The sequence below is a fragment of the Garra rufa genome, chromosome 5 (assembly GCF_049309525.1).
Source record: "Garra rufa chromosome 5, GarRuf1.0, whole genome shotgun sequence".
Classification (NCBI taxonomy): domain Eukaryota; kingdom Metazoa; phylum Chordata; class Actinopteri; order Cypriniformes; family Cyprinidae; genus Garra; species Garra rufa.
Window position 1 is genome coordinate 22990119 of NC_133365.1, and position 124576 is coordinate 23114694.

At 39.8% G+C, this 124576-nt stretch overlaps 1 protein-coding gene and 1 pseudogene across 1 annotated transcript; one reads left to right on the top strand and one right to left on the bottom strand.

Annotated features, from left to right (window-relative positions):
• The first annotated feature begins 8219 nt into the window (after window positions 1-8219).
• drd2b (dopamine receptor D2b) lies at window positions 8220-101173 on the top strand. The gene is made up of 8 exons (XM_073839942.1): window positions 8220-8507; window positions 44088-44394; window positions 60640-60749; window positions 64964-65100; window positions 75930-76129; window positions 77067-77153; window positions 96020-96365; window positions 96465-101173. Exons 2-8 carry the CDS (start codon window positions 44116-44118, stop codon window positions 96659-96661), a joined length of 1356 nt encoding a protein of 451 aa, XP_073696043.1. The 5' UTR covers window positions 8220-8507; window positions 44088-44115; the 3' UTR covers window positions 96662-101173.
• Window positions 38513-41635, bottom strand: LOC141334792 (uncharacterized; annotated as a pseudogene).
• Window positions 101174-124576: the final 23403 nt, after the last annotated feature.

A 124576-nucleotide genomic window follows, 5' to 3' on the forward strand; every position in this document is an offset into this window, starting at 1 on the left:
AGGTTAATTTTGAAGCTATTTTTCTCCACACAAAATTACACTCTGGGAATTTCCGAGTGCTAGACAAAGAGGAAATGGTGAAAGGATGTCCACTCAAGCCAATATTGCAGCTGCGGCAAACTGTTACTATAGTAGAAGAAGTATGACCCTGAAGCCTGTGTTTTGTGACATGAATATCATGGGTGTCATGCTGTGAATCTTATTATTTGGTCTATTCTCAGCTAGCTTAATGAATAAATCAAAATTGTCTTTGTACTTTTTGGTAGATATGCCAGAGTCTCAGTATAATCTTCTTTAAATTGAAGTGGCCTGTTTAAAATGTAAGTAAGGATTAAAATGTTATCATTAATTCAGTTCGATCCAATATTTGCACAGTGGTTTTCAACATATATATTGTTCCAAAGCAGCTTTACAAAGAATAGTGCTTTCCAACTCCCCAGTCAGCAAGTAAAAAGCGATAACAGGAAAAAAAGTGATGAGCAACAAAAAAAGTGGAAGGATCCGAGACAAAATAATCAGCCTATTTACAGTAAAAAGATAATTGTAATTAAACACTTCCTCCTGACACTATTGCAGTGATACTAAATGGTATTTTTTCTTATAAAAGGTCATCAGACATGACAAGAACAAAGAACAACAATTTCAGTGATCCATATAGTGTTTCAGGGGAAGCTACATGGCTTGGATACACAATATGCGCATACTATGAATTTTGCATGATGGATGGGAACACTGCATGAGCCCTGATTACATTCCGGACATGCTGTGGATGAATACAATCAAAATGTATTCAGCAATCATCCTACACAATAACACATTCCATGAATGCAAAGTGTGCTCTCTAGATGTGATATAAAAACCAGTGTACTTTTGTCAAAGGAAACACAGGGCTGTGTTTATGGTGTTGTCTCCAACACTCCCCTCAAGGTACTGTACCTCCCCCTGTCCATTATAGCTAGATCACAACATGATGAATCACAGTTTTTTGTGTGTGTGCATGTTATGGAAGGTATTGACACATCACATGGGGGCGTACTGCTGAGAACTGATGCACGGTCCCTTAAGGCAAAGCAATTATGTGGGTCAAGGGGAGGAAATTGTTCTAAAGGTAGGCAGTTTTGCAAAAAGAGCGATGATGGCAATAAAGTGCAATAATATTTCAGTAATCTGCCAAGATAACAATACTGACGCTTCTCAACTTGAAAGTCACTGGAAAAGAGTTAGAGTCAGTCTGTCTTCATTTTATGAATAAAATTAAAAAATACAGAGACTGTATACTGTTGATTACAAATACTACCATGTGGTATGTTCTTTAATATTATATTCTGGTCATATTTTTTTCTAAGCACATTTTACCAATTCCAAACCACATCAGTCTTACTAACTACTATTAATTTTGTATTTAATCATTTATAAATTTATAAATAATTGTCCATGAAGACTGGAAGTGAAAAGCTTTATTAGGCACATTTTCTTTTACAGATAAAATGAACCAAAAAGTGTTTTAACTCAGACTGAAACATCAAAAAATATTAAATGCACATGAGAAGGATGCATTACTAATGCATTACTAGAATTTGCAAAGTTAAGGCACAACCATTGGACAGCAAAATGCTGACTGGGTCAGCATGGTCATAATAAAAAGAAAAGAAAAGAAAAGAATAAACAATATGTTAACTGCAAAAGAATTAATAATTAAGGTGAAGAATTACACTCTTAAAAATAAAGGTCCTTCAAAAGGTTCTTCACAGCAATGCCATAGAAGTACCATTTTTGGTTCCACAAAGAACCATTCAGTCAAAATGTTTTTTAAAGAACCATCTCTTTTCTACCTTTTTGTAATCTGAAGAACCTTCTTTCGCCGCAAATAACCTTTTGTGAAACAGAAAGGTTCTTCATATATTGAAGGTTCTTTATGGAACCGTTTAGACAAAAAAGGTTCTTCTATGGCATTGTGAAGCACCTTTATTTTTAAAAGTTTAGGTGTAAAACCATTAGGAACCAGTATCCAGTGCCACCATTTACCAGAACTGCAACCTACCTGGAGTCTTCAGAAGTGCAGTGTCAGGTTCCCTTCCAGGAACGTCGAGCTGCGTCGAAACGCTTTGGGAACGCCCCCAGCGTGACCACGCTCTGAATCACGTGTGTAATCCGTCCAATGGAATCGCATGACGTCACCGACCAGGAAGCTTAAAAGCACGTTCGGTGAGAACGGCGCTAGCTTTCTGCCATTCAGCAAGCGCTCTGTGTACTGTTACTCTCCGTTTTTTGTGCACAATTGCACAAGCTTTCATTTAGAGAGTGATAGTTTGTCTCTGTGTTAAAATGTCTGTCAAGGGTGAACGCTATAAGCAGCAACATCACAGGCCGTGTGTTTCTCCTTGCCCTCGTTTTATTACGGGTGAGGATACACACGGCTTGTGTGTTGTCTGTATTGGAGTGGAGCATGCAGCATCAGCCCTCGAGGGGGCTGGTTGCTTGCATTGTGAACGCATGCCAGTGCGTGTGCTCCGCTCCCGGAAGGGTCTCTTTGAGGTGGGAGCCTTCGCCAGCGTTCCTCATGGGTCTGGTCCCGCTTCCGCTTCCGCTTCCGCTGAGACAATTGGCAATTGGATCTGGTAGCGGGTATGGAGACGGGCGAGTCCCTATCTTCTGCCTCACCTGCCAGATCCACTGCCTGCTCGCTGGGGTTGGAAGCCCGCTCTGCGGTTTCTTCCCCCCGGGGAGAGGGCGCGGCGCTTCTCTTATCTTCCTCCGAGGAGGTTGATATAGAGGGCGTCGATGAGGATTCACCCCCTCATTTTCCCCAATATGAGGAGCTTTTAGAGGTGGTCACTCATGCCGTTGCCTCACTAAACCTTGAGTGGCCGGCCGAGAGACAGGCCGAACCGCAGAAAAGTAAACTGGATGAACGCTTTCTGCAGTTTCGGCCACCACCTCTGCGCCGAAGCCTTCCGATTTTCCCTGACCTCCACACCGAGGTGTCGAGGTCATGGGGAAAACCATACTCTTCGCGGCTCTACAGCCCCGCTGCTGTTCACTACGCTAATGTGGCGGGGCTGTCAGAGCATGCGCATAAGGCGATGCCCCGAGTGGAACAGACGCTTGCGAGCTATCTGTCCCCCGAGGCGGCGTCGTCTTTGAAGGTTCCGGCGCTGCCCTCCAGAGCTGTGAAGACAACTTCGGCTCTGGTGGGCAAAGGGTATGTGCCGGCAGGTCAGGCTGGTGCGTGTCTGCACACTATGGGGGTGTTACAGGCGTACCAAGCCGACCTGCTCAAAGAGTTGGACGAAGACAAGGGGGCTCGGCCTGAAGATATTGCCGAGCTCCGCAGAACTGCTGATTTGTCTCTCCGTGCCACCAAGGAGACCGCCCGTTCCATTGGCAGGTCCATGGCAGCTATGGTGGCTGCGGAGAGACATCTCTGGTTGACCCTGTCCAGTATTAAAGAGAAGGACAGGGTCTTCCTTATGGACGCCCCGCTTGTGCCTTCGGGTCTGTTCGCGTTCCAGCGGTTCTTGCCTCGCCGTGCTCCAGCTCAGGGGGCTGCTGGATCTCAGCAGCTCCAACCGCATACCAGCTCCTCATACAAGGAGTCTCAGAAACAGAGCGCCGCCTCTCGTGCTCCCCCTGCTGGTAGGGATCGCGGGTCTAGGCGGCGCTCTGGGCCGGGCTCTTCTAAGCCCAAGACTGACCTTAGGGTGGTCTTGCAGGCTAAGAATGGCTCGGCCAAAAGGCCCTGCCAATGAGGACAGTCCCCTCTGGGGAAGAGCGGTCAACACCTCATCATACGGTGCCCATCTCTCCTCAGTGTCCTCAGGGGATCGTCTTGCTAACCCTGCCACCCTTGGTGTTTCAGGGTGCAGCGATCCCCAGCGAGCATATTTCTCGTCTACCGATCGTCATCGTAGCGGTACCGGGAAGCTCGCGACCTCTACAGAGGTCCCCTCGACAGTTGGTTGGGTGCTTTCCTGCCAGGCGCTGAAACACTTTCTTCCGGACCTAAGAGACCGCCATGTGTTGGTGCACACCGTCAACACAGCGGTGGTCTCTTACATCAACCACCAACGTGGTCTGCGTTCGCGCCCCTTGTACAAGCTGGCGCACCAGATCCTTGTGTGGTCCCAGGGGAAACTCCTCTCACTGAGAGCAGTTCACATCCCTGGGCGTTACAATTTGAGAGCAGACATCCTGTTGAGGCAGGGGCCGAGGCCCGGGGAATGGATGCTTCACCCAAAGGTGGTGAAGCAGATCTGGAAAGTGTTTGGCCAGGCTCAGGTAGACCTCTTCACGACTCTGGAGAATGCGCAATGTCCCCTCTGGTACTCTCTGAGTCATCCAGCTCCCCTGGGGCCATGGTTCAGACGTGGCCGAGGCTATGTCTGTACGCTTTCCCCCCGATTGCTCTGGAGTTCTGTCGAGAGTGCGCCGGGACGGGGTTCGACTACTGCTAGTAGCCCCGTACTGGCCGGGCCGAGTATGGTTCTCGAACCTGATTTCCCTCCTAGACGGCTCTCCCTGGGAGATTCCGGTCAGGAGGGATCTCCTCTCACAGGCGGGGGGCGGTATTCTCCACCCCCGCCCGGAGATTTTGAAACTATGGGTGTGGCCCCTGAGGGGGCACAGTTCATAGCTTCTGGTCTCTCAACTGAGGTTGTTGAGACCATTCTCCAGTCCAGAGCTCCCTCCACGAGGAAACTGTACGCCTTGAAGTGGAGGCTCTTCACTTCTGGGTGCGGAGACCGCCAGTTTGACCCAGTTAACTGCCCAGTTGGTACAGTGCTGGAGTTCTTACAGGCCCGCCTCTCCACCGGGTTGAACCACTCCACCCTGAAGGTTTACGTGGCGGCCATAGCAGCTTACCACGCCCCTCTCGGTGGCTCCTCAGTGGGCAGACACCCCTTAGTTACACGTTTCCTCCACGGTGCACTGAGGTTGACGCCTCCAATACGCTCTCGCGTCCCTACGTGGGACCTGGCTGTGGTGATAGAGGCTCTGTGTAAGCCTCCCTTTGAACCCTTGGAAGGTCTTCTTACTATCAAGACTGCCTTTCTCTTGGCCATCACAACTCTTAAGAGGGTTGGGGACCTTCAGGCCCTCTCAGTGGCTCCTTCTTTTCTAGACTTTGCGCCTGGCATGGCCAAAGCGTTCTTATATCCCAAGATGGGATACCTTCCTAAGGTCCTCACCGTTGCACCACGCCCTGTCGTATTACAGGCTTTTCATCCTCCTCCCTTCGGGGAGCCCGGCCAGCAGAAGCTTAATTGTATGTGTCCAGTGCGAGCACTGGACGCATACGTCCACAGAACTGCACTGTGGAGGAAGGCTGACCAACTTCTGGTCTGTTATGGCCCTCCGAGGAGAGGCCGCCCTGCTACCAAGCGTTCTTTAAGCCGGTGGATTGTGGATACCATTGTTGTAGCTTATGAGGCCTCTGACCTTCCCTCACCTCTGGGAGTTAAGGCTCACTCTACTAGGAGTATGTCTGCCTTTAAAGCCTTTCTTTCGGGCTTATCTATTCAAGATGTCTGTAACGCTGCGGGGTGGTCCACGCCCTTGACCTTTACTAGGTTCTATGGCCTAGATCTTCGAGTCGCTCCCGGCTCTTTCGTTCTCTCGCCCTAACTCGGGCAGGGACGTTCCTCAGTATGGTGCATGGGCATCTCGTTCCCAAAGCGTTTTAATGCAGCTCGACGTTCCTGGAAGGGAACGCCTCTAGGTTACGTATGTAACCCTAGTTCCCTGAAGGGAACGAGATGCTGCGTCTCGAGGCCATACTTCCGGCATCCCTGCAGCGCTTGCTTCATTCGAAAGCTATTGCCGTTCTCACCGAACGTGCCTTTAAGCTTCCTGGTCGGTGACGTCATGACGCCGGTGACGTCACACGATTCCATTGGACGGATTACACACGTGATTCAGAGCGTGGTAACGCTGGGGGCGTTCCCAAAGCGTTTCGACGCAGCGTCTCGTTCCCTTCAGGGAACTAGGGTTACATACGTAACCTAGAGGCGTTCTCAGAGACTTTGCTTGGGTAAAAAAATGTCCAAAAATGACCTTCACTTAATAAGAATAACATGCTGAAGTGTTGTGAAATACATGAAGAAGTTTTTATAGGCTTTATAGACAGATAAGTTGAGAGTGACTTTTGAAGAACCAGCATCACATCCTCTTGTACCACTCTTTCAAGAATTTATCTTCAAGAATCTGACAGTAAGTTTTTGGAATTTTGGGAGATCTCCTATCCTGAAAAGTCTGTCTTGCAGAGATGGACTAAAAACGAACTCCCAAAACTTGCCAGCCAGATTCTGGAAGATAAATTATTGAGTGGTACAAGAGGATGTGATGCTGGTCCCTCAAGAGTCACTCTCTCTCTCAAAAAAAAAAAAGAAAAAGGAAAAAAAAAAATGCATTTCACAACACTTTAGCATGTTATTCTCATTAAGTGAGAGTCATTTTTTGCATTTTTTTTTTACCCAAACAAAATCTCTGAGAATCTGACACCTACTACTTGGAGACTCCAGGTAGGTTGCAGTTTTGGAAAATGGTGGCACTAGAGACTAAATGGTTCCTGGTGGTTTCACTCCTAATTCTTCACCTTAATTCTTAATTATTTTGCAGTTAACATGTGCCTTTTCTTCTTGCTTCTTTTTTTTCTGTCCGTGCTGACTGAGCATTATGCTGCCCGATGGTCATGCCCTAATTTTGAAATTTCTGTATTGCACTTTAAAAACCAGTTTTCAAAAGTTTGCATTTTCAGAATGTCATGTAGCCAAAATGAATGGCCAAAATGCATAAAAAACGTTTTCTTTGTCGTGTAAACGCCCCCTGAATTGACAAAATGATGGCATTAATAGGAAGACTAATTAAAAAGTTAATCAGCAACTCACCCACTCATATCACCACTTTGTCACTTCAAAATATAAGTTAAAAGATCCTGGAAACATTATATATATATATATATATATTTTTTTTTTTTAGTTCGTAATAACCTTGGTGAAATTAAAGTTAGCTAATATCTCTGTGTCTTTGATTAGTGTTTACCAGTGTTTTTAATGACTGATGATCCAAAAATAAGTTGGCTGACAATAATAACAGATTACCATCAGTTTATAAATAAAATAATATTTTAAATTGTTACTGCCTTGAGTTATAATTTTGCTTAAATGAGATTAAATTAATGAGATTTACTCAATTTTAATAAATAGAACATTAATTACATATATGTAAAAATATGTTAAGACTTGTATTTGGTTTTTATCTCTCTCTCTCTCTCTCTCTCTCTCTCTCTCTCTCTCTCTCTCTCTCTCTCTCTCTTTCTCTCTCTCCTTTTTGTTTTATGGTTACTCTATATTCTAAGGTGTACTTATACATTTAAGTACTGAATAATATTAATTAACTACATGTACTTACTATATGGTTAGGATTAGGGTTTGTCTTAAGGTTACTTGCATGTAATTATGCAAATTAATTGTTATTTTAATAGTAAGTACATTCAATGTGTAACAAGGACACATTAAAATAAAGTGCTACCTTTTGTTTGTTTTATTTTTATTTATTTATTTATTTATTTATTTTTTGATGGGGTGTGTGTGTCTCCAGTATTCCCTGTTATGAGGACCAAATATTCCCACATGTATAGTAATACCAGTAAATTTTGACCTTGTGGGGATTTTTTTGGTCCCCATGAGGAAATAAGCTCATAAATCATACAGAATTAAGGTTTTTTTTTAAGTCTAACATTGGCAGTAGTTTTGTGTGAAGGGTAGGTTTATGGGTAGTGTTAGGATAAGTGAAAGTACAGTTTGTACTGTACAAAAACCATTACGCATGGAATGCCCCCATAATGACAGAAATAGCTGTTTTTCAAAATTTGCATATTAGTACCTAAGAGAGCTTTTGTACCTTTCTTTCTAAGAGCATATAAAAGTGTGTTTATACAACTGCAATAGCTGATACTTGGTTTGATTTTACCTAATGACATTTATCCATTTTAGGTGTATTTTAGGTGTCCGAACAATTTTGAAGGGACACTGCAGATATGTAGTTATGTATTTTTCCAGAACTGGGTTTGTACTGTACTTTGTGTTCGTCTGTTACTGGATCCTCTGGGCATTTTAACACGCGCTCGTGTTGAGATCAGTCAACTCCGCCTCCTACCTGCCACGCGCTCACAGTTATTGCTGGATGTCAGAGCGGCGCTGCGCCCGGCATTCGCGCTCTTCTGCTGGCAGCACGCACTTAATGTAACTAATTAAAACTGGCTTTTAAAGTTAGATGCAAGACTAGAAATCTAATTCACGTTGGCTAGTATAAGAGAGACACTCACATCTGATTCAGTCAAGTGAAATTCTAGCATCGTGAATAGTTCGAGAACACACTGAACGCTCTGGCACAAACGAGTATGGACAGTTTCAGACTGTGCGGGGAAAAGATGATAAACATCGAGAAGTTGTGGATATAAAGCAACAGAAGAACAGAGCTCATTCATAATATCCTATGGCTTGAAGGTGAGGTGCACGTTTTAATCAAACTATTTATAATTAGGTTTACCACTTGAAAAACAAATACCACTTGATTGGAATAATCATTTTAATTACTTACCTTTTTTGGCAGGTGTTTGCCATCGCTTCTGTTTGTACAAAAATAAGTTAGCATAGCGTAACTTTTGATTGTAATATATAAAAATGAGTTTTCTGATTACTTAAGCAACTGTAGTAGTAGGCTAGACTGCGCAAATGCACTAATGTCAGATTTACGGAGGAAAAACAGCTGTGGTTGCCAGAAATTCACACATTATCGTTTGGCATTTGGTGCCTGTATATTTTAAAGTTCACAACCGTATATAACATATAATTCACATTCCAGCATGCTCGAACTAATAAAAATTGTTTGCATCTTAACATATGTTGCTAAATACAATAGTTTTATACCATAACAGCATTATAATAATGCAATAAAGACCATCTAAACCTCATAAAATGTAACTTAATCACCCTAATGTACAAGAAAACAACAATAAGCATAATATTAATATGTAATCAAATATAACCGGAATATAACCATTTTGCATTTCACTACAGATTATAAGAGTACTGTTATTTTTACTAAAATTGTAAAAATGCTTTAGAATAAAACCGCATTTTACCTTTTTGAAAGCATTTTCACTAAAATCAATTATATGATGTATACCTTATTGTATCTGACAGTAAAATTAAATTTATTGTCTTTGATTTAACAGTATTTTTGTATTTACTATGTATTTACATAGTATGACTGAAGTATTGAGTTAATGAATGTGTGAGTGGATCATAGATTATACATTGTTTAATAAACAGAGAGGTGAAGAGCATCTTATGTGAACCCAGGCATTATTCCAAGAGGTTTTCCAGAGGGAAAAAAACTCATTCTGAAGTCTGCTGTTTGTTGATTTATTCAGTTACATAATAACTGCTTAATTATCTCTGTAAATTAGCCACAAACACATTCTAGCACCATTTTAGCTTATGCTTTTTCACATTTTGGACCCTTTACTAGAGTACATGAAAAACTGATATCATTGATATCCTTATTTTACTAATCTACCAAGTCGTCTAATCTTAGACATTTGGCAAAGTGAGTCTATTGGGTGCCGAGAATAATCTGTGCTAAATCATTTATATCCAGTCAGTAGAAGAGATGGTGTTCATATGTTCATGGAGTGCTGATCTGTGTACAGATTGTAATGGTATTCTGTAGTACCTGCTGATTTTCTGTAATATTCATCTCTGCAAGAGTGGAATGTGTGAAGCAAACTCGGTTAGACATGAGGAAGAAAATGTGATGAATGGAATATTCTGTTCTGCTACAAAAATTGATCTCTCGGTTAGAACAGAAATGCATTGAAAAATTCAAAGAACACCAGTAAGCATTAAGGATATGAAACATACTTTTGTGTGGAAAAATGAAAGTAACTGAAAATGTCTTTGGGAGACTATCTTCCCCTGGGGCTTTTTGCGTGGAGAGGCGTGGCCCTGAGAGCATTTTCTTGACATTTCCACAGAGGAAGAGGCAGACACCACAGACTGCCCTTTTGTTATTTAACAGAGCCTGTTTTTAAGGGCTTGCAGAACAGGGGGCAGTGTTTCACAACAGCTTTAAACAAGATCATTTTAAACCTTTGAGAACAAGAACCACAGGTAATGAACCGTATTAATCTGACAATTAGTGATATTGATCAAAAATGTTCCTAGCATTGATGCAAGGTTCAGCTAGAATTAAAGACAGCAGAGGCTGTTGGCCATGTTGTGTATCTCCATGCCAGATGCTGGGCTCTGACAGCAACATTTAGTATTTGCTTTTAGTGCACAGACTGAAAATACTCCCATGGATATCTCAGATTTTACGAGAGGCGAGCAAATACAAGTCTTATTTTATGCTCTTTCTTTGGAAGTAGTGAACTCACAGAGCCTCTTGTAAAAAAAGCAGATTTTAATACAGCACATTATGGTCTAAATATATTTGGTAGCAGATGGTGGAATAGACATTAGTAATGCTGAACACAAGGCTTCTCAGAAAATTGGCGTCCTGGAAATGTCACCACTGTGATTTGGTTATAACTGTACAGTTCAGAAGACTGCAATTTAAGCACTAAAATTAAAGTGTAACAAGGGTCACAGTCTTATGTAAGACTATATACCTTTATACCTCTGAGTATAGGACATGACAACTAACTCATAGGAAGACCAATTTTAATAGTCATTTTTTTTAACTCAGACAAAATCTTTCATGACATTTCTAGATTTCTGTTTACCTTGCAGTCCACTACGTGATTTTGTTTAATTTAGAGGACAGGGCAGAGACATAAGGGGCTTTAGACCATGACTAATGTTATGGATCATAACCATGGGCAAACTTAAATAAATGCTGTCTCTAAAATGTGCATGCTTCAGCAAGTGCAGGCCCAGCTGTAGAGTCGTTCAGACATTTTACAACCATGTTAAACCCAAAACAAAGATGCACTTTTCTGGAAGAAAATATCTAGGACAAACAGTTCTCAAGTTGCATTGGAGGAAATTTTGAATATGAAATAAAGTATAATTAATGTTTGAATTAAAACTATAATTCGTAAAAGAAATAATAACAAATATATGTAATTTAAGTAGAAAGTGACAGTGATGAGCGCGCGCTGTGTTTTACCAAAGACTTTATATATAGGAAGACTGTGCACTTCTGTTATTTGTGAATGGGAGAAAGTGTAACACCCAATATGCCAAAAAATTCAATTGAAAAAAATTGCCTCAGGATAAAACACTTTGGTGGACACGCGGCCTAAGTAAAAATGGCAGTATTTTCTTAGAGATATGCTATTTAAACTAAGCTCAGTTAGCTATAGATTCTATGTATTCTATGTTAAAATAGCAGTATTTTCTGCTATTTGTCCTACTTATTGCAAATAGTGGCAATTATCTGCACCTTAGTATTGTAGTACATTATAAAATAGTATGTAGTAATAACATATTGAGTGTGAGTTATAATTTGAATAAAAATGTTTTAAATGGTTGCCACCTAATGGGACAATAAAGCCCTCCCTACACTTACCCTAACCCCAACCAATACTTTTTTTTTCTCCAACTTTTTAATTATTTTCTTCATTTTTATTGAAAATAAATGCCTTTCTGATGTGAGACTTTGAAAAAAGAAGTTTGGCAAAAGGTGGATTCGAACTTGGGTTGATCGCATCAAAAAGTCTATGATGTTCTTTATCATCTATGCCACCAGAGTTGTTTCTTTAACAATCGTCTTTTGTAGTGGAGTTAGTGGAAATAACCTCTGCCAACAAGGCGGACTATTTGTACTTAGTGTAAATAGACACGGTAACACGTTATAATAATGTTCAGTTGTAAGTCATTCATAAGTGGTTAGTTAATGATAAAATAATCATTTACAAAACATTCATAAACATGTAATAAGTGATGTGCTAACAATTTGTGTGTGTTTTGTTAATTAATTTACAAGTAATTTTCAAGTAGTTAGTTAATGATGAACTAATCATTAACAAAACATGACTATGCATTCATAAATGATTAAGTGATGTTAGTATTTTATCTGTTTTGTAGATTAAATTATAAATCATTTACAAGTGATTAAATAATGATGAACTAATAATTTACAAAACATGACTATACATTCACAAATGATTATTAAGTAATATGCTAACAATTTACAAATCTGTCATAACAGCAAATCATAAAATAATCAAACAGATCCTTAGTAAGTGGTTAATAAGTTGCTAGTTAATATATTATTGATCACTTATAAATAATTGAAATGACAACCACTCAAATATTTACCCTCCACTAAAGATCACATCACGAATAAATCATTTACAACACTTTCTGCATCCCCTAATCTAAAGTGTAAACTATTCATCAGTTGTAAATGTTTTATTCATCATCCGTTGATCTTTCCCCCCAGTGTGTATACCCACCTGAAACCCACACAACCTGTAACCGGCAGGTTTGTAAAACATTTACAAATAATGAATTGTTTACACTTTAGATTAGGGGATGGAGAAAGATTTGTAAATGATTTATTCATGCATTTATACAACAAGTTTTGAATACTTTGTAGTGTGTACTGCAATATAAGGGCTGACTGGTGAGGGTAAAGATGTCTTCTCTGACAAACATGAGCTGTGCCCCAAATGACACACTATACACTCTGTACTTATGCACTATGCACCATGTAGTGTATGGATTTTGTAAGGTTACTTTGTCATTCATAAACAGAGTTTAATAGGCCATCTCCCTTTGCTACATAATTAAAGCTGCAACAGTGCATGAAGTGTTATTTTAGTGCATCATTACTGTTTACACAAAAAACTGTTGTAGAATAGTGCATTAGTACGTGATTTGGGATGTACCTATGGAGTATTTTAGCGCTGTGAACCTGATGTGATCTTCAATGGAGGGTAAAACTGGTTTACAATATCACTAGATTCCTAGTGATATTTCACTTATTAATCATTTATAAACACATAGTCATGTTTTGTAAATGATTAGTTCATCATTAACTAATTACTTTTAAATGAACTTGTAACTGACTTTTCAAGTCAAGTCAAGTCACCTTTATTTATATAGCGCCTTTTACAATACAGATTGTGTCAAAGCAACTGCACAGTATTTAAACAGCACAATAGTGTGTAAGTAACGCATTATTGTAACAATCAATTTTCAGTTAAAGGCAGTTCATCAATGAATTCAGTGATATCATCGTCAGTTCAGTTCAAATAGTATATGATATCGCTGGAAATTGTCCCCAACTAAGCAAGCCAGAGGCGACAGCGGCAAGGAACCAAAACTCCACAGGTGACAGAGATGGAGAAAAAAACCTTGGGAGAAACCAGGCTCAGTCGGGGGACCAGTTCTCCTCTGGCCAGACCAAACAACAGTTTGTACCAATGTCTGATTGTAGAGAACTCATCAGGATCCTGTGGTGTAGCGCCGATGGCCGTCAAGGTTGGCGAGGTCTTTATTGATGATCCGCCTTGGAGCTCATCTGGTTGACATGCACGGCTATTGAAGTCATCTCCAGGTGGTGATCCATGATCTAAGCTGGGTACGGACTGGATCCGGGGGACTGGAGTGACCATCTGATCCGGATACAGGCTGGGTCTGGAGGCTACGGTGACCTCGGAATAAGAATGAAACAGACTAATATTAGCGTAGATGCCATTCTTTTTACGATGCAACGAGTGCATCAGGTGTTATGGGAGGTGTTTTCGGTTCCGGTTGACCTAATTAATGCAGCCTAACAATCCTTTAACGGATTTGAATTATAGAAATGTGTTAATGATTTTATGTGTAAACTAATTAACAAAACATACACAAATTGTTAGCGTATCACTTATTAAGCATTTGTGAATGTTTTGTAAATTATTATTTCATCATTAACTAATCACTTATGAATGACTTACAACTGAACGTTATTATAAAGTGTTACCGAAACTTTTTAGTGGTAGGTTAACATAGTACATTTTTAGAAAGGATCAAATAAAATAAAAAAATTGCAAATGTCTTGCAGTATTCCAAATGCATTTATGTACTGTGTTTTTCAATTTTCTGACATTGTACATTACAACTGCTATTGTAGTACATTATAAAACAGAATGCAGTAATAATGTATTGAGTGTGAATTATAATTTGAATACAAAATTATTAAATGGATGCCACCTAATGGGACAATAAAGCCCTCCCTTCACCTACTCTAACCCTAACCAATACTTTATTTTCAACTTTTTGATTATTTCCTTCATTATTGTTGAAAATAAATGCCTTTCTGATGTGATACTTTGAAAGATTTGAAAAGAATGAAAAAAAAGAAACTTTTTAGTGGTAGGTTAAAAAATTCGCAAATGTAAATAAAAAAATTGCAAATGTCTTGCAGTATTCAAAATGCATTTTGATATTAGATTTGAAAAGGGTGAAAAATAAGTTTGGCTGTGAATTCTGTGAATAGAGAAGAGTTTTACATAATGTAACTGCACTCAATGTTTGGCCAGATTTGACTTTGAACTAATTTCTTGAAGTGTGTAGAGAGATTTGACAAATATGGAAAAATAATTTTACATTTATTTTTATATATGATTTCTCATTCCTTATTGGGTTAGTTTACTCAAAAATGAAAATTCTATCATCATTTATTTACTCTCATGTCATTCCCAACCCACAAGATTTCATTCATCCTGCTAATACTAATTAAGATATTTTTCATATTGTCTGATCCCCTCTACTGTATGTAATCATCATTTTCAAACTTCTGAAAGTACACAAAGGCATCATAAAAGTAATCCATTGAGCAGTTTTATCTAATTGTACTGAAGAACCATGATCAGTTTATCTAATTTAAAAGATTTTGCATACATAGAGCACATCAAATATGATAAACAGAAGCACAAACATGGGTGAACTACGTTAGATAAATTCTTTTATCATAATCAATAACCCTGATGTTGAGTGGAAACTGCAGTTATGTATTTATTATGGATTTATCCATCAGGATATGGGTGCAAATAAAGTTGTTTGGTCTTCTAGTGAGTTGTTAGGGAAAGCCCTGATCAGATTTAAATATGACCTTTAACTAACAATCTTTACACACAGAAGAAAAATGCTTCATAAATACGTGTCCACTAAATACTTGATTAATGCGTCACATCTGTTACATGTTAATGGCATGTAGCTAATTACCTTAGGACGCATTCATCAACATGTCCTCATGCTTTTAATATGGATGAACTTTACACACTGCCTGCCCTGGATGAATAAACGCTGCCTGTGGCCTTGATAATTTACAATGCTTTACAAAAATTGTTTTCATAAATAGATCAAGTTCCGTTACTGTGAGAGGAAAAAAAAAAAAAAAAAAAAAAAAACATCCTACAACACTGGCCGAGAAGTCATCAGGGGTGTTCCAGCCTCAAATCATCGTTCGTTTCATGCTGTTTCCCATACTCCTGTAGCTGGAGAGGTCTTGCTTGACCCTTGAGGCTAAGACACCCTCCTATATGGGAAACAGGCAGAGGCTGCTCGAGACATGGTTGTTAGGATACAGCATGGGCCCACAGTCCTAATGAGCTCATCTGAGGCTTGTTATAGTGCTTCTTCGCTGCTGCTCTCCAAGAAGCAGACGTATCTACAGTTTCCCTAATGGTTGCTTCAGAGTGAGTGAGTGCTGGAACAGACAGAACTGGAACACTGGAATAATGTGGTTTTGACACACATCGATGTTATCTAACAAACACAGCGTTGCTCTGTGTTTATTTAATTCACTTTATGTGGAGAAGCGCCTTCTTTGTTCCATTAAACCTTTGATTTCCTGAGCAGACACTGTGGCCTTTGGAATAAATTGATTTTTTCATAATGAAATGCCAAAGTAGTAATTGTAGACCAAAGCATAAAAATTAAATCACAAAACCTTGAAAGTTAATTTTCATTTATGTTCAAAGATAATGACTTTTTTTGCATTTTATTGCTTTTTACAAGATCTCTGAATATTAATGGTTTTGTGTCACTATAAACTGTAGTCTGTTCTTTAAATATGATTCCTTAAAGATTTAAGTAATTAATTTATTATTATTATTATTATTATTATTAATCTTTCCACATTTGTCAAATCTTTTGACACACTCTATATAATCTGTTCGACATCAAATTGAGCCTAATTCAGTTAAGCAGTGCTGTCACGCCATAAACACTGAAAGGGGACAAAATCTGTGCTTTTAATTGATGCCCTACAAATGTACTTTTAAAAATGCATGATAATATTACTGCACAATGACCCTTATTATAATATCATGCTTCCAACAGCCTGTTCAGTGAAAAGCCATTTATTTTAACCTCCATGTCAAGGTTGCTCAATGAATCTGGCAAAACACTTAATTTTGGTATGAGTAACTTAATCCTGCTAGGACATACAAGGGAAATTGTGTGATCAGTGTTTTTTTTTTCTTTCCTCTACTGCTCATATAGTTTTTATATGGAAGCTTTTACACTCAGAGATTAGGAACATTGCTTATTGATTTTTAAATAGTACAGTAGTAGTATTGTGCATGTTTATCTTCCAAGCTTTTTTTTAAGATAAACTAACAACATAAAGTTTAGAAGGTCAGTTGTACTGTTACAGAAATATAGTTTGGTATGTGACTTAGCAGGGTTTTTAACAGAGAGATTAGTTAGAGATTGAATTATGTTTAATTGAAAAATTATAAAATGGTAACATCGAAACAGTGCTTAGGTAGATTACTTACAATTTGTAATCCGTTACTGATTCCAAATTACATGATGAAACTTGTAGTTAATAACGTAAACCATTACTTTACACATTTTAGGTAATGTCACAGGGAGGGTCAGAGACGTTCGGATCCATTTGCAGCATTTATTCAAACAAACAAACACAAAGGGTCAAGCAGAAATCGTGGTCAAAAACAGGCAGAAAGGTCGGGGCTGGCAGCGAGAATCAAAACACGGGGAGTAGTCCAGGAATCAAACACAGGGAAAACAAACACGGAAAGAAACGCTCGGAAATACAGACCATGCGGAACAATAAGACTTCGCAGAGTGGCTGTGTGTGTGAGAAGCTTAAATGCAGTCAGTGTGATGAGGTGCAGCTGTGAGCGGTAATCAGTAAAGTGAGAGCAGGTGAATGCAGTGATTAGTGCAGTGGCTTGTGGGGAATGAAGTCCATGAAGTGTGGTGCAAGAGTTCATGATGACAGGATAGACCAGATACGTGACAGAGCCCCTCCCCAAGGAGCGGCTTCCAGACGCTCTAACCACCTAATACAACCTGGAGGGTGGTGGAGTGGAGGCGGAACAGGGGGAGGGATGGAGGGCCAGGTCCATGTAGGGGTACTGGAACCACGAACTGAGGCGGAGCCGACGGAGGGAGAAGCCATGGTGGAGGAAGGGTTGGCTCCTGCCTGGGGCCGACCGACGGAGGTGGAGCGGGTGGAGCCCAAGGCGAAACTGGAGAGTCGATGGTCCTGGGCGACACAGAGGATCCGGAGGACCAAGGCGGAACCCAAGGCTCTGGCGACCCCGGCGGAGATGGAGGTCCGGGGGTACGCAGCGGAGCCGGAGTGACAGATGATCGAGGCTGTGCCCACGGGAGGGAGGAGGTCCACAGAGCCGGCAGGACGGAGTGACGAGGCGCAGCCAGAGGAGTAGAGTCCAGAGGCGAAGGTGGGGCGACGACTGACCGGGGCGGAGCCGGAGAGACGATGGAGCCCGGAGGAGCTGGTGGGCTGACGGCCGACAACGGAGACGAGGGAGCACAGAGCCGGGGTGGAGCCGCAGGGTCGGAGGGCCGAGGTGGAGTCCAGGACTCTGAGACTGGAGGTGATGGTGAGGGATCCTTCAGTCTGGACACCGATGGAGACTGGCAGTCCCATGGCAAGTCCTCTGCACCGAAGGTGGGATGTGGGTGAGCAGAGGGACTGTCAGGAGACAGAGGTGGCGGGACTGGAGCAGCAGGGAGGGTGGGTGGGAACAGTCCATGCATGAGCTCCGTGACCAGAACCGGGCAGACAGGAATCTCAGGACGACTGGATGGAACCAGCGGAGGCTCTGGAAGGCCGGGCGGAACCAGCGGAGACTCTGGAAGGCCGGGCGGAACCAGCGTAGGCTCTGGAAGGCCGGGTGGGACCAGCGGAGGCTCTGGAAGGCCGGGCGGAACCAGCGGAGGCTCTGGAAGGCCGGGCGGAACCAGCGGAGGCTCTGGAAGGCCGGGCGGAACCAGCGGAGGCTCTGGAAGGCCGGGCGGGACCAGCGGAGACTCTGGAAGGCCGGGCGGGACCAGCGGAGGCTCTGGAAGGCCGGGCGGGACCAGCGGAGGCTCTGGAAGGCCGGGCGGAACCAGCGGAGGCTCTGGAAGGCCGGGCTGAACCAGCGGAGGCTCTGGAAGGCTGGTTGGGAGACCAGCTGCTCAAGCCGACAGCAGCGGTGGGTCCTCCACGCTAGACATTAATCTTTGATAAGTCTTGGGTGCAAATTTGGGCGTGGCGGCAGCCACCTTGGGTGCAGATTCTGGCGTGGCAGCCATGTTGTGAACAGGCTCTGGAAGGGCAGACATCTTGTGCTGTGGCTCCTCTAAAACACCCACAGTTAACGATGAGCCACATAGCAACAGCGCATACTGCATACAGTCCTGTAGTGAGCAGTTAAATTCCCCTCCAGGCAGCATTGATTTGGCAGGTTCATTAAGTCCATAACGAAATAGGCCCCTAAGCCACGCTTCATCGTAAAATGGTAGTTCCTTGGACAACTCACAAAACTGGTGAACATATTCATCAATGGGTAGATCTCCCTGTCGCAGATTAAGTAGCTGGTTGACTGGGTCCATGTTTGCGCTGGTGGTGGGATAAGGCTGCTGGATCCTGGTGCGGCGAAGTCTTCTGTCACAGGGAGGGTCAGAGACGTTCGGATCCATTTGCAGCATTTATTCAAACAAACAAACACAAAGGGTCAAGCAGAAATCGTGGTCAAAAACAGGCAGAAAGGTCGGGGCTGGCAGCGAGAATCAAAACACGGGGAGTAGTCCAGGAATCAAACACAGGGAAAACAAACACAGAAAGAAACGCTCGGAAATACAGACCATACGGAACAATAAGACTTCGCAGAGTGGCTGTGTGTGTGAGAAGCTTAAATGCAGTCAGTGTGATGAGGTGCAGCTGTGAGCGGTAATCAGTAAAGTGAGAGCAGGTGAATGCAGTGATTAGTGCAGTGGCTTGTGGGGAATGAAGTCCATGAAGTGTGAAGTCCATGAAGTCATTTAACTACTTTTTGATTACTTTTAGATTACTTTTGATCTAACTTGTTGATTTAAATAAGATAATGTTGTACCATAAAAAAAAAAATATATATATATATTAGGGCCGGGACTTTAACGCGTTAATTTAGATTAATTAATTAGAAAAAAATAACGCGTTAATTTTTTTTAACGCATTTTAATCGCACTTAATTTTGCACCGCGGAACGTTTCTGACTGGATGAGTTTCGGCGGACCGATTATACTGGAGCACCAACTAGCACATAGAGCCTCAAGTATCACCTCAATGCTTTTACAGAAGGTCTACCTACCTATAGGGTACCAGAATTTCTGAAATGTAGGCTAGTATATTTCTAAATATCCCAGTGTTTCCCCTACCATTATCTTAGGGGGGCGCGTTTACAATGTCTCCTCCGTGAAAACACGGACTGGATCGCGGACTCCATTCATAAAAACCGAATTTACTATAGCGCGGAATGCCACGTAAATTCGTCGATTTTTGGATTGATTAATCAAAAGTTGGTCTGTCACTTAATTCAAATCGCGATATGGACTAGTATCTGTCAAAACTGAAATGCAAAAAGACCGTTTTAATATGAATCCTGCATGTTCCGTTTGTATCTGTATGTATGAATGGTGGAGACGTGTTTTTTTTTTTTACTACACGCATACTAACTAGCATCATATCATACTTTACACACAGAAACTTCACGGCAACCTGTCAAAATAAAAGTACGGTTTAACATGAAACAGAACAATATTCCTATTTAAATAATTGACAAAAAAACAATATATAAGATAAAAAAATAAATATAACAACAAGATTAACCACTTAATTGTAGAAAAAAATACTACAATTATTTTTTAAATGTTAAATTATTATTTATTGATTTTAACAGCAAACCTCTGTTTGTTTGCCAAAAATTAAAAAGGTTTATTTTTCATTTGATTAAAAATAAATAAATGTTTATGCTTTCATTTGATTATGAGAAAAATTAAAACACACAAGAATTTCTTTAAAAAAAATAGCAAAAGATTGTAAAGCCCTATTGTTCAAAATGTTAAAATAGAGAGTTTTGGACTTATTTTTTCACTGAAATAAATGTTTTCGTTATTACACAAAGTAGGGTAAAGTACCGAGAAAAAAAAGTATGGAAACCTAGGGGAAACACTGTATCCTATTGCTACACTTAATGGCAATATTGCACTGGTCTGTTGGACTTGGTTGAACAAAAATAAACAATATTTTGTTGCTTAAGCTTATGTATTCAGTCATTCTTCAATGGTATACTAAAAATCCATATGAAAAAACTTACTTCTCACTGTTCTCAGGTCAAATATTTATATGCGATTAAAATGCGATTAATTTCGATTAATTAATTACAAAGCCTTTAATTAATTAGATTAATTTTTTTAATCGAGTCCCGGCCCTAATATATATATATATATATATATATATATATATATATATATATATATATATATATATATATAGTTTTTAAAGTATTATCAAAACCCTTGTACAGGTGTACAGTATCTAACAACTGATTGTGCCTCACTTTTTTTTTTTTTTTTTTTTGAAAATCCATGTAAATATCATGGCACAACACTCATTATTATAATCTCACATTTCCAATAGCTTGTTAAATGAAAAAGCCATTTACATTAACCTTCTGTGTCGAGGTTGTTGGGGTGTATCTGGCAATTTCAGAAAACAATTCACCTCAAGATGCCATGAAAGCAGAGAACTGGAGAGTCATTATGTCTCAGTGTAACGTGCAGGGTCAGCAGAGGTGATGTCTCTTATATTGAATCAAACTGACTGGTTGTGGTTAAATGTTAAGAGATTTCCACCTCTTCACACAGGTCATTGTGCTTCATTGTAGATTCAGCTGGAGCTCCTTGTTCAACAGTAGCAGTGAAAGCTGAATTTCAGGATATGTCTGTAGGATGAATTTGATAATTTAGCCATCCAGTAGCATGAATGCAACCATACTTCTTGTACAGATGCCCATAGGTATGATTAGATGTCAGAGGTGCAGGTGGTTTTTAAAATTTAATTTCAATATCAATAGGTTGAAAGGAGCCATTTTCAATATCCATTTCTGTTGTAGTGTGTTTCATCATATATTGCTATATATTGCTACTGTATCTTTTTCTTAAATTGTAAGACCTCCCCCCACTTTTTCTCATTTTCTAGGTAAGGTATGTATGCTTTTTTTGGAGCTGTACCGCATCCATATGTATGTTTCTTTTTTGTACACAGAGTTTTGAAGCATTCATGCATTTCATGCATCTGTATACATGTGTGTTTGAGGTACAAAGTGAAAACCCATCACTCCCGATGCCTCATCAAGGTTTAGCACCTGCAGATTTATCCGTGTTTCTCGATACAGTGAATTTTGCAAAGCTTTGTCATTTCAAAGGGAAAAACTGTCAGTCAAGAGCCTTAAATATTGAATGGACTGGTAACTTAATCCACCTAGGACATACAGGGGAAAACGGTGCTGTCAGTTGTTTTTCAGAAACTCTTTGCTTACCATACAGAATGTATAAGGATGTTTTTATGCTCAAAGATTAAGAAAATTGCTTATTGATTTTGATTTTGCAGTACTGATAGCCCCCATTCATATCTAGCTTAAGGGTAAACTGAAATGTACTGCAGATTGAAGCAATTTTGTCAGGGGTTTGTCAATTTTTTTTTGTCAGGATTTTGTCAAATTGCGAGTTGGTTGAAGGGGGTGTTTGAACACCCTATAATTACAGGGAGAAAATTTTGTCATCATTTATCCACACTCTTGTCATTTTTTAAAAAATATATAGCTTTCTTTTATCCGTAGACCTACCTGAACTCATGGTGAAAATGTACCTTTGGGAACTTTCTCACAAGATGCAAAATACGCACCATAAGTACACATCACTGCTGTTTCCGAAAGAAATGAACAAATGGTAAAACAGAGAGCACTTGTAATTGTTTTTGCACACATTTATGATTACAGCTCCATATGTTTAGCTTTCCAGACATATCAAACTTACTCGGTAGCTCAAAGAGATTGGAAAATAATGAGAGATTGAAAAAACAGCTAAAATGGCATGCTTGTGATTGTGTTTTTACAATCAACTTACATTTTAAGTCAGAATTGTCCTTGAATTGACCAACATGTTCTCACTCCCAACTCGTCACATATTGACGCATCTTGCGAAAAAGTTCCCACAGGTATGTTTTCTCCTTGAGATCAGACAAAAATACACTGTATTTAAATGATGTTTTTTTAAATACTTTTCCTAACTAAAATTAGACTAATGCCTGGCTCACACTACAGGAGTTTTAGCCCGATTTTCCCTTTCCGAGAATCGGAGTAGAAATGTTGTCAAGTACCTTGATCAGTTCCGATGTTTGGGGCAGACTATTTGGTAATGTAAGGCGTTTCACGAGTTCGCCCTTACATCTAATCTGCTTGAGCGAGTAATAAGCATATTTTGGCGTGCTGTCCTAGGGAAGGGTTCCGGGCCCGGAATACAGGCCAGACCCAGAGAACTCCCCCTGCTAGTTTAGGATAGAAACAGATTAGAAGTGGGGAGTAGGGGTGGAGGAGGGATGCCAAGAAACTGTCGCTGGATGGAGGTAAGACGGCTGGCAATATATAGATGATGCGCTAATTCAATGACTGGTTAAACGAGTTGCACCTGTGCCGAATGGATTGATTATCTGATCGTGCTCCCCAGAACCTTGTTAATAAAACATCATTTAAAGATCGAATCTTGCACTTCCCAATCTGCTTGCACACAAATCAGGGGCGCCCTGATTGATATCAATCATATCCCGTGAGGCGATCCATCCGGCATGATAATCTTAATAATATCTTGTAGTGTGTGATGTGCCACGATATTCATATCTAGTGTGTGCATGTTTAAGATTTGATGGGAGATAAAAAACAGATTTCATAATCAGTTAGGATTTTAAAACTCCTGTAGTGTGAGCTTGGTTTAAGAGTTAGAGAACCTTTAAAGAACCACTCAAGGGCTTAACAGGTTCTTTAAATCGCTGTGGTGCTATATAGAACCTCAACCACCCCAAATAAATGCTGAAGAACTGCTGAAGAACCATACTGGGCTTAACAGGTTCTTTTTATGGTAGCCGTGCTATATAGCACCTCAGCCACCTCAAAGAACAAATGAAGAACCACATTGTTTTTGTTTGAGACTATAACATTGAATAGTGAATCTGGAGGTAGATATCAGTACTATAGAACCTGACAGTGTCAACTCTGATATAACTTAAGGCACTATGAAATGTCCAGAGTCAAGGTTAATCTGTTTGGTGACCTTCTATATGGGGATACCTTCTTGTTGAGATAAAAGGTTGTGTGTCAGACAAGGTGACACATTTCAGATTGCTTTTTACAATTATCGGGTAGATACATAGAATATATTGCTGCAGGTACAAATTTCAGCAGTTTCCATAAATGACCACTAGTGGTGCTAAAAACTGAATTATACACTGACTGAGATTATGAAGATTAGGGGAAGAGTTTTAGTTAATAAGAACTTTGTATAATAGAAAAAGATGGAGTAAAAACTCAACACAAAGCTATCATATGGATTTAGAAGACCTGGAAATAGCACGCAAGTCATGAAAAAGAGCAGCCTGAGGGTGAGCGGATGATAGTGTGAACTATCCCTGTATACATATGCTGTTGTGAACCTTTTTAAGGCCATTCTGTAGCTGTACTAATGGATCGTAGCACTACCAACAACAAGGCCATGACTTTGACTCCCAGATCACAGAAGGAACCTCAAATGCTCTGTAAGTGGCTTAAATGCATCAGAAAATGCTGTGCTCTCCTCTGAGGTTGAATTTTTGATATAAAATTAGATTTGAATCCAGGTAGGCATAGGTTTAGGGTAAGGGAGTCCAGACCGATAAAATGCATTTCTAGTGGTTGAGTTAAAAGTAGATAGAGACATTATTTGGAGACATGTAAAACTTTTTAACCTTATTAAAGCTTATCTGTATTGCAGAATATAAAACTGACCTGAAAACTGCAGCAATATTTCAGGATATACATATTTTCTCATGAGATTAGGTTGGGGAAAGTGCAGTAGTCTTAGTTTACTATACAGATACGTCTTTTGCTGACAGCTTCCCACCTTGTTCTGAGTAACAGTTCTCCTGGCTGTTAGAAAAAATAAATAAATATAGCCTGCGGTTGAATGGAGTTGTTATATTATTGGATGGTTATAATTTCCAGCCTGTCAATCTAAACTCAATTTACAATTGAAGATTAGTTGTTTACGCTTCCCTTGAGTATTTCTCATCTGGGTTTGAACATTTTAGTGCACCTCCTGTGAAACAGCCATTGTCAGTGAATTGGCTGCTGAATATATTTGTACTAAATTACCTGACTAGCTTTTAAAGGGAAAATTGCCTCTTGATTATACATATTAAGTGTGATGCTTGATGGTGCTTCATTACTTAGGTTGATGTAAAAGCAGCCTGCTCTGGCCTTTTGAATCCAGTCTTTATAAAAGTAATTAATCAGACCTCCTGAGGATGTATCTTGTAAATCATCCACCAGGAAGGGCAGCAAACTCTCATTGATACCACTTATGTTCAAAATGGCCTTAGTTGTGGTGAAAAAACACCTCAAAGGGGGAGTGTGGAGTTGTGGAGGCATAAGGCCTGGAAAACACTGGATATCAGTTCTTGAGTCTCTGAGGGTTATGAGGAAGTAGATTGAGAACTGAAGATAGCTATTACAAAGTAGTGGAAGATTGACAACTTTTAGAGAAAATTTGTATTGACGTATATTAGGAAGTTTTATTGATGAAGAACTGCTTGTTTTTGATGTACCCCATCTCTTCTTTCTTTTCCTATCCCCATTGCTACTCTCATTCTGTCCCGTCCTCCTCTTCCTCTTTTCCTTCCTTTCGTATGCACCCCAGCTAACTAATGAGATCAGACAGAGCAGGGGCATCAGTGGGGCAAAGCCAAAGCTCCAGTGGCCCGGGGCACTAGCATATTCCAACATACTGCTCAGAGAGACAGAGAATGACAGTGAGCGATTCCATGGCTAGACTCTCTGATGTGACCTCAGCCACAAAACACGCGCACAGAACTTAGAGGAGGTGCATTATCATGTTTGGATGCAGGATGCCTGCCATAAGGTCTCAGAGGGGTTGTTTTTGGAGCCAACACACAGCAAGACATGAGCACTCAAATATACTCTGTGCTGCTCAGTATTGTATATTTAGGTTTCTGTAAAACTTGTATTTTGAAATAATCAAGATTGTACAGCACATGTGTTTGATCATACACCACACTGTATTTAATCAAAGTATAAAGAATATGCAGAGGGATCATATATGACAAGAAAACTTTTTCTGTATAGTGATAATTGTTTTATTATAAAGTGCTGTCTTTTGTCATATGCTCTTAAGAGTCACATAATGTTTCCTTATTTTAAAAGTTGGAAGGATAGACACAATGAGACATAAACCATCATTAGTGTTTCTGTGGTGATTAAACAACTAAGCTGCATCCTGGCCATGTAAATGCTGAAATACACTACACAACTTTTTTCATTTGAACTGTTGGTATGTATCACACTTATATTGACTTTGTAAAGAGTACAGAGAAAAACTGGGCATCAAATGCTAAATGCAACAGTCATGTAGTGTATTTCAGCCTTAAGTTGCCAAGGGATATCTAAATAGGTTTATTTTAATGTGTTCTTGTTACCTGTTACATCTATTTACTACATAATAATTGTGTAATTACAAGCAACTAACACATGCCCAAACCCCAAAACTGAACTTAGTACTTAAATGTATAATTATACTGTAACAATGACACCTTAAAGGTCCCATATTGTACACATTTCTGGAGGTTTATTTTAGATGTTGATGTCCTTAAGAATATATATTTGCGGTATAAGTGCCAAAATCCATCTCAATATATTTTTACAGATCTTTTTTTAGGAGCTCTGTCAAAAACAGGTCAATTTTGGCCCATCTAATTAATATTCATGAGCCTCTCTTCTGATTGGCCTGTTGTTTTCTGAGTGACGCACAGCCAGGCCAACCACAGTTAACTACGGTCAAGTATGCTTTAGCCGAGCCCAGAGCCATACAGAGAGCCTAGCTTGCTGATACTCAACAGGATATTTCAGAATTATCATTAATGTTTTTTCTTTTTCAAACACCGAATGCAGTAAGCTACATAACTGTTGCTTTAGTAAAGCCCCTTTCACAATGCGCGCTGATTCTGGAAAATTACGGGAACGAGCACTGTGTGAACAAAAGCCAGAACCATAAAGGCAGTGTTGTAGTGATGATGCACGTTATCATGCGACTCTTCACGACAAAAACATACGTGCAAAGTGGAATGAAGCAGCGATCAGGGAGCTCCTCACTATCAGCGCTGAAGCACAGTTTGTTTCAGTTTAGTGAAACGTACGCGTCGCATTACATCTCACATCCAAACGTCACATGTCTTTATGGGTTGTGTGTAAAGCACGCACAGATTCCGGAAAACAACTGTGAATGAACCAAATCAAACAACTCCGGAACAAATCATGGGACACATTATCCGTGTATTTACCGGAATCGCTGTGTGAAAGAGACTGAAGTTGACGTGCCAGTGGTCTCTTATATTCACGTTGTTCTGAAGCCTGTGCAATGATGTAGTTTCGACATCTATCGACTGAACAGGGTTTTCTCGACTTGTTTTCATGTTGTTGTTGCTTAGTAATGTTATGGACACGATATTGTCTGGGTTTGACAAAAGGAGGGTGGGACGTGATTGGTGCTCGGGGTGGTGACTGAAGACGGTGACTGAGTAGATCGGACGTCATATCTTTGTGGAAGTCACAGTGGCTCGTGAAAATGAACAGCTACTTTAAGCAGGCTGTGTGCAGTTTACTGTGGACTGACTGTTTTGAAACTCATATGGTAGTTACATAGCCCCTAGACCTCAGTTATCATGAAAAAAGCCAGGAAATTTCGATTTTGACAAATAGGGGCCTTTAAAATAATGTGTAACCGAAAATACATTGTTAATGTTACTCGTTACTTATTTTTGTAATCACACTGTAACAAGGACTCATTAAAATAAAGTGTGAACCATATAGCTTTTTCATCTTTATCTATAGGTTTCTTTTGGTTTTTAATTGACTTTCTATGTAAACATGTGCTAGATGTTGTGCTGCATCTCCCTGCTTTTTATCATCTTGTGTATGAGCACCATGAGTTTAAAGGGATAGTTAACCCAAAAATGAAAATCACCCCATGATTTACTCACCCTCAAGCCATCCTAGGTGTATATGACTTTCTTCTTTTAGACAAATATAATCAGAGTTGTATTAAAAAATGTCCTGGCTTTTCTAGCTTTATAATGGCTGTTGAGATTTTGAAGTCCAATAATGTGCATCCATTCACCATAAAAAGTGCTACACGTACTCCAGTGGGTTAATTAAGGTGAATTCTGAATGCATTTGTGTAAGACAAAGATTGATATTTGAAACTTCATAAACTGTAATCTCTAGCTTCCGCTAACTGTTGTACGCAAGTTAATAAGAGAGAGGGCCTTCCAGCGGATGACTTGGAATGTAGGCGAGGCATAAGCTCCAATGAGAATATGATAGTCTCACAAGAACCAAGTCTTCTCTTGGCTTATAACAAAACCCTTTTCGTTACGTTTCATTTACATTTTTCTTTACAAATCCTCATTTTGTACTTTTAATTTGTGTTTTGTTTTGCTCTGTCCACTGTGCTTCTGCTTTCGTCACTGCCACTTTTTCATGAACACACGTATGACGGTTAGTGGAAGCTAGAGATTACAATTTTATTTCTACACAAACACATTAATTCACTTCAGAAGGCCTTTATTAACACCCTGTAGCTGTGTTGAGTGCTTTAGTAATTCCGACTGTAATCGTCTGAAAGTAAAAGAAAATAATTGAGTAATTTTAATTTTTGATTTAACTATTCCTTTTAAGAGGGCATGTCAAGAAGACCACATGTTTTGTGTGAACGGCCCCTAATCCTGCTACCTACAGGTTTGATACCTCAAATCACAAAACTTGAGAAGAGGTGTGTTTAGATTGGTGGTATGATTCTGTTATGGGCAAGAACTCACTGCGCATCCATACAGCCTAGCATGGATGAGAGCAGGGAGAGCAGCGATAGGGTAAACAGAACAGAACCAACATAAATGTATTGCAGAGATCATCAATGTTCAATAATTTAATGTACACATTTTAGAAAATTAGCCTGATTCAATAGAGAATCAAAAGACAGAATCCCGAATGGACGAATGGACGAGCTGGGGATGGAGTAGGGTAATTAGCTATTGAGCAATGCGAAAGCTGCTAATAATACTGAAGGACCTTATATATGATTGCTGAGATAGGCGTCATATTCCTATATGTAGATGTAGATCAGCTGAGAATTGGCTGATGCAAGCTTGACTAACGTAACCTGCAAGAACTAACGCTACACTTGCTTTTTTACTTTACCCAGATTTAACAAGCCTAGCAACCCGCAACCTCACACATCACCATGACCTAACAAACTGGCATGTTTACGTGATACACTGAGTGTCATTATTGCAAACAGACCCTGGGAAGCTGTCAGCTGTTTCCCTTAAGTATTAAGTGTGATTTCCCTCTCATAATATGGCAGATGAGATAAGATACAAATTCGGGACAATGTTCTCCAGGTCTAAGTGCCCTTTTGTGGTTATCTAAGATCAGCTTTTCTTCTCCTTGTTGACCTTAACAGTTCTGAGAGAAATATGAAAACTGCTCTCCACTGCAGATTGCACATCTTCATGTATTTCTGGCAAACTATAGGACTTAAGATAAGCAAAGGTCACTGCATCACTATACAGATATGCCCTTTAAACAGCAAGTACAGCACTTAACAAATTGTGCTGTGAGCTTGGTTTACCATTTAAAAGAAACTTGTAATAACATTTTTTTACTATTTAGACAGTGACTAATTTTCTTGAACATGTTTTTTAATGTGTTCAACTTCAAAGTACAACTGAGGTCTCTCTGTATATTCCCATGCGTGAACATAGCACAGAATAAATATGCTAGGATGTTTCATTATCTATATAAGCTGTAACAAGCCAAATTCCAATACTAATCTACATTAAGTAACATTTTAATTTATGTCTATATTGTAAAGTTATTATAATAATAAAAAAAAATATATATATATATACTGTATATATATTAGGGGTGGGCATAGATTAATTTTTTTAATCTAGATTAATCTAGATTAAATCTTGGAATTAATCTAGATTAATCTAGATTAAAATGGCTAATTTGAATTCTGCTGAAGGCATTCAGAATATGTGTGCTACCCAAATAATGACTAAAAGTAAGTCTTTGAGAATGGATCATAAAGCTCATAAAGCTGTTCTATGATAATTTGTTGATGAAAATAAATTATGTTCAATTAGATGTACTTGTGTTTACTAACTAACTAACAATGAAATTATTTTTTCTACCTATTAGATTGTGTTTTTTTTAACGTCAACACCTACCCAGCCCATTACATGTTACACCGTACTTTTATTTTGACAGGTTGCCGTTAAGTTTCTGTGTCATACAGTATGATATGATGCTAGTTTTCTCAAATGAAACGTTAAAAGTGACACTCGCAGCAGTTTTGGAGATTGAGTTTATCTGTTCATGTGAGATGAAAATGCCAAAAATTACCGGGAGCGTCACGTGTGTTTCAGTATGCGTGTAGTAAAAGCTCGTCTCCGCAATGCATACATACAGCTAGGCAAACGGAACATATCGGATTCATATTAAAACAGTCTTTTTGCATTTCAGGTTTCACATACACTAGTCCATATCGCGATTTGAATTAAGTGACTGACCAACATTTGATTTATGAATCCAAAAAACGACGAATTTACGTGGCATTTCGCTATAGTAGATTCGGTTTTTATGAATGGAGGACTACGCGACCCCGTCTGTGTTTTGGCGGAGGAGACGTAAACGCGCGACCATATTCTATAGTCTTTGGTATACATCCGCGTTAAACTATCAAGGTGAAAGTCATCATAGCTTGCGTAGTTTAGACCCAGCTCCCAACCCAAATTTGAGAATAGATTAACGGCGATATTTTTTTTTATCGCGCGATAAGAGTTTCACGTTAACGCAGCACGTTAACGCCGATAACGGCCCACCACTAATATATATATATATATATATAATGGTATTATATTAAGGTAATAATAATTCCATTTCGATTTTTCGATTTTTTCTCCGTTTTTGAATTGTTTTTGAGTTTTTGAAGCAATTGAATTTAGGCAGCTTGTGCTGTTTAGATGATTGCGTTCAATCCCATTTAAATTTACCCTAAATCCTTATGGTTCTCCTCTGAAACCACACTTAAGCAGCATAATTTATTGTGGAGTTCTGCATAGACTCTCAAATAGTAGTTGACTGTGGAGTCTGCATCTGTGCAGGTTTGGCAAATGATGTATCGAGAATGCCAGCAGTCGCAAAAGAGATTTTAAGCACCCTTCTGAAACCAGAAACCATGACAGTGGGACGCCCTGTGGTCTTGTGGTCTTCACAGACAATACCCATCACAAATCTGTACAGATCAAGTGCACCATTTGGGACAGTCAAGGGTTTTCAAACTGGGAGCTATAAGGAAGCATTAGGGTTGTGCACTGACAACAACAACAAAATTGTTATTTTTACTGTTTATTTCTGCTCTCTAAAGATTAAATCAAATTCAGTAACCACACACACACACACACACACACACGTACAAACAGACACACACAAGCAGTAGTTTGCCGGTTTGCTTCCTGTTGATTATTAAATAATGGAAAAAGACATTCTTAAGAGTAAATTTATATTCCAGATGGGACTTTTAAGAATAGTAATTTATTCACAGCCTTTGTACGGTGTAATTGAATTATAATAGAAGCTTGACAGGTAATATCATAAGTAAAATGCACATTTCCCTTGCCACTGTGTTTTCTGCTTAAAAGCTGCTTAGTAATGCTTATGTTGGTTTAAAAAGCCAGCTGACTGAATGCAAAAGGTAAATATCAGAAGCACAATGCCCTTTCAAACAGAGGGGGCTTTTGAATGCAGCTTTTAAAAGACAAATAACCCTAATTACCCTAATTATGATGAGGAAATGAATTAGTACAATGAAAGAATGAAAAATATATTTGAAAAATATATATCAAAAATATATGCAGGGCTCTGAAAATCAGTACATAATTTTAGTAAATATTAATTTTTAGCTTTATCTGAAAATTACTTTCGCTAATCGACCAAAATCAGTGTGTCTTTGTAGAGAATCTGTCTCAAGTGCAGCACATTTCTTTGAAGAGAAGGGAAGCTGAATCGCAAAATTCTTTGTGCTGTTTGTGTTTTAAATTTAAAAGCCTGAATCAATGCAGGACTTACAGGTTTATAAATGTGTTTATGCCTCGAATCATAATTCAAAAGTATATAGTTGGGGCTGAAGACATTGCAGTATTTATTTAAGTGAAAGCTTGTATACACTTAGATAAAGTTTTATTCTTAATAATACTATTATTATTTAGAGCAATCTTTATTGTAGAGGTACTGTAAATGCCATATACCAAAGCAAATTTCAATTTTAAGTATTAATTGGAATAAAAAGACATAGTTACAAGACTATTATTTAAGTTTTATGAGGGAAAGAACTACAGTCATATTAATTTATTGATTTAAAGATACTGGTAACAGTGTATTTTAAGTTTATTGCAAATTTTGGTATATATACAAATATTTTATATTATAAGAATTTTTATGGTGCAATAATGCAATAATGACTTTTGCATGGTGCAATTTGTCATGCGTGGTTCTCAGATTGGTAGAGATTTTTGTTTATTATTTTTTGAATAATGCAGTTTTAAAAGGAATTTAGCTGTTAAGCGTTTTACTAAAAAAAAAAGTTGAAATAATGTTTGCTGTTCGCTTTAACAAAAGCATGTACCATCATCTATTAACAGCCCTGTAGCTCACAGTTGGTCTGTCCTTAAAGATTTATAAGTTATCGTTAAAAAATCTATTCCCCTATGGAAAAACCTGACTGTTGCACTCTCTTGCATGAAATAGAGGGATCATCATATCTTGGGGCCCTTGCCATCAAACAGTTCTTGGCATCAAACATCAAAACCCCTGATCTAAGTAACATGTACTGTAGGAACAAATCCTTCAAACTTCTTTGTTGGCAGCTTATATGTCTGCTAATTATGATATATATTATATATTAGCACTGTTAAGTGGCTAAACTGTATCAAAAAGATCTTCACTCTGGGGCTTTGAAAAGAAACCTTCTTGATTAATTCCACAACCCAATATATCTCCATTCGCTACATCACTCCTGCAATACGATATCCTCCCTCCTCCCAATGCCATGGACTGCACATATTGGTTGCTGTGAGATAGAGTTGAATGATGCTTTGCCTGCAGAAATTGCAATACAATCTTTTCCCCCCATCATATGTTCAAGTGCGTATCACGAAAAGACCACTTTTACTGTGGGTGGGGGGTGGATATGAAGAAAATGACACTGAAATTGCTTTTTCTTTCTCTGTAGTTTCCACACTGTCCTATTGCTGGATCTAGTCCCACTGTGTTTTGTGATATCTTACCAGCCACTGGTTTGGCTGGGGGGTCAGTTCTCATTTATGCGATCACGATCATACAGTGTCAGAAACACGGCTCTCTGGCCATGAAAAACATGTCAAATACTGTATCCAACTAAACCGAGATGTATTGGACATCTAATCAGGGAGCAACAGAATATCAGAGATCCTCTGCTGTAGAAAACCAGCCTTCATTCAGTCAAATCAAAGTGTCACACGTTATTGATTGGTGAAAGATGTTCGAGGATAATTGTTACCTAGCAGAAGCAGAAATCACCTTGTTCCTTCCCAGCATTAATTTTAATTCAAAAGCTTAATCCATCTCTGCCCTTGCCTAGATTTCCCAAGAGGCAAAGTGCAGATCGGCAGCAGTCGGACCCTGATAACAGATGTACTGTAGGCCTGGAGCACTGAAATACATGGTCCTGTCAGTTATACTTTAGGTCAAAAACATGCATGGATTAGCATATATATATATATATATATATATATATATATATATATATATATATATATATATATATATATATATATATATATACTGGGGCGCTGTAAAGGGGGGTAAACGATGACGATTCTCGGGGCCCATGACTGAGAGGGGGCCAAGAGAAGCCCCCAATAAAATTGTGGTGCTAAAAAAAATATTTGATAGTAAAAATTATTAACTTTAAATTATTCTATTTGCGGTTTCCTGGTGTCAATTTTTTTTATTTGTTTAGGAAACATCCCCCCTCTTGATTATCATAAAATGGTTCAGTCCGCCCAAATTGTATCCAGTATATTGTATGTATACTTCACTTATAGCGCCGGCAGAATATCAACTTGACGGAAGAGGAAGTGAAAATGCCTCAAAAATCTGGAAGTCAAAAACGGAAAGAGAAAAAAATAAGAGAATTGACAGAGGCAAAGGGTCGACAGTATGTTACCCAATATTTCACAAGAAAGAGTGGGTTTGTAAGTAGGCCTAAATTGTTAGTGGACCGTCCGTGACAATGATCGTAGCCTACGGCACTTTTCTGTGCGTACAGTACGCACGCTTTGTACATGAGGCCCCAGGTCTCTACGGTAGCATTTTTCGACAAGTTAGCACGATAGAGCACGGCTTTGCCTCACATGCAGCCTGTGTCGGCATCTTTGTACGAGGCTCCGCCCACTTTCAGCACCCTGCTGCGGTCCACGCTGTTGCACCTGCCTTGCAAGCAGTCTAACTTCATGAACTCCGATAAAAATCCTCTGCCAGCTACTGTACAAACTTCTATCAGCTGTTTGTGAGGTTTCAGTGCATCTCTTGAAGATGGTGTGGAGTTGTATTACTACAAAGTCCCCTACATTGTCAAATGCAGCATGATTCATCTCTGCCAACCATCTTCACATAATTTTATATGGCCATTTTGTTTTATGGTGGTGTTTTCTTGCTGAGATTTTTTTTTCACCACAGATTGTAATTCCTGTTTTTTTAAATTGAAGAGTTTTATTTTAAAATTTCAGTATCAGTGTTGAAGCAAGTAAATATAAATACAATTCATTGTATTAAGAGTGCTCAGTGTTTCCGTTACATTTCAACTGTCATGTTAAAAATATTAGGTTTGATTAGATTAACTTTATTGTCATTGCCAGTGTACAGTACAAATATGTACAGTACAGTACATACATACAAATATAAATATATGTGAATACACTATATGACACATGTACAGCTATGCACAGTATATATATTATACAGTACTGAAGTAGTGCAGTATTACGGGTGTGGACATGGGATGGAGTTTAATTGTCTGATTGACTTAAATATATGAGAATGATAGTCAAAATACCATAAAAGCGCATGCTTTAATATAAATTAATATGAAAAAAGTCTGTGTTGGGGGCCCTGTCAAGATTATATATATATGTATTATTGATGTAAAAAGTTCTTACACCAATAATGTGTCCATTTTTAATTGTATATATTATATACTTGACAAAAAACTTAGCAAACCCAAACTTTTAAGCATTTTCCATATATTCCAAAATAATAACTCAGTAACAATTTAAGGCAGTAACAATTTAAACAATATCTTTTATTTGTGAACTTATGTTCATCTATTCTTTTTAATAGTTAACTTTTAACTGTTTTTTTTTTTTTTTTTTCATTTTTTAGATCATCAGTCATCAATCAAAGCTCGATAAATATTGTTCACAGACATGAAAATTTACTTTGAAAACAATATCCCGCTGCAACTTTACCTGTTGGTGTTGCTGTTGTAGAATGTGTATTTAGAAAAATTAGTGATTTATACACTTTTTGTTATATTTTGTAATATTTGCATTGTTAAATTGTTGTATTACTATTTTTTTTCGTAGGAAATTACCCAAATAAATAAATGAATTCATTATTAATGGAGTCCGCCTTTTGCCTTTATCATATCTCATATCACATCGGAAAGGCATTTATTTTCAATAAAAATTAAGGAAATAATTGAAATTTGACAGTAAAGTATCGGGTATAGTTAGGGTAGGCTTTATTGTCCAAATAAGGCAGCATCCATTTAATAAATTGAATTAAAATTATAATTTACACTCACAGTTATTGTTGCATACTGTTTTATAATGTATTACAATACTGAGATGCACAATTGCCACTATTTACAATGGCGGAAAATCCTGCTATTTTAACATAGTGTAAATATTTGCTATTTGCAAATAGCCGCTGCCAGTAAATAATAAAACAATAATTTACTCTGGGGAAGTATGCTATAAACTGCAACAACAAGAAAAAACTACTCTGTAAATGTCACTGACTGAATATGACTGAAGAACTTTATTTTCTTCTAATAAAAGACACATTATTAAAATTAAAACACCCCTATAAAAATAGACAAATTACATCCTAGTCATTTAGGATTTGAAAAAACGTGAGACAAGCACTTCAGATGAGCAATCCAGAGCAAAGGGAAGACGCTGAGTGGTTCAAAGTGATTCATTGATTCTTGTTGGGTCATAGCTGGATGGAGGATCCTCTCTGCTGTGTTTGACACAGACATCATTTTGTCAGGCAGTTTGCATCAATCAGCGGCCTTCACTTGCTCCATTGAGTCTGTGGCACCACCGTCACACATACATTCACAGAGGTGATGCTGGGTAAGGGTGGAAGGCAACGAATATAGATTGTTGCTATAAAAGGACCAGGGAGATTGTTTCTGTAAAAGGCCATTTGTTTTATGCTCTGTTCTCTGTTTGTAGTTTTGTCTTACTTTTTCTTTCTATGGGAATGAAAAAGATGAAGGGCTGTGTATTGATTTTTCCGTTTTTTCCTTGATGCTTGAACATTTGTGATTTTCCTGGTTCGTTAGACTTTCCTTTTATCATTTGTGAATGTCTCATAGTGCAACATATGGTTTATCTGTGCACTGACTTGTTGTCACAAGAAAGCGTCTCTTTAACAAGAGATAAAATTATGACTCTCTTGAGGATTCAGGGCTTTAGTTAGAAGCTGAATATTCTAAAGCTCAACAGCAATAGGCTTTAGACTTAAAGAGGGCAAATACTGGAAAACCTTTGTAACAGAGTGGATGAGTGCGAGGAGGCGGTGACATGCCGGATTAGATAAACTGTCATTCACAAGTGCAAAGCATTTGATTGAGGATGAACATAGATCAGACTGAATTTCCACACCAAAATGCATGTCTAATTCAGGAGATACAGGAGAGTGCTGTGTGTTGGTTTACATCATAACCAGCAGTAAAGTTTCACACTTTTACACTCCAGTGAATATTTCTCATCATGTGTCTATTTTTCAAGAAAGAAAAAAGTTCATTACATATTCATTGATTTGTTGTCATTTTTTTTTTTTTTTTAGCAAAATTTAGTCATAATATGTGTATGTGTATGTATATATATGTGTGTATGTGTGTGTGTGACCCTGGACCACAAAACCAGTCATAAGGTTAAATTTGACAAAACTGAGATTTATACATCATATGAAAGCTCAATAAATAAGCTTTCTATAATGTATGGTTTGTTAGGATAGGACAATATTTGACTGAGATACATCTATTTGAAATCAGAAATCTGAGGGTGCAAAAAAATCAAAAAGACTGAGAAAATCACATTTAAAGTTGTCCAAATTAGGTTCTTAACAATGCATATTACAAATCAAAAATTACATTTTGATATATTTACAGTATGAATTCTACAAAAAATCTTCATGGAACATGAACTTTACTTAATTTCTTGATTGATTTCTTGAATAATTTTTGGCATAAAAGAAAAATCGCCTCGGGTTTCGTATGAAACCCTAGTTCCTCGAGGGAACGAGACGCTGCGTCACCACGCTTTGGGAACGCCTCCAGCGTGACCACGCTCTGAAACACATGTCTAATCAGTCCAATAGGAAAACGCGCTGTGACGTCACGGACGGGGTGACGTCATGAACCAGGAAACTATAAAGCACATGCGGTGAATGCAGCCGGCAGCTTCTGCCACCAGGAACGCTGCAGGGATGCCGAAATTGTGGAAAGCGACGCAGCGTCTCGTTCCCTCGAGGAACTAGGGTTAAAGGGCCCTACTCGTGGTAGGGGCTTCAGAAAGTAAGGCCTGAGAGCCTGGGGTATGAGGGAGGTCTAACTCGTAGAACCTCACAAACGTGAGTGGCGTGGACCAGCCCGCAGCGTTACATATATCCTGCAGGGAGACACCTGACAGGAAAGCTTTGGTGGCCGCAATGGCTTCCAAAGGGGAGGGAAGGCCCAAGTACTTGTATGATAAGGAAATGGCATCCGGAATCCACCGACTTAGAGTTTGCTTAGAAGCTGGAAGACCCTTGTTATGAGGACCGAAACAAACAAACAATTGGTCCGTCTTCCTCCACAGGGCAGCTCTGTGGACGTATGTGTCCAGTGCTCGCACTGGACACACACAGTTAAGCTTCTGTTGTCCCGGTTCTTTAAAGGGAGGAGGACAGAAGGCCTGAAGCACTACAGGCCGCGGTACAGCAGAGGGCACCTTGGGCACGTAGCCCGTTCTGGGGTGCAGAAACGCTTTGACCATTCCAGGTGCAAAGTCTAGAAAAGAGGGGGCCACTGAAAGGGCCTGAAGATCACCCACTCTCTTGAGGGAAGAGATGGCCAACAGAAAGGCTGTTTTAAAGGACAACAATTTGTCCGAGATATCCTCAATAGGCTCGAAAGGGTGGTTAGAGAGAGCCTCAAGTACCACGGCCAAGTCCCACGTAGGGACGCGAGAGCGCATCGGGGGCCTCAGCGCACCGCGGAGGAAGCGTGACACCAGGGGAAGTCTCCCGAGAGAGGTAGCGCCGAAGGGAGCATGGAAGGCATCTATGGCCGCCACGTAGCCCCTCAACGTAGAGTGTGCATTACCGGCCGTGAGGCGGGCTTGCAAAAAGTCCAGCACTGAGCCTACTGGGCAGTGAACTGGGTCAATGTGGTGTTGCGTGCACCAAAGAACAAACATATTCCACTTCCTGGTGTATAGGTGTATAACTTCCTCGTCGAGGGAGCTCTGGATTGGAGTATGGTCCCAACAACCTCGGTTGAGAGACCTGAAGCTAAGAGATGTGCCCCCTCAGGGGCCACACCCACAGCTTCCACAACTCCGGGCGGGGGTGAAAGATTGTACCGCCCGCTTGTGAGAGAAGGTCCCTCCTGACGGGAATTTCCCACGGGGGGCCGTCTAGGAGGGAGACTATGTCCGAGAACCAAGCTCGACCTGGCCAGAGTGGGGCCACTAGTAGAAGGCGAATTCCATTCTGGCGTACTCTTTCCAGAACTCCCGGGAGCAGAGCGATCGGGGGAAAAACGTACAGGCGGAGCCTCGGCCACACCTGTACCATAGCATCCAGCCCCAGAGGAGCTGGATGAGTCAGAGAGAACCAAAGGGGACAATGTGTTGCCTCCTGGCTCGCAAACAGATCTACTTGGGCTTTGCCAAACTTGTTCCAAATGGCCTCCACCACCTCTGGGTGGAGTCTCCATCCCCCGGCCTCAGCCCCTGCCTCGACAGGACGTCTGCTCCCAAATTGAGATGTCCAGGAATGTACACTGCTCTTAACGAGAGGAGCTTTCCCTGGGACCACATGAGGATCTGGTGTGCCAGCTTGTTCAAGGGGCGCGACCGCAGACCTCCTTGGTGGTTGATGTAAGCGACCACCGATGTGTTGTCGGTGCGTACCAACACATGGTGATCTTTGATGTCTGGGAGGAAGTGTCTCAAGGCTAGAAACACTGCCTGCATCTCCAGGCGATTGATATGCCACAACAGTTGGCGTGCACTCCACAGACCTTGGGCTGAGCGGCCACTCATGACCGCTCCCCAGCCGGTGAGGGAGGCGTCTGTAGTTAGTGTCAGACGCTGACATGGAGCTCCCAACACCGGGCCCTGAGACAGGAACCAAGGTTTCTTCCATATGTCTAAGGCACGAAGGCAGTGCCGCGTGACTTTGATCATACGGAACGGGTTGCCCCTCGGGGAAAACCCTTTGGTCCTGAGCCACCATTGTAAGGGCCTCATGTACAGCAGGCCAAGAGGTATAACGTTGGACGCTGCTGCCATGAAACCTAGCAGAACTTGGAACTGCTTCACAGTGAGTGAGTGGCCTAGTCTGACTCTCGCGACTGCGTTGAGGACTGACTGTACCCGTGCGGGAGACATTTGTGCCCGCATCGTGGTCGAATCCCAAACTACTCCTAGATAGGTGGTTCTCTGTGATGGAGAAAGAACACTTTTCTTGGAGTTCAGTCTTAACCCTAGAACTTCCATGTGGGCGAGAATGACATCTCGAAGTCGAACCGCTATTTCTCTCGACTGTGCTAGGATGAGCCAGTCGTCTATATAATTCAATATGCGGATGCCCTGGAGTCGCAACGGAGCCAGTGCCGCATCTACACACTTGGTAAAAGTTCTGGGTGAGAGTGCTAGACCGAACGGAAGAACCCTGTACTGGTATGCTTTGCCCCCAAAAGCAAACCTGAGGAACTTCCTGTGCTGAGGAAGGATGGAGATATGGAAGTATGCGTCCTTGAGATCTATTGTGACAAACCAGTCCTCGGACCTGATTTGTGATACAACTTGCTTGACAGTAAGCATTCTGAACTTGAGCCTCAGTACTGCACGGTTGAGCAGCCTGAGGTCTAAAATCGGACGCAGACCTCCATCCTTCTTCGGAACAATGAAGTAGCGGCTGTAAAACCCGGACTCTCTGAGATCTGGAGGGACCACCTCGATGGCCCCTTTCTTTAGAAGAGTGTCTACTTCTTGTTCTAAAACCAGAGCCTGCTGTGGGGCCACCGTAGTGGCTAGAACCCCTTGAAAAGGTGGCGGGGAGCCGCCAAACTGAATTCTGTATCCTTTTTCTACTGTTCGCAGGACCCATTGAGACACATTTGGCAGAAGTTTCCACGCTGCTAAATGATTTACTAAGGGAATCAGCCTCTCGAGGCTGACCTCTGGTGGTCTTAGAGATGATGAGCCCCTCTGCACCGCGGTACAGACGGGTGGATGTAAGTCGAGGGGCTGCTGAGGGACCGCTGCGCCCTGAAGCACCTGAGGTGGCAGGGTTGGCAGACCGGCCTCTCGAGAGCACTGGGGGGAGGATATTCCCCCAGGGGGGCTTGCTCTCATCGGCCCTGGGCCATAGGCGTCAGGGCTTCTTCGAGGACTTCTTTGCCTGAAGGACGGCCCTCAGGTCGACCTTCGGCTTAGAAGCCCCCGACCTGGAGCGCCTGAGGGTCTCTCCCTGATCTCCTTGGGGAGGAGCACGCCTCGCGACGCTCCGCTTCTGTTGGTCGCGGTACGAGGAGCGGGTACTCGGATGGGGCTGCTCCCGTCCAGCAGCCCCAGAGCCTGAGCGGCGAGGAAGAAATCTCTGGAATGCCGCCGCTTGTTGCCGTGACTGTTGGAACCTGTCTACGACAGTCGCAACTGCATCGCCGAACAGGCCGGCAGGGACAAGCGGGGCGTCTAACAGATAAGCCCTATCACGGTCTCTCATATCGGATAGGGTTAGCCAGAGATGTCTCTCTGCGGCCACCATAGCTGCCATGGACCGCCCAATGGCACGGGCGGTTTCCTTGGTGGCACGCAGAGCGAGGTCAGCGGTGCGGCGGAGCTCACTCACGTCGACCGCTGCCCCGTCCTCGCCCTCATCAAGCTCTTGCAGCAGGTCGGCTTGATATGCTTGGAGCACGCCCATAGTGTGTAGACATGCTGCAGCCTGACCTGCTGCCGAGTACCCTTTCCCCAGCAAGGACGAGGTGGTTCTGAGTGCCTTACTGGGGAGTGCCGAGGCCTTCAGGGACGATGCCGTGCTAGGGGACAGATAACTGGAGAGCGTCTGCTCAACCTGCGGCATCGCCCCGTAACCGTGCTCACGTGCCCCCGCCTCATTAGAAAAGATGGCGGTGGTGGGGGAGTGAACGCGGGTGGAGAATGGTTTTGACCACGATCTCGACACCTCAGTGTGGAGATCGGGAAAGAATGGAAGGCCTAGGCGTGGAGGTGTGCTTTTAGATGATAGGAATCTTTCATCTAACTTAGATCTTGTATGTGCTTGAACTTTAGTCACAACGTCTGGCCATTCGATGTTAAGTTTGGCGACAGCACGTGTGATCACCTCCACTAACTCCTCGTGCTCGACAGGCTGGGAGGGCGTGGGACCAGCCTCCTCGACCATCTCCGCGTCCTCCTCCTCGGAAGAAGACAAACGGAGGGTCGAGTGCTCCTCCTGGAGGGAAGAGGCCGCAGAGCGGGCTTCCACACCAGAGAGGGGCAGCGATCTAGCAGAGGAGGATGGAGAAAGGGGTTCACCCGTCTCCAAACTCGATACTAGATCCAATTGCGAACCCCACGAATGCAGACGCCGCTCTGCCTCGGCAGCAGCGGGGCCTGATCCGCGGGGAACGCTAGCGAGGGCTGCTTCCTCGAAAATAGCCCTCCGGGAGCGAAGCGTGCGGAGAGGAAGCCGCAAACAATGCACACAGTCAGCCTCCTCAAAGGCTGACTGGGCATGCTTCGCCCCCAAGCAAGATACACAGAGCGTGTGTGTGTCCTCAGCCGTGATGTATCTGGGGCATGGAGGAACACAACGCCTAAAACTCTTGCTTTTATCGCCCATTTCTTTCTTTTTTTTTTTTGCTTTCCTATCTATCTCAGTACTCAAAATAAAGTAGAGCAAACTGGTTCTGAAAAACAGCACTGAGAGGACAAACACATTCAACACAGAGCGCGACTGAAAGACAGAAGCTGCCGGCTGCATTCACCGCATGTGCTTTATAGTTTCCTGGTTCATGACGTCACCCCGTCCGTGACGTTACAGCGCGTTTTCCTATTGGACTGATTAGACACGTGTTTCACAGCGTGGTCACGCTGGAGGCGTTCCCAAAGCGTGGTGACGCAGCTCGACGTTCCCGAAGGGGAACTAAAATTTTGACCCATGCAATGTATTTTTGGCTATTGCTACAAATATACCCCAGCGACTTAAGACTGGTTTTGTGGTCCAGGGTCACACACACACACACACACACACACATATATATATATATATATATATATATATATATATATATATATATATATATATATATATGTTTATATGATAATTGTCCCTAAGCTTCAGGTAGCTTGAATCCTCAGCCTCGCTGCTATTTCCTGTGGGTTTGAGATGTTGATTTTGAACTAGGAATAGATCTTGCTGTGTAAATTCCAAATCAATACAAGACAGCTATTATGCCACTATTCACACAGAAAAATCAATCATGTTTCAGCAGCTGTCCAATGTTATGGAGCTTAGAGGAGAAATTGGAGGGAGGATGGAATATATTCTGTAATGTGTCTGTCTCAAGTATTATACATAGGAAATGAAGAAGGGTGTGATCGTGTGAGTGTCAGGTGAATGCTGTGATTGTGCATTTACAATGCTCAGTGTCACCTACAGTGTGCAAGAGCGCTCATCATTCCCCGTTCTCATTAATTTTCTTTTCCTCAGCATCTCGCCGCTTTTGTAACTGTATCAAATTGAATCTGTCCTCATATAGTCACAAAACATTTTGTGTGAATATAAATGACCTCTGATTAAATGACTGTTTAATTCATTAAGTTTAGTTCTGTTCCCGTTCCACAGAGCTTCCAATGGGAAGGAAAAAACGTAGATGAGATCTCTTTAATATCTCAATTATTGCTCCTCGACAGCAGTGAGATTAAATGCAAATGTACTTTTGCAGCTCATTTTTCCCCCTGAAAAATTTCCAGAAATCTAATGCCTTTTTTTTTCTAATTTTGGACATCATTCACAACTTTAAATGGATGCTATTGAAAGTCTATGTAAACTCAAACCTTTCTCATTTAATTCTTCCAAGAGCAAATCTGGGCTATGAACATGGATGTTTGTTTCTGCCATGGGATAAAATAAATAATAAGAAAGGCAACTGCAATTTTTTTTTTAGAATTGTGACTTTAGAATTGTGAGACAGAAACTAAGAATTGTGAAAAAACTGTCTAAATTGTGAGATAAAAAGGTGCAATTTTCATATTTTTTCTGTATCAGATACCAAAAAAGCAGGATTCCAAGATGTAAACACTGAATTCAGAGATAAAAATTGAGAATTGTGAGATGTGGTTTTACTTGGTTAATAAATAATCAAACTCCGCATCCTCTTTTACATCATCACATAAACTTGGTCTAATTAGTTAGTGCTGAATTATCGCATCGTATCGTGATATGGGTGTGAATCGTATCGTATTGCATCCCAATATGTCACAAATCTATCGTTAATATATCGGATCGGATACTTTGTATCGAGATGCGTATCGGATCGGCATTATACCTGTACCTTAGATGCCCAACCCTAAAACTTAGAATTGCAATATGTTTTTTGTTTCATATCTCACGCTTATGACTTCAGGAGTGTTTGGGAAAGCTGACTAAAAGCAATCCTAATTTTTGTTCCATTTGGTGGTAAACATGGCCTATACATTACACATCTGTTACAAATGAAACACAACCGAAAACTGTAGTGAGATATGATAGAGCAACATCTGATCAATACCATTTTCCTTTGTGTTGGCGTTCTACTGCTTGGTTTCATTCCATGTTTGTGGCTTCTCTGACAGTGAATTATGTCTCTCAGTTTCAGGCTTCTTCCCTGGCCACAGCTCATGGATTTCCTCACGGAGTATCCCTACAATGACACTTATTATGACAACGGGACCGGGGCCCTCAACAGCACAAGCTGTGAGGCCAAGCATCAGTATAACTACTATGCCATGCTCCTGACTCTTCTCATCTTTGTCATTGTCTTCGGCAATGTGTTGGTGTGTATGGCAGTCTCCCGAGAGAAAGCGCTGCAGACCACCACTAATTACCTCATTGTAAGCCTGGCGGTGGCAGATCTTCTCGTGGCCACATTAGTTATGCCCTGGGTGGTGTACCTTGAGGTAAGAAACATTAATTGTGTCATATGGAGCCACATTTCTGGGTTGCTGAAAGTTGAAAATAACCTAAGATTGTATGTCAAAAAAATGAGCCTCAACCTTAACTTTTAAACACTTTAAGGAAACGAGGCATGATTCAAAGTGCCTCGCTATTGCTTAAATATGTGCTGTTGAATTCATTTAACTGGATAATCAGCTAACAACACCTTCGGGACATGTCCCTAGGGCCGCAGTAAGCTGGCGCCACAGCTTTCGGGTTTTTAATGCACGCGGCACCACACGGCTTTTTGTGCCGGCTGTGTGATTTCCAACTCCCAGATAGCCAATTGATCTGTCCTTTGTCCTTGAAACATATTGCACCTCAGACTATAATTTGTAGCCCCACAAAGGTTGCATAGGAACTAGAGGACTAATTGAGCTGCAGCAATGCATCAGTAGGGTAATTTCACTTTTTCTCCTAATGTCCTTAGGTATTAGTATATTACCACAAATAGAACCCTGCAAGTGCTATTGTGGAATTGTGATGCAGGATATTTTGACCTTTGACCCAAGCACCACACACACATACAATTATTCACTTTGGGAAAAAAAGGTGGTCACACTTTCATTTGGGGACCAATTCGCTCTATTAACTATGACCTTTGCCTCAGTAAACTCCTTATTTACTGCTTATTAATAGTTAGTTAGGTAGCTGTTAATTTTAGGTATCGGGTAGGACTAAGGGATCTAAAATATGGTCCAAATTAATCTAATTCTATAATTAAATTAGAAGTCATTCTTTAAAATCTACATTAAAGCCAGAATAAGACATTAATGTGCTTTATAAGTTCTAATACACAGCCAGAGCCGGATTAACGCAAAGGCAAACTAGGCACGTGCCTAGGGCCCGATTGGAGGGATGGGGCCCAGACAGAGGGCAAAAAAAAATAAAAATAAAAATAAATAAAATAAAATGTACAAATGTCCTATCTACAATTTATTTCAATATTTATTAATTAACTAAAAATAGTGACAATGTTTATCTTAACCATAGACTGTTACATTACGTCACATTAACGACAGCCCATGACTGTTTAATATATACAAAGTATAGTCTTTGATATATAGCAGTGACCCGCGGTTATGAATAAAAAAATAAATATTTTTAATGATATTCAGGTCGCGGACGGTCGGGTCGTTTGAAATGAAGATGGCAATTAAACCTTTGTAATTTATATAGTACTAGACACGATTTTCTATAAAATATATACTTATTGGCTGAATAATATTTACCTTTTGAATGTTAAGCGTTATTAACTGTAGAATAAATGCTGAGGCGGGACAAAATGCCTGATTTCCCAGGTTGAACTGAGCAATGTAATTGTACCATTTTTATAGGCTACTATTTATATAGAATTATTAGACACATTTCACTGTCTTTTCAAATGCCTAGGTCTGTTTAATTTCCTTAATTATAAAATTTCTAGCACTATTTTTAAACTTTTATTTTAGCAATAATATATAAATTACCTCATATATGCTTGTTTAAAACCAGGGATTAATAACGAAATCCATGTAAAAACGGTATGTTTTCTTTACATTTCCACAGAGCGAAACGAACGAAATTAAACATTACGTAATAAATTCAAAGCACTATAATTTCCTTATTCATTTGATAAAACTATATTATTTTATCATATTCGTGATTCCTGAATTTATATATGAAAACTTCGTTTTGAAGTGCATTTGTTATGTTTGTATAAGAAAATTCATTAACCAAGCCTATTAAGTTGATTTAAATATTCTTGATAATTTTTAGAAAAAAGGAATTAGCTTGTAGTCTATATATTTTAGGGCTATAGGCTAATATTTTTCTTAACTTTTATTACACTTTAGATCGAAATAAAATTATTCTTTATTTAACATTGCAGAATTACTGACATAATTTAGAGTATTTCGAAAACGAAACTAATCTGTATAATGGAAAGACAAAATAAATCACAAGAACAATCTGTATTTTTCTTTTAATCAAGAACATTTCTATTGACAAAATTACCTAACAAATGCCGAATGATGTTTGACAGTGAACGCATCTCCACCGCATAGCCGCATATAATCGCTGGCGTCAGTCGCAAATGTTAAACATGCGGGTCAGGAAGCGGGTAGAGTACAATTTACCTTTTTTTTTTTTTTTTTTTTTTGCGGTCCGAGTTGCGGGCGGGTTAGTTGAAAACGTCGGTCGGGTTCGGGTTGTATGTACATTGACCCACGCATCACTGATATACTGTATATACATATATAGAGGCGCCAGCTAAACCAGATAAAGTTATTTGCTCTGTTTACATAGTTTACTGACACCTTTTGGTTATTTACTGGTACTACTGCCTTAACAATGACACTCCCAATGGATAAGATGAGGATAATTTAATAGCATTTAATAGAGCCGTGTAATGACAATAATGAATATAAAAAAAATAGTCTGATAGACTGTTTAATATACAACACATGAATTATTTTGGCATACAAACAACCAATTTGTAACCAAAGACTAGGCTATGTAAAATGTGAATTAACTTTTATTAGTAACTTTGGTAAGTTTCAGATTTCAATTCATAAATAACATAGATGGAGGGGGGCCCAAAAAATGCAGCCTGCCTAGTGTAGTCCATTTATTTAATCCGGCTCTGTACACAGCCAATATGCATGCATGTTAATGCATGCTAATAAGCATCTAGTTAATAGTGAGAAATAGTCCCTAAACTAAACACAATCCTAAACTAAACTATCCACTTCCCATGAAGAAACAAAAATATGGGCTTCTTTTTAATAATAGACCCAAGGTTATATATGCATTCTTGTATACCACATTCTTTCAAGCAGATGTATTAATTTGTATAGAATAAATTGAATCATCCTTAAAGCTACTGAAATGAATTGTGAGTGATTTTGTCTTTTTCTTTTGTTGTTTAATTAACATGTAGGACACAGACAGTAGGTATATTAGGCTGCTGTCACTTTAAGACCCAATGCACATATTCTGTATATGAGCAATATTACACAAGTAGACGTGAGATATGGCTGTATATCGGTATGGCTGTGATTCGGCCGTATGTAATCACAGTGTGCTGATATACAGCCATATCTCACGTCTACAAGTGTAACATTGCATTTATGCAACAGTTCGACGGCACAAGTGTGTAAATACGAAAACCAAAAAACAACAGAGTGTTCACTCACAACTGCTAAAAAATTGTGTTTATTTAGACACAGAATGCTTTACGAGCATATTAAAGCTGCCGTGAAACTGTGCATGTAAGTATTTATTATTTATGACTCACATTTAAAGCAGTTTATAGATCTGTGTCAAGTTCAGCAGCGGCAGCTTTTAAAGTAACAGCAGCCAAAATAGCCTAATAACTAGCTGCTGTGATGTCTGTTAATCAAAGAACAAAATTAAAAAGAGGAAATTAATAACGTATGTAATTTTAAACTTTATCTTTATTTATTTAGAATTTAGTGTTTGATAAATTTATTCAATTAGGCTATATTTTCTTGTTGAAGGGTGCAGCTATATGACATTTACTATAATGAGTTTATGTGAAGATTGTTTTAAGTTCACTTAAATTAGAAGTTATTTTTAATACATTGTTTAATACATTGATAGCTCTCAATTATACTGTAATTTTGAATGGCTATAGTCAACAATTAAATATTAAGGGGGAAAAATCATTTGTTATCAGTGATACTTGCTTTCAGTCATAAAAAAGTTGACATTAAACAAATATAAAAAGTATACTTTATGTTGTTTCTACATTAATTTGAAGATTGAATGTGAAATTATTGCAATATAAAAATATAATTAAAAACTTTAATGTTAGGTGGGATTAATCGCAATTAATTTCAGAAAAAAATGTGTGATAAATTAGTTCATTTTTAATTGATTGACAGCACTATTATTTATATAAATATTATTTATTAAATAATAACAACAACAGCCATCATAAACCATGCTAGGCAATTCAGTCAAAAGTACAAAGGCAGCGCTTTGATATACAGCATTGAATTTACAAAAACGTGATGAGATTTTGCCAAAACTATTTGCTTTAGAACAAATATTAGAATAACAAGACCAAAGACTGCCTGTTAGATTTACCCAAAATGAATTTGTAGCAGATTTGGGCATTCGCCATGGCACTCACTGAGAGAAATACGGTCACTTCGGCAAGCAGAGTGATACACTTTCACTTAAGACATATCCAACTCTGTTTACATGAATACTCATCAAAACAAGCATATTGGCATGATTTTGTCTGTATTTGTCTATTTAAATTGCAATAATACACAAAAGAGACCTCAATTCAGTACATTTAGCTATTAATAAACCATGAACTATGACTTTTGCCTCAATAAACTCATAATTTGCAGCTTATTAATAGTTAGTAAAGTAGTTGTTAAGTTTTGGTATAGGGTTAAAGATGTAGAATATGACCATGCAGAATAAATGCTTTATATGTACTAAGAAAAGCCAGTCAAAAGTAAGTTAAACTAGTTAAAAGTAAGAATATAGTATAAAGTGAATATAAAGTGTTACCAAATATAAATTAAACATCTAATATTGCCTATATATATTTCCAGTATTAATAACTAATATGGTATTGTGTACCCCTATACCCAGCACCTAACAAATAAACAAATAAAAATGTAATTTATTCATGCCTCAGTGCATGCTGGGTACTTAACCATTAACAAATCAGCAGCATTGTTCAATATGAAAATTAGGCATTTTCGGCCAACATCAATTAATATAATATTGTTAGTCCACCATGCATTTGTATAAATGCAATATCATTCAGTTTTCCTCTGTGACACAAAATGACAGTCTCTGCCATGGTTTCAAGGATGAAGCTCACTGATGTGCAGGGTAATTGAATGCTCTTAATTGCTCCTGACATACAAAGGGTTGCCTTGTGGATATTGTAATGTCTGTAAGTCTAAATAGGCTAATCTTGCTGGCTAAACAGCAGCTGAAGTCCCTCCCTTCTCTGATGGATCGCTATTGCAGGTCATCTGATAATGATGTATTAGCCTTCATTGATGGATTCATTGATAGATTTCCAGTAAAATTGACTAATCTTTTGGAATTATGTTGTTGTGGTTTGAGCACCCCAGCTTATCATTTGCTTTAATCAGTTTGGCAGCAGTTATTAGTATCATAGAAATGCTATTATAGTTTTTATTGACAATTTGAAATAGTTTTTATTTGTATATTTTCTGTTTCCATTTTAATTTTAATTTTATTTTATATAACTATTTAATATGTCTGCGTAGCTGTTTAAAAATTTTATTTTAGTTTTACTACATCAGATTAAACTAAATGAAGAATAAAACGTTGCCATGGCAAATAGCTGACATTATTGTTATTATATAGTATATATTATACTTCTGTTTCACTTCAGTTATTTTTATTTCGACAAACACATTTTTTTTTTTTTTTTAGATTTAGTTAACTATAATAACTCTTGTTGGCAGAGACCTAGTGACTCTTGATGTATGTAGCTGAAGCCAACTCTTAAATTTATTCAGATCGAGTTTGTGCTCATGGCAAAATTATCTCAAAAGCCTACAATTCCACTGCTAAAGCGCAACAGACATTCTCTGTTGAATGCCTCTTGCTCTTCAGTTGCACCATTAACCAGAAATAATGATAATAGTTCTGAGAATGTAGGGAATGTGTGCTTTTTGTAGCACAAATGGAGAATTTTTATGTACGGTCTTTCAGCCCATTCAGTATCATTGAGATATCAATGAAACAAGCCTGTCAGGCATTCTGCTCTACAGAAAATAACATAAAAACAAAATGGAAATCGTCAAATACATAAAAAATAAAACTCCCACATTGAATAATGATAAGCCATGTGGCAACAAACTTCAAACCTTACAAACCCTCCACAGAAATGGGGCCTTGAAATATCATCCATATCAAGTTTCAGGCTAACCTCAGATGCAAAACCTCAGTGCAAAAAAATCATTGGTAGCGCAGCATTATTAAAGATACATGAGAAGCGTTATCATGGTCAAAATGAAAGCATGCTGACATTTTCATCCGATGCTAACTTTGAATTACTTTGGCACTGCACAATTGGCTTTTCATGTCTGGCAGGTCACGAGAAAACAAAAGAAAAAACTTGGCATCATTGCCATGCCACTTACCAATGTCCATCTCACTCCGCATCAGTCTGTAAAACTGGCCTTTGGCTGCACTTTGCAGGGTCAGCTCAGCTGCTCTTTCAACCTCCTTGAAAAAAATGTGACCACCGTATTGCTTACGGTGAATGATTAGATGTATTCTGGAGATATTACAATGTATTCCTAAAGTAGCTCACACCTCAGACCAGAAACATGAATGATATTATCCTCCAGTCTTGAACAGTGAAAGAAAGCTCTAATTACTTATATAAAAAGAGCTATTTATATTGAAATACACAAAGAGGACTAGAAAGGACTGTAACATTCACTATGTGTCAACATGTTCATTGTCTTCAGTTGCTTTAAGAGAGCCAATTTAATTATACAACCAGTTGAAATGCCCAGACTTTTGGCCCAACAGAAATTACTGAACTAGCAAAAACCTTTTGAATGGTAGCTGGGAATAGTGCCATTGTCTCTTGAAGAATGTTGATGATTTTGGCGGCTGTAAAAAGAGCATCTCTCGAAGGCAGAAAGAATTTTGCAATAATTAAACCAGACAGCAACTACACACTACCAAAAAGCACCATGATACTTTTTTAGAAAGTAAAACTTTAGCTTCTTAACTTTTAACTTTGGTTGAAGTTAACGTAATGTTATTTTTTTCTATTTCATATTTTCATTCTTTTAAATAATAGTTATATTAAAAAAATAATTGGCAGGCCCCCTGTAGCACCACCACGGACCCCCTGTCGAAGAGCCTGAATTAGGCCCAGTGTACAATGTATGTGGTTACTGCGCCAGCTACTTTAAGACTTAAAGGTAGACAGATCAGATAGATATCTTCAATCACTCTAGAGTTTCCTGACAGTGTTGCAGACACACTGTATTGAGCTGTCGCCTGAGATAGAGAGTCTGGCCATGTAAAAGAAGTGCCGCCTTGTCACCGTTTACCTGTAAATAATGAATGGCTTTATAAAGATGTGCTCAGGCAGACATGTTCTCACTGTGATTTCTGCATCTAATGATGGAGAGGACGGAGCAAGGGAAGGCTGATGAATTATGCCATCACTGATTTATAAAACTAAGTCACGTTAATAGGATCGGTGTTGAGAAGCACCGAAGATATAGTGACGAGCAAAAGAACATTGAGCGAATATATTCTGAGTTATGTTGACAGTTCCAGCTGACAGGACGTGATTTAGTTGGATTTGAAAATAGACTGATGATATTGCACAAAGTGTTCATTGTTGAAAGTGTGTTTTCATAGTAGGGATTTGTAAGTGGCTAGGCTGAAGCAGTGGGATAACACCAAATCAATGACTACTCCCAAGTGGAAACCTTCATCATTTCCTTCGTGCAGAAAGGGACATCCATTACAGATATTTCTCTAGAGAGTTTATGAAGGTCTTGAAGAATGAGTAAATATAGCGTTCATAATATAGGACAATATAAGAATATTCATTGCAATGTCAAAGAAAAAAGACCCATGTTTCCTGCAGCTACAGCTTTGGAAGACAATATTAGGACTAATTTACAACAACAGTTGTGTCACTATTTTATGTGCCTACAGCATCAAAAATAAATACATAAATCACTAACCACACACCACATCATGAGCTGTACTTGAGTTAAGGTAGTAACCAGGATGTTGAATTGAAATTGGAAGAAGCTCAAAACTCAGACTAGAAACATAAATTATATTGTCCTCCATTCTTGAACAGTGAAAGAATGCTCTATTTACTTATATAAAAAGATTAGGACTTATATGAAAGGACTAGAAAGGGCTGTAACATTCACTATGTGTTAACATATTCATTGTCTTCAGTTGCCTTGAGAGAGCCAATTTAATTATACAACCACTTAAAATGCCCAGACTTTTGGCCCAACAGAAATTATTGAACTAACAAACACCTTTTGAATGGTAGCTAGGAGTAGTGCCATTGTCTCTTGAAGTATCAGTTATCCACCCATCTATCCATCCATCCATCCATCAATGGCCAATAAACCTTGAAAATGTCAAGGCTTTTAAAACTTGTTTTCTCAAGACTTTAAAACAAAGCTGTCAAGTAAATATTTAAAGTTTCTATCCACTCACCTACTCACTCACTCACTCACTCACCCATCCATCCATCCATCCATCCATCAATATTTCTGTCTATCTTTAATCCATCCATCCATCCACTAATCCACCCATCCATCTTTTTTCTATCCATCCATCCATCTATCCATCCATCCACCCTTTCACCCACCCATCCATACTTCTATTCATCCATCCATCCACCTTTCTTTCTATCCATCATCCACTCACCATCCATCCATGCATCCATCCATCCATCCATTCACCCACTCACATACCCACCCATCCATCTATTTACCCACTCACCTACCCATCCATCCATCCATCCATCCATCCATCCATCTTTCTATCAATCATTGATCCATTTTTCTATCTATCCATCCATCCACTCACCCACTCACCTACCCATCCATCCATCCATCCATCTTTCTATCTATCCATTCATCCATTCACCCACTCCCCTACCCATCCATCCATCCATCAATTCACCCACTCACCTACACACCCATCCATCCATCCATCTTTCTATCAATCATCCATCCATCCATCCATCTTTCTATCTATCCATCCATCCAGTCACCCACTCACCTACCCATCCATCCATCCATCCATCCATCTTCCTATCTATTCATTAATTCATTCCCTCACCCACCCACCCATCCAACCATCCATCCATCTACTCACTCGCCCACCCACCCATACACTCACCCACTCAACCACCCACCCATCCATCTATCCATCCATCTTTCTATCAGTCATCCATCCATCCATCCATCCATCCATCTTTCTATCTATCCATCTGTCCACTCACCCACTCACCTACCCATCCATCCATCCATCCTTCCATCCATCCATTCATCCATCTACTCACCCACCCACCCATCCACTCACCCACTCAAACATCCATCCATCCATCCATCCATCCATCCATCCATCAATGGCCAATAAACCTTGAAAATTTCAAGGCTTTTAAAACAAAGCTGTCAAGTGAATATTTAAAGTTTGTCTTGTCATTAAATTTTAGTTTATTTTTCTTCCTTAAATTCCATTTCCAATTCAACATCCTGGTTACTACCTTATCTCTGTGACGGTGCAAACAGAGACGAGGAAGCAAATGCAGTGCAATGAACGTTTATTGAGACAAACAAAGAACAAACTGCAAAGTGGTGAGATCCCTCGGCTGGTGTGACACAGGGGCTTGATGGCTGCGGTGATGTGGCGTGATGATCCCGTGAAGGTGAGTAAATCCAGAACACTGACGAAATACACATCCAACGAGACGAAGACACGACCAACAATCCTGACACGAACCCAAATCCAGAATGAACTATCGACAGAGGAGATGAAAGCGAGGTGAGTATATATAGCCGGGGATGATGAGATGCACCTGTGGAGGACTGATTGGCAGCGTGCTGGGGAGCATGACGTCACACGCATACACACACATACCACATGATAACGAGACAGAGAAAAACACAACAGATGTATGTACCGTGACAGTACCCCCTCTCCTAAGAACGTCCCCTGACGTTCCCAGCCTCCTGCACCTGTTGATTAAATTCATCAATAAGAGAGTGATCCAGGATGTCTCTGGCAGGCACCCAACTTCTCTCCTCCGGACCGTAACCTTCCCAGTCCACCAAGTACTGGAATCCGCGCCCCCTCCGTCTCGAGTCCAGAATGCGATTAACCGAATAAGTGGGTTCCCCATCTACGAGTCGCGGCGGTGGAGGAACCGGGGCAGGCGGATTAATACGTGCAAAAAAAACCGGTTTAATTTTGGAGACATGAAACACGGGATGAATTCTCCTGTACACTGGAGGAAGTTTGAGGCGGACTGCCACCGGACTAATGATTTTGGTGACAGCAAACGGGCCAATAAATTTAGGAGCAAGTTTATTCGAAACGGAACGCAGAGGAATGTTCTTAGTAGAAAGCCACACTTTGGAACCGACGACGTATACGGGAGGCTTAGACCGGTGGCGATCGGCTTTAGCCTTGGTGCGCTCTCTCACTTGGAGCAGAGTCTCACGGGCTCTAGTCCAAGTGCGATGACACCTCTGGACAAAGGCGTGAGCAGAGGGGACCGCGACTTCGGATTCCAGACTGGAAAAAACTGGTGGCTGGTACCCTATACTACCTTCAAATGGGGATAGGCCCGTAGATGATACTGGTAACGAATTGTGGGCGTACTCCACCATCGAGAGTTGTTGGCTCCAGGAGGAAGGGTTTCTAGTGACCATACATCGCAACGTTCTCTCCAAATCTTGGTTGGCTCTCTCAGTTTGACCATTGCTTTGAGGATGGAACCCCGAAGAGAGACTAACAGTGGCCCCCAGTAATTTACAAAACTCTTTCCAAAATTTGGATACAAATTGGGGTCCCCTGTCAGAGACCACGTCCGTCGGGAGGCCATGTATCCGAAAGACGTGGTCAATGACAGCTACCGCTGTCTCCTTGGCTGAAGGTAATTTGGGCAAGGGGATAAAATGGGCCGCCTTCGAGAACCGGTCCACCACGGTCAAAACTACCGTGTTGCCCTGGGAGGGCGGGAGGGCGGTAACAAAATCTAGAGCGATGTGGGACCAGGGTCTCGAAGGGACCGGCAGCGGTTGAAGGAGCCCATCTGGAGGTCTGTTAGAAGTCTTACCAGTGGCACAAACTGAACAAGCCAAAACAAAACTGCGAACGTCACGAGCCATAAGAGGCCACCAAAACCGTTGCTTGACCAAACGTATGGTACGATTAACTCCTGGATGACACGCTACGTTAGAGCAATGACCCCATTGAATAACCTCAGACCGTAATTCCTCTGGCACAAATAAACGGTTCGGTGGGCAAGCGTCCGGAGGCGTTACCCCTTCTAAGGCTGTTTTAACCTTCGTTTCGACCTCCCAAATGAGAGTTGAAACGATAAGCGTCTCAGGAAAAATACTCTCGGGAGTAGACGGGCGATCGGCGTGGTCAAAAATGCGTGACAAAGAGTCGGGTTTGATATTTTTGGAACCCGGGCGGAACGAGAGAGTAAAGTCAAAACGTCCGAAAAAAAGTGCCCACCGAGCCTGCCTAGAGTTCAATCTTTTAGCAGTTTTGATATATTCGAGGTTCTTGTGATCGGTCCATACAATAAAGGGTACCCCCGACCCTTAAAAATTGGCAAACCCCAGAAACCTCTGTAGGGCCTTACGGGAATCTGGAGTTGGCCAATCCACCACAGCCTGAACCTTCGCTGGATCCACACGAACTCCCTCAGCCGACAAGATGTACCCTAGAAAAGGAACAGACTGTGCATGAAAGTCGCATTTCTCCGCCTTGACAAAAAGCCCATTCTCTAACAGCCTTTGGAGCACTCGTCTGACGTGCTGCACATGTTCCTGGAGAGAAGAGGAAAAAATCAATATGTCGTCCAGGTAGACATAAATGAATTGATCGACCATGTCTCGCAGCACATCATTGACGAGTGCCTGAAAGACCCCTGGGGAGTTGGACAAGCCGAAGGGCATGACCAAGTACTCAAAGTGCCCCCTGGGGGTATTAAAGGCGGTCTTCCACTCATCTCCCCTCCTGATGCGAACCAAATGATAAGCGTTTCTTAAGTCCAATTTAGTGAAGACTGACGCTCCCTGCAACCTCTCGAAGGCTGAAGATATCAACGGCAAAGGATAGGTATTCTTTACCGTGATATTATTCAACCCCCGGTAATCAATACAAGGTCGCAGAGATCCGTCTTTCTTCCCCACAAAAAAGAACCCCGCCCCCGCTGGAGAAGAGGAGGGTCGAATGAACCCGGCTGCTAGAGAATCAGAAATGTATTTCTCCATAGCCTCTCTTTCAGGAGTAGAAAGTGAATATAATTTGCCCTTAGGCGGAGACGTACCTGGCAGTAAATCTATAGCACAGTCATAGGGACGATGAGGAGGGAGAGAATCAGCCCTAGACTTACTGAACACTTCCTTCAGGTCGAGGTACTCCGCGGGCACGTTACACAGATCTGTCGTCTTTTCCTGCAACACAACACCAGAAACAGACGAACAAGCAGACACAAGACAGGACTCATGACACTTAATGCTCCACTCAGACACAGACTTAAGCTGCCAATCAATCCTGGGGTTGTGTTTGATGAGCCAAGGGTGACCTAAAACAACGGGTGCATGAGGGGAGTCCAGTATGTAAAAGGAAATACTCTCACGGTGATTGCCTGACACCGTGAGAGTAACAGGTTCGGATATGGTGGTGATGGTGGGAAGAGTCTGACCGTTGAGGGCGTGGACGGCGATGGTACTACTGAGGGGAAGAAGTGGAACATGGTGAAGAACAGCAAACGAAAAATCCATAAAATTACCTTCCGCCCCCGAATCCAGTAGTGCAGTGCAACGGATGTCGTGAAGATGCCATGCAAGCCTAACCGGAAGGAGGGTGGAGGAGGGTCTAGACGAGGGCTTGGTAGCGGAGATCCCACCCGACAGTAGCCTCACATTTACTGCCGGGCCTGCCCTTTTACCGGACAGCTGGCAGCAAAGTGCCCAGCTGCCCCACAGTACATACAGAATCCGCGGGATCTCCGCCTCTCCCTCTCCTCCCGAGTAAGCCGAGCCCGACCCACCTGCATAGGCTCGTGATCGTCGAAGGGACTGACCGCGTCACTGCCGCTGGCTCGAGGTGAGAGTCCCTCCCCAGGGGGGAACCGAGCGGGTAACCACCGCCGCTCGGCTCGGGAGAGTCGAGCGTCCACCCGCAGTGCCAGGTCGATGAGGGCGTTGAGGTCTGCGGGCAGATCCAGGGCGTAGATTTCCCGTTGGACGCGGTCAGCCAGCCCATGCAGGAACATGTCCCACTGCGCCTCCTCGTTCCATCGGCACTCTGCCGCCAGGGTGCGAAACTCGATGGAAAAATCAGAAACGGACCTCTCCCCCTGCTTGAGGTCCGTTAGTCTCCGCGCAGCCTCTCTTCCGGTGGCTGCGCGGTCAAACACCCTTTTCATCTCGGCGGCAAGTGCCGAGAACGAGGCACAACACGGATCCTGGTTCTCCCACACCGCCGTGCCCCAAAGGGCTGCCTTCCCCGTTAACAGGGTGAGCGCGAACGCCACCTTGCTCTCCTCACTAGGAAACGTGCGGGGCTGTAAAGAAAAATGCATCGTACATCTAGTGAGGAAAGCTCGGCAGAAGTTCGGCTCACCACTGTACAGCTCTGGTGGGGGAAGGCGGGGCTCCGGTAGATGGGCAGCCCCAGATGGTCCAGGAAGGGGAACCGGAGCGGCCGACATGGGCGGCGTGGGTGGCGCAGCGGGAAGTTGCATTTGTTGCATCCGCTGGGTCAGGTCGGACACCTGTGTCACAAGAGCTCGGACGGCCGTTCCCGTGTCCGTGGAGCTCTTCTCCTGGGCTTCCAGCCGAGAGATGCAAGACATCAAACATTCCTCCAGAGTGAGACGTGAAGATCCTGCTGCTTCCATTGATGGTCGATAGTTCTGTGACGGTGCAAACAGAGACGAGGAAGCAAATGCAGTGCAATGAACGTTTATTGAGACAAACAAAGAACAAACTGCAAAGTGGTGAGATCCCTCGGCTGGTGTGACACAGGGGCTTGATGGCTGCGGTGATGTGGCGTGATGATCCCGTGAAGGTGAGTAAATCCAGAACACTGACGAAATACACATCCAACGAGACGAAGACACGACCAACAATCCTGACACGAACCCAAATCCAGAATGAACTATCGACAGAGGAGATGAAAGCGAGGTGAGTATATATAGCCGGGGATGATGAGATGCACCTGTGGAGGACTGATTGGCAGCGTGCTGGGGAGCATGACGTCACACGCATACACACACATACCACATGATAACGAGACAGAGAAAAACACAACAGATGTATGTACCGTGACAATCTCATATTCAGTTCAGGAAATGCATTGGAATTAAAATTTCTGAATGGCGCACAACCCTGTAGTAAAGTATGCCGGATTAAGGTATTCTGAATTGAAACAAAGCATTAATAAAAGCAACATATGTATTGTGGGCAAAAATCCAGTATAGTCAGTGAATTGTGAAGTTAATTCACCCCAAACACATGATGTGTGATGATACTCTTTTGATGTATATGTGTGTCTCTAATAGTACAAAAGTTTGCAGACAAAGGGGACATGAGGACTAAAATTAAAGTCAACTTTTTAGACTGTCAGTTTCAAAGATTTCTGCAATCTGCTGGTGGTGGAAATGACAGGTAGATCAGATATGACAGTTTGCAGTGAAGAATTATTATTTATGTCTCCTGAGATAAAGAAGAAAGCACATTGACTTAAAGGACTCTCGTTGTTTCTCTATAGAGTTGTTTTGGAAAATCTTGCTCTTTCTATTAGCTCACTCAATCTTGTTCCCCTGGTACCAGCTACTGCTGCCTTAACGTGGTGTCACATGAGTACTGATAAGTTCTCAGTTGTAAAGGGCATGTAACTCTATTAAGAAAACACTTTCTGAGGAGTATCATTATTTAATATAGGAAAAAATACATTTTATGAATAACCTGCATAATTTCATTTGTATGGATTTTTGAATGAATACAAATGTTTTAGGTGACACAAGGGAGGCTAATGCTACTGTCATTTACAGCACTAGGTATGGAGGAATATAGAAAACATAGCATTAGTCTGCTGTAACACTTTAGAATAGGGAACACGTATTCAAAATTAATTCGTTTTCCTTAAATGAACTCCTAATTTGCTTTTTATTAATGGTAAAGTAGTTGTTAAGTTTAGGTATGAGCTAGGAATAAGAAATCTAATATTGTCATGCAGAATAAGGTATTAATATGTGCTTTATAGGTACAAGTAAACATCATTATGCTAGTAATATGCATGCTAATAAGCAACTAGTTAATAGTGAGAATTGGTCCTTTAAAATAAAGTGTTAAACTTCCGTGTTTTGCATTTGTATTGAATAACAATACATTCAGTAACTGATTACTCTGTAAGTCTTTGACTAAGGTCAAATAAAATTGAAAATTTGAAAATGGAAATGGTCACAAATAGTTAAAGAAATATATAATGCACACTGAACCAGAAAAAAATACACATACAGTAATTAGTCTATTATACTGTACTAATAATTCTAAGCATACATACTTAAAATACAGTTAAGTATCTCTTTACTTATTCATACTAAGAGCTTAAGAGGTCCACTAAAAGCTTGTTGAATGCACTTAAATCGAAAGGTGATGGACTTTAAAGCATATATTAAGAGATAAATTGTAAAACCAAAGCTAAGCGACCATATAATGTGTTTTTCTTTTTTAATTCAGATCACTGAGCGTATGATTGCGAAAATAGCCTTTCATACATTTAATAAGGCATGAATATATCTCCCACCTCTCAAGTGCTGTTAGCCCTGTTGCAGTTCTATGAGCTATCGTTTCGTCTTTTGCTTTGTAAAACTGCTAACTGGAATATTTCATAGAAATGCTGCTGTTTGTCGTCACACTGATTTGTGTGTATTAATGGCTTCTCAGCAGTATTGCCAAGGCTCTGTGGGGTGTTAAAAATCTCTCCATACAAAAGCGCATGCAGGTTCTAAATGAAAGGTTTTGTGGAAAACAACTGGATATTCCCTACATAATATAAAAAGTCAACAGTATTTTTCAATCATGAGTAATTTTATTTGAAAAGCTTTTTTTAGATAATGTTTTTTTATACGGTGTCATACAGAGAAAAGGTTCCGCAATATGCCCCACTATTAATCTAAAACAGCTAAATTTTGTCATAGGCAGTATAGATAGTTAAATAATGTTAACAAGTAAAGCCTTATTATAAAGTGTTACCGTTTTTATATAATACATTATTTTCAGTTACTACATTTGTATTCAGTTTTGAGTTTTTCCAATGCATTCTATATCCCTCATTATTAATTAATTTTTTTATCTGCCAGTATGGGCTTCTAGTTGTTTTCCACATTAAATAATTTAACTTGTCTTTTCAAGTCTGATCACGTGTATGTGCATGTGTTGCAGGTGGTGGGGGAGTGGCGTTTCAGTAAAATCCATTGTGACGTGTTTGTCACCCTGGACGTCATGATGTGCACGGCCAGCATTCTTAATCTGTGCGCCATTAGTATTGACAGGTAGGTTCTGCTATCAGTTTAGAAAAAGTGTAATGATTCTTCTAAATGGCAAGAATGCCTTAGATCAATCACATATCTTAGTGGGCAGTGGAATGGGGGGTTGTTGTATATACAGTATCGTGTATCTTGTATTTTGATGATTTATACAGTTGTGCTTGCCTCCAAATGTCATTTGAATCCAGCAGTTGAGTCAGTTTTAGAAATAGTGATGTTAAAATGAAAGACAGCAAAAGGGATAGTTAACCCAAAACTGTAGAATCTGCCTCATTTTGTTCCAAATCTCTTTGACTTAAATGATTAGTTGATATAATTTCCTGATAATTTACTTACCCTCATGTCATCCAAGTTGTTCATGTGTTTCTTTCTCCAGTTGAAAAGAAATTAAGGTTTTTCAGGGACAGCATTTCAGGATGTTTCTCCATATTGTGGACTTCAATGGTGGTCAATGGGTTGAAGGTCCAAACTGTATTTTTAGTGGCACTTCAAAAGGCTCTACAACAATATCTTATCTAGCGAAAACAATCATTTTCTTAAAAAAAAAAAAAAAATTATATTGTTTCTAACCACAAATGCTCATCTTGCACTAGCTCAAATTCATGCATTACAGTACATCATCACGTTGGAAAGGTCACGCGTGAAATGCCCTTTACAAAAAGGTATTTGGATGATTCTGAACATGGAGGAGAAAATTAGATGAGTTTTTCACCCTACCCTACCTTTTTGAACCGAAGTACAGACAAAGAACTAACCACACATTACTCTTAAATTTTTACTATCTTTTTACTAACTTGAAATTATCCCAAGAAAGCCATTCCATATTCCAAGTGCTTTGAAGGCATACTGTAGGGTTTGCAGAGAAACAAATAGAAAATGTAATCTATTATTAAGCAAAAATCCCCAGTCATTGCATTCGAACATTTAAACGAATGCATTTACAAGTGCGCAACAGATTGTGCTGGCGCGCCTAAAAAAAGCACACATTTTAAAACATCAAGACAAATAAAATTACGACTTAAAATGCAATCTTTTCTTTACTGAGGTGAATATCTCTGTTCTAAAACAGTCAGTAATGTACAGCCTAGAATGTGTGCAAAGAGCGCTCCGCAAACTGTGTTTTGAGCAATGAGTGGATTCTAATTTAAACACTTCTTGTCATTGTGTTCAAGAAATTAACAGATTTGTCTGTGATTGGCTGCATTGTTCAATGCTGCAAATATGTTTAGGCAATATCAGATGGGGCTCTCTGATTCTCAGGGCCCAGGTGGCCACCTACCTCGTCTATTGGTTAAGTCTGCCCCTGACTGTGTCATGTCATGGATGCGCACTGCGAAGCTAGTGCAAGACAAGCATTTGTGAAACATATAATGATATTCTAGAGAATTGTGTGCTTCTGAATTTATAGCAATAGTTTGGACAGGACCCTTTTCTATTGTAACATGATAATGTCTCTGTATAAATCAAGGTTCAAAAAGAAATGATTGATTCAGTCAATGTGAAAGAACTTGACTGTTCTGCATAAAGCCAAGTCCTAATCCCAGCTGAACACCTCTGGTGTGACTTTAAATGCAGACCTTGAGCCAAAAACTCATCACCAATCACCAATGACTTGTACATTCACTGTATGGACAAAAGAATGGGGCACCTCCTTCTTTAGAACAGAAAAGGGCACTTACAAAACTGTGGCAACAAAGATGGAACCATAATTCATGTATTTAAAAACTGTATTTCCAACTCTGTTGCAACAGTTTTGGAAGTGTTTTGGCTCAAGAGGTGTTTAGCTAGGATTAGCAGACTACAGTCGTGGCCAAAAGTTTTGAGAATTACATAAATATTGGAAATTGGAAAAGTTGCTGCTGAAGTTTTTATAATAGCAATTTGCATATACTCCAGAATGTTATGAAGACTGATCAGATGAATTACATAGTCCTTCTTTGCCATGAAAATTAACTTAATCTTGAAAAAAATCTTTCCACTGCATTGTTAAGAAGGCTTCAGGGCATCCAAGAAAGTCCAGCAAGCGCCAGGATCGTCTCCTAAAGAGGATTCAGCTGCGGGATCAGAGCGCCACCAGTGCAAAGCTTGCTTAGGAATAGCAGCAGGCAAGTGTGAGCGCATCTGCACGCACAGTGAAGCGAAGACTTTTGGAAGATGGCCTGGTGTTAAGAAGGGCAGCAAAGAAGCCACTTCTCTCCAAAAAAAAAAACATCAGGGACAGATTGATCTTCTGCAAAAAGTATGGCGAATGGACTGCTGAGGACTGGGGCAAAGTCATATTCTCTGATGAATCCTCTTTCCGATTGTTTGAGGCATCTGGAAAAAGGCTTGTCCAGAGAAGAAAAGGTGAGTGCTACCATCAGTCCTGTGTCATGCCAAAAGTAAAGCATCCTGAGACCATTCATGTGTGGGGTTGCTTCTCATCCAAGGGAGTGGGCTCACTCACAATTTTGCCCAAAAACACAGCCATGAATAAAGAATGGTACCAAAACACCCTCCAACAGCAACTTCTTCCAACAATCCAACAACAGTTTGGTGAAAAACAATGCATTTTCCAGCACGATGGAGCACCGTGCCATAAGGCAAAAGTGATAACTAAGTGGCTCGGAGACCAAAACGTTGAAATTTTGGGTCCATGGCCTGGAAACTCCCCAGATCTTAATCCCATTGAGAACTTGTGGTCAATCCTCAAGAGCCGGGTGGAAAAACAAAAACCCACTAATTCTGACAAACTCCAAGAAGTGATTATGAAAGAATGGGTTGCTATCAGTCAGGATTTGGCCCAGAAGTTGATTGAGAGCATGCCCAGTCGATTTGCAGAGGTCCTGAAAAAGAAGGGCCAACACTGCAAATACTGACTCTTTGCATAAATGTCATGTAATTGTCAATAAAAGCCTTTGAAATGTATGAAGTGCTTGTAATTATATTTCAGTACATCACAGAAACAACTGAAACAAAGATCTGAAAGCAGTTGAGCAGCAAACTTTGTGAAAACTAATATTTGTGTCATTCTCAAAACTTTTGGCCATGACTGTAGTCAAGTTCTTCCACACTGACCGAATCAGTCTTTTTTTTTTTTTTTTGAACTTTGCCTTATAGGCGTTGTCATGTTAGAAAAGAAAAGGGTCCTGTCCAAACTGTTGCTATAAAATTTAGGGGCACACAATTCCACAATTGAAGCTGCATTGAAACTGCAGTTTGGACCTTAAACCTGTTGGCCACCATAGATGTCCATGATATGGAGAAGAATCCTGGAATGTTTCCCTCAAAACCTTAATTTCTTTTCGACTGAAGATAGACATAAACATCTTGGATGACATGGTGGTAAGTAAATTAGCAGAAAAATTGTATTCTTATTCTGGACATGAACTAATCCTTTAATTCATGTTTCTGTGGAACAGAAAGAACGATATTTCATTCATATAATGAAAGTCAAAGGTCAGCAAAACTGCTTGGTTTCTGGCATTCTTCAAAATGTTGTCTTTTGTGTTCAGGTTTGGAATGACATGAGGGCGAATAAATGACAGAATTTTCACTTTTGAGTGAAGGTGTGATATACAGATGGATGAATTCACTAAACAGTTTTTTCAGGGCAAAAACCTGTATCTTATTCACTAACCACATGTACGGTAATTCAGTTTAATCAGGTGCTAAATTGCCTTCCCCAATTAAAATATGCTATTCCCATCCACAGAAACCAGGTGGTATACTCAATGATATAAGTAGTGTTTGTCTACATTTTTATTGATCATGGCAGCAGTAATTCATCAAATGATGACTATTTGATGAAGAAGAACATTACAGTATAAATGGGTACTTTCGGCTTTCTAAAGAGCCCCAGTAAAGTGTGCCAGATTACAGTAGTCCACTTCAAACAGATAATTTTACCATACAGATTCCATTCACTGCTAAATTCAGTGCTAAAACAACGCAGACAGACTTTCAGACAGTGTCATTCACGCTTAGTGAGCTCCCCCAGAATGTAAAAGCTTTTTGTTAGAGTAGGAAAACCCCTGAAAGCTTTTGAAATGATAGTGATCATCATGATGATGTTTAGGTTTATTACGGTTACAAAAGCAAGAGAGATGATGGCACAATAATGGCAGCTGCTATCAGAGGCAGCTGGTCAGGTGTGACCATCATTGTTTCCTTCACTGTTTGTCTGCCTGAATGCAAATCCACCCCCTCTTCATCTCCTTCCCTCTGGGCTTCTCGTGCAGGTACACGGCTGTTGCCATGCCGATGTTGTACAACACACGCTACAGCTCCAAGAGACGAGTCACGGTAATGATCTCGGTGGTTTGGGTGCTTTCGTTCGCTATTTCCTGCCCCCTGTTGTTTGGATTAAATAACACAGGTAAATGAATTTTTTTAATTCCTAATACTCATAAAGGAACAGTTCACACAAAAATTAACATTAGGTTATTTACACAGCATCATAGCAATCCAAATCAATATGCCGTTTTTTTTTTTTTTTTTTTTTTTTTTTTTTTTTTTCAAAAATAGTAAGCTGGGAATTCTTACTGAATAAACAAAAAGAGATAAAAACACCACAAGCACAATGACAAATATTTTATGGCATTCATCACTATGAACTTGTCACATGTATTCCACAAATAAATAACGACATAGAGATTTACTAAAAAAGGAGCTTTGCCATCACAGAAAAAAAAAGTATATTAAATGTAATACTTAAATGATTATTATAAAAATTCTATATACTATTTTATAAAAAAATATGATATAAATGAATATGATAAAATATGACATTAAAATATGACATTCAAATAGACAATGATGGGATGTTGTATTATTAGCATTAGTTTTATAATAATTCAATGGCCCAAAGTCGAATTATTATTGTTACAACATGTCTTAGTCTAACACAATGCAATACAGTCACAACAAGCAAATTATCCATCCATACCAGATGCTACATGGCCATGTGATGCAACATAATCAATAAAAAAATAACAGCCAATCAGAAGAAATTATGGGCAGGCTCTTTCTGCAAGTGCACTGCACTGGATGTGAATCTAATTTGTAAATATTTAACCATTTAAATATGATTAAAATACATACCAAGTGACTGATATAATCTTTGTCAGGAAATACACTTGTTGGTTGACTTTGAGTTCACAGTTGTAATGTCTATGTTTCTTTTATTTATTTTTCAAGATCTGAGGTAAATTATCCATTGTTGCTTTCAGTACTGCTATACATGTCAAGTTAAATGATATTCAGACACACATTATACATTTTCACATGAAATAAAACAGCACTTGAGTTTAACATTGTAATAATTTGTATACTGTTGTTTCATCTGTGAAACAGAAACCTTACCTAAACTAAAATCCGTTGTTACTAGTTGTGTATTACTGTTGTGGCTGGTTAGGACAAAAAACATGGAAAAGATACCTTTTATCATGTGTCACAGTGTCACATCTGGTTAGGACTGGTTAGTGTTATGCTGTGTTCACCCCATATCGTAATTATTGTAATTTCGAGATGACAACATGTGACCTTCTACTCGGAGTTGTTCTCGTCCACGGACTCAGAATTATGCTTTTCTATGGCAACACTATCAACGCCTAAACAGAGCCTACATTGGTCAGGTGGTACAGCGGTCATATGGTACAAGTTGTAGCTCTCAGAAGACTCCCAGTTCACAAGTTGTATTACAAGTTCTACGAGGACGTGAACGCTTTTTACAATTTGGAATTTCGTAATTACGGGAATTCTGATATGGCGTGAATACACCTTCATTCTATTATATACACTTGTTGGTTCATACTGAGTTCACAGCTGTAATGTTTTTTTTTTTAAGATCTGATTTAAATTATCAATTTTTGCTTTCAGTATGGCTATACATGTCAAGTTAAATACTCACATTATAACTTTTCAGCATTAAATAAGACACATAATTAACACTTGAGATTATTATTGTAATAATTTGTATACTGTGGTTGCAGCTATGACATCTTAGAAATAGAAACTGTATCAAAAAAACTGTTACTAGTTGTACATCAGCACTGCGGACTGCTAGGACAAAAACATAAAAAAAGATAACTTTTATCACTTCATGGTGTGGCATTTGGTTAGGACACAGTGTTAGACTGTTAGATACACTTGTTGGTTCACACTGAGTTCACAGTTGTAATGTTTGTTTCAGTTTTTTTCAATATCTGAGGTAAATTATCTGTTTATGCTTTCAGTATGGCTATACATGTCAAGCTAAATGATTAAACTCACATTTACCTTTTCAGCATTAAATAAAACACATAATCAACACTTGGGTTTATTATTGTAATAATTTGTATGCTGTTGTTCCAGCTATTACATCTGAGAAATAGAAACTGTATCTAAAATAAAATCTGTTATTAGTTGCGTATCAACGTTGCGGATTCGGTGTTGCAGTGTTGCAGTGTTATACTGTTATATACACTTGTTGGTTCAAACTGATTTCACAGATGTAATGCTGTTTTTTTTTTAGATCTGGAGTAAATTATCCATTGTTGCTTTTAGTATGGCTATACATGTCAAGATAAATTATATTCAAACTCACATTATACCTTTTCGACAATAAATAAACACATAATTAGCAGTTGAGATTATCGTTGTAATAATTTGCCTACTGTTGTTCCAGCTGTGAAATCTCAGAAATAGAAAGCGTATATATAAAAATCTATTGTTGTTAGTTTTGTATCACTGTTGCGGCCGGCTAGGACAAAAGCGTGGAAAAGATTCCTTTCATCACATGTCGCAGTGTCACATTTGGTTAGGACAAAGTGTTATACTGTTATATACACTTGTTGGTTCACACTAGTGTTGTCACGGTACCAAAATTTCAGTATTCGGTACCAATACCATTGAAAATGTAATGGGGCTGCTTGAAGTGAGGATTGAACCCGGGTCTCTGATGCCCTAGGAGTATAGATTAACTCACTGAGCTATCTTCACTACAGGTGAACCCAATAGCAGAAGAGGAAAAAGCCAAGGGACTTGATTCTTCAAAAAATCAAAGTATCTTTACTAGACAATCAAAGTACAAAATAAACATAGAAAACACAACAAATAAAGAAAGACACAAGGGTCCAAAATACGCAAAAACAATCAAAGCTTAACTTGAGAACTGGCAACTGGATACACAGGGAAAATAGGCTCAAGACTGAACACAATGGCAGGAAATGAACAAACTTATAAAGGGTCAAACACAGGTGTGAGAAATCAAAGCTGATTAGCAGGACACTGAACGTAGTATGGGGCAATAGCGCCAGCTAGAGGAGTGGAGAGGCTAAAGTTCATGATGCTAGAGCCATCTGCTGTTCTGGAGAGAGCATGACATAAAGGGCTCAAGGAGAGTGACCCCTGCTGGCCAGGATAAAGTCAGCAATGTAGAAATGAGTCCATTACAGGATCCCCTCCCCTAGGAACGGCTCCTGACGTTCCCCAGATGGTCTTCTCGAGCTTGGTGAAACTCTGAGATGAGAGCCTTGTCCAAGATATCCCGAGCTGGAACCCAGGTCCGCTCCTCTGGGCCATAACCCTCCCAATCTACGAGGTACTGAACACTTCTGCGTACCCGGCGGCAATCCAGCAATCTGCGGACTGTGTACACTGGCTGACCAGCGATCATGCGGGGAGCTGGGGCAGGCTTACTGGCTGGAGACAAAGTGGAACAAACAACTGGTTTTAATCGAGAAACATGGAAAGTTGGATGGATTTTCATAGACCTGGGCAGGAGCAGACGAAAGGAGACCGGGTTAATCCTTTTGAGGATCTTGAAGGGGCCTATGTATCTTGGAGCCAGTTTACGGGATTCCACCCGCAGGGGAAGATCTCGGGTAGAGAGCCACACTCTTTGTCCTGGGCGAAACGTAGGTCCTGCCCTCCTGCTTTGGTTAGCCTGCCTCTGTTGGAGTTGGGATGCTCTAACTAGGGCAGCACGGGCCTTCTTCCAGGAGAGTCGACAACGACGGACGAGCTGTGTGGCCACTGGAACGTCAACTTCTGGCTCCTGTCCAGGGAACAGAGGGGGGGGGAAGCCATAGAGACATTCAAAGGGGGACATGCCTAAAGAAGAATGGTACAGAGTGTTATGAGCAAATTCAGCCCAGATTAATCGAGAGCTCCAGGTGGATTGGTTATCAGCAACCAGGCACCTCAGTGTCTTCTCAATATCCTGATTTACCCTCTCAGTTTGGCCATTGGACTGGGGGTGAAAGCCAGAGGACATGCTGATGGAGGACCCAATGAGTCGACCAAACGCCTTCCAAAACCGAGATGAAAACTGTGGCCCCCGGTCAGAAACCATATCCTGTGGAAAGCCGTGGATTCTGAACACATGTTTCATCAGAAGTTCTGCAGTCTGGTTAGCTGTGGGAAGTTTTGGCAGAGGTAAGAGGTGACAAGTCTTAGAAAATCTATCCACCACCACCAGAATTACCGTGTTTCCCTGGGACTGTGGCAAGCCTGTGATGAAATCCAGAGAGATGTGAGACCAGGGACGTCTTGGGATAGGTAGTGGGTGCAGTAAGCCAAGAGGGTGGGTCCTTGGCTCCTTGTTCTGGGCGCACACTGAACAGGCAGAGACAAAGGCCCGAACGTCTCTCTGTAACTTGGGCCACCAGAATTTCCTCTGGATCAGCTTGCAGGTTCTAGTGGTTCCTGGGTGTCCGGAGGCAAGGGAAGCATGTGCCCACTGCAAGACTTCAGAGCGCATAGATTTAGGGACAAAGAGACGCCCTACAGGGCCATTACCTGGATCAGGCTGTTGTTGTTGGGCTCTCTTGATGGCTGTCTCAATACTCCAATGGATGGGGGCTATCACCCTGGATGTGGGAAGGATAGGTTCTGGGCAGGACTCTCTTTCAGGTAGTTCAAACTGCCTAGAGAGTGCATCTGGCTTGAGATTCTTGGAACCTGGGCGATAGGAGAGAATGAAATTAAACCGGTTAAAAAAGAGGGCCCAACGGGCTTGTCGTGAGTTTAACCTCTTGGCATCCCGAATGTAAATGAGATTTCGGTGGTCTGTCCAGATGATGAATGGGTGTTTGGCCCCCTCAAGCCAGTGCCTCCACTCCTCCAATGCCATCTTAATGGCCAACAGCTCCCGGTTTCCAATGTCATAATTTCTCTGTGTAGGGGTAAGACGACGAGAGAAAAAAGCACATGGGTGAAGCTTGTGATCAGTTGTACTCTTCTGTGACAAGACCGCTCCTACCCCCACATCAGAGGCATCCACCTCCAGCACGAAGGGCAACTCTGGGTCTGGAAGTGTTAGAATGGGGGCGGACGTGAAGCATTGTTTTAGTGTATTGAAGGCATGGTTAGCATCGCTGGTCCATCTGAATGGCCTGTTAGACTTCTTTGTCAGCGTGGAGAGAGGCTCTGCAACAGAACTAAAATTTCTTATGAACCTCCTATAGAAATTTGAGAACCCCAGAAAGCGCTGTACCTGCTTGATTGAAGTGGGTTGGGGCCAGTCCAAGACTGCTCGAATCTTGCCAGGGTCCATCTGAAGGCTGCCTTTGGACACATGGAAGCCAAGAAATGAGACAGCTGGGACATGGAACTCGCTCTTTTCCAGCTTGACAAAGAGCTTGTGCTTAAGCAGCTGGGCCAGGACCTGTCTGACATGCTGAATGTGATCTTGGAGGTTGCGAGAGAATATCAGAATATCATCCAAGTAAACAAACACAAATATATTAAGCATTTCTCGTAGAATATCATTAATGAAGGCCTGGAAGACCGCGGGAGCATTAACCAGGCCGAATGGCATTACCTGGTACTCGTAGTGGCCTGTCGGGGTGTTAAACGCCGTCTTCCATTCGTCCCCCTCCCGGATCCTGACCAGATGGTATGCATTCCGAAGGTCCAGTTTGGTAAAGATAGTGGCCCCCTGCAGGATCTCGAAAGCTGTAGTCATTAATGGGAGGGGGTAACGATTCTTGATAGTGATGTTATTTAAACCTCGATAGTCAATACAGGGTCTAAGACTACCGTCCTTCTTTTCAACAAAGAAGAAACCAGCACCTGCCGGTGATGTGGAAGGACGGATGAATCCACTATCCAAAGCTTCCTTCAGATACTTGTCCATAGCTAGTCTCTCAGGGCCAGAGAGGGAATAAAGCCTTCCGCGGGGTGGGCAAGTTCCTGGCACAAGTTCAATAGTGCAGTCATAAGATCTGTGGGGGGGCAGTGTGGCAGCTTGGACCTTACTGAAGACTTCAAAGAGGTCCATGTATTCTAGGGGAACTCGTGACGACTCGGGAGGGTGCAGTGGGGACTTGCTAGTAACTGGTTCCATCCTGGAAACAGCCATAATTTCCATAGATGGGGCTTTGAGTCTAAAGATAGAGTTGCTTTGGGAATTGTTTGACAATGATTCTTGGAAAGACTTCAGCCCGGGGGAACAGCAGAAAGCAGTGTTAGAGAGAAGGCAGTTGGTTCCCCACTCTCTGACAACTCCTCGGGACCAGTCAATATTCGGATTGTGAAGAGTCAACCATGGGAAGCCAAGGATTATAGGGAGTTTAGGAGTATGAATTAAAAAGAACTGTATCAATTCCTGGTGGTTCCCTACCTGAAGCTGAAGAGGTGGAGTGCACTGACTGACTTGACCTGATCCCAGAGGGCTGCCATCAACTGCAGTAATGTTAAGGGGTTCTTGGAGAGTCACAGGGTGGATGGCAAGACTTTGGGCCACCTTAAAATCCATGAAACTTCCAGCAGCCCCTGAATCAACAAAGACACATACTTGATGGTGTTGCTGGCCTTGGGTGATAGTGGCCTGGATCGTCAAGCCGGAGGTTGCCGAGCAGGGGATGGTTCCTATTCTCGCCCAGGCCCCCCTACTCCAGGACGAGACTTGGCTTTTCCCGAAAGCTCAGGACAGTTAATGCGAAAGTGGCCTGGCTTGCCACAGTAGAGGCAGCATCTCTCTCTCATCCTCCGATTGCGTTCAGCCTGGGATATCCGAGTTCCCCCCAGCTGCATGGGTTCCTCCATGTCAACAAGAGGAGGAGGTAATCTAACAGGACTGGTGGCTTCAAGTAAGCTCTTCTCCCGCTGCCGCTCTAGCTGGCGTTCTCTGAGGCGATGATCAACCCGGATAGCTACATCAATGAGGGACTCGAGATCAGGAGCAGGGTCTCGAAATGCTAACTCATCTTTGAGCTCTGAGGACAAAGCATGGTGGAAGGTTGCTCTTAGGGCTTTTTGATCCCACCCACTCTCAGTAGCAAGGGTACGAAACTCTATGGCAAACTCAGCTGCACTCCGAGTACCTTGAGAGAGATTTAGCAGGCGGTGATCTATGTCCCCATCCCTGGCTGGATGTTGGAACACTCTCTTCATCTCCATAATGAAGTGTTGACTGTTTGTGGTAAGTGGAGACTTCTGGTCCCATAGAGCTGAGGCCCAGTCAAGCGCCTTGCCAGTGAGGAGGGTAATAACGTAGGCAACCTTGCTGCTCTCAGTGGGAAAACTACTGGGTTGAAGTTGAAAGGCCAGAGTACACTGGGTAATAAAACCTCTGCATTTCTCAGGGCTTCCATCAAACCGCTCTGGGGCTGGTAATTTGGGCTCAGAAGGGAGTGTCACCAAAGATCTAGGTTGAGAATCAGGAGGCAGTTGGGGTTGTGGAGGTGAAGAGGCCTGGGATTGGAGGCTCAAAAGTTGGACAATCTGAGACAGAGCATCGTCATGTCGTTGAATGGTATTGGCTTGCTCAGTGAGTGCAGCTAGGATACGTTCCACATTGGAGGGTGGAGAAGGCTCTTCCGCTGGGTTCGCTTCCATGGTTCAGTCTTGCTGTAATGGGGCTGCTTGAAGTGAGGATTGAACCCGGGTCTCTGATGCCCTAGGAGTATAGATTAACTCACTGAGCTATCTTCACTACAGGTGAACCCAATAGCAGAAGAGGAAAAAGCCAAGGGACTTGATTCTTCAAAAAATCAAAGTATCTTTACTAGACAATCAAAGTACAAAATAAACATAGAAAACACAACAAATAAAGAAAGACACAAGGGTCCAAAATACGCAAAAACAATCAAAGCTTAACTTGAGAACTGGCAACTGGATACACAGGGAAAATAGGCTCAAGACTGAACACAATGGCAGGAAATGAACAAACTTATAAAGGGTCAAACACAGGTGTGAGAAATCAAAGCTGATTAGCAGGACACTGAACGTAGTATGGGGCAATAGCGCCAGCTAGAGGAGTGGAGAGGCTAAAGTTCATGATGCTAGAGCCATCTGCTGTTCTGGAGAGAGCATGACATAAAGGGCTCAAGGAGAGTGACCCCTGCTGGCCAGGATAAAGTCAGCAATGTAGAAATGAGTCCATTACAGAAAATCCACGGTTCTCGGTACCAATTTCGGTACCAATGCAAAACACAATAACATATTAATTGAGCAACACAATTTTTTATTAATAAAGTTGAACAAAAATAAAATGTACAAAAAAAAAAAAAAGTGCCATTCTTTATACTTACATAAAATTTTGTTAACATTTTTTCCACAGGTTAAAAAAGTATTTCAAGGATTGTAAACATTTTAGTAATTAAATAACATCTAAATAAATTACAGGAATAAAAAATGTAAACAAGTTTCACCCAAAAGTTTTTGTCATATTTCTGCTTCTGCTGAAAAACATCTGTACTGTTGTCTGTTTTGGAGTTCGCTGGGGTCTTTCATGATTTTCCTCAATCTGCAGCTGTAAAAAGAAAATATAATATACTTAAGTAAAGCAGTGGGCTAAGTCTGACCAGATGCGACATTAGATCATTGACACCAGCAAAAATATATGAATTTTCAGTAAATAACAAACCTCAGCTGTTATAATAAATTTAGATAAGATTACATATATTAAGACAAGTGTCTATCACAGATGAAAACTGCAGTATTAAAAACACTTTACAATTTTCATTTGTTAGACAACATCGCCTAACAATAAACAGTAGTTACATGGCAATTATTCTTCGTGAGGTTAGGCTAATTTCAACATTTACTAATGCATAAAATCATGTTAATCTGTTAAACATGAACAAACATGAATTAATGTTTATAAAAATATATTGTTCACTTACTCTAAGTTTATATTAGATGATGCATGAATTTGATCTTATTGTAAAGCATTACCAAACTAAACAGGGGATAAAACGTGTTTTATTTGATTGTACTTTTATTTAATCCAAACTGCATTCATATTTATTATTAAAAAGCTTTTTAAACCTGCTAGAGTTATCCAGCCAAGAATAAGTCTAGAACGTTTTCTGACAGACTCATATTAAGGACATAAACATTGTTAACGACACATTTGTTCTTTCTCTAACACATATATTTTGGATACACAAGTCATTTGTGTAAAAAATAGTAAATACATCATGTCCTTATTTTTTTACTCTAACAAATGTTATAGGAGCGTTGTTTCAAATTCATTAAGGCCAGCATATTAGCGTTAGCCGCGCTTATGCTAACGATTCACTACACAAACGGTGATGTTTATTTCAGTCTGACATTCAAATTAAAATATGCAGTAATGTTCGTGACAGAAGCTCTAAATATGAAATTAAAATGAAACTTACCTTGCTTGAACTCTTTCATTTGATCGCGGAGTCGGTCTTTGAGGTGTTTTGTCCTTTCGAGAGAGAACCTAGACGACATCTTTGCAAATAGTTTTTTGATGATCTATGATGTTCGCTTTGTTCAGCCGCAAATCCAAAATATTTGGAGTAAGTCTGGCTCTTGTTTGTCAACAAGTGGATTCAGAGCCGCGGCATCAGCAGCACCACAGGTGCTTTAATGAAGAGAGCGCAACTGCGCAGTGCGTGTGTGCGCACCTTTTGTATAGCGTATCAAGAACCGGGTTGACCGGATAGTCGGTACCACCGGTACTTAAGAAAACCAGGTACCGTAACGTTTAAATTTTTTTAGTACCGACTTGGTACCGAAGTACCGGGACTTTTGACAACACTAGTTCACACTGAGTTCACAGTTGTTATGTTTGTTTCTTTTTTCTTATTTTCAAGACCTGAGGTAAATTATCCATTGTTGCTTTCAGTACGGCAATATGTGTCAAGCTAAATGATATTCAAACTCACATTTTACCTTTTCAACATTAAATAAAACACATAATCAGCACTTGAGATTGTCGTTGTAATAATTTTTATATGGTTGTTCCAGCCTTGACATATCAGAATTAGAAACCATATCTAAAATAGAATCTGCTATTGCTAGTTGTGTTTCACCATTGTGGCTGGTTAGGACAAAAACATTGTAAAGATAGCTTTTAGCATGTGTCAAGGTGTCGCATCTGGTCAGGACACGATGTTTCACTGTTATACTATGCTTACCATACCTCAAGACAAGTTCAGATGTTTTATTTCAAGACATTTGTCAAGTTTTTGTCCTTAAAATACTCCTGTCTGTAGGACAAATATATAACAATCTCATCCCAAGTCTACTTTGATCATTTTAAATGGAAATGTAATGTGCTTTCCATAGATAATAAAATGTAATTTCATGGGGAAAACATGGAAATTATTAATCATTTTCATCCTGTTGTTTGTTATATTTAGTTGCTTGATCAATGTCTTTGCGGGTTTTGGTCCTTTTGCTGTTGTAGATTGAAAGGACCTTTGAATTAACCTAAATCATTTTGGCGAAGTGGAACTGTAATGCTGTCAAGACCTGCCTGAAACTACTTTAGCTTTGTGCCCACTGAAAAATAATTGCACATGTTAGAACATTCATCAGCCAGTCAGAATCAAGCATTGAAAAACCTGTACTATAAGCATAACTGCTTGTAATTAAGTAACTTAGCTCTAAACCTATAGTGAGTACATGTTTAGTTATTACCCAGTACTTTGTGTAATTACACTGTAACAAGAGCATCACCAAAAATAAAAATCTTACTAATCAACCTTTATAAATCGTATATTTGATTTATATGTACTTACATATATTATTTTTGCATTCATCTTTGATTTTACTCAACATTGTTGTCATACCATTGTAAATTTTCCAGTACGCTTCTAATTTAATTATAATCTAGAGCTAATTTGCAATTGTTAGGGGAAATTTGCCATACACGCATTTGTCAGTGCCTCAATGAACTAATTAGTTTTGCAACCATAATTAATTGTGTAACCATATTTTACTCTCTCTCTTTTTCTCTCTTAGCTACACGGGACGATAGCGTGTGTGAAATCGCCAACCCCGCTTTTGTTGTCTACTCCTCCATCATGTCATTCTACGTGCCCTTCATCATCACCCTTCTCGTGTACGTGCAGATCTATGTGGTTCTTCGCAAGCGTCGAAAACGGGTCAACACAAAACGGAGCTGCCAGAAGACAGACGCTGATGCTCAGCCCCCTCTCAAGGTGATATGCACCATGTGAGACAGCAGCCTCAGGGAAAATACCCAGCAGTCCCCACTGGACAAGACACTGGTGTCAGTGTTGTTTTACAAAAGGAGTTGCCCTCTTTCTAGAAAATACAGGAGGTAGCTGTCAGTGTTAATTATAGAACTCCTGAGGTAATGCCAGGACCTGCAGGACACCACCGGAGATACAGTGACCCCAAAATCTTTACTCGCCCCTGCAATCGGTATTGTGTTACAGTGTTCTGGTCAGTTATTAGATTAATTCAATGCTTGATTGTGGCTATTGGCAGATAGATCTTAATAGGGATACTGATGAAAATTAATGGTGGTTTTATCTTTAGACATTCTCATTTTAGCATCTCCACTGTGTATTTGGTATCTAGTTATGGGGACATTGCCTTAGCCTTTGTTGAATATGCATTACCCCCTGGACACTGTGAAAGTAAAGCCGTTAATGCAAAAGAAACCAATGCCATTTTTCCTGAGCTGTAAGGTTTTTAAACATAATTCCCTGTGCAATTTATGTGTCAGAGCAGATTGCGAATATGATATACCGGTTACCCTTTATTCATATTCTATTTTCATCGCAATACAGAAGAGCTACAAATTATTACTTTCTTCTGACCTTTGCGCTCTTTCATCATCGATTTCTTGCACCAGCTGTTTTTAATGGCCACTTTGGATCAATGGGTTCAGCCGTCTAGTTTTAAAGGGTTCCAAGGACTTTTTGTGGTACTTACAAATTACTGAAGCAATCTCTTTTTCAGTTGCCTTTTAGTGCTAGAAAAGCTCTTTTGTGGTTAGTGGATTTATTTGCATTCTGTGTCATCAAGAGGCACCAAATATACCTGTGAATGAATTTCAAGTTTCCATGCTGTCTTTGGAATTTAATGTCGACCACATGCTGAATCAAATTCTTATTACCTTTGCCACAGGAAAAGTGCACTCATCCTGAAGATGTGAAACTGTGCACAGTTATCATTAAGACCAACGGGGGTTTACCTGCCAAAAACAAGAAAGCAGTAAGTGTGCTTTACTTATAAAACAAGTCATAAAAATGATGTAAAATGGTATGTTATTCAGTAGATATATGTTTGCAGCTGTCTCTACATTTACACCATTACATCCAATATAGCTCAGTGCTATTTGCCTCATTATGGAGGAAGAAGTGCAGTTATAAAACAAAATTTGTACCGAAAAAAGGAAATGGCTGTTTGGAAGTCTAAGTACACACAACATAGCTGTTGTTTACGACTTCTTCGGTTTAAAAAAATAGTTTATGTGTAACACTCAAAATTGTATCCTAGCTTAAAATGCAAAGTAAACGAAATTAGCAACCCAGATTCATGAAAAGTATGTGCCTATGGTGAACTTTTTGCAAAACATATTTACTTATTTGCTTCTGAAGTGCTGCACAAGGTGGGCAACTGAGCAAGCTTACTATGTTGGAAAAGCCATACATATAGAGTTGTGCTATGGTAAAGCTGTTTTGAGGTGATAACATAGTATTGTGCAAGGAAAAGAGCAGAAGTGAGTCTTTATTAACTGATCGTCTGGCCTGTAATCATAATTTGCTTAAAAAGTAATAAAAGACTTTGGAGTTTTACTGCCTCTAGTGGTAAGGTGAAAAATGCAGGGAATTGTATGTACAGTTTAAGTCAAAAGTTTACATACACCTTCTGCAAAATGTTCATTATTTTACCAAAATTAGAGGGATCATACAAAATGCATGTTATTTTTTTAGGACTTACCTTAATAAGATATTTCACATAAAAGACGTTCACATATAGTCCACAAGAGAAAATAATAGTTGAATTTATAAAAATTGCCTAGTTCAAAAGTTTACATCCCCTTGATTCTTAATACTGTGTTGTTACCTGAATGATCCACAGCTGTTTTTTGTTGTTTGTTTGTTTGCTTGTTTGTTTGTTTGTTTGTTTGTTTGTTTCTGTTTAGTGATAGTTGTTTGAGAGTCCCTTGTTTGTCCTGAACAGTTAAACTGCCTGCTGTTCTTCAGAAAAATCCTTCAGGTTCCACATTTTTGTGAACTTGAACCCTTTTCAACAATGACTGTATGATTTTGAGATCCACCTTTTCACACTGAGGACAACTGAGGGACTGAATTGCAACTATTACAGAATGTTCAAACGCTCACTGATGCTCCAGAAGGAAACATGATGCATTAAGAACCAGGGGGTGAAAACATTTTGAATTTGAAGATTGTTAAATTTAACTTATTTTGTCTTCTGGGAAACACGTAAGTATCTTCTATAGCTTCTGTAGGTCAGTACTAGATGAAAAAATATATATAATATTAAGGCAAAATAATAAAAATGTATACATCTTCATTCTGTTCAAAAATTGACACCCTTGGCTCTTAATGCATCATGTTTCCTTCTGAAGCATCAGTGAGCATTTGAACCTTTTGTCCAACTATTACTTTTGTGGACTATATGTAAAGGTCTTTTATATGAAATATCTTATTTATACTATTTTTATACTAAATAAAAAATTATTTTAAATATTTTTAAATAAAAAAGCATTTTGTATGTTCCCTCTTATTTTGGTAAAATAATTAACATTTTGCAGATTCTGAAAGGGGTATGTAAATTTTTGATACGTAAATTACGTAACTAAATTTATATTTTAGATGCTGCTAATCTTGTATATCGAAAGCCCCTAAGGGGACATGGTGAGATGGAAGAAAAATTATATTTCAATACCTTTGCTTAGAAGTTTTATTCGAGTGAACGCAGTTTCTCGGGGGAATGTTAAACAAATTCAGAACAAATGCAAAAGCACAAATTTATTTTTTTTCTTCCAACCCTTAGTTTTTCCATCACCATGTCCCCTTAGGAACTAATGTACAACAATGCATGTGGACACTTTATGTTTGAATACCTATGAGTAGCCCTGGTTGTGCAAACTACACTATAGACATCTTTTCTCGTAAAAACGACATCTTTTCTCGTAATAACGACATCTTTTCTCGTTAAAACGACATCTTTTCTCGTAATAACGAGATCTTTTCTCGTAATAACGAGATCTTTTCTCGTAAAAACGACATCTATTCTCGTAAAAACTACATAATTATCTCGTTAAAACGACATCTTTTCTCGTAAAAACGACATCTATTCTCGTAAAAACGACATAATTATCTCGTTAAAACGACATCTTTTCTCGTAAAAACGAGATCTTTTCTCGTAATAACGACATCTTTTCTCGTAAAAACGACATCTTTTCTCGTTAAAACGACATCTTTTCTCGTAAAAACGAGATCTTTTCTCGTAAAAACTACATAATTATCTCGTTAAAATGACATAATTTTCTCGTTAAAACGACATCTTTTTCTCGTAATAACGACATATTATGTCATAAAAACGATCTGATGTTCCTGTTACAGATGATATGATTATATTATGTGAGCGAGCTGAGTGTTTGTCCGCGCTGCCTTCGCCACAGCCCTGACCTAAAGGAGGATGTACGCTGCCGAAGTTATATAGAAATACACTGTTTTAATCATTTTAATGTAATGGTTTCAATTGTAGCGTCATGTTTATTTGGATTAATCTCCAATCTGTCTACAATAACTGCCCTCAGACCCAGAGGATTTAAGATGATCATATCAAAACTGTTATTTCTGAATAATCGACTCGCTTGGAATATTATTTGGATGAATAAAGTTGGATTTTACAGAACAATTAAATACTAACAGAAATAATAAAAAAAGACACAGGGTTTGATCGTGTTATGATGATGATGATGATTTCGTTCTGTTTAAAAAATGAAAAATAAATAAAGCCAGATTTTTTTTATTTTTATTTTTTATTTTTGTTCATGAAAAGAGTGCTTATGCTTTAATATTTGTGTGTGAGCGGCCCTGAAAAGCCACTTTTCAACTCAACCTATCTGTCCCATCATGCAGAATACATGTTCCCCTTCAGTCGAATCACTTCGACGTTACATTGGGATCTTGCTTGAGAGACCAATCATCTCTGAGCCTTATTCAAAAGGCCAATGAAAATTGGCGAGTGGAACGTGCGTGACGGCCACGCCCTGTACATATGGGTATATAAGATGGCGGCGTGCACCACTCAGTCAGACTTTTGCTTCAGAGCCGATGCGTCGAGCCTCTAAAGAAGACAAAGAAAAAAAGAATAAAAGAGTTCCTGAGTTTATGCTCTCTCTCCCGCCGGTGTGCTGCCAAGAACCTAAGAGAGTGATTCTAAAAGAGCTTTTTTGGTGGCCGCCGGCGCGGTCCCTGCGGGCAGCTGTTTTCACGGCTTCAAAAGCCTATTGCTTTCCAGCGAGCAGCCCCGGCGAGTGCACACTGCCCCGCGGTTCCTCCCTGGGCAATCCGGGGGTCACAAAAGAGCAATTTCTCGCGGCCGATCAGACGTTCTTTTCAGAATGGCTCTTCGGTCGTGCGTTTCTGGATGTGGTAGTTTCCTCACTCCTGCGGACGGACATGAACGCTACCTCACGTGCCTGGGCTTCGAGCACACTCAGGCAGCGTTCACGGATGGATCATGCCCGCACTATGAGAGCATGTCCATGGCCACGCTGAAGTCCCGCCGCTCTTCCGCGAGCCAGCTCCCCCCGCCCCCCTCCCGCGGCCGGCTGTTAAACCGCCAATGTTTTTCGGCCACCGCGAGGAGGCCTGGGGGGGACATCCAAGTTGTAGTGGAGAACGTTCCGCCGGCCCAAAAAGCCCTGCGGTCGTCTCTATCTCAGCATGGCCCCGTCGAGCTTCCGCAGCAGTACGCTTCCCCGCCCGCCGGGCTGAGCGTCTCCTTCGAGGCTCCTGCGGAGGATGAGATGTTGATCACAGCATCGGAGGGAGAGTCAGATGGTGAGGCCTCCGCCCCTTTGGTGCAGAGCCCCCCCGCGGTCGCTGCCCCTTCGGAGGTGGACGCCGAACTATCGGCTATGCTCCTCCGGGCGGCCAGGGGGATAGGCTTGGAGGTTCCCAGTGAGCCTCCGGCCGATCCCTCTAGGCTGGATGACTGGTTCCTGGGGAGGGCACCGGCAGCACCGCCGCGCTCTCCCCCAGTTCCTTTCTTCCCGGAGGTGCATGAGGAGCTGACAAAATCGTGGCGCGCTCCGTATTCATTTAGAGCGCGCTCCAGCTCCTCTCCCCTCGCCGCTCTCGATGGCGGGGCAGCCAAGGGGTACGTGGCGATCCCCCAGGTTGAGCGCGCTGTGGCGGTGCACCTTTGCCCCCGCGGCGCTGCCACACCGTTTCCCTTCCCGAGCGTGTAAGCTCTCCTCCGGCCTTACGGAGCGGGTTTTCACGCCGCCGGGCACGCTGCCACCGCCCTGCATGCCATGGCGACACTTCAGGTGTACCAGGCGCAGGCTCTTAAACACCTGCACGAGAGTGGTCCTGATCAAGGGACATTTGAGGAAATCCGCGCCGCCACCGACTTCGCCCTCCGGGCCACGAAGGTCACGGCGCGTTCCCTTGGTCAGGTGATGTCCACCTGCGTGGTCCAGGAACGGCACCTATGGCTGACCCTGGCTCAGATGGCAGAAGCCGACAAAGCTCGCATTCTCGACTCTCCTGTCTCCCAGGGCGGCCTATTCGGCGACACCGTGGAGGATTTCGCCCAGCAGTTCTCCATGGTCCAGAAGCAGATGGAGGCCATAAAACACATCTTCCCCCGCCGCGAAGTAAGAACAACCCTTCCGCCGCCGGGGCCCCCGCCTCCGCCTGCTCGTCGCCGAGGGCGCCCCCCCACGGCTCCTCAACCAACTACAGCTCCGTCTCCTGCTGAGATCCACGAAGCAAGGCTCGCAGCCCGACGTCGAGCTTCCCGTGGGAGAGGGGCGCCGCCCGCTTCTCAGGGTCCTGCGAAGAACACCCGCAGGCGAACTACGAAGCGTCCCTGAGACGGGCACCCCGGAGGTGAAGGAATCTGCTCTTTTGGGGACGAGGACATCTGCGTCCCCACTCCCGGTGGAGGGCCGGGAGTTGCTGTGCACTCATATAACATCGCCGTCGGCCCACCATCCGGCGGTACCCACAAAATCACAAAAAGAGCTGAATTTCTCACCTCCGGGGCTCCGGCCCTGGGTTTCCTTCCTGAGCAGTGTTTCCACTCCTCGGAACCAGACTCGGAGCTGGATGTTGCCAGTGCAGGAACCAGGGAAGCAGGTAAGCGCTGCTCAATGCAGCCAGACTTTTCTCCAGGACGTTCATCCTTCTGGGATCAGTCCCCTTCCCCTTCCCCCCCTAGGCTGCCCCACCGTGGTCACGTCGGTCAACGTTCCCTTGATACCCCTGTCGACTCGGCTGAGAGCCTGGCTTCAGCTTCCCAGCCTCTCGCAGTGGTTGATACGAACGGTACGTCTCGGCTATGCGATTCAGTTCGCCAGGCGTCCCCCCAGGTACAGAGGCGTGCTTCTCACTACTGTTCAATCAGATAAACATGCCGCTGTCCTGCGTGCGGAGGTTGCAGTCCTACTGGCGAAGGATGCAATCGAGCCTGTCCCTCCAGCCGAGATGAAGTCAGGGTTCTACAGTCCCTACTTCATCGTGCTCAAAAAGAGCGGTGGATTAAGACCCATCCTGGATTTCAGAGCACTGAATCGGTCCCTTCTCAGGCTGCCGTTCAAGATGCTCACTACGAGGCTCATGCTCACATGCATCCGCCCCAGGATTGGTTTGCAGCCATCGACCTGAAGGACGCGTACTTTCATGTCTCGATTCTTCCTCGACACAGACCCCTTCTACGGTTTGCTTTCGAGGGTCGGGCATATCAGTACAAGGTTCTCCCGTTCGGCCTGTCCCTCTCTCCCCGCGTCTTCAGGAAGGTCCCGGAGGCAGCCCTGTCCCCTCTTTGGCAGGCAGGCTTTCGCATCCTCAACTATCTCGACGACTGGCTCCTCATAGCTCACTCGCGAGATCTGTTGTGCGAACAGAGGGACCTGGTGCTCCAGCATCTCAGCCGTCTGGGCCTTCAGGTCAACCGAGAGAAGAGCAAACTCTCCCCAGTGAAATGCAAAAATAAAATAAAAAATCAGCTAAGCTATTTGTTATATAATCAAACTTTTCAACAGCAATATTGGAGATGCTGTTAAGCGTCCCTCGTTAGGGAATCAGGTGTCCTCTACGCTTAATGCAGTCAGCATCTGAAGAGTGGTTTACTCCTCAGACCTTTTATACAACTTTTTGGGTAACTACCATTACACATCAATTAATCATCATATTAGTCATCAATTCCTCAATGTCCTGTATGTTCCAATCTTCCTGCTGTAGGCGTATCAGTCTCTGCAAGTCATTCTTAATGAGACGGTGGTCCTTCCTTTGTCTCTTACGTTGTCTGCGTCTAGCACTCATCCGTTTCCTCTTCAAGGTCTTCATCAGCTTCAGCTCTGCTTGGGGTTGCAACATGCTCTCTTCACCCTGTGTACCCTCTTGTTAACCTTTGTGGTTGATTACACAGTAATATCTCATAAGCTTGTCTTACACAATTGTTTCTTACTCATCCTTAACACAACAAATTTTGTAATTGCAAGCATCCTTATCTCTAAGCATATGGCATCAACTTAAAATAAGCAAATAACATAACTTTGAAACGGGTAAATAGCAATCTTATTATCCAAATCCAAAACACCCCCTTCTTGCTATTTCCTGATTCAATCCAACACATTACTCTCTCATTTGCATGTGCATATATCCTTCAAAAGTCTTGGTTCTTTTGTTGAACTTCATTAATTCAACATATATTTGACCTCTAATAGTTATTTTAATTTTGCAATCACATTCATGTACTCTTTAATCCAAAATTTACCCTTTTTTGGTTTCAACATATCTTCTCTGAGAATCATATCTCTCACAACATCAGGTTTAGGCCAAATTTTTATACTCTGCTTCACAATGGTAAGGTACTGGCCAAATCTCTACCGCAACAGCGGTATATTAGTAATTTCATGTTGGCATGCTCCAATGTACTCCCCTTTTGGATCCTCACAGATAAAGGTACGGCCTCTCCCGTCCCTCTCACACCTTTTACAGTGTCCCATGGCTGGGATTTGAGTCTCGATCAAGACCTTGGCCGCCACCTTTCTTCTAGGCTCCCGGGGCTTTTCTTCCACCATTTCCAGCAATGCCTCTGTCTATGAGATAAAACATCCCACTTTCTTTTAAATTTAAAAATTTTCTCATTGTACCATCAATGTAAAGCATGTACAAAAATATGGTCTATTACACATATATATGTATTCTTTTTCTTCTTTCTTTCAGTGTTCATCTTTCACCTCATCATATTGCATTCCAGTATTACATCAAACACTTTTAATCTTTTAATACTTTCTACTTCTACTTCTCCTTTCCTTCTCCTTTCTATTGCTTCATTATAATTGTATTATCATTGCTTAATAAAATCATTTTATTTATTTTCCTATTATTAAAATCACACTTCTTCCTTTTAACTCCTATATGTACATTTCTTAAGAACACTTCCTGCTCACTTTATCCTTCAGTATTCTTCTTGTACCAAACCCCAGACCCTCTCTTTCCAGGTGATTTTGGGGGTTCTAAAAACATCATATAAGTTACAACCAAAGGTGTCATCCCTTTTGTACCCATTATTGCATTTACACCTAATATAATTGCTCCAGCTATCCATTTAGTTAAAGTTCCAACTTTCCATTGTTTCCATTTACTACTGTTGCATTTTCTAGTTATCACAATTACTTCTAATATTATGTAAATCACTACTCCGGCCAAAACAACTTTCTCTGTAATAATTGCATATAACCACATTTCAGGCAAATAATACATAACTAGACATGATGCAAACTATTTCTCCAAACCATACAAGTTTTTCTAAATGACTAAACATTGTCAAAAGCTTTTTGCTGCGGTACATCAAAATTATCATAACATCACCCATAACTCTGTTGCTATAAACAATTTTTATCATGTGTAGCAACACTAGTCCTATTATCTTCATGTTATCCCAAATCATAATAAACATCCAAATAAATAAACTAGTCTCAATTACCAGTATATCCATCAGGTTATTAAGGTCAGAGCTGGTGATCTTGCTCGTAGTATCGTTTGTACTATTGCTTGCCATTATTTGTTCTTTAGTCTCACTCGTTGCTATAGTTCTCTTAATAGGTTAGTAGACACTTGGTCTGAAATTTCTTATTCTTGCTGTTGTTTTTATATTGACATCTTTTCCTGTCTTCTTGAAGTAACGCCTCTTTAGCTTCTTGTTCATCATCATTCAGGATGTTGCAGGCACAAGAACATATTAATCTCATCATGTGCCTCAGTATACCATTAAAACCTGTTAATTCTCCCATTATTAATAATCCTATTATTGCTCCTACTATTAGTAATACATACCAATTATCAGTTATCCAAGTAACCACTTTCATCAATGTATTCAATAACTCTTGTCCTACATCTATCATTGTAGTCACTGTTTTTTCTAATCCTTTTCCCACTAATATCCATCCTTGTGTGATTCTTTCACCTAAATCTTTCCAATCTTCTGTAGTCCACTGCCTATATCCTGCATTCGTTTCCGCATATTGTAATCTTGCTATACCATCCAATACCAAGGATAGGGTGGCATACACCTTCCTTGTTCCTGATTATTGAAATTCCACACATTTCCCATAAATATGGGTAAATTTGTTGTAATTCTTTTTGCTAACAACCTATTGATTCCCTAATTAAGATCATTTCTTCTTATATTATAGTCTATTTTAGTATCAATATTCGACCATCCAACATTCGTCACTAATCTAACTCGTGGATCTTTGTCTTCTTCAAAATGAAATACTCTCCATAAGCTTTTTGGTGCATACATAACTGTTTTATCATTTGAATCTCCACTAAGATTATATGATAGCCTGTATTCAGGTTTCCTTATATTTCTGCTGTTATGATATTCTGGTATTGCTCCAGGTATTATCCAAAACACTCTTCCAGTTATATTTGGATGTCTTGCTCTTACTATAGGCATTGGGTAATATTCATACAACCACCTATTTTCATATTGTATTCTCATTCCATAATGACTCTGCTTTTTTCCGCTTAACTTAAACATAGGTCCGTGTAACTGTTTTTCAGTAATCCCTTCATTAATATTGTCTCCTATATTTCCTATAATATCCCAAAGTCTAAATTGTAATACCATTTGGTATGTTTCAGTGCCATTCTCAGTTAATATCTCTTTCCATAATTCCTGATTTTTCTCCATTATTTATATTTATATTATCTTAGTCCTTGCCATGTAAATCCTCCAGCATTTCTCCAAAATGATAACCAGTGTTTACTCTCTTTCTCCTTTTCCCAGGTTAATCCTGCTCTAGCTCTATAATTTTCTCCGCAATTCCATTTTCGACTAGTTTCATTACATGGACAAGGGGTTGTTAAATATTCGCCTCTACCTTTGACAAATTTTCCTTCATATCTTGTTACAGTTTTACAGTCCGGATCTTTTATAATTTCAAAATAGCCATATAAGGCCTTTCTGCGCCACAGGGTATGCAACTGCCAATTATATTGCTCTCCATTACAGTTATCAATATTTTTTCCTGGGCATTCCTCCCAGTATTTTCTTGTGCTCACACTTATTTGGTACAAGGTCTTCTTTTGACCAGAATAGGTACCAGGTTTCAATATCACTTTTGCTGTCCTATTTGTTTTACTATGCCATTTTATCCATGGAAAAGGATCTTTTAATTCTATGGGGTTTCATACATTGTATATTTATTTTTTGTAAAATATTTGTGGCATTCTCCTTCAAATACTAACATAGGATTTTGAAGTGTCGTTTTGGGTTTACTTTTATCTTCAGTCTTTCTAGCAGTTATGCTAACTTTTGTTGGGTTAATTCTGTTTTCGCTATTATCTATTTTTACATGTTCTTGATGCGTTTGATAGCACCTATAACAAAGGAGGTCTGGAGACAGGCGTTCGGATCCAAATGCAGGCTTTATTAGAAGGCGTGGTAAACAGACAGGGTCAATCACCGGCAAACAACAATAACGAGGATAATCCAAAGAGTAGTCAAACACAGGCAGAAGGTTGGGGCTGGCAGCGAGAATAAAAACACGGGGAGGAGTCCAGGAATCAAACAAAAGGGAAAACAAACACGGAAAGAAACGTTCAAAATAAAGACCATACGGAACAATAAGACTTCGCCAAGAGCTGTGTGTGTGAGTGGCTTAAATGCATGAGAGTCAATGTGAAACAGATGTGTGCAGCAATCAGTGCAGTGGGAAACGAGGAGCAGGTGTGTGCAGTGATTGGTGCAGTGGCTTATGGGGATTGCAGTCCAGAATGTGTGTGCAAGAGTTCATGAAGACAGGATAGACCACATACGTGACAGCACCCATGTTTTTCTCCTGGACCTATATATTCTATTCCACTTCTCTTATGCCAAATCCATGTTTTCCTTATCTGTGTAATGTTAAATATTTCCCTTCTTACTCTGCATTTTACTATTGTATTAGGTCCTTTTTTGTATTTTTCAAGTATTTCTATGCATTTGCTACATTCTTCTAAAGTAGATTTTTTGCAGTTTAATACTTTTATCTCTATTATAGTACAATTTGCAACTTCTTGTACATAAATTTGGTCTACTACTATTAATTGTGTTGCAAAGTCAACTAAAGGCCATATCCCTACCAAGGATATGGTCCCTATTACTAAAGTTACCAGTAATACTGGTTTTGGAAGACATGGTTCTTTCCATTTCTTCATTGTTCTTGCCCAGTTTTTTCGCTTGTCTCCATCATCTAATTTCATAGTTTCTGAAAAATAAAAGAAAACAATTAATGGGAGTTTTCCGGGGGCCCCCTCTATCCCCTTTTACAATGGTCATGTCTGACTCAAGAATAACCCTGCAACGTTATTCCCGAGCCAGTTCCATTTCGACCGCACAGGCGAGTATCTCGGGTTCTGATGTTGTGGTCAAATTTATGATCACCTTAATCATCAGAGTTAGTCTGTGTGTCGGTAGATCTTCTGTTTCACCTTCCATAATAGATTTTTGGTGTGTTGGTTTTTCACCTCTCTTTTTCCTCTGACGGTTTTCCCCCTTCCAGAAGTCTATTGGCACACATGACACCTTTCCAACTTTTGCAATTATTCTGTTTGGCCAACGTTCTTCATCAATTTGTCCAAATTGGCATCTCATAAAACCATTTTCATCATCACATTCGCCTCGCCTTGGAAAATCTACTTTTGGTGACATGATTTGTTCTCCATCACCATTTTCCATTAACACTTTAGCAATGGTGACAATTGACCAGATAATCCCTTTTCCTTTTTCTGGTTTAATTGTACAACCATTTTTATCAAAGCAAGTCTTTAGGCTCTCTAGTTCACGTCCCAAACTTTTGGGATCAACTAGCAACCATTTGCTTTGCACATCTTCCATTCCTGGTCGACATCTCGACGTCCAGGAATAATCAATACTGCTGTTGCTTAGCTGTTTAGATAATTATCATTATCTAGGCACACCCTTGTTGCACTTCCTCTACTGCTCAACAAACCACGAGCTTTATGCCATGCCCAAATTCTATACCTCCCTTGTACCAGCAGTTCACCTTGTCTTATATCACTAATGCATTCTTCACATTTTATCCATTTCCAACCTGTCCATGTACACTCACAGGTATCGTTCTGATCACCTGTTTGCTGAGTCATTAGTTTCTCCACTTTGGGATACTTTATTCTGCAGTCTTCGCAGACAACACACAGAGCTCCTTTTATAGCTCCTGGATTCTCACTGTACTGATTACTCATAATCTTTGGTGATTCTAGAGGCTTTACTTTCAGATCTTTCTTGCACTTTGGTTTATCCTTAGCAGGACCATCCCTACTTGGTAACCATAAAAGTATCTGACCTGGCTCTGTTTCCTGGACTGAGGTTTCTGCCCTTAAGGCTTTTTTCTCCCAGGCTTTTACCCTGTGGTCCCCCCAGGTATATGCCTGTATTAAGGTACTGCTGGATTTTTTCTGGGCTTTCTTCCCTGTCATAGTAAAATTTCCTTCTACTGCAGGTTTATCAACTCTATAGCCCTTCTAGACCCCTCTAGGTCTCACGGGTAGCGATCCCGTTTCTTGGCCCTTCAGTCCTTTCTCTAGACTGGAATACACTAATACCCTCTGGATTAGTATAACCAAACCCTCACTGGATTGGTCACTTTTGGGGCTTACTGGCAGCTCTTCAATGTGGTATCTAGATTTTCAACTTATAACTCAAACCTCAAATAGCGTTGGGCGCCATGTTCAATATGGTGCGTTTATCACCTTTAACCCTATGATTATTCACAGTGTTGGGGACGTTACTTTGGAAATGTAATAGATTACAGATTACAAATTACCCTATTTAAAATGTAATAAGTAGTGTACCTTTTCAATTACTTTAGAAAAGTAAAGTAACTGATTACATCTGATTAATTTTTGATTACTTTTAAGTTTCTAATGGATTTTTCAACTAAATCATTTTCAAGCATTTATACCAAGCAGGTGTGACCTTACAGTAGTTTACTGTTAGAATTTCAAAATCTTTCATCACTTGAATTAAGATTATATTAATTTAATTTTAAAGTAAAGGCATCACAAAACCAGACCTTATAACAAAAAATTGTTTACTGTTGTTACAAAATCAAAATTTTCCATAGCTATGACAGGACACACTGGCATGTAACAATGCCTTGAAAAACTTAAATCTTAAAAAAGATTTCTTTAAATATCTGAATTATATATTTAAAATACTAGATTATTAATTTTTGTTATATTTAAGAGAAAACACAATTCTAGATTATAATAATGTAGTAAAAACACGTTTTTTTCTTATTACTGATATAATAAAAAAATAGTAAAAATCTGCATACTATTATTTTTTTTACCACTATGTGTGAAGGGAAATCATTATACCATACAGGGCTAATAATTATTTCTCACTAACAGAAGAAAGAATAGATTCTAGAATAGATACTGCCAAATCCAAACAGACTCCATCATTGTAGCTGTGTCATAAAATCCATGGTATTGTTTTGTTTTTGTTTTTTTTTTAATTGTTTTAAATAAAGTTACATTTCATCTAAAACACTGCTTAGATTCAGTGACCAACTGGGGTGCTACACTAGATGATAGCTCGATTTTGCAAGACAAAATGGGACAAACTAATTGAGAGATTTGTCCACTAGGTGGCACGTTAGGTCAACATCGATCATTATAGAGAAAAGTTTCAAGCCCTTGAGAAAAATAGATCTATATTATTCGAAAATAAACTAAACTGCAGCGGATTTTCATCCTTCAAATCAGTAGTCACGTTTCAGCTGAAAATCACGCAGTAGTGTAAACACTTATTTTGCAAATGACACTCAAAATTAAAATGGGTTAATGTGATAAAATCGCAAGTTAGATCTGACATTACCAACCTTATTCAAAAAAAAAAAGCGATATTTTTTTGTGAAAGGGTTCATAAATACAAGTGTGTCTGGTAAAGGCAGCTAGCAGGCTAGCTAATTTGTTATGAATGTTTTTAATATTGGTCTCGAATACACAAAGGGGACGATGAAAGCGCTGATAAAGAGGATTAACCTAATTGGTTGACGTGGTGCACCGCAAATTCAAACCAATCAAAAGCATCAGAATAACACTGCTTTAATAAATGGCCTTAGCAGAAGGCATCGTGCATATAAAAAACAGGCAAAGCAACAGATTAATATTATTCAACATATCCCAGATTTTTAAAGAAAATCTTTAGATGTAACCCATTAACATTTTCATAACTGTAATTTAATTACACATTTTTCTAAGTAACTGTAACAAATTACTGTTACATTTATTTTGTAATTAAATTACGTAACGCCGTTACATGTAACTAGTTACTCCCCAACACTGATTATTCAGGTAGGGTAAGGACAGTCAAATCTAGCCAAAACCAAAAGTTACTCACCTGCCCGCAGGTTGCAGTCCTTCAGGAATGACGTAGAAGACTCCCCTTGTGGTTGTTCGTGGTTAAGGTTTATTTAATAGTTATAAGTAAAATCTCACGAGAGGCACTAGTAACAATAAAATTATTATTTATTGGTTACAATACAAAGCAGTTAAATGCAAAAATAAAATAAAAAAAGGTTACGTTCCTACCCGCCTGCGGACACGTCCGCCTGTCTGCACGTGGCGTAGGGCGTAACGCGGCGTCAGGGCCGTGGCCTGTTCCATGGGTCTAAGTTCCCAATGTAAAGTCGAAGTGATTCGACTGAAGGGGAACGTCTAGGTTATGTAGGTAACCCTCGTTCCCTGAAGGAGGGAACGGAGACGTTACATTCCCCTGCCACGTCCTACGTCGCGCTGACGCCGGCTCGATACGGCTCTTCAGCAAAAACCTGACTGAGTGGTGCGCGCCGCCATCTTATATACCCGTATGTACGGGGCGTGGCCGGCATGCACGTTCCACTCGCCAATTTTCATTGGCCTTTTGAATAAGGCTCAGAGATGATTGGTCTCTCAAACAAGATCCCAATGTAACGTCTCCGTTCCCTCCTTCAGGGAACGAGGGTTACCTACGTAACCTAGACGTTCGTCTGATGTACCGCTCTGCGAATTAGTCACAATAACGTTTCTTTGCAAGTCTCATATAAGCGCAACACTGCATTAATTCAGTCAGCGGCGACAGCGTGATTACATACAGAGGAAAGAAATATAAATGTCTGCTTTATTTTATGTATTTCCACAATAACAACAAAACGTTACAAATTGCTTTTGTAAAAATACCGGGTGCGCTGTTGCACCTTATGTATAGGCAGTTTGAAAAATCTACTTCAAAAAACAAAAACAAAATTAAATTGTATTTATTCAATTCGTATAAATCCAACAAGATGTAACCTAGTGTACAGTCTTTCCCGTGTGAGTTCATTATCTGTAGCCTACCAATGTGCTTACACATAACCCAGAACAACCACCTGATGCGCGGCTTGATTCTGAAGATATAATTTCACATGTAGGCTATATATAAATATATAATATATATAAAATAATCGGCTTGGAATATTATTTGGATGACTTAAATTTAATTTAACAGCAAATCGAAATACGATCAGATGGAAATAAAAGAGAAATGACAAACGGTTTGATCGTGTAAATGATGATGATGATTTCGTTCTGTTTGAAAAATTGAAAAATTAACTAACCTATATAATTAATCGTTTTTCCGTTTCTCAAACAAAACGAAATAATAATAACAAGCTATTATTATAATGATTATTATTAGGCTATTAGGCCTATTATTAAATTGTTTTATTGTAAAAATCTATTTATTTATTTCTGCTCGTATTTCGATTTGCTGTTAAATCAGTCAAAAAGTCGATTTTTCAGAATTAATAGTTTTGATCATCTTAAATGAGATTTTATAATAAAAATATAATAATACGCCTAACAGTAATAATAAATAATAATAATAATAATAATAACAATTAGAGTAGTCTATTATTATTTTGCTTTGTTTAAGAAAAAGAAAAATGAAAATTATAGCTCAATTTTTCGTATTTTTGTTCGTGGGTAAAACAAATGAGCTTATTGCTTGAATATGTGTTTATGCCTGTGTGGCCTTGATACTTTGTCTGATTTATATATATATATATATATATATATATATATATATATATATATATATATAAATCAGACAAAGTATATATATTCTTTAATCTTATATCTTCAGAATCAAGCCGCGCATCGGGTGGTTGTTCTGGGTTATGTGTTGTAACGTTTTGTTGTTATTGTGGAAGTACATAAAATAAAGCAGACATTTATATTTCTTTCCTCTGTATGTAATCGCGCTGTCGCAGCTGACCGAATTAATGCAGTGTTGCGCTTATATGAGACTTGCAAAGAAACGTTATTGTGACTAATTTGCAGAGCGGTACATCAGACGAACATTTATTCTGCATGATGGGACAGACAGTAGGCTGAGTTGAAAAGTGGCTTTTCAGGGCCGCTCACACACAAATATGAAAGCATAAGCACTCTTTTCATGAACAAAAAAAAATATATATAAAAAATCTGGCTTTATTTATTTTTCATTTTTTAAACAGAATGAAATCATCATCATCATAACACGATCAAACCGTGTCATTTTTCTTTTATTTATTTCTGTTAGTATTTAAATGTTCTGTAAAATCCAACTTTATTCATCCAAATAATATTCCAAGCGAGTCGATTATTCAGAAATAACAGTTTTGATATAATCATCTTAAATCCTCTGGGTCTGAGGATTTGTAGACAGATTGGAGATTAAACCTAATAAACATGACGTTACAATTGAAACCATTACATTAAAATGATTAAAACAGTGTATTTCTATATAACTTCGGCAGCGTGCATCCTCCTTTAGGTCAGGGCTGTGGCGAAGGCAGCGCGGACAAACGCTTAGCTCGCTCACATAATATAATCATATCATCTGTAACAGGAACATCAGATCGTTTTTATGACATAATATGTCGTTATTATGAGAAAAAGATGTCGTTTTAACGAGAAAATTATGTTGTTTTAACGAGATAATTATGTCGTTTTTACGAGAAAAGATCTCGTTTTTACGAGAAAAGATGTCGTTTTAACGAGAAAAGATCTCGTTTTTACAAGGAAAGATCTCGTTATTACGAGAAAAGATGTCGTTTTTACGAGAAAAGATCTCGTTATTACGAGAAAAGATGTAATTTTAACGAGAAAAGATCTCGTTATTACGAGAAAAGATCTCGTTTTAACGACATAGCTGAGTGGGAAAAAAAATAAATGTGTGGCAGCAATGCGTCACCGTAATTATTAACCACTCTTAGTGTCAAAAAAAGCAGTTAAAAAGAACATTCCTCATTACATTATGAACATAATGCAGAATGTAAAAACAAAACAGTACAACCTTGGAAAAACAGTGTTCAGTGGAAGATAAGGGTTGAGTCAAGTATGCAATGTTAATTAAGTTAATGTGACATTGATGTTTTCTTTTCATTTATAGATTTTACTACATATTTTTTGCTTGTTCATTCCTCACTTAATTTTAATGGTTAAAAAGTGGAGAAAAAATAAGTTAGTAAATAAAAAGCAAAACTCTGTGGATTCTTCTCTTTCACAAACTGCATGTTTATTATAGTTGGATTACTGTGAGTCATACATCCATGCTGACAGCCTGCCTGTGTTAAACAAGCGTTGATTTAGCAACTGCTTTAAATGTGAATAGTTAATGAGAGGCCATAAGGTCACCAATTAGTGCTGTCAGGAATTGTCAGGTTAGTGCAAATAAGTTGAAGGTCCCTCAAGTGTCAGCAACAAAATTCTTAGGAGTTTTTGTTGAAGAGAGTTTAAGTTGGAGAGAACAAACGGATCGGGTTAGCAGTAGAATACATAAATCTACCTGTATAATAATATTAGGTTACTACAGATTGTCTTTTTACTTCAAAATCAAATTCATACATTCTGAAACTTCGCATTATCCTTCAAACATGTGTTTTCATTTATAAGATATATTCATTTTTCATTTTTACCTTCCTCAATTCAGTTTTGGAGGATTTAGGGGAATCTTGTTTCCTTCTTCCTTGTTGTTTATGTATTTCATGTATCTTATAGAGATTCTTTCTGGTTTATTCTTTGCTTTTTGATGCTTTTTACACTGATATACATTTAGATATATTTGTATGTTAATTTAGTTCTTTTTCTTAATTTTTTGACTATACTTGAGCATAAAAATACCATAAAATGTTTGCAGATATTTAGGGAACATGCTAAGTTCACATATTTGTTTCTCCGAAAAACAATCCTACATCCAGTTATTCTACTTTAAAATGTATGTTCTTGTCAGAATGTCTCTTTTTGTTTTGCCTGTATGATTCCACCCACTGCCAGTTAACCAAGTAGTATTTCGACACCCAGTGTTGCCAGTTGGCAGAAAACACAGTGTATATTGCAACAAAGAAAGCCAGCAAACAATCTGGGTCAGAGATCACAAATTCAACCCAACCTAAAAAGCCTTGGCATCCATCTTAAACAGTTTATCACCAGAGGAATGTTAAAACACCAGAGGAATATTGAAACAAAGTATCAGCTTTAAAATTCAAACAATACCTTTTTTGCGGCTCTTTCATGTTTCGTGACAGATCCTGATAGGCCTTTTTTACAGTCCGCGTGTCGTCACATCTGGCTCCGATTAGTAGTGTAAAGGAATTTCTGCCTGCATTATTGTCAATGGACGGACGCAAGTTTTGTGAAGAAATTGAAACTAATTTAGTTAGACTTAGCAATAAACATCAATATTTGAAACAGGTTATTTATACTGATGCCCTACCATGTATTTCATCCTTTATTTTAATGTGTAACATTGTTTGATTGACACGATTGTCAGCGCTGCCGCTGTTGCCCGTCATGAGATTAAATTATGAAAAGCAGCACGCTGCTCAAATTACTCCCGGAGGAATAATCAGACTGATTCAAATTTATTTTTAATGTTATTGATTTGTCTGATTTGTTTGTCAGACAAAATGGCGGATTCGGCGTTATGATTGGTCAGATTGTCTATCAATCAAGCTGTTTGCGAAGGGTCAGTTGCGCTTATTCTTCTTGCTTGCCTAAATCTGAGTGTTGTGTTTTAGAAGGAAGAGGCAAGAGAAACAATATTTTAAATGTGGACTGCAGTACCCATTTCCACTGCTAGCTGTCAATATTAAACATGGCCCTTTAAGTTTTCTGCTTCAGTCTGCATTGTACATGAATTGTATTTATTAGCTTTTCTATCATATATATTTTATATTGTGCAAATATAAACTAAAAAATACTTTAACTTAACTTAAATTAAAACTAAACTAGTAAATGACATTTAAAGTGTCATCATACAACTAATCACAAACATGTCTTCAACAGCAACTGATAAAAGAGGTCCTGCACCAGGGTGGTGACATGGGGGTGGACATCGTGGCAGACACCAGCCCTCCTGAGAAAACGAAACTAGCATCCACTTTGGTTGTCGACCTGCTGGCCAACCCAAGCCCTATCCATGCCTCTCCCTCCCACGGTGAATGTCAGTCAAATGGAGACGGGAAAAATGGGCATGCCAAGGAGGTCCAGACCCCTAAAGAAGCCAAACCTGTTGAAACTCAGGCACTGCCCAATGGCAAAACCCGAACTACAGTGACCAAAACCATGAGCAAGAGGAAGATGTCGCAGCATAAGGAAAAAAAGGCTACTCAGATGCTGGCTATAGTTCTAGGTGAGGTCACGATGCTGTCATTTTACACAAGAATTCCTCAACCGTCCCAGATTGAGGTCTTGTCCTCAGAATACCTCAGCTTTATTTTCTCTGTTGCAGGTGTTTTCATTATTTGCTGGCTGCCCTTTTTTATTACTCACATTTTGAAAACTCACTGCACGAGCTGCGTGGTGCCATTGGAAATGTACAATGCCTTCACTTGGCTGGGATATGTGAACAGCGCCGTCAACCCCATCATATATACCACTTTCAATGTGGAGTTCAGAAAGGCTTTCATAAAGATATTGCACTGCTGAGGACATTATTCACTGCACGCGTAGAGGAGGAGAGATGGAGATTTTCACAAGAGGTTAGTGCCATCTTTCACCGCCATGTGAAATGAGGGATTTACAAAGCCATGCTTTTAGGGCACAGCAGAAGAACTCATCCCAGAAAATGGAGGTTCAAATGAATGTAAAAGCAGAGTTTTATTTGTGTGTCTCCATTATTTCTGGCAGTGGAGTGCACGTGCAAACGTGTGTTTGTTCTCTTTGGAACTGGAGTGTGAATGTGATTCATTGTAGAACTGAAGCAATTTGAGATGATCGGTAACTGGATCTTGCCACAGAGACTTTATGCAAGCAGGGACGGGAATGTCATAATTACATCATTGTATCAATTTAGTGGCGAGCAACTGGTTATAAAATGCTTACAGCTCTGTTTATTCGAGTATTTATTTAATAACCAATCTATTTATTTGTTTGAGAACTTGTTAATAAAGAGAAAGAGATAGCTATTGTAAAGACAAATAAATAAAGTGAAAATGCCATTTACGGTTTTGGCTAAGCCAGAACACAAAGATAATAAAGGTGCACTCAGCAATGTTTTGTTTATGTTGCACTAGTTGTTTTAAACATATACGGACACCCCAGGGCCTGAAGTGCAGAATTATGCAATTTTAGGCAACCGTTCACCCAAATATGAACATTTGCTGAAAATGTACTCACCCTCAGGCCAAAATTTAGTATTTGAGTTTGTTTCTTCATCGGAACAGATTTAGAGAATTTTAGGAGCATTACTGTACATCACTTACTCATCAGTGGATCCTCTGCAGTGAATGGTGCTGTCAGAATGAGTATAAACAGCTAATAAGAACATCATGGTGTTACAAAACATGACTGTTGAGACTTCTGTTATCTGGCCAAAATACCATAATCCATAATAACACTTGATTCAGTTAAAAAGTTTATTTTGGACTGTTTTTGCATGATTCGTGCATATGTTTCTCCTGGGCTAGATGAAGCTACTTTTTCACTGAAGAAAGGGCTATTTATTATGGTTCGAGGACTTATATTTTTGTCGGAAGCAATGGTTTAAAGTTATTTGTTTCTAACACACAGCTTCTCGCCTCACAAGACATTGGATTACTTGTGGATTATTGTGATGTTTTTATCAGCAGTTTGGACTCTCATTCTGATGGCACCCATTTACTGCAGAGGATCTATTGATGAGGTAGTGATGTAACACAAATTTTCTCAATTTCTGATGAAGAAACAAACTTTAAAGCAAAAGGTTTCACTTAACAATACTCCTTGTAGAAATGTGCCATTTGCAGTCAATTGTGATTAAATAATTTCATGAGCTAATGATATGATGATGACAGCCAAAATAAAGTAGTATTTGTCTAGTCATGTGATCTCAACATATCTACCCCATTAAGTGACGCACTCTACTCCACAACTTTTATCAGAGCATACATTTTTTTGTCATTGTTTTTTAAGAAGTTAAAACATTTATTTATATATAAAAAAACTGAGCGCACCATTAAGTAAACAGAAATGAATGCCTTTGACTTACCGACTATGAAGGACAATGTAAATAGGAATTAAATAGTTTTATTGAAGCCCATGACAAAAATGATCATGCATGTTACATTGGTACTTCACATGACATTGCAGCCAATGTATGTCTATAGTATTTTTTGTGTACATCACTGGTACACAAACTTATCTGAGCTATATAAAGTTGTGTCTATGTTTTTCTGTCTAGTATGTTCACTGAAGTAGTTGTTTAATTTGACATGTGACAGTTCATTTTTGTGGTTGGAAAAAATAAATAAAGCACAATTCATTTGTGAGAAGAAAAAAAAATCTCCAATGATAAAATCTGTGTTCCATTTTAAACAGAAATCCATAGAAATCAACTGCTGGATTCCACACATGATTCACAAGTTTCAGTACAGAGTAGATGATTATGACCATTAGCTATGTTGCAGGTGAAGGTTATAATTGCACTATAATTGAGTTTCCTTTTCTCCTTCTGTTGAGAAAGATGTCATTACAAGTGTGATTTATAATATTTTATCCAGCTTAACCTCCGTGATCGTTTGAGAAGCAGTCAGCAGAATGAAAAGCATATGGCTCAAAAAATAGCCATGGATGTAAATAATTTTAATGCTGAAGTGTGTAATTTTTTTAGTGTCAGTATACTTCATCTTATCACAGCTTATGCAGACACAGCTTATGCAAACTATAAGTAAGCTATATGTACATAAATGCTGTGGTGCTATAAAAACACCAACCAGTCAGAAACAGCAACACTGGGTCAGCAATCAGCAAGAGTTTGCGACTTATAACTATATGTTTTTTGACTAATGGAAGACAAAGGTGGAAATCTGTTTGAAAACAATCATTATTCTGGCAGTTACATTCAGTGACACTAGAGGCACAAAGATTATACACTTCAGCTACTCCCTTACTTGTCTATTATTGCAATTTGATCATCGCTAAACATGCAGACCCTTTAGAAGACACTTTAATGAGAATAAAAGTGTGACTACAGTAAGGCGTTTAATGTAACTAATATCAGACTCTCAAGCTGGGGAGAGGTGCAATTTTGCACTATTTGTTCAAAGCGTATTCAACTATTTATTTATTTATTTCAGGGTTCAGCAACCTTTTTGTAATGAAGTGCTATTGTCATGAAATTAATCATTGTGTCACACATCCACAATGCATTTAAAGTTAATGTAACAGATTTCATAGTTAAAACGTGATGATCCATGTTACCCTAACATGATTAATGTTACATAAGATGATTAATCACAAATTCAAACTTATTTGATGAGAAAAGAATCTTGTACAGTTAAGGTCAAAAGTTTACATCTTTCAGAATCTGCAGAATGTTAAGATATTTCACATAAAAGACATTTACATATAGTCCACAAGAGATTCTTGAAGATCAGGACCAATTTGAATTATTTTGTCTTCTGGGAAACATATCTATGTTCTGTAGCATCTGAAGGGCAGTACTAAATGAAAAAAATATGATATTTAGGCAAAATAAAAATTAAAAATGTACTCTCCATTCTGTTCAAAAGTTTTCATATCCAGGCTCCTAATGCATAGTTTTTCCTTCTGGAGCATCGCTGAGAGTTTGAACGTTCTGTAATAGTTGCATATGAGTCCCTCAGTTGTCTTCGGTGTGAAAAGATGGATCTCAAAATCATACAGTCATTGTTGGAAAGGGTTAAAATACGCAAAATGCTGGAAAACCAAAGAATTTGTGGGATTTTTCTGAAGAACAGCGGGCAGTTTAACTGTTTAGGACAAATAAGAGACTCACGAACAACTATCACTAAACAAAAAAAAAAAACAGCTGTGGATCATTTAGGTAACAACACAGTATTAAGAATCAAGGGGATGTAAACTTTTGACCCAGGTCATTTTTATAAATTCAACTATTACTTTCTCTTGTGGACTATATGTAAACATCTTTTATGTGAAATGTCTTATTCAAGTCAGTACTCAATAAACAATAACATGCATTTTGTATGATCCCTCTTATTTTGGTAAAATAACTACCATTTTGCAGATTCTGAAAGGGGGGTGTAAACTTTTGACCTCAACTGTATATTTCTTAAGCGTTTTCTCTCCTTCTTCTTCATAAAATAGATTTTAGACTTGTAATTTGCATGTGGAATGGGAAGGATTCTACATACTGTGTGAAAATCTCCAAAAATGATGATAATGTATTTTTATTCTAAAGTTACTTCTCTGAAATTTCTTTATTCAGTTAACAATAGAAAATAAAAGCACTCTCAGCCTCCATGAAAGAAGGCTTTTAGGCCCTAAAACTAAATATCTGTGACATTTTATTTCACTATTGTAAATTGAATAAAGAACTTTAGAGATAAGTATATATACTTATCATGGGTTTTACACTAAAAAGCTGGGGGAGTATAGTGATTGTTTGGAGGAAAAAACCTACAACTTCTATGTGCGAAACAGTTGGTAAGTGGTTTGTCAAAGACGTATACTTCTTCAGACTAGCATGGGTGAGTTAAAATCTTTAATAGTACAGTATTTATAGCTCCATCTTGGTTGCTGACCCCTGATTTACTTGCTTAGTTTGCTTAGTGCTTCACTTGTGTTTATATTTCAGTCATTTGCTGTTGATCAACTAACTAACAATCCTTATTTCTTTCATGAAATGTGCATTTCCAACCCAAGAATCACAGTATGTTGTTTTACGGCTTTTTTTAAAGAATGACCCGTTTCCGAACAGGAGTTACTCAATATTTTTTATCAGTATGTGCTCATGCAAATATAACGAAATGTAAATGCTGTACAGTTTTTAATCACAATAACTACTGCTGTATGTGTTTTTCAACATGGTCCTGTCCTTGTACATCAAGTCCTAGCAACTTGTTTGCCTTTGAAAAAAGAAAACCATGCAATGGCCACCTTTTACATAGTAAGTAAATGTAAGTGTATGGTATGTCAGATATTTTGTAATAGCAATGTAAATATTGAATGAATAAAAATACATGTCAGGCATTGTGAACAGTGATGTTTTTGTATTAAAAAAGCCTGCTACACATCCACTACATTGATATTTAAGTCAAAGGAAATAAGTGTTATTTGTGGGAGTGGGTATTATTAATAGGCTTCTAATAATGTTTGAAGGGGCAATCTGTCGTACATTGATCATATGCTGGCTCTTAAATGGTGTGACATTACTTTAAAATAAAGCTAATGCAAGAAAAGGTCAATGTTTGACAGAGAGTGGGGATGAAAAGCAACTGGCATTCTGGGTAATCTGAAAACACAGTGGCAGAAAGCCTTTTATTAACCCAGCAAATTCAGGGCATCTTTAGAAAATGCACATTGGATCATGTAGGCTGCTTCAAGGTTGTTTTTTGGCAGTTTTGAATTTTTTAAATCCCTATAATTACAATCAGAACCTTATTGATTAAAAAAAAAGTTTTGAATAAAAGGGGTTATAATTATAAATGAACGTGCAATATAAATGTGAGTTTGGTCACAGAGTCTTATATGAGGGCAGGTGGGGGTTTTGGAAGCTCAGCTATGATTAGATTGTGAGATGCGGCAAGTCACAGAGACAGCTCATAATTACGGCCCACCATCTAAAAGTACACACTCGCGCCAGTGATGGATTGAAGCTAATTACAGTGGAGGCCTTGAAACTAAAATTGCTTTCAGTCACTGATTATTCTCACTGATTATTGACAACTATAGGACATTGGGATCAACAATGTGTATTTGCAAATCTTCGATAAATTTAATCATTGAATCAAAAAAGTCAAAGCTAAGACAGAAGAGTTTAATTAGCATATGAAGTGTCAATTTTCTAATCAAGTATTTATCAATGTTCATTTGAAGGAGGAGGAAGGCCACTGTTATTTGTTGCTTACAAGAAACAGAACCCCTTAACCCTAAAAAGTAAAGGAATAGTTTACTCACCCTCCTGCCATCCATTTTATTTCTTAGATTTTTTTTTTTTTTTTTTTAAATATGAATTTTAAAAAGTACAAAAATTTTACCTTTAGGGGTACAACAGCTTGCCACTAGCCAGGTTTACATCCAAAGTTGAGAATTTAACTTGTGTGCAAAATTGGAATATTGCATATGACATTTGCTAATAAGCACTATTTCTATCCAACAAATCAAAGATAATCTGGCACTAAATATCACTAAGAAAAGTAGGAGAAACACTGAATATAATAATGTTCATATATAAGACAATAATAACACAATAATTGCGGTCACTGCTTTTAGAGGTGGATGCCTGCTGTTTGGAAACGCAGGCGTGTAAGATAGTTCTGGGAGGCAATTATATAGAAATACTTTGACGACAGACTTTGCTCAGTCATTTCAGAATGACCATAACAACATTTTAGAAGCTTTGCAGTCTTTTGGTATTTTTTGGTGCATGTTGAAGAATTTATTTGCAAAATGCATTTCCATCTCCCATTATTCGCATTAACTCTTTTTCGCACAATTCAAAAACCACTCATGTGAGAGTAAAAACATTTTTTTGTCAAATTACTTTTTTACATAACAGAAAATCTGATTTTGATATTTTAATATGATGATATTTTTAGGGGGTCATATGATGCGGTTTCTTGTTTTCCTTTGGCTTTGGAGTGTTACAAGCTGTTTGTGCATAGATAAGATCTGTAAAGTTGCAAAGCTTAAAGTCTCAAACCCAAAGAGATATTTATTATTAAAGTTAAGACTCAGCCACGCCTTCCTAAAATGGCTTGTTCAAACAGGCCCTTACATGTCCACGTCATGACGTGTTTAGATTTGCATAACACCACCCATATGTATATGGAAAGAAAGAAGGTGTAAATTTTACCGGCTGTAGTATTGTTGCAGCCTCCATGTTGTGGAGACGCAGTGTGTTTCATTGAGAAAGCGAAAGTACTTTGTTTAGCCTTCCAAATGAGGACACAACTAGAAATCAGTGGTTAAGTTATATTTACAACACTGTTCCGGAACAGTACGATGCAAACATTCGAGTGGGTGCTGCACATTTCACGGAGAACTGTTTCCTGTACCTGGGAGAGCAGCTTATAATGCCAGCTGTATACAAGAGTTAAGGCTATAAAGTGGGGCTGATGGCCTGTAAGTTTGTTTTCATATTTAAAGAATTTGCTTCTGACTACACAAACGTGAGTTTTGAGCAGTGTAGAGTAGTGCTTGTTGTTTCTCGTTCTACGATCGAAAATGCAGACATGGTGTTATGTTTACTTGGCGTGATGCGATGCAACGCAGCATGTAAAAAGACTCTATGAGTCATTATAATCAGTAGTTATGTCCCAACTGGATGCAACAAATACTTTGTTTATAATGGGTTTTATTGTTTATACCTGCCAGCCAATCAGAATCCAGTATCCAGACATTCCATAAAATAATACTAATAGTGAAACTTTAAGTTCATTTTTTTTCAGGAACAGCGCCGTTGTTAACTCACTTGTGAGAAATGTCGTAGTATTTAAGTTGTTAATCGTCAGAGCAACGCTAACAACATTAGTGCATGTGTGCAAACTATGTGTGTGCATTTGTAAGGGAGAGAGATTGGCAGAAATAGAGTATGTGCTTGCCGTACATGATAAAATGTAATTTTGTAGTAAAAACATGTAAATATTCTGTTGTTTTTATCCTATTGTGTACTGTATGTATTTGTTTGGCCAGTGTCATTATGGGTTTTGGTTATTTTACTGTATTAAGGACATTTGATATCACTGAAATCATGTGGCGAAGTGATATAAACATGTGATGTGGTCAAGAGCTGCCTGGAACTACATTCGCTGAGCGTTTCCCTGAAAATAATGCACACCTTAGAACACTTGCCAGCCAATCAGATTCAAGCATTTAATGGCCCCGTAGTATAAACTTCCATATTATATATCATCTAGCTTTTGTTTATGGTGAGTATAATATATTTATTTATTATGGCCTTTCTAACAAATAATCTTTTTACTTTGTATGAATGTGTTTTGTCTTTAGGGGAAAAAATCTACATTTAAAGTTTGTACAAAACCATAAATATTCTTTAAGTCAAAACTAATATTTATTTATATAATAGCCAGACCCATAAGATTTACAAATGCGGCACCCGCTTTTACGAGAAACATAAGGTGGATAGTTTTGGAGATCAGAATATCATTCAAACTTCTTTTTTTATTTAGGCCAGAAACACTTTAACAACTGCATAGAAACATCCTGACAACCACCCATAATACCCTAGCACTATGGTGACAAATTTTGCAAGGAAAATCTAAGAAACTCTGAATATCACAATATTGAGTAGGTCCAATAATGTCAAAACTAGATTATCCACTTGCGCATCCCAACTGTAGTCTACCCTCACAGACCCAAGCTAAAAATACCACCAAAAATAAAAGTGATTATAGTGTGCAAGTCCACATATCAAGTTCACAGTCACTGCACAGAAGACAATTAAACTGCCCCACACGCATGTCTACGACCACCTTACACATGATGGTCTGGTGAAGGTCTGAGACGTGCTTCCTGCACTACCACACGGATTGCCATGCTGTCCATCCCTGAACTCATCATATCATCCAGATTAAAGCTCAGATGAATGACTCAGAGATAGACAGATGGAGAGGTGGAGAACTGAGGCTTGACTAGAAGATGGTACGCTTCTGCACCATTAAAACGAGATGTCAAGTTCAACTAATTTTCCCCAGCCAATATATCAGGGGGCTAACCCTCGGAGGCCACATGCTCTGATCTAATCCTTGAGTAATTCAGCCAAACCTTCTCAAACAGCCCACAAGTCAATAATACATTGCCCCCAGATAAGTGACGTGTCAACAGCAGACCGTAATCTTTATAAGCCTCATGGCAAAGAGAGACCTGAGACTCTCCAGCTCCAGGGAGAAAACTGTACAGAATAGTATATTTTTACACTTCTTCGTGAGATTAGTTCTGCTTTGCCACTCACAGTGACTTCTCTTAAGAAAGAAAAATCACAAATGCAATCTTATTAATATCTTTATTGTGTCAGACAGCGTTAAGATGGAGCACAATTGAAGACTTTTAATTAAGGGCAAATTACGTGGTGGCCATTTTTTGTCCTATCCATTTGTTTAAAAATTCCTTAATTTGCAATTTATACATAAAATGGCACCATTACACCTTCTATGAGCATGCTATCTGCATTAAAATTCTTTTTTAGAGGCTTAAGGTCAAAAATGTAGAGGTGGTACAACTACCTTAGTACAGAGAAGATTAAAAGCTCATTAAAGTAATACAATTATTAAGGGTGAAACCCTTTTTTTAGTAGTTTAGTTTAATTAAGGCATTTTATTAGTTTTATTACTGTTTTAGTTTACAAGAAAGAAAGACTCTGTCAAGGTCAGTAAGTCTCTTTAGGTATCAGACAAATTGGCTTTTCAATTTCAAATAACAGTTAATTTTGTTGGCAAAATATAAGGAGGTACAACCCAAAAACTTCATATTTATGAATTAGAAATACATTTTACACTGTAAACAATCCAACTTTCAGTTAAAGTTTCGTTTTAAAGGTTTATTTAAGTATCAATTGTAGAAAAGGTTGACATGAAGAATAAATAAAGTCCATTTTCTGACCATTTAGTAAGCAAGTTATATTTGGTGGTGAGGCTGCTGAGCTCAGTTGATGCTCAGCTTGATTTAAATAATGAATAATAAATAGTTTTACATGGGGATTTGTGATGACATACATATTTGTTATTCAGAATTAATAGATAATTTTTTATATAGTGTTTTCGATTATATTTTGTTGTCATATTTTTTCAAATCACTGCTAGAGTGATTAGTGTTCTCTTTTGTGAGTTGTATTGATAAACACAAGTAACTGATTACATGTAATCTGGATTACATAATGACATACCAAAAATTAAGTACTTGTAATAAAATTTTATTACATTTTAAAATACCCACAGTCAGACTACATTTACTTTTTATGAATTACATTACATGTTATTTACACAATAGCCATGCATTTTTTTTTTATAATTGATTGATTCTCCCTAATTCCACTTTTTCATCATTTAAATGTTCCTTTCTAAAAGAGCCTACTGCTTATATACATTCATAAAGTCTTCAAGTTTTGTGGACATTCACACAAAGATAAGTCATTTTTCAGGTGGCGACAAGGCATTTTACCACTGGATTTATAAAAATCATATCAGGTTTAAGAAGTGTTTCAACATTGCATCAACTGATGAACTGATGAACACATTGATTCCGATTTGAATGATCACTCTGTAGGTTATTTAACTATGTATTTCTATGCTTTTGAAATTTACAAACTTTTTTGTCATCTGATCCTCTTTTACCTAATATATTTATAAATATTTTAATAATTATATATCAAATTTGCATGTTCATTGGTCCTCTGACTTTGGTTATGGCAGGTAAACAAATAAACTATTTCATTTTTAGCAAGTTTTTATTTATTTTGATTGATTTTAAGATTATTTATTTTAATTTAACATTTTCCATTAAACTCATAATTCTCCTTTAGTTCCTTCACAAACCCCAGTTTGGGAAACCTCAACATAATATAATGTTTAATGCACTTCATGTTGTTAATAACAACAAATGGAATATATTTTCTTACTATTTGTATTTTTAAGTCAATGTGATACAAGATTATCCTATTTAAATCAATGTGATAAACAAGTTAGGTCAAAAGTAATCTAAAAGTAATCAAAAAGTAGTCTCATTATATTACCGAAAATGTGTAATATAATGGATAACGTTACAATTTTTCTTTGTAACTTTAATTCTCAGCTTAAAGGAGTAGTTCACTTTCAGAACAAAAATGTACAGATAATGTACTGACCCCTTGTCACCCAAGACATTCATGTCTTTCTTTCTTTAGTCGTAAAGAAATTATGTTTTTTGAGGAAAACATTTCAGGATTTCTCTCCATATAATGGACTTCTATGGTGCCCCCAAGTTTGAACTTTCAAAATACAGTTTAAATACAGCTTTAAGGGGCTCTAAATGATCCCAGACAAGGAAGAAGGGTCTTATCTAGCAAAACGATCAGTTATTTTCTAAAAACATTAACAAATTATATACTTTTTAATCTTTAAACAGAGTACACACAGAGCTAGACAAAACAAGCATTTGAGGTTAAAAAGTGTATAAATTGTAATTTTTAGAAAATAACTGGTCGTTTTGCTAGATAAGACTCTTCTTTCCTCGGCTGTGATCTTTTACTGTAGAGCCCTTTGAAGCTGCATTTTGGAAGTTCAAACTTGGGGGCACCATAGAAGTCCATTATATGGAGAGAATCCTAAAATGTTTTCCTCAAAAAACATAATTTCCTTACGACTGAAGAAAGAAAGACATGAACATCTTGGATGACAAGGGGGTGAGTACATTATCTGTAAATTTTTGTTCTGAAAGTGAACTACTCCTTTAAGCTGAGAATTAAAGTTACAAAGAAAAATTGTATTACAGTATTACAATCTATGCCAGAGATATTTATATTTTATATATTTTTATATTTATACTGAGATGCCAGATATCTCAGTATAAATATTTCTCATGAAATACTTTAGAGACCAAATGTGTACAGTGTAAAAAAAAAAAAAAAAAAAAAAAACATTCTCTCCTGTGTGCTTTGGAGGTTGCACACTAAACTAATTCAGTTGAACATCACAAATCTTATGATTTTGATCCTTGGGTAATCTGTCTTGTTGATTTAGTTTTTCTCAAAACAAAATGTGTCATTTTTTCATTGCTTTAAAAAAAGGACTATAAATTCAGCATTTAAAGAATGAAGGGAGACACAATTTTTATATCAATGTGTCCAACCAAAATGGGGGTCCATATATGTTATTCTGTTTAATATCCTGCCTGCTGCCAGGAGACAGAGAGAGAGCACAATTTATTAACCATTTAACTGAAACCTTTATTGTGGTGACCAATGGAACGTGACTGTGTTTGTGTCAGTATGCGTGACAGCAGAACAGAGAGATAAAAAGAAAAATATAGGAAGGTTGGTGAGACTTATTTTTCACTCTGAGGTGGAAATGGGACTTCCATACAAAAACATGCTAAATTACTGACAGCCCTAGTCTTTTTCCTGTTGTCTTCATGGGGCATGGCATTTTGTAAAAAGCGCTAGTACCCCTCTCAGCATGCATTCATACATCAGCAGGATCTCGTTTGTTCCCTACATGCTTCATTGTGGGGATGCCAAGACACTCAGTAAAACAAAGCATCCTTACAGCACTTTCTTCAGAAATAATTAAACACTGCTCTCCTGGCTAAAAATACCAGTGTACATTCTCCTGCTTGCCTCAGAAGCCATTCTTTCAGTCCTGTTATAATTATCAGCCTTCAAGTAATGTGGAGCATACTGTGCTTGTTACAGAGAGACTAGCAAGACATGGCATGCACTGTTTTATGAAGAACATTAATCATTTATTACTTGTGCTTAATTATTTACAGATCTCTGTAAACTATTACATGAATTTGTCTCTGTTTTCGGGCATTTATTATTAAGTATTCATTGCCAGTGACATAAAGGGGTTTCACTGTGGATATACTGTAATCCCACTGGAACATATTAACATCAACATCATGTTTAAAGGGCAATGTTACTTACTGAAACATATGTATACAATTTTTCTCGGTGTTAACTAGTTGCTTAGTATCATACATATTTGGTGTTTATTAGTACTTATTAGGCACATATTAATGTCTTATTCTGCATGACCATATTCTCGATCCAGTACCTATACTTATCAACTACCTTAAAGGAACGCTCCACTTTTTTTGGAAATAGGCTCATTCTCCATCTCCCCCAAGTTAATAAGTTGAGTTCTACCGTTTTGAAAATCCTTTCAGCCATTCTAATGTTCTGGCGATATCACTTTTAGCATAGCTTAACATAGATCATTGAATCCTATTAGACCAATAGCATCGCATTCAAAAATGACCAACGACTTTCCATATTTGTTGTATTTAAAACTTGACTCTTCTGTAGTTATATCGTGTACTAAGACCGGCGGAAAATGTTAAGCTGCGATTTTCTAGGCTGCTAAGATTAGGAACTACACTCCCATTCTGGCGTAATAGTCAAGAAAGTTTGCTGCCGTAACATGGCTGAAGCAGGTGCAGTAATATCATGCAGCACATGTGCAAATGCTAACCTAGCTGGGAACTAATTTCAGGCGCTGTGTGATATTACTCCACCTGCTGCGTCCATATTACGGCAGCAAACTTCCTTGACTTCCCGGAATGTGAGTGTATTTCCTAATCTTATTGGCCTAGAAAATCGCAGCTTTACATTTTCCGCCAGTATAAGTACACGATATAACTACAGAAGAGTCAAGTTTTAAATATGAAAAGTATCGAAACTCGTTGGTCATTTTTGAACACGATGCTATTGGTCTAACAGGATTCAATGATCTATGCTAAGCTATGCTAAAAGTGATATCGCCAGAACAGGAAAACGTCTGAATGGATTTTAAATCGGTAAAACTCAACTTATTAACTCGGGGGGAGTTGGAGAATGAGCCTATTTCCAAAAAAAGTGGACTGTTCCTTTAAGCAGCAAATTATGAGTTTATTGAGGGAAAACTAAAATATGCTTTAATGTAATCACCACTGAAATTTGTCATGTATTTAAAAATATTATAAGAACGCATTTGTAATGATGATGCTACAACTGAGTACATTTAAAATATATAAACTGTAATATCAAATAACACACTAGTTAAAATTATAATCAAGTACTTTCCATATGGTTTAACATGTAACCTTTACCAGTTATTTCAACATGAGCTATCCATTTAAAGCATATTAATGTCAAGTGATATCATGTAATAAGGGCAATGCTATTTTACGAAACCCATGTCGTCACTTCAGTTTCTATTACCATAATATCAGACGTTTGTTCAGATTAGGATGTTAATCATGTCATTTCTTCCTCTGTGCTCTCCAGTGGAGTGGCCCTCTACGAACAAAATAACAGTTAAATATCACGCATGCAGAAGTCTGATTGCTTTCCCCGCGTACATCCTGTTTAAAATGTCAGCCCCAGCTTTCACTAAACTCTAATCAAGGCTTTAGAGGAACACAAATGCAATAGCTACAGCATTTAGCTTCAATTAACATCCATGCTCTTTGAAAATGGCGATAGAAAATGGCATTTTAATTGGATAATGAATGATTAAAGCATCTCGCCATGCAAGTGGTTATTTGTATTGAGCGATATGCCAAAGTTTGTACCTTGGAGATATAAAAATTAGCTTTGTTTGAGAGCTAGTAATGCAACTGGGGGAAGCACAACACTCAGATTAAGAGAGTGATGACCTTTAAAACCCGCAATGCAATTTGCTCCATTTCTTTTTTTAACCAAAGGTTTTGGGAGGCAACCAAACTGGACATTAACATTTGGCAGCTGGACACAGGACAGATAACACAGTCTTGCTGTGCAATCATTCTGATATCTGTTTGTCCGTTTTTGGTTTGAGGGTCAGTTGTAGTCCATGAAGTCAAATGTCTGACTAATGTTTTTATGTATCTTTATGCATGAACACCAGGCTGTTTGCATAAATCATTTTTACTGTTCTGTTATGAAACCATAGATTGCACAGGTTGATGTCCTTAACTCAATCAGCTAGTAATCACATCGACATGGTGCAGCTGATTGCATAAACAGCCAATGAGCTTGGTGCTCAACATTCAAATACTTGACCAGTGCATGCTATAGTAGTTTGTAGTGAGCTTTCAGAAACCCTCCCCCTTCCCCAGCACCACCTGTATAGATCTGCTACATTTTATGTATGTTATGTGCGGGGTAAATTCTTGTACTGTATGTGCAGTAGCAGTATGTCTTACATACTTAAAGCAGCATGGCAGTAGCCAGTCTCGGTACTTCCAGCAAGACCAAACACATTAACATTGCCATGTATATTACTATGCTAATGTTCCAGAGAGTTACAAAACTTCAAATATAATTATACACAATTATAGTCATTTCCAGCATATCTCTTTCCAGAGGAGTTTCCTTCAATGAGGCAAGAGAGGCAGTGCCTCCTCAAAATATTGGATGAGAAAATAATAGTAGTACAAAAATAAAACAATGCAAATATTACCAAATATAACATTAAAAAGTGTATAAATCACTTGTTTTTCTAAAGTAAAACTTTCCAACAGAGACACCAGCAGGTAAAGTTACAGTAAGAGTCCGCATCTCTCTTGCCTCCCACTCCTATTGATTTTTAACAGACCCCCTGAAGCACACAGTAAGTTTGGTGGAGGTAATTGAGAATGAATGGGGGAAAGACACATGAGAGGAGGCAATGCCTTTATTGTGATATGATTGGATATGACTTGTTATGATCAGCCGTGATTGGTTAATGCGATAAATCCCGCCTTTTGTGTTTGTGCACTATCTGTGTTTACTAATCAGAGTGAACATTATAATAAAAAAGTAGGCAAACAACTCAAACACTTGGATATAACCACTATGTTACATCAAAATAAGACTTGAACTGGCCTAAGAACATGATATGTGTGAGTTTTCAGTGAGTAATCAGCTTGGCAAAATTTAAAGTAAATATTTGTGTCTGTAACCAATATTTACAGAGCTTTGATAACTAATGATCCAAACAAAATCAAAAATAGTTGCTGGACATAAGTTCACAAATAAAATATATTATTTAAATTGTTACTGTCTTGAGTTCTCACTTGAGAATAAATGTAAAATGTTTAAAAACACTAGCTTGATAGGATTCTTACTTGCCTTTAATAAATAGAATATTGATCACATTGTTAATTTTTTTCTGATATTGTAAATAATGTTTATTTAACCAAGAAAATGTGATTGGATCATGAATAAAAAAAAAAACGTTGAGGACTTTGCCTCCTCATTTCAGAACACCACTGCACACCATTGTCTTTATATTTTGGTTAATAAAGTGACACTTAATCTTATGACTTACAGTGGACACTGTGTTGCCTTAGTTACCTCTTCAACCTGCTTAACTGTAAGTATTGAATGCTCCAGTTAACTGTTTAAACTGTGCACTTTACCCATCTGAAACCCTACTAACATAAAATGTAACATAAAACGTATACTTCTATCTTCTAAATGATTATTTTGCCAAAACTTGAGCTAATACACGCTATAGTGTGTGGTTTTTGTATGAGAGCGGAAAGAAAGATAAATATTTCTGGAGGCATAGTACAGATATCCCCAAACATTCTCTGCGGGAGGTCACAGGAGGTCGTCCTTCAAATTCCAACATCTTCGGAATTCCAAATGCTGATACTCTGTGTCCTACATTTCCCCCCCGGCAGAAAGATACCTGTCACTTAAATACCATACTCAGGGTTAATCGTACCTCAAGGCCAACGGTCCTATTGATTTCACACCACTCGTCTTCAATAAATCCCCTCATGCTAAAACTCACTCAAAGCAGCTGAATAAAGATCTTGGCTGCTGTCCTGGAGAGAGGGAGCTGTGGACGGCTTGACTGAATTTTTTTTTTCCTCACCAGTCCGCTACACGGTTTGATTTATTACCCCTGGTCTCCCTTCCTCTTTATCACCCACCTCCCCCATGCAATCTTATCCCAGCGGCTTAACCGTATTTGTTTGGAGCCCATCTGTACAGCCGCTCGACGCACTCCCTTTGCCTCTTGTCCATATGAATCTAGCAAGCTGACAGCGCTCTTGCAGGCGAGGTATCAAGGACGCCATAATTAGGTACTCTCTATTGTTTTCCTCACCTGCTCTTAGCTGACAGAGCCCCGCAAAAGGGTGTTCCGGCTGTTCTGATTAAAAAAGGTTGAGAGGAAGGGACAAGAGAGGTACAGCAAAACGCACTTCAGAAAAGGGCACTCCTAAATATGAGAGGTTGAGAAGGTGGCATCACATGGAGATACTGAACCTTTTCATTATTCACTAGAACACAGCTTTCTCAATAATAATGCTATTTTCCTTATTATTGAGAAAGATGTGTTCTAGTAAAATACAAATACTCAGTAGCAAATTCCAGCCATTTGTACTGCATAAATGAACCAGATTCTGAAGAAAAGTGGTTGCTATGCGGTTGCTAAAGTGTTGTTCAATCATAATTCAATGGAATGTATCATATGTATCAGTATGCATCATAATACACATAAACAGTTACAAAATAAGTTTGAAACAGTTTTCACATTACTTCTAATTACTCCCATTATATGAGATCAGTAAAGGTAGATGTCTACACGTTGCTACAGATAGCTAGGTCTTACCATAAATGGCTGGTTCACACAAAAATGAAAACATTTACTCACTTTTATGGTGCTCCAAACCTAATTGACTTGCTTACCTAACCCTAACTCCTCTTTGTAAATAACAAAGACCTTCTTCAGAATATCTTATTCCTAACCTTATTATACTTATATTGTGTTTCTAACCCTATATGGGTAATTGCAAACCCTTAATAAAACTGAAGAATGCCAGAACCCAGCAAGTCATTTAGTTGTCCTTTGTTTGTTTGAAAACTTTGTCTAAACTTTGTCTTTGGAGATTGCCACTGTATTATCATATGCAGGATATAATTGGAGTGAAAAAAAAAGTTAATTTATGGAGTGGATAATGCAGAATAACAGAAATACACTCATAAAGCCCGGACGCTGTTTTGCTCAGTATGGAACATGCAAATGAGGTCAATGTATAAATAGTACTGGTATCCCTGCTGTCCCCTTTCCACATACTGTAATTATAGGGACAAATGCAAAGCTCATTTAGTGGCAACAGTCCTAATGAACCGCAAAGCTTCTTAAAAGGTTTAAGAGAAGTAAATTGCTGGAGAAGTTATCTTATTGGTCACCAGAAAGAAGCCATTTTCAACGGAAGATCCAGTTCCCCTTCGGGAACGTCGAGCTGCGTCAATACGCTTTGAGAACGCCTCCAGCGTGACCACGCTCTGAATCACGTGTGTAATCAGTCCAATAGAGAAGCGCGTGTGACGTCACGGACGGGGTGACGTCAGGAACCAGGAAGCTATAAAGCACATGCGGTGAATGCAGCCGGCAGCTTCTGTCTTTCAGTCGCACTCTGTGTGTATGTTTGTCCGTCAGCACTGCTTTTCAGGGCCAGTTTGCTCTACTTTTATTTGAGTGCTGACATAGATATAGAGAAAAAGAAAAAAAGGGTTATAGCAAGCATTTCAAACGTTGTGTTCCTCCATGCCAACGCTACATTACGGCAGAGGACACACACACTTTGTGTGTGGCTTTCTTGGGGGCGAGGCATGCCCAATCAGCTTTTGAGGAAGCTGATTGCGTGCATTGTTTGCGCTTGCCACTCCGCACGCTTTGCTCCCGGAGGGCTCTTTTTGAGGAAGGAACCCTCACCAGAGTGCCTCGCGGATCAGGTCCCGCTTCTGCTGAGGCAGAGCGGCGCCTGCATTTGCGGGGCTCGCAGATGGATCTGCTATCGAGTTTGGAGACGGGTGAGCCCCTTTCTCCATCCTCCTCTGGCAGATCCTTGCCCCTCTCTGGTGTGGAAGCCCGCACCGCGGCTTCTTCCCACCAGGAGGAGCACTCGCCCCTCCGTTTATCTTCCTCTGAGGAGGAGGATACGGAGATGGTCGAGGAGGCTGGTCCCGCACCCTCCCAGCCAGTTGAGTACGAGGATTTAGTGCCGTTAGTTAGTGCCGTTGCCAAACTCAACATCAGTTGCCCGGACGTGGTGACCGGTGAGCAAAAATTAAAAACTAAGCTCGATGAAAGGTTTTTGAGACCCCAAAGCCCAACCCACACCGAGGTGTCGAGATCGTGGGCTAAACCATTTTCGGCACGTGTTCACTCACCTTCTGCCTCCACCTACTGCAACGTGTTTGGGGCTCGTGAACACGGTTATGGGGCAATGCCGCAGGTAGAACAGACGCTTTCGAGCTATCTGTCCCCTAGTTCGGCATCGTCCCTAAAGGCCTCGGCACTCCCCAGCAAACCGCTCAGAACTACTTCTTCTTTGCTGGAGAAAGGGTACTCAGCAGCAGGTCAGGCCGCAGCCTGCCTTCACACCATGGCAGTGCTTCAAGCATATCAGGCCGACCTGCTGAAGGAGCTTGATGAGGGCGAGGACGGGGCGGCAGTCGACGTCAGCGAGCTGCGTCGTACTGCCGACCTCGCTCTGCGTGCCACCAAGGAGACCGCCCGTGCCATTGGGCGTTCTCCCCAAAGAGATCAGAGGGAACCCCGTAGGCGCTCCAAGTCGGGGGCTTCTAGGCCGAAGACCGACCTGAGGGTCCTTCTTCAGGCTAAGAAGTCCTCGACGAAGAAGTCCTCGATGAAGAAGCCCTGACGGTTGTGGCACAGGGCTTCTGAGGGCAGAACCCCCTGGGGAAACTTTTCCATCACCCCAGTGCCATCGAGAGACTGGTCTGCTAACCCTGCCACCCCCGGTGCTTCAGGGCGCAGCAGTCTCTCGCGAGTTTCCTTCTCTACATCCGCCCGTTCGCGTTGCGGTGCAGAGGGACTCGCCATCTCAAAATCCACCAGAGATCAGCCTCGAGAGGCTGATTCCCTTAGTAGATCATTTAGCAGCGTGGAAATGTCTGCCAAATGTATCTCAATGGGTCCTGCAAACTGTAGAAAGAGGTTACAAAATTCAGTTCGGCACTCATCCGCCGTGTTTTCGGGGAGTTACCACCACTATCGTGACCCCTCAGCAGGCTCTGATTATGGAACAAGAGGTAGAAACTCTTTTGAGGAAGGAGGCCATTGAGGTGGTCCCTCCTCATCTTATGGAGTGCGGGTTCTACAGCCGCTACTTCATAGTTCCAAAGAAGGATGGAGGCTTGCATCCTATTCTAGATCTCAGACTGCTCAATCATGCAGTGCTGAGACTCAAATTCAAAATGCTTACTGTCAAACAGGTTGTGTCCCAAATCAAGTCCGATAGATCTCAAGGACGCCTACTTTCATGTCTCCATCCTTCCACAACACAGGAAGTTCCTCAGGTTCGCTTTTGGGGGCAAAGCTTACAATACAGAGTCCTTCCTTTCGGTCTAGCACTCTCACCCCGAACTTTCACTAAGTGTGTGGATGCTGCGCTGGCTCCTCTGCGACTCCAGGGCATCCGCATACTAAACTACATAGACGACTGGCTTATACTAGCTCAGTCAAGAGAAGTGGCAGTTCGACATCGAGATGTCGTTCTCGCTCATATGAAAGCTCTGGGGTTAAGACTAAATTCCAAGAAAAGTGTTCTTTCTCCAGCTCAGAGAACCACTTATCTAGGGGTAGTTTGGGACTCAACCACGATGCGGGCACAAATGTCTCCCGCGCGGATAAAGTCGATCCTTTGTGCAGTCAAGAGAGTCAAAGAAGGCCGTTCACTCACTGTAAAGCAGTTTCAAGTTCTGCTAGGTCTCATGGCAGCGGCGTCCAACGTAATTCCTTTTGGCTTGCTGCACATGAGACCTTTACAGTGGTGGCTCAGAACCAAGGGGTTTTCCCCGAGGGGCAACCCATTCCGTTTGATCAGGGTCACGCGGCGCTGCCTTCGTGCCTTGGACATATGGAAGAAACCTTGGTTCCTATCGCAAGGTCAGGTGCTGGGAGCTCCATGTCGTCGTGTGACACTAACGACAGACGCTTCCCTCACCGGATGGGGAGCGGTCATGAGTGGCCGCTCAGCCCAGGGTCTGTGGAGTGGTCACCATCTCACATGGCATATCAATTGCCTGGAAATGCGGGCTGTGTTTCTAGCCTTAAAACACTTCCTCCCAGACCTGAGAGATCACCATGTGTTGGTCCGAACCGACAACACATCAGTGGTGGCCTACATCAATCACCAAGGAGGTCTGCGGTCGCGCTCCTTGAACAAGCTGGCACACCAGATCCTTGTGTGGTCCCAGGGAAAACTTCTCTCACTGAGAGCAGTTTATATTCCTGGACATCTCAATGTGGGAGCAGACGTCCTGTCGAGACAGGGGCTGAGGCCTGGGGAATGGAGACTCCATCCAGAGGTGGTGGAAGTCATCTGGAGCAAGTTTGGGAAAGCCCAAGTGGATCTTTTTGCGAGCCAGGAGACAACACAATGTCCCCTTTGGTTCTCTCTGAGCCATCCAGCTCCCCTGGGACTGGATGCTATGGTGCAGACATGGCCGAGGCTTCGTCAGTATGCTTTCCCCCTGACCGCTCTGCTCCCAGGAGTTCTGGAGAGAGTGCGCCAGGACGGAATTCGCCTCCTGCTAGTGGCTCCATTCTGGCCGGGTCGAGTATGGTTCTCAGACCTGATTTCACTTCTAGACGGCCCTCCGTGGGAGATTCCCATCAGGAGAGATCTCCTCTCTCAGGCAGGGGGTGCGATCCTGCACCCTTGCCCGGAGCTATGGAAGTTATGGGTGTAGCCCCTGAGGGGGCACAACCATCCTCCAATCCAGAGCTCCCTCCACGAGGAAAATGTACACCGGGAAGTGGAATATGTTTGTCCTTTGGTGCAATCAGCGCCAGATTGACCCAGTTCACTGCCCAGTAGGTTCAGTGCTGGACTTTTTGCAAGCCCGCCACACTCTATGCTGAAGGGCTACGTGGCGGCCATTGATGCTTTCCATGCTCCCTTCGGTGCTTCCTCCCTCGGGAGACTTCCCCTGGTGTCACGCTTCCTCCGCGGTGCACTGAGGCTGAGGCCCCCAGTGCGCTCACGCGTCCCTACGTGGGACCTGGCGGTGGTACTAGAGGCTCTTTGTAACCCTCCTTTTGAGCCCATTGAGGAAATCTCGGACAGGCTTCTGTCTTTTAACACTGCTTTTCTTCTGGCTATTTCCTCTCTAAAGAGAGTTGGTGACTTACAGGCCCTCTCAGTGGCCCCTTCATACTTAGACTTTGCCCCCGGGATGGTCAAAGCTTTCCTGCACCCTAGACCAGGTTACGTACCCAAGGTGCCCTCAGTAGTACCACGGCCTGTAGTGCTCCAGGCCTTCTGTCCTCCCCCCTTTTCAGAACCAGAACAACAGAAGATTAACTGTATGAGCACTGGACACATACGTCCACAGAGCTGCCCTGTGGAGGAAGACGAACCAGTTATTTGTGTGTTTCGGTCCTCGTAATAAAGGTCTTCCAGCTTCTAAGCTAACTCTAAGTCGGTGGATTTCGGATGCCATTTCTATCTCCTATAAGTCCTCTGGTCTTCCCTCTCCGTTGGAAACCAAGGCACATTCGACCTGCAAAGTTGCGGCGTCCAAGGCTTTCATGGCAGGGGTTTCCCTGCAGGATATTTGTAACGCTGCGGGATGGTCTACGCCGCTTACATTTGTCAGGTTTTATGAGTTAGATCTCCCCAATACTCCGGGCTCCTATGCTCTCCACTCGGATGCTCCTACCACTAGTAGGACTACTTAACTTTGGACTGTTGTCCTTTATAGAGTGGGCTGAGGCCGCTCTTTTTACTCAGGCTACTATCGCCTTTTCACAAGTCGACTGAGGTCGCTCCTTTTCTGCTTTAGCAGTTATTACTCAGACTACTATCATCCTCTCTATGACTGGGCTGAGGCTACTTTCGCGGCTGAGGCCGTTCTTTTCTGCATTGCTAGCAGCAATTATTCGGGGCTTCTTTCGCCCTTTCCACGAGTAGGCTGAGGCCGCTCATTTTACTCGGGCTACCTTCGCCCTTCTTATGAGATGGCTGAGGCCGCACTTTCCTGCTTTAACAGCAGCAATCACTCTGGGCTACTTTCGCCCTTCCACGAGTGGGCTGAGGCCGCTCATTTTACTCGGGCTACTTTCGCCCTTTCTACAGGTCGGCTGAGGCCGTTCCTTTCCTGCTTCATTAGTAGCAATTATTCTGGGCTACTTTCGCCCTTTCTACAAGTCGGCTGAGGCAGCAATTACTCTGGGCTACTTCCGCCCTTCCACGAGTGGGCTGAGGCCGCTTGTTTCACTCGGGCTACTTTCGCCCTTCTTATGAGACGGCTGAGGCCGCTCCTTTCCTGCTTCATTAGTAGCAATTATTCTGGGCTACTTTCGCCCTTTCTACAAGTCGGCTGAGGCAGCAATTACTCTGGGCTACTTTCGCCCTTCCATGAGTAGGCTGAGGCCGCTCGTTTCACTCGGGCTACTTTCGCCCTTCTTATGAAACGGCTGAGGCCGCGCTTTCCTGCTTTAACAGCAGCAATCACTCTGGGCTACTTTCGCCCTTCCACGAGTGGGCTGAGGCCGCTCGTTTCACTTGGGCTACTTTCGCCCCTTTTTCTCTCCACTTGCTCCACACAGAGCAGGGCTTTGGAATTCTGGTGGCGTGGGTATATTGTTCCCAAAGCGTATTGACGCAGCTCGACGTTCCCGAAGGGGAACGCCTCGGGTTTCGTATGAAACCCTAGTTCCTCTAGGGAACGAGAAGCTGCGTCGCCTACCACAATTCCGGCATCCCTGCAGTGCTCTTGGTGGTAGAAGCTGCATACGAAACCCGAGGCGTTATGACATTTTGATTTCATTTCATGTCAAAAAAAAAAAAAAAAGAAAAGAAAAGAAAAGGAAAAAGGTCCTGCATTGGGTTGTCCCCTTTCAAAGGGTGAACATTATTCAGCTCTGCTGATGAATGATAAATGTTTCAGGTCATGGAAAGTCCACTGACAAGAAATCATCTTGCAGGCTTTGGAGACTTACATGAGCGAGATAATTCAGCACTTCAGAAGAACCATTTGACCTCTGTAACCTTCAAGTGTGCACACTGATGTCAAATGTAAAGACCAAATGCTTAAATTTAATGGGGCACTGAAAAGGATCGATGACCTGTATGGTGCATGGTAACTGTGACATTTACTAAATGATGTTTCAATTATTTAAAAGAAAAAGAAAACATTTTATGACACCAAGGTGTGAGAAATTGTGATTTTTATATTAGAAAACAGCAGTAATGGAAAGGCGAACATGAATTCCATAAATGTACTGTAGGCAATGTGAATGTATTTACTTTCCTCAGGTGCATATAAAATTACGTCCAAAAGTGATGTCCTGAGAAGATACACAATATTTTCATTTAGTCACCCTATTTGATTAAACCACCAAAATATGAGTAAACTGTTATACTGGAAAGAAGAAAACACTAAACTTGGTAGGTTTTACATGTGTGTCATGCATAATTTCCTTGCCAAGCTTCATTAAATTTTTCCAAAGCTAATATTCATTCAAGTTTACAATTTTCCAGAGATTTTCAATTAAATTATGAAACACCTTTGTTGTATGCTTCGTGCTTTCAGGATGGTTATTGCATTAGAAATTACATGTTCAATATCCAAACAAGATCCTCCATACATTCCTTGCAGTGAGAGATGAAACTACGCATACTCATCGTAGAAACTAGACAAGACGAACATTTGAGGTCAAAAGTATATAAGTAATTGTCAATTTGTTTTGGAAATGACCGATCGTTTTGTTAGATAAGACCCTTCTTCCTCAGCTGGGATTGTTTAGAGCCATTTGAAGCTGCATTTAAACTGAATTTTGGAAGTTCAAACATCGGGGCACCATTGTCCAAGTCCACTATATGGAGATAATTCCTGAAATGTTTTCCTCAAGAAACATAATTTCTTTACGTCTGAAGAAAGAAAGACATGAACATCTTGGATGACAACGGGGTAAGTAAATTATCTGTAATTTTTTGTTCTGGAAGTGAAATGAGATGTGTAACTGTGAAAAACCTCCAGTTTAGTTTAATCCGGGTCGGAAGATTTTGAAGTTGGGTAGAAAATGAAATGGGAGTTTATCAACATACCTTAACTGTCTTGAACCAGACAAGTAAAAACTCTTGAGGTTAAAAAGTATATAAAATGTCAATTTGTTTAAAAAATGAAAGACAATTTTGGTAGATAAGACCTTTCTTCCTTGGCTGGGATCGTTTAGAGCCTTTTGAGGCTGCATTTAAACTGCATTTTGGAAGTTCAAACTATTGAAGTCCATTACATGGAGAGAAATCCTGAAATGTTTTCCTTAAGAAACATAATTTCTTATCGACTGAAGAAAGAAAGACATCAACATCTTGAATGATAAGAGGGTGAGTAAATTATCTGTAAATTTTTGCTTTGGAAGTGAACTACTCCTTTAAGACTTTTGAAGCGTTCACACATTGAGGTGATTTTCAGCCTCCTGGTCTTCTTTGACCAGTCTGGACATCACTTTTGGCCATTACTTGAAAATTTTGTCTTTGAACAGACATTTAAATGATCCTCACCTGTGATGGTGTATCATATGTTTGGTCTGTACGTATTAGTTTTTTTGTTGTTGTTGTTGTTGTTGTTGTTGTTGTTGTTGTTGTTGTTTTAAATCAAAAAGCATTATTAAAAGAAGCAGAAATGTGTCACATGTACATTTAAGATCTTTCAAGGTAAGTAGCCTGGTTCAAGCATAAATCATGCATGCAGCACTGCTTTGGTGTGGGGGTCTGCAATCTTCCACATATAGGTGAACTTGGAGCTGATTCAGGCAGAGAAAGCTCTAATTTACCATTAGCACATTGGAAGCTGAAATGCACCCTTTTTCACAACAGGAACTACCTGCAGTTATGCTATTTTTTGAGCATGTTTAAAATTGTGGTGGAATTTTAAAAGACTGCACTGTCACTATTAATGTCAGAACTGGGCTTGTAAAACATCTGAGATGAGATCCTCCCCCACTGAGGAAGAGACGTGTAAAAAAATATTTCACCTTGAGATTTTTTTATGTGCCTTGAATGCACTACTGCACTTTACAAGGATGGCTCACTTATAGTTATAATTCAATAAAGGCAGTGCTTAAAATTATTGAAGAAATAATTTGACCTAAAGTTCTGAAAAGTTCAAAGGTTTTTTGAAGTTTGTTATAAGTTTGGTAAGAAAAAAATAACAGGTAAAAACTCAGTAGCACAATTTAAAATTAAAAACTGTTTCGTATTTTATATACAAAAATAATATTTTATAAAAAAAAAACTGATACCCTGCTGATTTTGTACGTTTGCCCACTGACAAAGAAATGATCAGACTATAATTTTAATGGTAGGTTTATTTGATCAGTAAGAAACAGAATAACAACAAAAAAATCCTGAAAAACACATTTGAAAAAAGTTATAAATTAATTTGCATTTTAATGAGTAAAATAAGTATTTGACCCCTTAGCAAAACCCTTGTTGGCAATCACAGAGGTCTGACGTTTCTTGTAGTTGGCCACCAGATTTGCCATCGGTCATACCCATCTATGACCCATTTTCAATGCCCTGGCTGGCTTCGATGCCCTGGCCCTGACGGTGGCAGCATTCTTCCTTCTCCAAACACATCGAGTTGATACCAAAGAGCTCGTTTTTGGTCTCATCTGACCACAACACTTTCACCCAGCTCTCCTCTGAATCATTCAGATGTTCATTGGCAAACTTCAGAAGGGCCTGTACATGTGCTTTCTTGAGCAGGGGGACCTTGCGGGTGCTGCAGGATTTCAGTCCTTTACGGAGCAGTGTTTTACCAATTGTTTTCTTGGTGACTATGGTCCCAGCTGCCTTGAGATCATTAACAAGATCCTCCTGTGTATTTCTGGGCTGATTCCTCACCGTTCTAATGATCATTGAAACTCCACAAGGGGAGATCTTGCATGGAGCCCCAGACCGAGGGAAATTGACAGTTATTTTGTGATTCTTCCATTTGCAAATAATCGGACCAACTGTTGTCACCTTCTCACCAAGCTGCTTGGCGATGGTCTTGTAGCCCTTTCTAGCCTTTTCACACCAAAAGCCTCAGGCTTAGAGAAAAGTCAATCCATCTGTACAGTAGACCGCAAAAGAAAAAATGTCAACTCTTCAGCAATAAAAAAAAGGAAAACAAATGTAAGATTATCTTGAGTAATTTCTGCTTATTAGTATGGATGAATTGGATCATTGAAGGTCAGCAGCAAAGACATCGGTTAATAAAATGGGATTAAATGCATAAAGGATATTTTATTATTTAACATATTTAATTATTGCAGGTTTGCATTGAATTTCACTGTTTTTATTCATTTTGAGGAATACTGTATCTGTTTTTTTAGTGAGTGAGATGAATTAATGCATGTTCACATTTATTCTAGAACTAAAGTAACATCTTACTCACAATTTCTCTCAACATTAATCAATAAATGGTGGAAATACTGTAAGTAACTGGCGTTACTTATTTGAAAAAGTAAGATATTTTCTTGTCAATTAAAAAGTAATGTGTTACTTTACTAGTTACTTGGAAAAAGTAATATTATTACGTAACTTGCGTTATTTGTAATGCGTTACCCCCAACACTGATGACAACCACAGCCAGCAAAAATAAATAAATAAATAATCCAGCTAAAGATTGCTGCCTAAACTATTAAAAAAACAAAAAAAAAAAAACTTCTTGACAATTACTGATGCGGTGGAGACAAAATTGGCCAAAAATGGACCCTACCATCAGTTGACTCTAGAGCAATAACTTTAAAACACATCAAACATATTAACAACACACTATTTCTTTCAAGCTTAAGGTGTCACTAAATGGAATTGAAAATTAAAAAAAAAAAAAAATGATTGTCTACAAGTCTGCCTAAATGACATTGGTCAGCCAATGACCAATTAAAGATGACAAGTGTCATTGGTCAGCCACACTGCAAATTTACACATAGTTCACTGTTAGTATGTGAAGTTTGGATGGGATGCGCAAATCAAGGAGTCAAGGTTGCACTGATTATCAGGTCATGCACCAGCTGAGCAACTGCCATTGAGATGAATGGCAGAGTTGTCTCATATGTTTTAATAGCATAACAGTGTTTATACTTTACTGGAAACACAACCTACAAATGCTTCAGTCACTTAGATTTTTTTTAAATTTTTGTTAAAGAGCACGTAGGAAGCTGCACATCATCCAAAATAAGTCATATTTGACCTACATGCTCTCTCTCTCACACACACACACACACACACACACACACACACACACACACATTTGTCTAATATTAGCAAGATATCAGCATTATAATAGCACAAAGCAGGAAATTATTTACAATGCTGCTTCAGCTCATAAAACACATTCAAAGCGTCCCTGTGCTAATGAACAGCTGTGTGTGACTTGATCGTTGATAAAAAAGCCTTCGTAATATTCAAATGATGCCTTTGTATACAACAACAATGAGGACTGATTTATGATATTTACACACAATTTGATCTTGCTTTGTTTACAACCACACTCGCATCTTTCGAAAGATGACATTTCACTAATTAACTTCATAAAACAGGAAATGAGAAGTGGGAATCACAGAGGTTCTACTCTGAAGAGTAAATTGTCATCTCTTTTAGCAAGGTATTTAATATTTTACAATTATGATGAGCTAATCATAAGTCCATGTTTAAAACATCAATATCACTATATATATATATAGTGATATTGATGTTTTAAACATGAACTTATGATTAGCTCATCAT

Coding starts and splice junctions, on each gene's coding strand:
- drd2b (XM_073839942.1), top strand. CDS start 44,116: ATGGATTTCCTCACGGAGTATCCCTACAATGACACTTATTATGACAAC. Junction 60,750..64,963: donor TGCGCCATTAGTATTGACAG/GTAGGTTCTGCT, acceptor CTTCTCGTGCAG/GTACACGGCTGTTGCCATGC. Junction 77,154..96,019: donor CTGCCAAAAACAAGAAAGCA/GTAAGTGTGCTT, acceptor TGTCTTCAACAG/CAACTGATAAAAGAGGTCCT.